Raw genomic sequence first — 125,617 nt, 5'->3', positions numbered from 1 at the left:
CTTTCTCTTTTATCCGAAAAGAGACCAGTATCAGCTAACCACGGTGCCTGTCGCGCATTCGAAATGTCTTGTGGGTACGTAAAACGAATCAAGCTTGCGGTCTAAGTAGTAAACAACCAAGATATTTGTTGTTGTTTTTTTTAAAAAGTATTGTTATCCTTTGTATAGAATGTTGGTATTAATTTATTAACTGGGCTGTTCTTTTTTTCGACATAATTTGCATGTTGCCGTGACATTTTCTATTTAAATACAAAGTTTAGTTTTTAACTAATCATTGCATGTCACTCAGCACTTTTTTAAATACAGCATGATTTTTGGTATTGATTGTTTAAATACTATTAATGTAAAATGAAAAAAAAAAAACATATGCCGCGTACCTGTATAACGTTATAACTTGTGTTCTTGAGGAAAAGTAAATTCGGGTACCAGTCTACTGTATTGACTCATTCACTCTGATCAGAGCGGTCGAATGATTCACACATGTACATGTTATCACTACTTCCGGATGCTGATGATGTGAATTTTATACGTGTTATATTGAAGAAATTTATCAATAAAGTCGCCATTGAATGATTACCACCATCAAACAGATTTATTGTCATCTTACCGTGGATAGCATGTTTAATTTGACACGTAGAATTACAAGCAATACAAGTTCGTTTGATAAAATCATGTGATTTCAATTTTGCAAAATGGAGATAAAGAAATATCAAATATGCGCATACTTATTTATAAAGTTTCATTTTAAATGAAGCCAAATGTATGAATATGTGCTTAGCATCTGGCTTATGAATATGATGAGTGTTTACCTATGTGCATAGAAATGTCTTGGAGCCATTCTCAGTGTAAGTACATTTTGTTCAATGACATTGTGTGATAAACCAACGCCATTTGCCTGCTCACTTTTGATTTCTACTCTTATTATGCACCAGTCAATTGTTACCACCCCCTCGGGGTATACTAGGGAAAAGGGCAGTGTTTTCACCCTTCAGCGGTGTCCTCGCAGTGCCTGATGATTGCGGTGGTTTTGTCTTCCCGCAAAATATAGCGGGGAATTACCCTTACCTAAGATCCTTGGGGTGCGAGGTTATTTGGCAGGGATTTTACCACCAGTTCGTTCCCGCAGGGTAGGGCAGGGATTTTATAGGGGATTGGTTGGACTGAAAGTCAAAGTATTCCCCAGACCTGGCGGGGGGGGGGGGGGCGGGCGTGGTTACATTTGACTGGTGCATAAAGTTATTTTTCTAAAGACGCTTTGAGCTCACTTTTTGTTTCCTCGCCAAGAATGAAAATCAGTAATCACCCAATGTTGTGGCATAGTGAAGTAATGAAGATTTAACCTCACAACAGTCTTTCTCAAATGCTGTCCAGGCTTTTTTATGCTTAAGAATAACTTACCTGGAGATGTCAGACCAGAAATCGTCTTGGCATGAGATTGGATTACTATGGATCAGCATGCACCAGTCAATTGTAACCAGGGCCCCCACATCCGGGGTATACCTGGGAAATGGGCCGTGTTTTTACCTTTCAGGTGGCCCCGCAGTATCGGGTCTTCGTGGAAAATACAGTGCGGATGTGGCTTAACCTAATGTTTCTTGGGTGCTGGGGAGATTTGGTGGGGACTTTGCCATCAGATCATCCCTGCAGGGCGGGGATTTTAGCTTGGGTTGGCTGGACCGAAAGTAAAAGTCCCCGCTATTCCCTGGACGGGGGGGGGGGGGGGGGTGCATGGTTACAATTAATTGACTGATGCATAAGCTTGCGTATACATACAGATTCAGTGTTTTGGTGCGCAGTTGACAAATTAACTAATTACTTATAAGAAGTTAAGAATGTATATTTATTTATATAAGTTATACTTTGCAATCTAAATCATAGATTTAAAAAAGGTAACCTGTATCAATAAATGCAATTATACATAAATAACTGTGCAAATCTTTATGAATCATCCAAATATGAGTACCTTGCAGGGTCTATGTTATTTTTAAAAAATTATACTAAGGGAGCTTTCAAGATTAGCTTTCCAATCGCATACACAATGCAGTTTGAAACCTTGATAATTCAAACAAATCTTGGTTGCAGACATTAATATAAAAAATTATTCAGATCATAATTTAGAGACTTTTCTTGCACTTAAATGTGAACAAGTATGATTGGGGTTGAACACTAAGATAAACAAATTTCAATGAAATTAAATGAAGCACAAAATATACAAAAATTGAAACTTTTTAGACTTTCAAAACTTTAACATTTATACTAAATACGGTTACATAAAATGATGAATACATTTGTAGGATTTGATATCCCACTAAATGTAACCGTCGGCTTCGTTCATTCTAAACTCTCTCTCAGTGAGAAGGAATAAATTTTATTCACTGCAGTTGTTTTCTAACTTTATGAAAATAAGAACAATGGAAACAATGCATTTACTACTGTTGATCAGTGCAGATTGTGGGAGGTCATGGTTGATTTCACTGAACCACCAATAAGCCCTGCCGAAATTGGATTCTAATTGGTCAGTCAGGTGTTTTTGGTAGGCATGATTAGTATGAATCTTAATTTTAACCATCATTTATGAATGTTTACCAAATCATTGAATATTGAAATAACAAGCGAAATGTTAGTTTGAATGATGAAAGCCATGAAATATGTGAAGTATTCAAAAAGAGACCATTTTCCAGCTTGTGTAAGTATCGATAAAATTATTAAGTAAACTTATTTATTGTTTATCTGGAAAATGTTGAAATCTCATGTTTAGGCTTGATTGCTATGTTATTGCAATATGTTTTATTCATTGCAATATTAATGCAAAATATTTTTATGTTGACTTAAGTTTGTACATAAAAACTAATGGTATTGGTGATATGAGAATGATCTCGTAAGTCTTTAAAATCCCTTTTGGTATTGTGAGGATTTTGCTCCAGTCTTGATCAGTTTAGCTTTTGAAGATTTCCAAAGTAACTGCAAAACAAGTCCAGCTGCCTAGAAAGACTATGTCAAACCCTGACCAGATAAAATTTCTAGTGTTTTCAAATTACCACCTTGGCAATGGTTTTATCATAACATAGGATATTAATGCTAGTGGTTTTAAAGAAAATGCTAGTGTTTTTGTATTCGGAATGATATATCATAAGTGGCACTAAATTGAACATAATTTATAGTTCTCATTGATAAAACACATAGCCCCAAGTACATATTGATCTAAGATTTAAGGCTTGGATGGAGTCAGGTCAAGAAAATTGCATGTAACATTGTCAATACATTGTACTTTCCAACGCAGAAACTGTTTGTTTATTCAAGTATATAATGCAATCCCCACACCAAGGAAATGCAGTATTGCTTAACCAGCTGAATTGACACCATGAGTTGGACATTAAATTGCTGCAATTAAAGGCCCATCTAGATATCAGAATTATTCAAACTCTGATTTAGCAACCTTATTATAGTTTAATATATGAACTACTTTTGCGAAATGAAAGCTTTTTAGATTTACAAGGACGGGTAAAAGTATTTGTAGTAAAGTAAATGTACTGCAACACCTGATACATGTTGCCTAGGAATCTTACAAATTCTAGGCACTCCAAATGTTACAGTTCTATTCAATTCGGAGTGCCTGAAATGAAAGCTTCTTGATTCTACATTCAACATCTTTCTGTATGGCCAATGACCAGGAGAATCATGAACCTGCAACCATTTGCAACTATTGAGATAGGGAGCTATCAGGACAGAGACAGAGGACAATACAAGAATGGCCTACTGTTGCATTTATTGATGTCTTTTACAAATATTATCCAAAGTATGGCCCTGTGGTTTAAAGCTCCCCTGAAAAAGAGGTGACAGATTTTCTATAAAGGATATAATTACATCATTGAAAATCTTCTCTGAAACTGCAAATAACAAACCTTTGATATAAAATGATTTAATCAAATTAATCAAGTATGAGTACTTTGGTTAACATACGCCAACCACGTAAATTAATTTGTTTAGGTCTGATTTAACGACATTGAGATTTTCAAAAGAACTATGACTTTATCTAATTAAACACTTTAGCCCCCCCCCCCTCCCTCTACCCATACTTTTAAAATTTCCTTTGCAGCTTGCAAGCAGTTTTAGTCTAAAGTTTAAGCTAGTCCATTAAACAGTGACCCCTTGTGATGTGAGCCGATTTGTTTAATGCTTAGAACATGGTTATCAACATTCCCCTAAATGAAGCCCTAGTCCATCAGTGCTTTCAGCACTTTGATTAACATTGTGAACAGGTACTCGGCCGTGATCTCATCCGGGCGCTTAGAAGAAAAGATGAGTGACATTTCGGTTGATCATTTCTTCTTTTATACTGGACGTGCGTTTCTTGCATACTGGACGGTTGTTTCCGGTCATGTGACCGGTGCTGGAAAAACTCATCTTACACCCCCCATGTAACATATGAGTCACGCACAACAACGCGCCACTTCTTCTTTCTTTTATTGTATGGTTTATAAAAAGTATATTATAGTATTTAAATAAAGCGGAATCAAAAATATAAGTATACAATCCTTTTAATTAAAATTGAAAATAAAAAATCGTAAAAGCGCGATTTTAAAAGAACTATTTGACGTCGATAGTGATTTAAAATTACTGCGCTTTATGACGTCAGTAAACAACGTCGCACGCGCTTTATGGTGAAATGTACAAGTGCGTTTTCAACGTCATTTTTTAAACAAATTCATTATAGGTATGCAAGAAAAAAATAAATCATGTGTTTCCGGTCCGGATCGAAAATCCGACCCTCATAATACACATAAAACACATAATATATACTTATAATCCTCCTACAGGATAAAGCCCCACCTCATACTGCTGCGACCACTCAACTTGAGATTAGCGTCCTAGGACTGGAGCTTCTTCCACATCCGCCGTATACACCTGACCTGGCCCAGTTCGACTTTGCTTTTTCCCCCGAGTTGAAGTCCCACCTCAAAGGTCGCCGACTTGAAAGTTTACGGGGGCTTCAGACGGCTGCTAACGCATTGGTCAAAGTACGACTAGCCCAATTGCGGGGTTGATGTCATTATCGGTGTATGAACGCAATTGGGCTGGTCAAAGTGTGCGGAGTCCGAAAAGCAGTTCGTTTAAGGAATGGAAGTTGAGGTGTAAATATTCCTTAAAAATTGTACAATAACGTTGTTTCATGATGGCGACGACATTTATGAACAAAAAACCTATCATATCTCAGACCAATAAATTCCAACATGAGTTTTTAATATGCTAATTTTTATTATGAAAACATGTCATCACAATTATTATGTCAAGAAAATTTGTCGACATTGATGACAGATAATAATACCAAAATAAATATTTCCATTACCAGTATAGTTAGTATAAAAATTAGAAAAACGATAAAGGCATGTTTTGTCACAGTTGTTTATCTAGGGTAATAGTTGAAAATCAGTCTCAAAAAGTCTCATAGTGTTAGTATGGTGTATAAAATACGGCTGCAGTGTTTTCAAATGCTTCTGATATCAAAACAATTTTGATTCATTTTAATACTACTTCTACAAACGTTATATATTGCATCTCTATTTGAAAAGGTATTGCAACAGAAAAAATGGCCACATCAACACCAAAGACCCATACAGGAGCCCTATTACAGAGGCATTTTAATTTAAGAATGGGCCTTTTCCTTACAGTCAAGAATTTCCTTACTTGTTATGTGGCACATGCTTATATGCTTAATGTATATTTTGGCAATAATTGATGGAAACTGACGCTTTAAAATTAAAAATAAAACTTTGAAAGTGTTAGGTTTTGAAAGAAATATAACAATTTAGAATTTCAAATTTTAGTTACATGTAGCTTAAAAACAACTTAAGAGGTTTCTGCAATACAGCCCATGTTCTACTAAAAAATACAGCAATTGACATTTTACACTGTAAATATGAAAACATAGGCAAATGGTGTTGTTTTCAATAGAAACAACACTTAATGCTTTGACAGTTTGCATATATGTAGTTCTTAGAATAATTATTTACTACACATGTAAACCAGAAAAAAAACATCGAAATGTTAGCAGATGTTTGCTTAAGCATACATGACAATTTCCTACCAAATTTTATTTTAAAACCAAGTATTTTAGATAACGATTGGACACAAGAGCTACCACAGTGAAAACCGCCCCCCCAAGTTGTTGAAATAATGAGTGAAATTTGAAAATAATGGCAGGTGTACCATCTCCAATGTTCAATAACAATCCGATGAGAGCAATAACAATATGTGTAATTCTTAACAAAGACATTGGCCACAACTCTTGTTAGACAGAGCGAAATGTGACAGAGGAGGCAACAGCCTGTGATGACAAAAATCCTAAAGAAGTCTTATCAGTGTAGATACAATACTGTTGGAGCTTAATTCTACACAAGATATGTACTTCATACACTGTTTTACTAATTAAAGGGCACTAACTTTTGTTAGACAGAGCGAAAAGTGATGACCAACATTCCTATGAAGTCTTTAATATGAGTGAAGGTACAATACTGTTGAAGCTTAATTCAACACAAGATATGTACTTCATACACTGTTTTACTAATTAAAGGGCACTAACTCCTAATAAACGAAGTGAAAATTCATAAAAATAACAGATGCATAACTTCCCATGCTAACCAACATTTCAATGATGTTTCATGAAAGTAGGTGTAATACAATGCTGGAGATGATTTTATTGTAACATTATGCACTTGAATATTCAATATTTTCATTTCTTAACATGACATGAATGTCAACATATTGTGGTTTTCTGGTGAAAACATTTGCCTATTGTTTATTATAAATTAAACAAAACTGAATCTGACATCAATATTGTTATTACTGCCTCAATGTATGCTTTTATGTACACATTTGATAATTGTGTATATATACGAATACGAATAAAACAAATAATGTATACTTTAACAAAACACATATATACATGTAAACACCACTTTTCTGATAAATGTGTAACAATGTTTCCAATCTACAGCATAATTATCAATTAATACTAATTTTAAATTGTCTTCATAAAAATAACTTACAATGGGTTTTTACTATGATAATCCATTTGCGCCATAAGCGCCACGTTTTGTTGAAATAAGAAAATACAGCTTTGAAGTAATTATCATTTTTTGGAAAAAGGTTTTGTACATGTATGTTTTTTTCAAATGCAATTATCAGTTCATTAATGTGGACATATACAATACTGACTTACCTATTAACATTAATAAATGCATGGCCATATCACCATTATAAAATTCACTTTCAAAAACATTCACATAAATATATCCATAAATGTATTTAAATGAATAAACATAGACCAACAAATATAAACTACAATAAAACAAAAGAGAAACAGGCTGAGCCATCAAAATCCACCAGCAGTTAAGACACCAAAAAATGGAAAGTGGACACAAATGGTCCACCATCTTTCATCAATAATGTTTGTACTTGGTTACAAACTACAAATTTTTGTATCACAGTATATGCACTTTGTCAAAATGCTAACATTTTTATTCATTCAGATATGTACATTTTGTTATAATTACAGCAATTCTACATCTAAAGTTATGAAGATCTTAATATCACTGTCTATCACAGCGTGTGCACTGTGTCACAAATGCTATAACTTTGTATCGCGTACAGCAGATCGAGGTCTGGTTGGAATGGTTGGTATGGTGACGTTTTCCACAACAGTACACTCTCCATCATTCTGAGCCTTGGCCACAGCTAGATGGATGCACTGTACCCAGGGCTCAATGTTTTGTTGGCCTTTTGCCTTAAACACATAGTTCTGGTCTGTTGTGAAGATTTCAAACGCCTTAGGGAATATCACGAATGCCTTTGCGAACAGCTTTCACACTCTGTATTTCTCGCACTGGTAACGTTTCTTTTCTCTATAGTGGAAAACATTTGTGTTATTATAAGATCTCCTACTGGAATAATTACAGCCAGGACAAGACAAAATGAAGGTATTTTCACCTTGAATAAGTCCTTGACATGGAATTTTGACCAATGACCTTAACGTGTGACATTGACCTTTGACGAAAAGTCTTTGGTCTTGCACTTAACAGCAAGCTTCACATGATGAACATTTGTGACAAATCACTTAAAAATTACCAAGGGCATTATCAAGTTGGACTTACTGATGGACATACAACCGGACGCACTAACATACACCTGGTTGACCGCCGTTGTGGTAACTATGTCTATCTCACTTCAAGCAGACACAACAAATACAGAGTGGAATAAAATCTCAAGGTGATATATGTTTCACCATGCCCTTACCTTCAGCTAACACAATCTAATTCCAGTTAGACTTTGGAGTCACATAGGAATAAGTTCTAATGTCAGTTAAATTTAGGTTATATAAAGTGTTACATATGGAATTACTTACCTGTAGGTCTAATGTGAGTTAAAATACAGTGAATATAAAGTGTAACATACCGAATCACTTTTGCTGTAGGTTATCTGGCTGCCGGAGAGAGTAAAGTATCGGGTCTTCCACCGCTTCAGAAACTTCCAGCGCCCTTTCTTCTCCTTCAACTGACCCTGTCCAGTAGAGAATAGTAAATATTATATCTTTTAAATTATAAACAGCTGAGCCGTGACTGGGCTGCCAGCGGGCAGTAAAATCGGGCAAGATTCAAGTGTTCACAAACGATCATGCCTGGATTGCTATCGTGCATCAATCACCAGTACAATTAAAGTATGACTTAAAAATTCAAATATTTAAAAATCTGTTAACATACAGCAATGACTGGACTTCCATCAGGCATTAGCTCAGACATTTTCTCCGGGTGGTTACACATGAAGCAGGCCCAGTACTTGCGAGGGGCGTTAAACTCGAACACATCAAAGTATCGGTCACCATGGAGCTCCTGAAGCAAGGCATCCTGGTCCTGGAAAATGTTTGGATAAGACTGCATTCAAATGGAGAGAACTTTTATGTATAATTTAGAATATGTTTTGGACACATATTTTTTTAGCAGTAACAGATATAAACACTTGATAAATTCAAATTGGATTTAAATAACATGCATATATATGCAAACCAAAGACATTCACATATACTTACTTTATTTACCGCCAATACATGATCATTAGGGATGTTACCTTTGCTGATGGGAAGGATGAGGTGACAAGTGTGATATAGCCACTGTTTCCTTTCTCCGGATAGAGCGCATCCCAGCAATGTTTAAGGCTGCTCACACTTAAATCCTGTTGGCTTAACGCCGAGGCTGACTGGGCCTATGAATAGATAGAATGTCATACAGTATTTCTATTTATAGCCACCATTTCCTTTCTGCCAAGCAATGTTAACAGCTGCTCATTCATAAATCCTTCCGACTCTTAGCTGAGGCTGACTGGGCCTATAAATAGATAGGAAGTCATGCAGTGTTGCTATCTATAGAGCTTAAATCCTGCTGGCCCAGGGTTGACGCTGACTCGGTCTATAAACAGATAGGATATCAAACAGTGTTGCTAACTATAGAGCTTAAATCCTGCTGGCCCAGGGTTGACGCTGACATGGTATATAAAATTATAAATAGATAAGATATCATACAGTGTTGCTTTACACAGAACTTAAATCCTGCTGGCTCAGGATTGACGCTGACTAGGTCTTTAAATAGATAGTGTCATTCAGTTTTGCCAGCTATAGAACTTAAATCCTGCTGGCCCAGTCCTGACGCTGACTAAGTCTATAAATAGATACGATATCATACAGTGTTGCTGCCTATATTATTTAAATCATAGCCAGGAACAAGTGTGAATTATTTCACTATAACTTCACTATATGACTTCATACCTGGACAGCCAGGAACATGAGATGGATCCAGGTCTTTGGAAGCTTGGTGTTTAGGATGAAAAACTGCTTCCCATATAAACAATTTGTCCCCTTTATTCCACACTGGAAATTGAGACGAACATAGCGCTTATGCCTGCCGTCTGAAATACATAATTTAAACACTTAAAATTTGCAATAAAATACAATTTGGATTCATTTTACAAAATATCGATTTCCAACTTCTGGGCGTTAGTTGTGTTGTTTATTTGATTCCTGTTGATGGAGATATATTTGGGGGCATGATTATTTGTGTACAACAAGCGACAGACAAAGTCACCTCCATCACTATTTGCATAGACTGTCAAATCCCCCCACCACCAATACTTGCATAGATGGTCAAATCCCCCCACCACCAATATTTGCATAGATGGTCAAATCCCCATCCACCAATATTTGCATTTACAGTCAAATACCCCCACCACCAATATTTGCATAGACGGTCAAATCCTCTACCACCAATATTTGCATAGACAGTCAAATCCCCTACCACCAATATTTGTATTCACAGTCAAATCCCCTACCATCAATATTTGCATAGACAGTCCAATCCCCTACCACCAATATTTGCATAGACAGTCAAATCCCCTACCACCAATATTTGCATAGACAGTCAAATCCCCTACCACCAATATGACAGTCAAATCCCCCAACACCAATATTTGCATAGACAGTCAAATCCCCCAACACCAATATTTGCATAGACAGTCAAATCCCCAAACACCAATATTAACATAGACAGATAAAATACCCTCACCACCAATATTGGCAAATAGGAAGACAAAATTCCCCCCACCACCAATATTGGCAAATAGGCAGACAAAACTCCCCCTACCACAAATATTTGCATAGACGGTCAAATCTCTCCACCACGAATATGTGCATAGGCAGATAAATACTCCACCACCAATATTTGCAAAGGTGGACAAATTCCCCCCACCATTATTTGCTAAGGCAGAAAAAGTTCTCCACCACCCCAATTTGTTAACATTTATTGCAGAACTTGTACTATATTTAGATGTTCACATTCCTACTCACAAACAACTTAATAGATTGATTGCCTACAACCTTGACTTTGTTGGTCATTGGAGAAATTGGTGGACTTGTTCTTTGTCCATGGAGGTGTATGGCCATACAACATATCCAATTTTACCCACAATGCCATATTTTGTACAAGGATGGGTCCTATCCGAGGCTATTCCATCTAATTACTTCCTATAAGACAATTTACCGTGTCTTACTTATACCTTATCACAATTTGTGATTTTGATTAAGTGTAACTACAATCCTTAATAAGTGCATATGGCGTACATGTTCAACATCTACGAACTTGTCCTGCCTTACCCACAATGCTGCATTTGGCTGGTAGGGGAATCCTAGCGGAAAGACTGCTGATAAACTTCCTGATTGTGTCCATGTGTTTCTCGCAGAAGTGCTGAACACCATCTCGAAGTGGCTCAGGCTGGAAAAGGAGTTTGCCTAGTGTTAGCTTTTACTGAACTGTAAACAAGAGACCAATGGGTGTCTTGTGTTGGTTGTTATTCGTTCATCCAAACAAAGGGCAATAAATGCCATTATCATTTAAGCAAGAGTTATCAATCTTGCTTCTCATTTGCATATTGTCTCTTGAAAAATGAGGACTAAGTTGTACCGATGTTTGAATGTATTGAACAGTTTAGAGTAATGGCAATGGTTCAAGTTGTTGCACTACAACAATGAGGACAATGTCAAGACCATCCAAAATACCCTTACTGTTATTATTCAAACAACAGGCAAGATTTGAATGGCAGGATCAATTCATGCAGGAAAGACATTTTAAAAAAATGACACTGTAATGACTTGTTCAGTATTTGACTAAAGGTCGTTTCATTTAAAAAAACTTTAAAATTCTTCAATTATATGGATATATTGATTATAGAATCCATGACACTCATAAAAGGTTTCTAGAAAATTAATATTTAGGGTTACTGGCCTCATTCCTTGAAGTATCCTTAATCCTTTACAACAGGATTAATATTTTACTTTGGGTTTAATTTGTGTAATATTTGAATTTGAAGAGTTTCGGACTTTGAAAGAAAAATATCTTTTTAGATAATCATGATAAATTAATTTTGTTAATTAAAATCAAAATTAAGTATTAAATTTGGTTTAATGAAATAATCTACTTCAGCTTGTTATGCATAAGAACTTTCTAGATAATTGTGGCCCGTACCGGAAGTCCTGAACTGCTGTTCAGTGTGAGTGCGCTGTTTAAAGATGCTCTATCCAGGGTTGATGTCGGGCTGACTGGTCGGTCACTCAGTGATCTCGAGTTGGCGATACTCGTTCTAAAGTAATTAAAAACATTTGTAGTATGCACATACAGGTTTATAATTGAATAATGCTTTTTAAATGCCAGAAATTTACTTGTATCTTGTTGTATAAAAGTGTTTTCTTTATATTTGTCTTAACTTCACTCTTTTTAGCGAACGCTATCCTTGTCAGCGATAATACATTATACTAAAATATAGTTTTTGTTAATAAGTTATTTTCAAAGGCATGTGTCCTCCTTTCGCATACGATAAGAAAGGTACCAACCTTGATGATGGTGTGAGACTCAGCTGACTGGATCTGTTGCTGTGTGGGACTTGTTGTTGTTGCTGCTGCTGCTGTTGTTGCTGTCTCACACCGACAACATTACTGGGGTAGGCTGGGTTGCCAACAGTGATAATGGTCACTGTCCCTTCCGTCTGGCTGGATACGGACCGCATCTCCTTTTGACCCGAGCTAGAGTAGAAATATGTGAGGCTGACAATTAAGGTGCACACTTTAGGTTGATAAAGGGGCAACCTATAAGTTAATAAAGGGGCGCCCTATAGGCTGATAAAGGGGCACCCTATAAGTTGATAAAGGGGCACTATATATTCACTATAGGTTGATAAAGAGGCACTATATATTCACTATAGGAAGAAAAGGGGACACACTATAGGTTGATAAAGGGGTACACTATAGTTTGATAAAGGGGTATACTATAGTTTGATAAAGGGACACAATATAGGTTGATAAAGGGGTACACTATAGGTTGATAAAGGGGTACACTATAGGTTGATAAAGGGGTATACTATAGTTTGATAAAGGGACACAATATAGCTTGATAAAGGGGTACACTATAGGTTGATAAAGGGGTACACTATAGGTTGATAAAGGGGTACACTATAGGTTGATAAAGGGGTATACTATAGTTTGATAAAGGGGCACAATATAAGTTGATAAAGGGGTACACTATAGGTTTATAAAGGGGTACACTATAGGTTGATAAAGGGGTACACTATAGTTTGATAAAGGGGCACAATATAAGTTGATTAAGGGGTACACTATAGTTTGATAAAGGGGTACACTATTGGTTGATAAAGGGACACACTATAGGTTGATAAAGGGACACACTATAGGTTGATAAAGGGGTACACCATAGGTTGATAAAGGGACACACTATAGGTTGATAAAGGGACACACTATAGGTTGATAAAGGGACACACTATAGGTTGATAAAGGGGTACACTATAGGTTGATAAAGGGGTACACTATAGGTTGATAAAGGGACACACTATAGGTTGATAAAGGGACACACTATAGGTTGATAAAGGGACACACAATAGGTTGATAAAGGGGTACACTATTGGTTGATAAAGGGACAAACTATAGGTTGATAAAGGGACACACTATAGGTTGATTAAGGGACACATTATAGGTTGATAAAGGGACACACTATAGGTTGATAAAGGGGAGGAGCACCCTTTAGGTTGATAAAGGGACACACTATTTGTTGATGTAGGGACACCCTATGGGTTGAAGGTCACAGTATATGTTAATAAAGTGGCAAACAATAAAATATAAAGGGGCACACTAAATAAATATATATATATATATATATATATATAAATATATATATAAATATATATATAAATAATATTGATTGAGGGCATACTATAGGTTGTTAAAAGGATACAATATAAGTTGACTTGCACTTCAGACTGCTCAGAATCATGGCCAGTAAAGCTTTGGACTAAAATATCAGGCTGACTTAATATATCCGGTACACATGTCTTGACTTACACTTTAGACTGTTTGTAATCATAGCCCCAGGTCTGGAAAGCTTTTGACTTAAGTTGCAAGATGAATTAATACCATTCGGTACACATACTACTTTTTACTGTCATCCTTCAGTTGATGGACAAGTATTCGCACACTGCTAGATCCGCTCTGGGACAGGCGACTGATCTCCTGCATGTGGTCAGCCAGTAGACTGTGGTGTATCAAGCCCAGGGCCTTTATCTCCTGAAAGTACATAATGCTTTGTCTGTAAACCATTGGAAATGTATACCTGAGGTTGTAACCACTCGACCAGTTTGTGTATCATCATCTCACATACACAAAAGAATGGTTGTAATTTAAAATGGTCTTATATCTAAATATGACGTATGCAGTAAATGATGTCATAATGAAGCCCCCATGCCTTCACATGTATTGAAGGTCATAAAGATAAATTAATATTCTTTTTTTTTCTCTAAAAAATACAAGATGATAAAAAAAGGTTCAGATAAGCCCTATATTTTCTTGTTGCAGTTCACATAGTGTTAAATAATATAATGAAACAAAGCCAAGCAGTATTTAGTTGTGTGTTACCTGCAAGATGACCACAAGAGAGGCCTGGTCAGACAAACCAGACAACAGGCTGACCAGATAACCCATCGTCCTCACGGCGTGTGGCTGAAATAAAAAAAATATATAATTAACTATATGACGCAGGATTACAATATTTATTGGTATGAAACCTGTAATGACCAACAGAATAGCTTTGTTTAAAGTTGAAGTGCACGTGAAAACAAGTTGTTTCCATTCCTTTTAACATTTCTAAATTTAAAATACTTTTTATGGTAATTAACAGTCTACCAATGTGACTGTCATAACTGATTACAACATGATCAACTATTGTATGTGTAACACTTAATGAATATCTTCATACATGAAATACAAATGTCGTCAGCTATTATTGAGACTATAAGTATCTATCATTTGGGCTTGCCGAGTTACCGGCCACGCAGCGTGCCTGAGGGTCGGATTTTTCGATCCGGACCGGAAAAACATGATTGATATTTTTTCTTCATATATTCAGTTACCATAGTAAACCCAGCATTGAGACAGTGCACCTGCACCCTAAGCACTGCTTCAATTTAACCTGTTTTCATGGTAACCAATACATACCATTACGACAGTGCCGATTCAGTAAGCATTGCTTGTATTTAAACTGTTGCCATGATAACTACTAAACCTTCCACTGAGACAGTGCTGACACTTTAAGCAATTGTATATAACTGGTTGCCATGGTAGCCATTAAACCCAACAATTGAGACAATGCCAACAACTGAAGCACTACTTTTTTTGCTATCTAACAAGTAGCCATTGGTACAATTAAACCTACCATTGAGACAGAGCTGACACATAAAGCACTGCTTGCATTTGATCTCTTACCATGTAAACTACTAAACCTTCCAATAAGACAGTGACCCGACTTCTTAAGCACTGCTTGTGTTTAACTGGTTGCCATGGTAACTACTAAACCTTCCAATGAGACAGTGAGCCGACTTCTTTAGCACTGCTTGTATTTAACTGGTTGCCATGGTAATTTCTAAACCTTCCAATGAGACAATGCACCGACTGTTTTAGCACTGCTTGTATTTAACTCGTTGCCATGGTAAATACTAAACCTTCCAATAAGACAGTGAGCCGACTTCTTTAGCACTGCTTGTGTTTAACTGGTTGCCATGGTTACTACTAAACCTTCCAATGAGACAGTGAGCCGACTGCTTTAGCACTGCTTGTATTAAACTTGTTGCCATGGTAACTACTAAACCTTCCAATGAGACTGTGCACCGACTGCTTAGCATTGCTTGTATTTCTCTGGTTGCCATGGTAACTACTAAACCTTCCAATGAGACAGTGCACCGACTGCTTTAGCACTGCTTGTATTTAACTCGTTGCCATGGTAACTACTAAATCTATCAATGATACAGGGACGATACGTTCTTAATCACGGGTGTATCATTCTGGTTGTCATGGTTGCCACTAATCCTTCCAATGAGTTAATATAGACATCTTCGAAACCACTGGTTTATTTTAATTGACTTGGTTACCATGGTAACACCTACCAATGAGACAGTGCCTACAGCCCCAACGATCTGCACAATTTGATGTATGAACACTGGCTGCTGTTCAGCGAGCAGTTTCAGCGCGGTCACATGGTCGATGAACACAGCGGGGTTTGCAGTTGCCATGTCAACAAACATGGCGAGAATGAGAGGCACGAGTGTGCTCACGGTCAGGTAGTTACAGAACGCTGCAACGTGGCCCTCCAGCACCTGAAAATGTATGAATGGGATGTATGCTGTAAATAATGGTCTCTTTGAACGATGGAGCAACTAAAGGTATCTCAATATCATCAGTTATGCTTCAAAATACAATTTAAATGAGATATGGTTTACTTGTATAAGTAAACATATATCACTAAGATTAAGAGAACGACGAAAACAACATTAACAAATATTTTTTTTAAAAAACTCAAAAAAACAAACACATTGAGTAGTGGATGACACTAGCGTGTATAAAAAATATCTCATTAGCATAATCTTCAGGCACTCTAGCCCATCCCCAGCCCAAGCATTAATCCTGTCTTCGACCGAAAATCTGTATAAACCAGCAACCCCTCCAATATCTCCATTGAACCTGGGGTTTCGATTTGGTTCCAAATGAAACCAACACTCCTCCGAAACCTGAATTTGCGACGACAAAATCCCATATAATGTAGAAAAAATCTAACGCACCGATAATTTGTCATCATGGCGACGACATTTGACCTTCTTACCCATAAATCAGTGCGGGTCATCTTGTATCAATGACCACTGAATATACGAAGTTTTAAGACTCTACACCGGGTTCTTCATCACGATTATTAATAGGGAAAAAGGTGTGACGCCGTCACGGACTACAACGATTCCGGACAAAGTAATTCCTATAATTTGCTCTGCTTTGCAGGCGATACCAAATTTGCACGTAGGCGCTTTTATCTCTTATAACATTTACCAAATCCCGTCTCGCCCAACCCTTACTCCCATCTCTCATTCCCTCTCACCTTAGGCTTAGATTTCCCGTCTCGCCCAACCCTCTCTCCCATCTTTCATTCCCTCCCACCTTAGGTTAAGATTTCCCGTCTCGCCCAACCCTAACGCCCATCTCCCATTCCCTCTCACCTTAGGTTAAGATTTCCCGTCTCGCCCAACCCTAACGCCCATCTCCCATTCCCTCTCACCTTAGGTTTAGATTTCCCGTCTCGCCCAACCCTAACGCCCATCTCTCATTCCCTCTCACCTTAGGTTTAGATTTTGCGATCATTCCGAACACCTGCAGAAGACTGACTCGTTCGGTTACGCCACATGGCTCCATGACCGCTACCAGTTCCGGCACGTGTCGTGTGACGGGCTCCGGGTTCTGTGTGACAATCTGGGGCAGCACCCGCGCCAGGGTGTACTTGCCTGAAAGAAAAAAAGGGTGGTTAATTGAGTAGATGCATGATGTGTTGTAACAATCATTAGGTTCCTGTCCTGGATGTGCAAATAAGAGTTTATACCGTACCCGAATAAGTTGTGTATCGCAAACACTATGCGGAGGATGCGCACCCCTACCCGCCATAAAACCGTATACGGAGAAGGAAAAAGAAAATACGCCCAAAATGCATTAACCACCATCATCACCATCATCATCATCATCATCCATCATCATCATCATCATCATCATCATCATCGATCGTTAAGTCCTAGCACACTTTCTTCCGGCGCCCCCCCCCCCCCCCCCCCAACTAGACCTATCCCAATGAACTTTTCTTATCAATATAGTAGCATCATTTAAGATTCAATAATATATATTTCATCTCTGAGAGCCAACAAAGGTCAGTTCTTCGGGAGAGGACACGCGTCCTCTTATATATAAAAGTTTCGTCCAGAAAATGGGTCCCCCAGGTCAAACCTCGGATCCGCCCATGAATCCAATGTATTCATTTGTGTTTCATCTAATAAAAAATTACTATGCTATGGCCCCTTGGACTGTAACAATTTAATCTCAGTGGTTTGAGCTCCTTAATTGGTAATAAAACAAATGCCGGGAAATATCATTTCCAGTTCCGCTTTGTTACCACAACGTTCATACGAAATATAAAAAAAGAGAGATTAATTCAGATTCCAGTGAAAACAAATCACGGACATTTAAAATGTGCTCGTTTCTTTAAATTTAATATGTAAAAACAACAACAAAAATAAGTAAACATTTTGCAAGATGCACGTGTATGTGAAAGGTGTTATTTGTAATTGATACTTGATTTAATGTATCAGACGGTGATGTGATAACTGTCTTCTGCAATTTTGAATTCAAAATGTTAAATATAGTTTTGCAGTAGAGAAAAATATTTTTTAGACAAAATAACAATGTATATAGGAAATTATACACATACATGTACATGTATAATAAATACCAGTAATAGTATATCCACCTATTGCGATTAAAAAAAAAGGTCAGCGTATTGTCAATTTGCAATATTGTCTTTCACAATTAATTCAAACTCGGGTAAAATGATCTGAAAGAAGCTCAAAAGTCATCTTTGGATTCAGGCAAATCATGATCAATCGATGCGTCCCAACTAGCTGTTACCTGCAAAACTACCCTGCTTTTAGCTGTACTGTAAACCCTTCTAAAACAGAGCCTAAAATTGTTAACGTAAATTAACGAAGGCGTTTCGGAGATTTTCGTGTCGAAGTTTTGGCTGATTACGGAAAAGTCCGAAAGGTTTACGGAAAAAACGAAGGGTTGATTTTTCGAATGTTTACAGTATTTTATGTCACGTGACCAGCAAGGGAAGCGACGTGCAGATAGAGTTTACATTTTCCGTGTCAAATTTGGAAAACTTTTCCAAATCTACAGTACAGAACTGACCGGTTGGTATTGAATTTATAAGTACTTTGTTAAACATCATTAATCATATCTTTTTGCAGTATAATTTTTGTTGAAAACCAGTTCTCAGGACTAAATTTCATTTCTTAATTGGCAAGGGGAAAAACCAAGATGGAGTCTTGTTGCGAAAACAATACAAAGTTGGTGGGTGGGGAATGCACTTTTCATTTGAAAGTTTTAAACAGCCTGTTGAAAACTGCAATGTGTTCATATAAAGGAGCATTTCGAAGATTTAGTGGAATTACTTCGCGTAAAACAATGTATTTTGAATTTGTCGTTGTTTTTCAAAGATTTTTCATTCAATATGTGGCATTCTTACTGTCTTAGCTCTCTTCTCGTTCATAAAATCATGTTAGTCGTTTAAAACATCATTTATTCAATGAGCTGGAGTTACAGGGAACAATTTGAGTTAATAAATTTAATTAGATCTTCTGTCCAGGTGCCCGTTATCTTACCATTCAATACACTTGACGCTGGTATCTGTCATTCTTGTCTAGGAAAACAAGAAGTGGGATATGGATGTGTAGAGTCGCCAAAACAAAAATTGTCAAAGACTCTGAAGCATCTGTTTACATGGACTAATTTAAAAGGTGCTACTGGTATTGTTTGTTGTTCAATGCTGACGAAACCAATTCAGTCCCTTGAAGGCTCTTTATTATGTTTATTTTTCTGTTCATTGTTTGATCTGTGGGACATTTTGGTCAAGTGAGAAATTATCTCAGATGGTCCGTTACGGTACCGTACATGTGCATGATTTACAGCAATTTACCTTTATAGCGGGAACTTTGACTTACGATCCAGCCAACCCCGGAAAAATCCCCGCCCTATGCAAAGAAACTCAGGCCAAATGCCCCCGCACCCCAGAGACTCTATATAAGGCCCAATCTCCGCTATATTTGGCGCTAAGACAAAACCACTACGGTCACCCAGCCCTGCTGGGCCACATTAAAACACGGCCCTTTTCCCCGGCTATCCCCGGTATACCACCGGACCGGGGGGGGGGGGGGCGTGGTTACAATTGACTGGTGCATAATATCTATAGAGAATGTTTCACTTAATAGCCTGATCTCAAACTAAGGTGTGTGGATGTATGTAGGTATGAGCAAATGATCATATTATTATCAGAGAAAAACAAGCTTATCTTGTTTGCCATGAATTTTATTATCATAGCACATAATTCTATTTCTTATAAATCATACTATATCTGGATACAATTTGGATGGGCACTTCCTCGTTATACCTTATAATTCCTCAGTGTGTTGTTCCAACCTTTTAAGTGTTCGTGAGAATGGAAATTAATCTTTATCAATACCGTTCATAACACATAAGTGCAGTCATCGAAATTAGACTTTTGGAACAACAAGCCCGAATTATTATACTATTGCTTGGCATCAAATTTTTGAACAAGCCCTGCTATATAAAATTCAGAATTTGAGCAAGCCCGAAAGACATTTTACCAGTGCAGGGCTTGCAGGCTTGTGCTAATTTCGACCACTGAAAGTGTGCCAAAATGTAAATTTGGTTGAACTGACCATATTCTCAGAGTACATTTAAATTCATAATACATCTGACAACAACTTTACATCACAATCGAAGATTTTGCACAAATTGATAAACACAGAAATGCAGTCTGGAGTAATAATACCACGCTATTGCAATGTAAGTCACGAAGTACTTCTGATAAAAAATTCATGTATAAAAATCCAAAGTAGGAACTTTTTTTATCTGATGCAGATTCTAACAATACTTTTCACTGTTCACTATTTTAATACATTGAAATATATTAAAAATAGTTAAACCTTACATTTGGTTACTAGACGGAATTGACTTCTTTTATCTCCCCCTAAAGTCCAGACGGAGCATAATTTATGAAGCACTGAGATACCACAATTTCTCTCCATGTTTTTAGAATACAACAACTTTGATCATTCATAATTTTTGTAAATCTGAATAAAACTGCTAAAAAATGATTGGAAAATGGTCCATACAATGCATTCATTTGTGCAATTGCCTAGGTGGCAGTGTTTTTTAACAAATCTGCCTAGAACTTAGTATTGGTCTGCCTTTTTTTTGAATTTAGTTCTTTTTATATCTTTAGACTTTAAATCTCTGGAATTAAAATTTCAGACCTGTATCTTTAATTTGAAGTTGAGTTAATTAAAAAACAAACTTTTTTAATCTTCAGGAAAGGGGGAAGATGGCAAACAGCAAAAGGAAGAGCTCAGACAAGGGGAGGACAACTCCAGCAAAGAAAAGCAAGACAGACACTCCAAAGTCTACAAAGGCCAAGACACCTGCTAAGAAGGCTGCTCCGAAAACACCCGCCAGAAAAGAAACTCCCAAGTCCGTGAAGAAACCAGCACCAAAGGTCACATCAACAAAGGTTAGTAAATGGCCATAAACAGATGTGTTGTTGTTTTTTTGGTGTCATTTATTAAAAAATGCATTTTTTTGTATAATATCTGGAAAAAAATATGTGCAGTATAAAAGCCTCTTTAAATAGTTAAGACTGTTTTTCACCCAGTTTATCTTAATGCTTTAAAAGGCCCAGAAATAATTGTTGTTCCATACAATTCTAAGGTAAAAAAGCCAGAGCCAAAGAAGACCACCAAGACGCCGACCAAAACCCCGGCAAAGGCAGCTTCAAAGACACCTGCCAAGTCAGCAGCAAAAACACCAGCTAAGAAAGCAGCTAAAACACCAGCCAAGTCAGCAGCTAAAACACCAGCCAAGCCAGCAGCTAAAACGCCAGCCAAGCCAGCAGCTAAAACGCCAGCCAAGCCAGCAGCGAAAACGCCAGCCAAAGTAGAAAAGAAGCCAGTTGCTAAGGTACTTGTTTGCTTGATTCTGCGGAGTTTCTGCTGTGAGTTTAAGCTGATTGTTAGAGTAATTGTCATTAAAGATATTACCATGGTCACTGGCATTCTGGTTTATTATTTTTTGAGCAATATATAGCCTTAACCATGAGTTTCTGCTTGCATTTTTTGTTCTAAATCCCAAAGGATATAAAAGATAATTTCTGAATAAAAAGGTCTGATTGTCATAGCTGTGGCATACAAAAACATGCATGTTGGAAGAAACTTGAAAGGACAATTACATGAGATAAAACTCATTATTAATTATTACTGAGTTATTTGAAGTGTGCCTGTATTTTTCTTTTCTTACATTTTGTCTTTTTCACAAAATATAAGAGATTAAACATAACTTATTAAAACATGATTACTTCTTCCAATTCAGGTTGTCCGGGCAAAGCCTGCTTCAGTGATCAAGAAGTTGGCCGCTGCCAGTGTAACAAGGGCCAGACTTGATAAAGCCAAGGCAATAAAGGCAAATGCAGCAAGGTCTAAGTTAAAAACCACAAAGGCACAGCTGAAAAAAACAACCGAGTCTGAGAAGAGAACAAAGGCACCAGCAAAGGCACCTCCTAAAGAAACACCAGCCCCTAAAGAGACACCTACTCCTAAAGAGAAAGCTACTCCTAAAGAAAAAGCTACTCCAAAAGAAAGGCCTGCACCAACAGCTGATGTAAGCAAGAAACGGAAAGCTGAAGAACAGCCAGAGAGTGAAACCCCTAGAAAACGTAGGGTCGTCACTCCCAGTAGAAAGTATGATGACTTTGAGGTTGAGATTCCTAGTTCATCAAAGAGAACCATCACACCAAATAAGAAATATGCAGATTATGAGACAGAAGGTCCAGCTTCAACTGGAAACAGAAAAGTATCTGAACTGAGGGCATATATTATTGATAAAAAAGCGAAACCTGAAGACAAGAAGACAGATGCTCAAGCAAGCCCTAAAGCCAGTGGATCAGCTAAGAAACCAGGGAAAGCAAAGGTGGATTCTCCAGCTAAAAAGGAAGAAGAAAGCAGTGAATCTGATTCTGAGGATACACCGAAAGTCTTCAAACAAAGCGAAATGAAGCCAGCAGAAAAACTCATGAAGAAACTCCAGAAGAAACTTGAGAAAGAGGCTAAGGCAGTTTCAGGTTCTACTCCTGAAAGTAGAGAGAAAGCTAAAATCAAGATCACAAAAGTAGTTGAATATAACAAGCCTGCGTCTTCCGATGATGCTGAAATGAAGAAACTTGCTAAGAAGGTAGCTTCATCTGCAACAACAAAAGCAACTCCCAAACCAAAACAAGCAGTTGCCAAAACATCTGCCCCAGAAACCAACCCAAAGATACCAAAAGCTAAAGCAACGCCTAAGCCAGGATCAAAAGCAGCTGCAAAAAATACAGTCGAAAAGGTTATTAAGGCTAAGAAGTTCAAGGAGATCAAAAGAGACGAAAGACCAATCCAAGCCCAGTTCCTATGTCAGAAAACCATCAAGCTGAATAGTGACAACAAAGATGGCAAATGCTGGATCACTGGCATCAGCGTGTACCCAAGTGGAGAAATCATTCTTGTTGACATGGCGAACAAGAAAATAAAACTGTTCAGCGCAGAATTCCAGTATCTTAGCCAATGTCAACTTGACACCATCCCCCAGGATATCTCTGTCAGCCCAGTTGATGCAAGTTGCGCATTCTTCACTAAGCCGTTTTCAAAAGAGGGTATTCAGAAGGTCATTATGTCCGATGGCAAATTGACCTTGAAGGAATACTTCACCACCAATGGAACCAACAGGGGAATTGCATGTATTAAGGCTGGCATTTTAACATCTGTACAGGATGGCCGATACCATGATGTTGACATCAACCACTTTAAGGTCTACTTGCTCGACTACTCTGGTAATATGCTGCAGTCCGTCTCGACAGATACAAATGGGTCACGTCTGTTTAAGCTTCCCCTGTACTTCACTGTCTCCAGCACTGGGAAACAGGTTATTGTCTCAGATTGCATCAAGCAGAACTCATACATTGTAAGTGTTGACATGACTGGGAAGATCTACTTCAAGTACGAGGGGTTTGGTGGTGATAACCTGATTACTCCTCGAGGTATCACAAGCGATGATGAAGACAATATCTATGTTACTGAATGGGAGAAAAATACAATCTACATTCTCAACTCAGCTGGTAAGCGAACACAAACATTGTTCAACCACAAGGAGCTGCTGCAAGACAAGTTAGATGGTCTAGTTAAGCCTTATCAGCTTTGCTTCTACAAAACTGATGCCAAGAAGAAGCTAATTGTTAGCCAGGAATCTTGTGACACTCTCAAAGTGTTCAGAATCTTAAAGAAAGAAGAAGTTGAGGCAGAAGCGAAAATTAAAGCAGAGGAAGCAGCCAAGAAGCCAGTTGAAAATGGAGAGGCAGAGAAAGCAAAAATTGAAGTGGCAGAAGGTGACAGTGTTGAACAGGAGCTTAAACCAGTACAAGTCTCAAAGCCTAGCGAATCCCCTGTGAAAGTATTAAAGGAGACTGGCTCTCCTGTTATGATTAAGAAACCAGAAATGGTTACAGTTACAACATCTACCAAAGAAGGATCCGTGAAGCCTAGAGTTGAGTTTGTTTCAATTGCTTCAGTCTCAAAAGAAAGCCCAGTGAAACCCAAAGTTATCCAAATAAAGAAACCAGTCCCCGCTCAACCTAGCCAGCAAAAAAAAGTTGAAGTAATTGTTGCTCCAAAGTCAGCGGTTGGGGTTAAACCAATGGTACAAGTCATTGACAAGAGAGAATCAACTTTAGCACCAGTGAGGAGTGCACAAATTGTCAAAACTGTAGTTTCTGCTGCACCTATTGTTAGATCTCCACAGACAGCACAGCAAATAACAGTTCTACAACCTCCTGAAGAAGCAAAGACCGGTGAAATCTTTGCTAACACAGTTGGTGACTTTGATGATGAAACTGAACAAGTTGACTCTGAAATGAATGGTAAGCTGCAGGATTTAGTGAATGCATTCGACAATGAGGCTGGAGCAGTGGAAAATGCTGGGATGCCTATCCAGCAAGTAGAAGAGATGGGACTGGGAATGCCTGTAGTTGGGCAACAAGTAACCGAAACACAGGAACAGCAAATAATTGAACAGGTCCAAGATATTCCTATTGCCCATGTTGAGGCTTCAGAAATGCCACAAGAAACAATAGATGCTCATCAACAGTTCACAGAAGTTCCAGATGAGATGACAGAAATTATTCAGGTAGTTTCAGATCCGCAGGTGTCAATTATACACCCTGGAGAGTCAGTAGAGCAGGTTACTTATGTTCAAACAGTGCAAGAAGATGTGGAGCCAATGGAAACAGAGGCAGACAGAATGGATACTGCAGGAATTGAACAAACTGTGGAGGAGGTGCGAGTACCGGTCAGCGATATGCATGATATGATTACAAGTGGTGAAAATATGTACCAGTCTGGTGATGTTATGGACACAGGTGTAATTGTTGACAACTCCGTAATGAACTATGATGTAGGAGAACATGAAATTGTTGAAACCACTGTTGTCACTGAGAGTGGTGTCCAACAGTACCAGGAAGTGGTCACCGACGTTCCGCATGAGTTGGACACTATTACCACAGAATTTGTCGTGTAGTGTTATAAATTCTACTTAAGAAATGATCATCGACTTCATTCCTCATAACCATACCATGTGCCTGTTAACTTTGAAATGATTATTGTATGATGGTGAACATTGATTTGAGTTAGCAATTGGGAAGTTTTAACCAGATGTCTTTTTTACGGAAGTAAGATTTTACTATTTGGAAAGTTGATTATATGAGTTGTAACTGGATGAATCTTTTATTTTTTTATTGTTTTTATTTTGAAGTCTGCTTGTTCTAGTTTTTGTTTTAATATTCACAAGTTTTATAAAGATTTACGCAATAATTAAATATGTTCTTGGAAGAAGTGTTAAAATTTCTATAAATATCTATGCATGCTGGATGTACTGTATTTTGATCATGATGATACCATTTTATTAAATGTAATGTAAATAATAATGTATTGTACTAATGCTATATGTCTTCAGAAAGTAGCATTTTTCCAGTTTGAAACATTAATAAATACTTAAAAAATATTTTTAAAAGTTACATTAAAATAAAAATATTTTTGTTAATAAACAAATGCATTAATGTTTTTTTTTTCTTCAAAAAATTCAGTGATTCAGTTTCAAAAATATCCCTCTTATATTTTGATGAGAAATAATCGTCAAATGTTAAAAATTAAAATCATTTACTTATGGAAGACAGGTAAACATCAACTCTTATTTTTTTGAACATTTCATTTCATAATAATATATATCTCAGAAAATGTATTTTTCTTATGTTTTGTTGTTTGTATAATGACTAAATATGTACATTTTTTTTCAATAAAACTGCTTAACAATTACAAGTATTGCGTCAATTTTTCTTTTTACAAGAGATTAATTTAATACCATTAGTTTTACGGAGCCAGTTTCAAGTGGACTAAATCATACTCAAAGAGCAGGAAATAATTAGTATGCAACTTGTCAAGTCCTTTGTTTGGTTAAAAAAGGCTGAAATATTAAAAGAAAATTCATATTTACCAATGAAATCATTTATATATATAACTAGCCTATAAAAGATAACTTCTCTAAGTTTTATATAATTGGCTGATGAGCATTATATCGATTAGGCTTGATCATAGTTAACAATAAAGTATGTATCCACAGCGGTATTCATAAAACATCTTTAAGTCGATTTCTTAAACGAGTTGATTTCTTAAATTTTTTATAGTCGATGTTAAAGGGGCTGTACTTCGTATGAAGAAATAGCGAAAAAATAAAAAATTGTCGAAAACTAACAAACTTGAAATCCATGTGTACAATGCATTGCAACTTACTAAATCAATAACCACATAATTTACAATTAATTTACTTTTCGCAGTTTTTTCGTATTTTCCCATTAAAAAATATTACTAGGCATGTCTACCAATAAAAATTTGTTCCTTATGCCTGATTGGCTAGTCGATGTTATCACATGATATTACCAAGTTAGGTAAATAGCTTAAATATTCCAACTGTTTAAGGTAAGCCGTCGTAGCACAGTGGATATAACACTGGACCGCAATTTAGGCGACACCGGTTCGAACTCGGTCTCCGACTCAATTTTTTACATTTTGGTATTTTTTTACAAGTATGATATCAAAAAGTAAAACATTTGATTAAATAATTGTCCTGAGATTCGTTACAGTAAAAACTTTTTTTGGTGCCAATCTAGTGTACAGTCCTTTTAAAGAAGACAATAAAAAGTATGTATATTCAAGTTAAGAAATGCCAAAGTATTTCAGATATTATTTAGTTATTATATCATATGATCATTTAGAAACTTAAGAAAATGACTCACAAAAGGAAATGACTAAATTATATTATATGAATACCTGCCTAAGGCAATTTCTCTGGTAGAATTCTTGGGGCAATATCTGGCTGGTAATCGAATTTGCTTCAAGATGAGACCACATGATCTGAGTTGCAATGACTGAATTTTTGTAACCAATAAAAAGTGGGTTGTGCCTGGCCAAACCAAACCTTTCCCAACAGTTGCAACATACAACTGTCTCTTATTTAGAGGCACCATATTTGGTCATAAATGGTCGTATGTTTAGCTTTATTTTGAGACCAAACAATGTTAATATTGTTTTTGCCAATCCAAGGGTCACTGAGGCGGCAGGGCTAGTTTACAAACCTGACTGACAAAGGGTTCTAAAGTTAGTGATCAGACAGAACTGAATATAGGTTATTTCTGTAATCAAAGGCTGATTACTTCAGTGTTACCTGCCCAAGCTTTTATTCCCATACACATTCTGACCAAATTTGGTGATGATCAGGGTCCAATTTCTCGAAACTTCTTAAGTCCTTGAGTATATAACAGGATTAAGCTAAACTCACTATTTTTGTTGTTCTATATTATGCATTTTATTTACTTCTTTAAGAGTTTTTATAAATTATAAAAGAACAATATGTATGCTAATTAGAAGAAACCATTTTTCATTTATCAAAATCCATTATAAGTATGATTTTGGCTGATTGAAATAAGCGACTTAAGCCTGTTAAGCTTAAGATTTTTTGTGAAATTGGGGCCAGACAAAAGCTCAATAAGTAATCAATTGGACAACATACTTGCGACACAGGTGAAACTATAATACATCTCTTTCTGTGAACGGTCGTATAAAAATTGCATTAATACTTCTGTGAACTACTAAAGGCTATTTGCTAATTTCATCATTCTTAGCAATGGGCCAGTTAATTAGTGCATCACTTCGGATAGACCAAGTTTGGTAAACACTGGATGAGAAATGTGCTCGTTGCAGAATGAATGACCATAATTTGATTCAATTTTGACGTTACAATGGGAATGGCCTCTAGTTTATCACAACCAAAATGGCTTGTAATCAAGCTTGTCGTGTCATAACAAATAATCCGAATCAACTACAATGTAGGTCATGTTAAATTGTAGGTGTTGGCGGGTCACAGAATTTCTGATTTGTCACGACAAATTGTTAATACAGCAATGTCACAAAAAGGACACGCTTATGTTTATATCAAAGTATGATTTACATTTCAAGCTCATCTGCATTTCAAAGAATAAGCTTATGTCATAGCATCGGCATTGTTGTCTGTGGCAGCATGTCAAGACTTAACATTCGCCATAACTGTTTCTTTTTTCAAAAACTTTAAATTCAAGATAATACTCATTCAACCAGATAATAAAACATCTAAAGCTATGACCATTATTTAATGTTTCTTAACTGCACTTAGTAATATCCCTAGGATGACTAAATTAAACAAAAACAGACAAAAGATGTTCACTTTATGCTCTCATTTGACATGCTACCTTTTCTATGCCAATATATACATGTGCTATGATTAAATGTGACCAAATTTCAGGTCCATTATGCCTTATTTTGACCTTAGACCCCATGACCTTATCCGAAAGACCTGTAACGCTTACATTTGACCTTGTCTGCCAGACCTTGAACCCATACATGTGACCATGACCATCACGGTTTTAACCCATTCATGTAGTCCTGACCACATCCTTCAGATCTGGAACCACTTCGGCCTTGTCCATCTGACCTGTTACCAATGTATGTGACCTTGACCTTTTCATTTGGACATGACACCAATACACTTTTCCCTATCTCACCCTTCAGACATGTAACATATGACCATGACCTTGCCCCTAGTCTGCTAGATTGTGACCCAGTCCATCAAATCTGCAACTTCTACATGTGACCATGACCATCACAGCAAAAAACAAAATTTATAGCCTTGACTATGGCTAACTGATATATGTGACATTCACCTTAGCTTTCAGACCTGTAACACACACATATATATATATATATATATATATGATCTAAACCATCACATTTATAACCAATACATATCACCTTGACCTTCGACATAAGATATGTAGCTCTTGTGACATTGACCTTGTCCATTGCACAATTAAAACAATGCACTGTACCTTCTTTATCAGACCTAATTAATACATGTATCTACAACATTGACCTGTGGCTCATATTTTAGATCTGTAACTAATGCTTATGACCTTGTCCATCAGACTTTTAAATATAACACTGAGCTTGTCTGTCAGATCTCAGAATCCATAAAATTGAACGTGACCTTGTCCGCTTGACCTGTAATAATTTGACCTTTACTATGACCTTTAGGCATGTTGACTGGGTCCTACTCAAATGGAATTATTATCACCAATTGTATTTGACAATTCAACACAATAAAACTTGACAGACCAACAATCTTTTATATATGAATCAATTGCTTCGCTCATATTAAGTGGACAGAACAGTATATTATCTTATTCTTTAAATATTGCGCTGAGCATTTAAAATGAAAGCCAATCATTTGTTCACAAAATTTTATTCGATGTCAATATTGTATACATTTCATATAAATTGAAGAAAATAGTATGACAGTTTTTTTATTCAAAAATAATTTCTAGAGCTGACTTATTCCTAGAAACCTATGGCCTAAGGTTTCTTAATAGTTTGGCTGACCCCTGGAAGCCCAATATCATGCACAAACCTCTGGGCCTTGACAGGTGGAGATTTTCACATGTAGATTCTAGTTTAATATTAAAGATTATTCATAACCATGAGGCTAGTGGCATTTTAATTTTACCTCTGAAGAAACTGGCTGCAATTTATCATGGGTCTTTACTGGAACTTTTTTTGAGCATATTGTTTGCAATCAATGTCAACATAAAATTTGTCATTATTAAGCCCTATGTAATTATATTTAAGGTACGAAGTCTAGGATATAGATAGATGCACAAAAGATACATATTCATTTTGATATGTAACACTATTATGTTTTAAACTCTGACTTTACAGATAAAAACCAAAAAAGCATGTGATTTGTGTACAGATGAAATAATAAGCCCTGTTTGGGTTTTTCTATTAATACCTACATGGCCAAAATATTTTCCAGTTAAAAAGCACCAAAATCTCACCAATTTTTATGGTCTGTACACAAATCATATGCATTTTGTTTGGTTTGATCATTTGATCAAGTCAAATGTGTTAAACATAATAATACATTTAAATCAGTATATTCATTATGTTCATCATTCTAGACTTCATACCTCTTTTATGCATCTATCTAGACTGTGTACCTCTGATGTGCATCTAACTGGACTCTGAACCTCTTTTATGCATCTAACTGGACTGTGTACCTCTAATGTGCTTTTATCTAAACTTTGTACCTGTTTAATGCATGCATCTAATCTAGACTTTGTTCCTCTTTTGTGTATCTATTGAGACTGTGTACCTCTTATGAGTTTCTATCTAGACTGTGTAACTCCTTTGTGCTTCTATCTAGACTGTGTTCCTATTATGAACTATCTAGACTTTTTACCTCTTTTGTGCATCTATCTAGACTTTGTACCTCTTTTATGCATCTATCTAGCCTATGTACCTCTTTTATGCATCTATCTAGACTGTGTACCTCTTATGCTTCTATCTAGACTGTGTACCTCTTTTGTGCATCTATCTAGACTGTGTACCTCTTTTGTGCATCTATCTAGGCTGTGTACCTTTTATGCATCTATCTAGACTGTGTACCTCTTTGGTGCATCTATCTAGACTGTGTACCTTTTATGTGCTTCTATCTAGACTGTGTAACTCTTTAAAGCTTCTATCTAGACTGTGTACCTCTTTAATGCATCTACCTAGATTGTGTACCTCTTACGAGCATCTATCTAGACTATGTACCTCTTTTGTGCTTCTATCTAGACTGTGTACCTCTTTTGTGCTTCTATCTAGACTGTGTACCTCTTTTATGCATCTATCTAGACTTTGTACATTGAATTTCACATTGCAGTTCTACTTCTCATGAAACTGGTTGCAATTGTCACAACTCAACAAGCATAATACCTTGTGTCACGGTGAGAACACCCATTGTTTTCAACGCTAGTGTCCTCATTGGTCACAAGGAAAATATACCTCAACAGGTCTAAAGTACATAAGTCCATGCCAAACTTATTCTAAGATTGGAGTTGTCAGGCAGGTTGGTATTCAGCTTTCAAGGTTTTTGTTTAATAAAATCTCATTCACGTAGTAATATTAACACCTCAACTTCCGTTCCTTAAATGAACTGCCTTTCGACAATTGCAGTTATTATCCGATGAAAGCAACATCTTTGGATATGGTTGGATCGCGATTCATCATATAACACTATACATGGAAACTGTTAATCTTGTTATTGTTTGTATTGTGTCAGCAGGTCCCGTAAATATTAAATCAACATTTTAGAAAGTGTAAATATATATCTATGTTAAATGTTTTATTTTCATAAGTGTTCCAATTTTTCGTTTAAAAGACTTAGTGACAAGGGGTTTATCTTTTCCCATGTTATTTGATAAACTGTTCCCGGTTACGGTCAGGTTGTTCTATTTACAGAATGGGTGAGAAAGGATAACTGTAGTGTTTTCTTAAATGAAAATAATTATATTTTTAACATTTTTTGAATGAAATAATGAGCAATTGGTGTAAATATAAGTAATGAATTGCAGGAATGATGTTATTATCATGGATATGAATGCAATTGGGCTGGTAAAAGTATGCGTGGAGTCTTCAGACACATTTTAACCACCCCAATATGGTTCATACCCCTATAATGACATCAATCCCACAAGTTAGTCCTTAAATATCTTGTGTAGCTTAACAATTAAAAAAATCTAATGATAATAACTATTATAATATTATTATAATAACTGACCCGAGGGCACACGCATAAGCCGGTAACAAAGCTTACCGAGTTACCGGCCACACAGCATGCCCGAGGGTCAGATTTTTCTATCCTTACCGGAAACACATTATTGATATTTTTTCTTGCATATCTGAAATTATCAATTTGTTTTTAAATTGATGTAGAAAATCACTTTTATACATTTCACAAAAAAGTGTGTGCAATGTTGTTTACTGACGTCATAATTTATAGCCCAGTCATTTTAAATCACTATTCGATGTCAAATAGTTCCTCTAAAAATTGCATTTTTACAATGATTTATTTTCAATTTTAATCAAAATTCTTGCATTCCAATATATTTGATTGCGCTTTATTGAAATGGCATTAATGACTTTTCATCAACCATAAAAAATAGAAATCAGAAGTTCAGAAGTGGCGCGTTGTTGCGTGTGACTCATCTTACATGGGGGGTGTAAGACGAGTTTTTCCTGCACTGGTCACATGACCAGAAACCTTGTATTTCCATGCTGATAAGGTAAGTTTTGAGATCATAAATGATACATAACATATTTGGTAATGGCCTATTTGATAAGCCATAGGGCAGTTTTACCTTTGATGGCCTAATGATAAGCCATAGGGCAGTTTTACCTTTGATGGCCTAATGATAAGCCATAGGGCAGTTTTACCTTTGATGGCCTAATGATAAGCCATAGGGCAGTTTTACCTTTGATGGCCTAATGATAAGCCATAGGGCAGTTTTACCTTTGATGGCCTAATGATAAGCCATAGGGCAGTTTTACCTTTAAGGATGCTGGAAATAATGAGGTTCATGTATTTGGCGAGCATGTCAGCATTGTCGATGGCGGCAAGAGAGAGGTAGCTGGACACATTGTGACTTAACTCCCGATGATCACAGCTCAGGAATTTCACAACCACGGGAATGGCGAGTGACATCACCTTCTCCTTACTGTAGTGCTGTAGATAGAGAAATAAACTGGGTCAAGTTTTTAACCCCTTCTCCTCGTGCATCCAATACTCCTCAATTTATTACATGAATAATGCGAAACAAAAAATATTTAACCATTTTCGAGTGCTATTGACCAAATAATGCATGAACTTGATATTTAACATTATTTAAGAGTCTACAAACCAAATAAGGTTAGATATAGAGTTTTGGCATACAGCGTACCACTCCCCTGAATCTCTACGTTAGATCCTTCTTTATAATATGTTAATAAATAAATGATTTGATAGGCCCTTTTATTTGTCAGAGGGCAGTCGTATTGTCATGAGGTCGAAGGTCGAGGGCCAATACAACTGTCCTGAGGACAAATAACAGGGCCAATGTCAAATCATTTATTTATTGGCAATTTCATTAAATAACTTCATGCACTTAGGATTCAAAGTTTAAAAACTAAATTTATTAACCAAAAAATAGCGTTTTAATACTGACTTTAAAATAAAATGGCTGCCGTTTCCGAATTTCCAGCTGCGAATCTATATCATTTTTCTGGCCCTGTTTAATTATCCAATCGAATTCATTAAAATGCAAGCTTTATATCTATATCATTTTCGGCACGGGGCTGCTTACTGATATAGATATTGGCACTGTTATAGTGGAGGCCTTTGTATTATTGGACGAGGCAAATGCTGTGTTTAGGGGCTTATAATTATTAGTTATTTAATGAAAAGAAGTTATGATGCAGATTACCTGTTATTGATCATAATGACAGCAAGACAAATTTTTAGGTCACTGCCCACTTCAGTATCAAAGTTCATTTCAAAATAAACCATAAAACTAAATACCAAGTTTTCTATTCATGTACAAATATGTTACAGTCCTCATTGATGTAATTGTGTACTAGCAGTGTTTTAAGTAATAACAGTTAAAGCATATTCATAACCACATAAAATCAAATCAGGCTTGAGTCTTTATTTTTAATTATTACTGAAACCAGTAGCACTTCCAGCATGAGCTTAATAATCGAGGTGATGCACCCTGCCCTTTTGGTGGAATCTTCCTGCCCTTTAATAGGATGACCAGTATAGGCACAATTCTGCCTGCATAAAGTTACATGCTCACAACTGTCAAATATCTATCTTGTTCTGATTGAAAACTTTATATTAATATGATTATATGTAGATACAAACATAACCTATTCAGCACATGGATCCTTATATGTAAACTTCCTCCTGTTTTTAAAGTCTAGCTTGAACAGTTACCATGAAGAGACAACAACATTTTATGTGAAGTCACTTCTCTATGAGTCATCCCAAGTTTCATTCTAGGCTTGGTGAGCAGGAGTTTGGATTATGGCTAACTAAAGCCATACAATTTGGTTTCCTCTGGGTTCTCTGGTTTCCACCACAATACAAGACCACACTCACAAGGCATTGAGCCAATCAGAGTGATTAGTTTAATGCTGTTATTTATAACTTGTTTCACAATCATTGCAATAAAAAAGGGTTTTGGTTCTTGTGCACTGCACCTGTCTCATTGTGCTTAACCATAGTATAAAGTTTAGTTAAATTCCATCCAAAAGTTTTCAAGTTGTCAGCCAGACAAGGAAAAGTAACAAAGGGGTATAACTCTGTAATTACCTATAATAGAGTTATGGGTTTCGTACACTGCACGTTTACTATTGTATTAAGTTTGAACAAATTCAACCCATTAGTTTTGATGTTATGCTCCAGACAAGGAATTTTGCAAGGGACTGACCAACCGTCAGACCAACCACAGGGTGACTCCATAATGCCCCCTTCAAAAAGTGTTTGTTGGGGGAACATGTACACTAAGTTTAAACCCTAGCTGTAATCGTTACCATAAAGAGACAGCTCATGATGTCAGAGGCAATCTTGGCATGAGGGGGGTCGCTTTCTTTTCCTGAGGGATCGAGGTTATGGGTGTGGCACACCTCCAGTAGTTGAACCAGGCCTGCTGCATTTTCCTCTATACTATGAGTCTCTCTGGAATGGATCATCGTTCTTCTTTTAAAAAATAATTATGTGGTATAACATGTAAAACATGTAATGACAAGACATTGTTAACTTATCAACTGTGTAGTGCTTTTAGAAAAAATAAAATGTTTTATAAATAAAGTATTCAATTAAAGGTGCACAATAAAGGTCGATGGAATTAATTTTAATAATGATGTACTATCGTGTTGAACACACTTGACTTTAGTTTAATGATGCAAAGAAAAAATCACATATGATTTGGGAACAGATCTGTTATATATTAAAACCTCGCTTTTTAAAGAAATCCCACCTGATAGCAGAGGTTACACGGGTGATACAAATCTCCACCACAGACTGATCATTATCACTTGTGGCATATTCTGAGCTCTTAGCGATCTCGCATATCCGCTCAAGAACCGACGAGAGGTCACTCTTTATGTCATTGTCGTCTATTGAGAAGAGTTCACCAGCTTTAGACAGGTCTTTCTTTTTCAGCACTTGAGCAAACAGTTCATGCATCTCTGAAGAAAAATATATGAAAGACTTTACATCAACTATCATCTCTGGTAGTGTATGTATAAAGAATAAACAAAGACAAAATAAATAGTTGATCTGGCATTACCTGAACTTTCTTAAATTCTGAATGAATTCACCAGTTATGTTTTATCTTTAATTTAAAATTCTAAAATATCATCCAAACAGTTTGACATAACCAGAACATTGACATAGGGAGTCTTAAGTGTACTTGTGTACATGGTAGAGATGAAGAGATCTAAACCAAACAAAATGCTATGTTGATCACCTAATCAGACAGACAGAGCATAGTTGTTCAAAAATAGGTGAGCGATTAAGGACCTTAATGGTACTCTTGGAACAAACAAAAAATTATATTGATCAATGGCTACGCATTTCTAGTTCTAATTAATGTGTCTTTGACTCTTTGTATAAATTACGACTAAGTTTTCCCAAGAATACAATTGAGTCCCTTAATCGCTCACCCATCCTCAAACCACTGTAAGACAGGGGTCAGGGGAGAAAAGATTATAATGAGTCAATACAGTGACATTTTATCAGTTTATGAATTTATTCAGAATAATATCCTTTTTTCAAAAAGAAAATTAGAACAATATTTTGGTTAAAATAAGTTTTAATTGTTTTTTAATAAAAACATGGTGATCAAAGATCATAACTAGCCTGCCTGAGGTTGAATATAATAAAATTTGAAAAAATATTGGAAAATACTTACCAAAAAGCTAAAATAATAACAAAAACATCTGCGGAATTTAGACAATTTGCATAGGTAAATAATTGGTGATTGACAAGAGAACTAACACCGTAAAAACAGCAAATTGTACAGGTATTTTTAGACTGGCTATCTGAACCATGAAGACTATTAAGATTATAATTATTCCATAGTCATTATTTGAGTTGCTATTGATTTGTAATTGATTGAAATAAATCTTAGATTATGATGTTGTATTTTATCAATTTCAAATATAGAATTTAGAAGTTTATTTTCTAAATCGATTTTTCTATACTGTAGCCGGTCTACTTCGTATTTACTAGTATTTTATTTGGATGACCTTTGATGTTTACGTATAAAATGGCCGGTTTTAGTGGAGCTCTACAACTCACAGATTTAAACGATTTTATCACGCCCTCGCAGGTAAAGCGCACGTGTTATCCAAACATGATATGGATTACATGTCCTACATAGATTTATATAAGTTTATGGTACCTTTTATTGTAATATTATAGTGCCACATTCGTCCCCATTTCTTTCGTAACGATCGGGATTCGCCCTTATTGTCTAGCTACAACAATGGGGATCTGGTCATTTTGTAACCTTTCCATTTCGTAACTGCTCATTCTGGGTTATTTAGTAACCATTGGATAGTCAATTCGTAACCGTTGACAAATCGATTGGTCATTTGGTAACCATCAGTTAACAATAAGTGAACTAGGTGTTAAATCATAAATGGCACACTTATCACCTCGTTAACAGTTAAGTTTATTGCTTGATACATAATGCATATTGCACAGCAACCAAGATCACAGTTACTTGGTATTTGGACTGCATTTTTGGCCAGTCGAGCTACCCAATTTAAGCAATTCCGTCCCTAGGGTCAGTGATCTCTTGGACTGAGAATCACAAAAAATGTGTTCTTAAGTACTCTTAGATACACATAATAAACAAATAATTTACTTTTGGTCGTATATTTTGACATGTTTAATATTTTAAAATTTCATTCAATCTTTATCATTTACAAGTTATGAAGGTAAGCAGACTTTGGATTGAGACATATGTATGGAAACAAGCTCAGATCTACAAGTTTTTTTTTTCCGATAAAACAACTGTATACATCAGATGCATGTTCAGAAGAAAGTTATCTTCAAGGTGCAAAAACGCAACAAGCACAAACTAGTATTTCTTTGATAACTCTGCTAAAAATACGGTTTATTTACAGACTCACAAATCTTTGCCAGTAATTTTGAGCATACACACCGGCCGGCATGTGCTTTTCAACTATACGCGTGAACGGGAACCGGGGATATGTTTACCTTGTGGCTGGTACCCGTCCTCGCGTAGAGCCAAAAAGCGCATGCTGGGCTCGGCGCTTGTGCATACTCAAAAGTACTGGTGAAGATTTGTGAGTTGGTATATATTATTATTAATTACATTAAAGTATATATTATTCCTCATTTAAATGTCGGATCTACTACTCAAAGCAAATAGCAAAAAATAGAAACTCACCTCCAAGACATTTAAATAATCATGTTTGCAACATATTGACTAACAATTACCTTATGACCATTATTCCAACAATGAGCGTTCAGGGATACTTTTTATCATTTAATATATTGACATTTTTTATGCATACATGTAATAAGTCTGCCATAGTCATATAATTGTCAAAAACCCACGGCCATTTAGGTGGACTCGTCTTATTGATAACTTAAACTAATCCCTTAGGTCAAAGATATGTAAATTTATTGGTAATCGGTAAAAGTAGCACTTTCTACAATTGTTTAAGCCACAATATTTTCCACAACAATATTGATTCATGACAAATTGATAATAGTAAGTTGACAGTATTTGTTAAAAGGTTTTAAGATTATGTGTCGAGTGTTATACTCAGGTCATGACTTATCCCTGATGGGCCTTTAACCCACTTCTTTGCCCCCCCCCCTTATTTTTATTCGTGCTGATTGTTCAGTTACATTGCTATCCTTTTTGTTTCTTAGCTATTGCAAACTGCTATTCTTACACCGTAGGAATGTATAAAGCCTGTGAAGATAGACCGTACTGCTGGCAAAGTCGGGAAGATCAGGATTGAAGATGACGGGTCGTATCTCAGTGTGTCAGCAGTAAGTATTTGCGAGATCTTCTGCTTTCATAGTACCGGTATATAATATATATATATATCTTTGATTTGTGTTGATATACATTATTATATTTTATCAGTAGGTGTATACCACGTGATTAATTGCATCATCAATGCTATGTCGGAAGGCAACATTTTGCTTCAATTGAAGACTTTAAACAAAGGTAACTTGACTATTTATTTACTGTTTTGAATGAAAGATAGCGCAGGCTATGCTGCTTATGGAGCCCCGCCTTTGGTATTTTACCAGAGTTTTATTGAGAGTTTATTTTCTTAGAACTCTTCGACAAACCTATTAACAAAACGGCCGTCTAATGGAGCACTGTCAACACATTATTTTGGAAACAGGTTTGTCGAAGTGTTTGATGAAACTAGTCACCTTATTTAAGTCCTGTTATAAAAGGTAGGTGGGGCTCTTTAAGCGGCATAGACTGCCCTTTGTTTCATTAAAAATGTTTAAAAAATAGTTATCTTTGTGTTTTAAGTATTCATTATAAGCAACATATTGCCTTCCGACGTAGCATGTATGACGTAATTTATCACATGGTATTCACACACTGTTATTAGCCATATCACAAACCCATTCGAGATATTCAAATGAAACATGGTACATAATAATGCTGCCAGAGACAGTAGATACAGAAACAGCAACATCCATGAAAGTCCTCTGTCTTGAATAGCTGTTGAATTATGCTCATTATTTGTTTGAAAAAAACCAAGATGAGTTGGGGTATTTTTGATTCGCAGCCTTCTTGTTATTATATATTAAACTTAAATTTGCAATCGGATACCTTCAATACCAGAAAAAGTCAGATTTATATTAAAAGAAATAAATTCCATTAATATACAAAATAACTTAACAGAAGTTTGAGAATAATCTCACATGAGTACATATCGTCCATAAAATGCTAGAAACTGTTGAATTTGTGCATATTAAAAGAGATCAATTGAGAAGGCACTTCTTGAGTGTCTGCATTCAACTAACCATTATTTTTCAGACTGGTACAGAGACAAAGCTACAGAAAGCTCAGATAACATTGAATGACTGTCTGGCATGTAGCGGGTGTATCACCTCGGCCGAGAGTGTGCTGATTACACAACAGAGCCAGGATGAATTGTTCAGAGTGCTGCAGGAAAACAGAGAAGTTGAGGTTAGTGGGATATTCCATTTGGGTGAAGTTTGGGTGAAAATTCACTGTCAAGCAGACAGTTGTGACAAAAAAGAGGTCTATCTACTTTTGAGGTTGATTTATCTGTATATATATATATTAGTGTTGGGAATCGGTTGCAATTTTACTATCGATGATTGGTTCCACTCAAGTAACCGATTATCGATAGTACAATCGGTTTTTAAAATACTAGATAGTACCTGAGTTGTAGTTTTATTCATGTACAGTATCAAACTCTTAATCATTATATGCATATACCTTATGTCTATGATTGAAGTGTTGTTATATAAAAAATAGTTCATTTTCTTGCTCATTGTGGCTTTCATCAGCCATTTTGTTAAAGATAACATCTGAACACTTACTAATATTTTTATTTTTTTCGATAATCGATTTTAATTAAATACTATCGATTGTCGCCGATTTCAGGCCCAACCAATCGATTTTCGATTATGATCGATCATCGGAACATCACTAATATATATATATATATATATATTTAAGGTGCATGTCTTAATATATTTATATGAAGATATGAAGTTTTATTGTATGCCTATCAATTTCTGTATCCATATCCAACAGTGAAAATACAGCATGCAGTATTGAAAAATGCGTATCACTATACTGTCATTTTCTGATTACATGTCATGCTAGGAGTATGTGAAGTCTTGGGACTTCTTTTGTGTCGCTAAAAGAAGCGTGACAAAAATAACTGGTAAAACCTGTCAAATTTTAAATACATAAAATGAACAAATTTTACTCATGCCACCAGAAGCATGTTAAAATTCAGGAACATGGCTCTTCAAAGAAACGTGAGGATTAGCTTCGTACTTAGCCTCTTTGAAGAACCATGAACCAAGCAGAGAACACTTTCAATCTATCAGGACAGCTGTATTTGTTTGCCAATTCGAAGTTCATAAATTGTAACATTATCCTAAACATGAGCAGCTCGCCAATACAAAGAAGAAGGCGAATTCGCTTAATCGATGGTAATAGAAATTGATTCACAAACTTTTATCAGTTCTGCATATAATGATCATCAAAAAATCCTCACCAACATTCACTTTGTTGAAATGGCCGTATGACATCTTCTGGAAATGATGATTAGTGTATACTTGTGAAATAAGTATAATTTATGCAAATATGCAGTTATATTTGTTAAACAATGGTGGTCATCTGAGTGAAATTCAAATAAGTGTACAAACACAGATACTTGCAGATGTATTTGTGAAATACAGATACTTGCAGATGTATTTGTGAAATACAGATAGTTGCAGATGTATCTATGAAATACAGATACTAGGTGCAGATGTTTCTTTGAAATACAGATGGTTGCAGATGTTTCTTTGAAATACAGATGGTTGCAGATGTATCTTTGAAATACAGATGGTTGCAGATGTATCTTTGAAATACAGATAGTTGCAGATGTATCTATGAAATACAGATACTAGGTACAGATGTTTCTTTGAAATACAGATGGTTGCAGATGTTTCTTTGAAATACAGATGGTTGCAGATGTATCTTTGAAATACAGATGGTTGCAGATGTATCTTTGAAATACAGATGGTTGCAGATGTATTTGTGAAATACAGATAGTTACAGATGTATCTATGAAAGACAGATACTAGGTGCAGATGTTTCTTTGAAATACAGATAGTTGCAGATGCATCTATGAAATACAGGCAGGTGCAGATGTATCTATGAAATACAGATAGGTGAACTGTGTTTGTGAAATGCAGATAGGTGCAGCTGTATTTGTGAAATACAGATAGGTGCAGCTGTATTTCACATATGTATTTGTGAAATACAGATAAGTGCAGTTGTATCGATGGAATACTTATTGGTGCTGTTGAATTTGCGAAATACTAAAAGATGTACAGTTGAACACCGTTAATCCGAATTTGTATAAGGACCCAACAAATTACTTCAGAATAGTGGTGTTTCGGATTAACAATTTTCTGCAAATGACGGCTTTCGCGAAATATAGATGATGTGAAATACTTAGTCGTGAAAATTGCAATGTTGGTTACACGTTACCAATACGATACTCTTGGTTTGAGTTATCTTTCGTATAAAAAATATTTTTTGATTTATTATAAAATAATTGACAAATAATTCTTTATTATACTTTTTATTAAAACAACATAAAACATTTAAAACAAAATGACAGCACATGTATGAATCTGATGGCAGTTTCAAATGATATTCAGATTGTGTTACCCATCAATTATATGCTACATCACCGAAATAAATAGCTCATTTTCTGACATCGATGTTTGTAACATATGCATGCTCAATGTCATTCTTTAACAAGCTCTAATTGTGCTCCATTGTCACCTCAAGCCGATGCCCGAGTGCATTCGCAGTAAGGTGTAAAAAACTATGACACGATCAGGTTCAAATTTAGAATTGATAAATAGATGTGAAATACCAAATTGGGACTGTTATTTTTACTTCGGAATAGCGATTGTTTCGGAAAAGCGATTTCGGATTAAAGACCAAAAATTTAGTTAAACAAAGAAGGAGTAAAATCGGGACTGAAAAATAAATTCAACATAGCGATAATTTCGGATAAATGGTGTTCAACTGTATCAGTATTAATGCAATACAGATAGGTACAGATGTATTTATTAATGAAATCAAGATAGGTGTAAATATATCTATGAAATACTAAAATGCTTGAAAGACAATTGAGGCATTGCCATAGCCTAGAGGTCTTCATCATCGTGCATGAACTTCAAAATTGTCTGTGAAATAAGACATTCAAGAACTGAATCTGCTACTTGGAACACCTTTAATATTGACAAATCACAAGTTGTACACATTAGTTACACATTTTCAATATCATTCTTGCTAAAATTATTGCTTAATTCTTTTTGTTGACATTGTTTATAAGAACTCATTAGATTTGATAACTCGTTAAATATAGGAACTCATTAGATTTAATAACTCATTTAATATAAGAACTCATTAGATTTAATAACTTATTAATATGAGAACTCAATAAATATGAGAACGCATTAAAATATAAGAAATCATTATTTATATAGTGCTCATTAAATATAAGAACTCATTAGATTTAATAACTCATTAAATATAAGAACTCATTAGATTTAATAACTCATTAAATATAAGAACTCATTAGATTTAATAACTCATTAAATATAAGAACTCATTAGATTTAATAACTCATTAAATATAGTACTCATTAAATATAAGAAATCATAAGATTTAATAACTCATTAAATATAAGAGCTCAATAGCCATGAGAACTCATTAAAATAAAAGAAATCATTAAATATATATACTCATTAAATATAAGAAATCATTAGATTTAATAACTCATTTAATATAAATCATTAAAATTTAGATCTCATTAAATATAAGAAATCATTAAATACATTTAAATATGTAGCAGGCCTTTTTCTGCCCATTTTGGGAAAAAGACACGAGGCATTTATGCAAAATATGCCAGTTTGAGGGGAAAAAATCGCTTTACATAAAAATTGGGAAATTTTACCGTTAAAGACCAAGATATTCTGACTCCTGCAAATGAGGAAATTATTGAAATATTAGTTCCTTTTCCCGTTGAAAAGACTGAAATGGTTGAAATATCAATCCTTGTGAGTATAAATATCTATTGCAATAAATCATGACGGGAAATATTGCTAACTGATCTCTTAATGCATGAAAAACAATGATTTCTGAATTCAATAATCCTCTAAACTTTACATCACACAATCTTTTAGGATGTTTGATGAACCAGTGCAGGTAAAAAGACATGCATATAATAATAGATAAATAATAATTTACTTTTGATTGTGATTTTTTTCACCAGATTGGTTAAAAATATCATATTTTTGCTAGGAGAATGGGTCTGATAATCAGACAAGTCAGTGGGAACTATAGAAAAAGGCCTGTATAGCATTTCTTACCTTGTATGTAAATGTTAAATGTCCGAATGCCTGTAATATAATCACTGTTCATGTCTCTCAAACAACTTTTGTCATGTAAAAAATACTTGTGTTTGTATTGTCAGTGTAAGAACATGTACTACTTTGAAAGATTTTGTTGGTCCTAGGGTTTGATTTAATGAAAATTAACATTTTACAATGTGACATGTGTGAAAAAGATGAAGAACAATTATTATACTTATTATACTTAAATTATACATGTATATTTGAGATCAACATAACCCTCCGACAAACATTTCAACAAAAAAGCAATGCATATTGTACATAAATAACAAAATGAGAAGATGTATAAACATCTTCAATTTAAAAAAAAATATGTTTAAACAACTTTCTTCTTGTTACCGGGTTTCAGGATGGTTCACTGAGGAAAATTGTGGTCCTCTCAATGTCACCACTGGCTGGAGCTTCCCTAGCTGCCAAGTATGGTCTGTCCATGGTTGCTCGCAATCTGTTGTTTGGCTGTTTCATGATGGTTCACTGAGGAAACTTGTGGTCGCCTCAAAGTCACCTCTGGCTGGAGCTTTCCTGGCTGCCAAGTATGGTCTGTCCATGGTTGCTCGCAATCTGTTGTTTGGCTGTTTCAGGATGGTTCACTGAGGAAACTTGTGGTCGCCTCAATGTCACCACTGGCTGGAGCTTTCCTGGCTGCCAAGTATGGTCTGTCCATGGTTGCTCGCAATCTGTTGTTTGGCTGTTTCAGGATGGTTCACTGAGGAAACTTGTGGTCGCCTCAAAGTCACCTCTGGCTGGAGCTTTCCTGGCTGCCAAGTATGGTCTGTCGATGGCTGCTCACAATGTCATTTGGCTGTTTCAGGATGGTTCACTGAGGAAACTTGTGGTCGCCTCAAAGTCACCTCTGGCTGGAGCTTTCCTGGCTGCCAAGTATGGTCTGTCGATGGCTGCTCACAATGTCATTTGGCTATTTCAGGATGGTTCACTGAGGAAACTTGTGGTCACCTCAAAGTCACCTCTGGCTGGAGCTTTCCTGGCTGCCAAGTATGGTCTGTCGATGGCTGCTCACAATGTCATTTGGCTATTTCAGGATGGTTCACTGAGGAAACTTGTGGTCACCTCAATGTCAACACCGGGTTGAGCTTCCCTAGCTGCCAAGTATGGTCTGTCCATGGCTGCTCACAATGTCATTTGGCTATTTCAGGATGATACCCATCGAAAAGTGGTTGTGGTCTCAATTTCACCCCAAGCGAGAGCTTCATTGGCTGCTAAGTATGGACTGTCCATGGAAGAGGCTGCTTACAAGTTAACTGCTTTCTTCAAAAATCTAGGTTTGTTTTCAATAGTCAGCGTTACTTACTCTAAAAACAAAAGCATTTTCATTTAGAAGGATAGCAGCTGTTTTATACGATCAGACTCAAAATTTTCTGACTTGCAGGAGGGGGGTTATCCCCCTCCCATACCCTCCCCCGATCTCATTTGAGCAGCAAAATATAATAATTTTTATAAATTTTATGAAGAATTAAATTGTTAAGAATTTTGATTTCAAAGCATATATCCAAAGTCCTGTTAGCGCCCATGATTTCAATTTGCATTTTCAATCATTAATGGTGTACTCTAGACAAAATCAAATCAAGACAAGTACTATCTCTGCTAACAGAGAGCTGTACAGTTTAAAATGTATCGAAAAATCAAATTATGTTTATATTTCTGTCCATAGGTGTGGATTACGTGTTTGACACAACGTTTTCCCGCAGTTTCAGCCTGATAGAGAGTTGTCGCGAGTTTGTTCGGCGGTACCAAGAGGCAGAGACAAACAAAATGGCATTCCCCATGTTAGCATCTGCCTGTCCAGGTAACTGATTTTCTTTAGGTTGATGCAAATATAGTGTGTGTATACCACATGATAAATTGCACCATAAATGCTTCGTCAGAGGGCAATATTTTGTTTCAATTGAATACTTTAAAGATAACTTCACTATTTCTTCACCAATTTAAATGAGACATAGCACAGTCTACACCGCTTACGGAGCCCCACCTTTGGTATTTTACCAGAGTTTGATTGAGAGTTTAGTTTCTTAAAACACTTTCACAATACGGCCGTCTGACGGAGCACTTACAAAAACATTATTTTGGAATATTGTCGAAGTGTTTGATGAAACTAATCTTCTTATCCAACGTCGGTAATGAAACGAAGGTGGGGCTCTTTAATCGGCATAGACTGCCCTTTGTTTTATTTAAAATGGTGTAGTAAAAGAAAAGTTATCTTTGTTCAAAGTCTTTATTTTAAGCAAAAGGTTGCCTTCCGACGTAGCATACATGACATAATTTATCACGTGGTATACACACACTTGAATAGAAATGTACCAGGGCCAGTGTTCAAAAACATCTAAAGTTATTTCTTAACTTACCGTAAGTCAATCTCTGAAAAAAAATCATCGTCAAATCAAAAGGATAGTATAAGTGTTTTTCAAAATAAAAAGTGTGTAATTTCAAATATAGCAATATCAATAAAATATTTAAGATATTTTTAAATTATTGTTTTATATGATAAGTGAGATACCTAACTCAGGACAATGACTGAAGATGGTGATTGACTTAAGATATTTTATGAATACCAGCCCTGGACAATCAAAAGAAGTTCTTACCTTTACCAGAAAAATTTGACGTAAATGGTATTTTTTTTTAACAAACTTTGCTATGTCAACAACAGGATGGTGCTACCCTTGTGCTGAGGCCTTCAGTAAGGCCAAAAATTCCTTCCAACTTTTTTTTACGATTCTCTTTATGTAGAACATAATCTACATAAATATGCTAAAAACTGACAACTTAAAAAATTATTGATACGTGTTAGCTCTTCATTTTTGGAAGATTTTTACTTATGTTGGTGGAATCAAGAAATTAAACCTTGGCAATAACTCTTTTATATTTCAAAAAGTTTGAATGAAACTTAGTACACATGTTGTCATAGATAATATGCACACCTGTGGCAAGTCGCATAATTTTGGCCAACATAATCATTGGAATATGCTATGTTTCAACTTGCCGTGCCTCTGCATTGTTTTCGTTAAGATGTTCCTATCCAAGTTGCCTTTATGTTACATTTTGCATCATAGGGTTTTAGCTAAAGAGGTATGGAAGGGTGCTGCACCCTGTCCATTTTAGTAGCGACCTTTTGACCTTATGGAGACAAGCATGGGTACCCTTCTGCCTAATGCTCAAGATTCTCAAATACATTTTTATTTGGATTAAATAATAATATTATAAATGTAAACAGATTTTACATATTTGGCAATTGAAACTTAATATTACTTCAATTAAGCACAACTCCTATAATTTCTTTTGTATTCATAATTTTCATGTACTTCGCAGTCGGCCATAAAGGGGGTGGGGGTGGGGGGTGATGGGGTAATGTTCCCCTTTACTCCCATAGTATCCTGTCCCATTTCTGCAGGACCCTGTCCTTTTTAAAACCTGGCTAAAACCCTAGCATGATAACCATGTAAAACATACTGACTTGTCGGAAAATGGCTCATTGAGCTAATGTTTCTTGTAAGTGTATACCCAACTTTAAATAAAGAGTCTTATATCTTGTACAACTATTCCAGGTTGGATTTGCTACGCGGAAAAGACTCATGGCTCGTATATCCTGCCGTACATCAGTACAGTGAAATCCCCTCAACAAATAATGGGCTCCCTTGTGAAAGTAGAAACTTGTTTATCTAATTCTGTGTCTACAACTTCTTTGACGACAATGAGGGAACTATCATGACAGTCAAAACTCGTTGGCTCGAACTCGCAGGGACTGGCAAAAATACTTGAGCCTCGAAAAATTCGAGCCAAGCGGGAAGGCTTACCTTCAGTTAAAAGAAATTGGTCCTTTACATTCAGTTCAAGCCAACGAGGAATGCGAGCCAGGCGAGTTCAAGCCAACAGGGTTTGACTGCATATATGATCATCCCAATTTCTGATAACAAGGTTTTAACTGGGTATTTAATAGCTGAATACAAAAATATTAAATGGTTGGTAAGTGCTAAAAGATTTACTGTAATCTACTATCGACTCTTAAGTTAGAAATACCATGTTTTGGGCACATTTCGTTTAAATTTAATTCGGTATTTTTCCTAAGAACCATTGCTTTCGACATTAATTCATCCTTTTTGATATATTAAAGCAATTGTATTTATTGTGGCAAATCTTTTTCAGAAGTAAGAGTGCATCTTTTAGATTACATCTGTTTCAAATAGTATGGGTAATAAAATTCAGCAAATATCAGCATCAAAACTCAACTAAAAGGAATGTTACGATTAAATGAAAATTTTGCCGTTTAAATCTGAACTAGGACTTAATACTGTTGGTTATAATGGCCCATGTTGAAATCGAAAATGTTCAATTGAAATAAAAAGTAAAGATATTTCACTATTTTTGTTCAAATCATCTTGCTACCTGCATCTTGAAAACAACATTTTTCTTTGGATTCAGCAAAATAAAATGTTTAAAATTTTTCATTTCTGTTCCTCATATTCTGCAGAACTACTTTGCTGAGAAAAAAGGTGTGTCACCGGACCGAATATATCATGTGACGGTGATGCCATGTTTCGACAAGAAGCTGGAGGCATCCAGGCCAGATTTCTACAGCGATATGTACTCCACAAGAGATGTGGACTGTGTTATTACATCAGGTAAAGTAAAGGCTGAACAGGGATGTTTTTCGAAAATTATGCTACATCACAACAACAAAAATTAGTGTCGATGCCCTTAGACTAATATCCTTTAAAAGGGCACATGTGATGATGCAAAAAATAATTGATTTTAAAGCATAATTATGTTATAAGTCTTTCGACTTCAAAACAAGGCATATGATTGTTGACAGTTGAATTTTTTCTTTTAATTAATTATTATGTGGCGACAGATTCCCCAGTTAAAAAGTGTCAAAATAAAGCAAACATTTTTTTTTCATCTGTACACAAATCATAAGTTTTGTTTTGTTTTGATCATTTAAGTCAATTTTATTTTGCATCTACCTTAATAGTTCCCGTTTTACTACTGTATAGAACCAATTAGCTATCCCAAGGTATCTAATTCTCTAAACTGCTTACTTTAACAAAAATTACAAAATTTGTTTCGAAACATTTCATTTTGGCAAATCATTTTATGGTCAGCTTGACATATTTCGGATCATTGTATTTAAATTCGATGTGCGTGTCTATCTGTCCATCCTAACTGTGACTTGTGTTCAATGATATAAGCTCCAAATCCTCATCTATTTCAGGGGAGGTAGAGCTGATGCTCGAGAAAGAGAAGATAACTCTGTCAGATGTGGAAGATGCACAGTTAGATCCCTTGTAAGAAACATCAATACATGCTTAACAGTTTAACACGTGCTCAGGTGGCATTTTTAGCTCGACAATTCGAAGAATAAGGAGCTATAAGCTATAAGGGCTATACTACTTGCCCCAGCGTCGGCGTCAAGTTAAAGTTTTAGGGCAAGTTGGGATTTTCACTTATAACTCCAATACCCTTCATTCAATTGACTTAATACTTTGCACAATTATTGACGACTATCTTACAATAAGGTTACGTAACTCCATTTTAACCCTAAATACAAATTATGGCTATTGATTGACTAATTGTTTTTATTTTTTTGTTTTTTAATTATTTTTTTGATATTTCTTTTGACAGGCACGGTTTTATATTTCTTAACCAGGTTTTCACAAAGAGAAAACTAGTTATTAGAATGACTTGCGTCATTGTACGGGCGGACTGATGGGAGGGCAGTGTCTAATAAATTTAGCTAGTTTCCAAACTTTGTATGTAGGAAGAGTTTATGAAGACCTTTCATAGGATTGCCTTTGAGACCCCTAGCATCAAGGTCAAGGTCAAAGTTACTATTAATAGAAAAAGTGGTTGGTATTGAATAACTTAAGTTAGGGTCAACAAATTTTGCCCAAACTTGGTATATATAAAGAGTTTTTAGAGACCTTTCATGAGATTGTGTATTGGGCCCCGAAAGTTATGGTCAAGGTCAAGGCCACTGTTGCTAAAAATAGAAAAAAATGGTTAGTACTGAATAACTTAAGTAAAGGTTGACACAGTTTGACCAAACTTGGTAAATAGGACAAGTTCATAGAGACCTTTCATTGGATTGCCTTTTGGCCCCCTAGGGTCAAGGTCACTGTTACTAAAATAGATTACTGACTGGTATTGAATAACTTTAGTTATGGTTGACATACTGTGACCAAACTTGATACATAGGAAGAGTTTTTAGAGATTTTCCATGGGATTGTGTTTTTTGGGCCCCTAGGATTAAGGTCACTGTTACAAAAAATAGAAGAAAGCAGTTGAAACTGAGTCTCTTATGCCAATCATTAAAAACCTGGTTTTGTCACATTTATTACTTTTTAATGTGATTTTAGATGTGATCCTAGTCACCTGAGCGTCGACGTCGGGGTAACCACTTATGTTTAAGTTTGCGTACCACCTCAAATATTTTTAAATTCCATCGACATCTGGCTTTGAAACTTTGCACGCTTGTTCACCATCATGTCTCCCAACCTGTACACAGGAGGAGGTAACTCTATCAAGCATTTTGACAGAATTATGCCCCTTTTTTACTTAGAATTTATGTTAAAGTTTGCGTACCACCTCAAATATTTTCAAAGTCCATTGACATCTGGCTTTGAAACTTCGCAGGCTTGTTCACCATCATGCACCCAACTTGTACACAGGTGGAGGTCACTGTATCAAGCATTTTAATAGAATTATGACCCTTTTTCGACTTAAAATTTACATTAAAGTTTGCGTACCACCTCAAATATTTTCCAATTCAATTGTCATTTGTCTTTGAAACTTTGCACACTTGTTCACCATCATGCCCCCAACCTCTATACAGGAGGAGGTAACTTTATCAAGCCTTTTGACAGTATTATGCCTCTTTTTTGACTAATAATTTACATTAAAGTTTGAGTAAGACGTCAGATAATTTCAAAGTCCATCGACATATGGCTTTGAAACTTTGCACACTTGTTTACCATCATGATCTCAGCCTGTGTACAGGAGGAGGTCACTGTATCAAGCTTTTTTTACAATATTATGCCCCTTTCTTTACTTAGAACTTACGTTAACGTTTGCGTACTACCTCAGATATTTTCACATAGGTTAATATCTCAGCAACAACTTGATGTATTGCATTGAGACTTTATACAATGGTATTCAACCACCCAACCTAATTGAATAACCAAGTTAGATAACTGTATTTTGCAAATAATGGCCCTTTATTATTAGACTTAAAAATTCTGGTTAAAATTTTGCATGTAACCACATTTATGTTAATATCTCAGCACATCATGTATTGCATTGAAATCTAATCTAACAGTGATCCATGCATGTTTCACCAAAACTTTTCAATCCTTACACTGAAAAGCGGCGGAATAGTCGAGCGCGCTGTCTCTGTGACAGCTCTTGTTTATTGGTTTTGACAGGCACATATTACATCATTATTGTTTTCATTTCTAAGACAAAGCGGCATAGTCGAGCGCGCTGCCTCACGACAGCTCTTGTTATATATGTTGCACTTGTTATAATTATGGTGTTCTGTCACCGAATGCTTTAAGTATTAATGATATGAGAGCTCAGGGTTGGTATTCAATATTGATCTTATCCTTATTCTTAGGCATGCCTCAGTGATTTCATTCAGCCTATTGGTCAGCTAAATATACCGGCCAATCAAATAATTTCAATCTAAGTTGCTTATTGAATACGTCCCTGTGGCTGAGCCTTAGCGGGTAAATTGCATTGCTGAATAAAACACAGGGTCTTGAAGCAAACTAATTTTTATGTGTTTTTTTGCCTAACTATACTATATGTCTATGTTATATTAAGGCTAGGAAAAACATTAAAAAATAGCTTGCTTCTGTCCCCTGTGGTATAGGCGACTGGCACATTGCAACATATTGCATAGACATACAATGTACATTATTATGTATTACATAGGCTGTTACTTAGTGGTCCTCTGTGGGATTTGATGTTAACATGCCTAGTTCATAAATTCAAGGTCAAGGTCAGAAATGAAGGTTACATCTTATGCAGATGGGGCGGATCTAGGATTTAAAATTTGAGGGAGTGTAACTTAGGAGCGTAACCTTTTGAATTGCGCCCCTCCCTCAGAACCCAAATTAGTTTGGTTTAAAGTGTTGGGGGGGGGGGGGGGGGGTCTGATGTAGTGTATTCAGGAAGGTAAAATGTTAATACTTCTATTTTTACCTAAGCGGAATAACATACTATAATCTGACCAAAAGTATTTTAGCAATTTCATTGCTTTTCCAGGTTTGGGGGTGGAGCACTTGTGAACCATATTGGTGGAGGGTCAGGTGGATATCTAGAACATATCGCACGCTATGCTGCACGGGAACTTCTGGGGACTGAGGTCGCCGCTTTTGAATACAAGACGCTCAGGTATGATGGGGGAAATTGTCATTAATTAGTTTCGAACAATTTTTATTGGTCTATATTTATATTGCTTTACTAAAAATGAACCATGCTACAAGTGGTGATCAGTATCTTATGTTGTTAGTAATTTGTGGCATATTAAACTTTTATTTAAGCCTGGAGTACTGACTATGATAGTTAAATCCTTATCTGTACATGCATGTTGCCATTTGTCAGCTAACTTAAGAGTAATCCCCCTTTGTTATTTCCTCTTGTTAGAATCGTATCTTTTAAATTACTGAATGGACTTTGATTAAACAACACACATTGGTTAGTGGAAATGCAATGTAAAATAAACCCACAGTAATGTCCTCTTTTCAAAGAAATAGTTTTTTGTTTTTTTTATTCAAATTTATATTACAGTAATATGTTGTGCACAAGAACATCAATATGTACATTTCTTAAAGAAAAAGATAATTGATTAGGTGGATATTAGAAAACTTATTAGCTATACATTTATCAAAAAAGGGCATTTGAGCATTTCACAATAAATTTTTCATAATCATTGGATAACTAAATAATATGAAAAAATATGAAATATGTAGAACATAGTTTATCATAGTTGATTCTGTGTTTTTTTTTATATAAGAAAAGAGAATTATGAACACAAAAAAAGGGGGATTTGGGGAGGTGATGATTAAGACTGATTAATATTAGAACAGATGTAAAACCATTTATTATCATGCTGTAAATAGTTTGCCATTCCTGTGTAGATGCGGAATTCAGGGATATTCATTACTCTTAAGACTGCTCTGGTTTTCATGCATACGTTATGGGAGAAGTATTTCCTGAACTGTGTAGAGTTCATTCAGCCTGTATCTGTGTCGGCAATGGCGCTGTGACAAACTTAAATTTTAGGTGGCTTTCCAGCATTAATACTTTTTCTTACTTTCTGAAAAAGCCTCCAATTTTTCAACTTCTTGCCAAAACATCCTTTTGTTTCTACATTTCAGTGGAAAATGTTGATTTATAGATCAGTTTTCTCCTCACTGTCTTACCGGAGTATTCTTTCATTAATGATTTGGTTTAGCCAAAATAGCAATTTTAAGTTAGGCCAAAAAAATAAAATTGTTTGTTTAGGGTAACCTTCCCAAAATTTCTAGGTAGGGTAGGTAGGGATTTTTTTTTCATTTTTTTTTTCAAAATCTGTCGTAAGTTCAGAGTGTTTTCTTGCACATGGCAGTCTTTCCTACATTACTGTCATTGCCTGACTTTGTTTTATCATTTAAACAATAATTCTGATTAAAATCTGCTTTTATCTGCCCTTCGTAACTCTCTTTTCGCTAATGAATATTTTTTTGCTCAGAAACGGAAAAAAATAGTTGGGGTTGGCGCATTTTTATAGGTAGGGTTGGGTAACCCCAAACAGACATATTTATTTTTTAGGCCTTAACTTGATGTAGACTTAGGGCTGTATGGTAGCAAACTCGTACCATAACTGTATTACAGAACTATTACAGTTTTAATTGTATAGGTCTAAGACATTTAAAAATGCATGCTAAGAAAAAAACTTAAAAGATGCACTCTCACAGTTTTATCAGTTTTTGTGTTTGAATTAGTTTTAGTCTCAGAAACAGGTAAATTTTGCATCAAAACCTTCAATCAAGTCATAAAAGTCTGAATGGAACAGATCTCAATTGTCTGGAAAATTTCCAAAAAATCAGCTTTCTTAAAGCTTTATCAACACTTTCAGCCATAAAACATAAACTTTCGAACATGAAAATGAAAAACTGCTATCTGATATTTTTTTCTCAGTCTTATATCTCATTTTTACGGACATCTGCACAAAAGTTGGCTCATTCCAAGACAAAACAATAAGAACTGGTGACAAAAACATTAGATCGCAGATTTTTTATTTCAGTTCAAAAATTTATATTTTATGCATTTTTGTTAAACCGCTAGTAACGGTTTGAGCCATAAAACATTAATTTTTGAACAGAATGATGAAAATCTGCGATTTGATCTTTTGTCAGCAATCTTTACAAAAAATACAAAAGTTGTAAAAATGGTATATCTGTGAGAGTGCAGCTTTAATAAAATGAACACAAATTTTATTGTACAAAAAATTTAAATATGAATGTAAATATTCTATGATAATTTTGGGTTTTATTCCTGTCTTTCAGAAATCAAGACTTTCAAGAGGTCACAATAGAAGTAGAAGGGAAGCAACCAATCAAAATGGCTCTTGCTTACGGCTTCAGAAATATACAAAATATTGTTCAGAAAATCAAGAGGAAGAAATGTCCGTATCATTTTGTTGAAATAATGGCTTGTCCCTCAGGCTGCACTAATGGGGGAGGTCAAATTAAAGTGGTAGGGGAGACCACTCCAAAAGACAGACTGGCACAGGTGACTGGTTTATACAACTCTGTACAGACTGTGAATCCCTGGACACAAAGTGATGTTACCAGTCTATATGAGGAGTGGTTAGGAGGATTTGAAACTGAGAAAAGTAGAACACTTCTGCATACACAGTATCATGAAGTTGAGAAGATGACTAATGCTTTAGCAATTAAATGGTGAAAATGTTGTGGATTTTATGAGTTTATACACAGTGCCAAAATTCTCCTTCATGCGTTTTAATTTATTGAAGAATATAACAGAGGGCCTGGTTTAATACTATTCATGATATATTGCTATTACAGAAGGATGGTTCTTTAATAGTGAGTGACCCTTAACCAAGATGTTGAAACTGTTTCAATATATTTAAGATCATGACAGCTAGAGGGCTGGGCTATTTTTCCTCATATATATCCCTATTACACAGGAATTACTACAGATGGAAAACCCCAATCCTTTAAAATAACTTTTGAGTGATTAGGGGCATGAGGGATTTAAGTTGAAATCAGGGTTAGGGTGCTCAGACCCTTGATGAAATTGATTTCAAAGCCATTTATAACCGTTTTAAGTTCATTCTTGCTAAATTAATGCAGATATAGGAACTTTACAAATTTGGGGCTATCTGAAATTTTAAGTAGTCCTGCACCCATTGTCGGATACACGCTACACTATGCTTCGTTGTGTACCGTGGGGAATTGGGCTAGGAAAATTCTGTAATCTTGAATAAATAGTGAGGCAGTTTCATTGGTTCTGCAAAGTACCAGATGCTTTATGGTTTAAAAATATTCTGGCGATTGCCGGAGTTGAACCGGGTCCGCAGTCTCAGTACAGTAATATCTGGCAGTAGTCAAGACCACACGGACACGGAGGCTACTGACACAGTAATGTTATTGAACACTATTTGAGTGTAACATGCAAATTCATTGGAAGAAGAGTTGTTTCTCCTGCCTCATGCATATTTATTAAAACGAGATTTTGTCTGTCAATTGCCCCACGGTATGTATGAAGTGTAACGGAAAAAGTACCATGGTTGCAGACGATGTTCTCCACCAAGTTCTTGCCCTCTGTCATGTAGAGCTTTGAAACTCAGGTTAGCGAACTATGGACATGTCTGCCTTCATATTCTCACAATTGAGTAATGTTCATAAGCTGAGTAAGCTGTTCGTACAGTACAAACTGTTATTCCAAAGGTGCAAGTATCTTATATACTAGTATATCAGTAAATGAGAGAATAATATAATTTCTGTCCTTGTGTTTTATGTACCTTTCATATATGAGCAAATAAATTGTATATATATAATTTGGTCAAATGCTTAATTTTGTCTTCTACCCTGGTATACTAGTAGTTTTAGCATGTGTTTCTCTAGTTGCTTTTACTTAGATAATTAGTGTTCAAAATTATACTTTGTCTATTGGACAGAAGTATTTTATGAATTTGCCATTCTCTTTGGTACATTGTAACATAAGAAGTAATCTGATATTGATTTTAATGAGGTACATCGATGAGAACTGGGACAAAAAATAAAAACAAAACAGAACTTCGAATACTAAGCTGGTTTATGCCGTTGATTATGTCTTTATCATAATAAAGCAGTCACACTGCTGTGCTTCTTCTGACCACATTTAAATTGATAAAATTGAAAACCTTTGACAAATATAGCCAGAAAGACATCCATGCCAAATATCTGCTTGGCCACTGGATCAGACCTCAAGTGTCTTTCAGTCCTTTCATAGTGTTGTTATGGTAATAAGGACATTCAATGAATATCCTTAAGCGTTATTAAAAATATAAAGGTGCAAGTCCATGATTTGACATTTTAGCGTAACTTTGAGGTGTAAGCTTTTGATTTGCACCCCTGCCTCAGAATCAAATTTTTTTTATTAAAAAAGTTGGCAGGGGCTCGAGTGTACTCCCAAAAATTTAACAATTTCTAATTTGCAATGGTATATTTTGGGCATATTTTGTTACTTTTTTACCTTGGACAATGGTGCACACCGGTTGATCCCCCCAGTTCTGCTACATATAATATAGTATATATATAATAAATATAGTCTATTATATATATAACAAATATCAAAGGACTGAAAAGCCATACTTAAGTGTCCAAGCAATGTGACTGACTGTCACCTGTGGATCAGACCATCAGTTAACTTAGCAATTATAAAATGGTCAATGTGATTTTTTTTGTTGGTTTATTTCACAAACATTAAATGCAACAGTCACAGCTAACATTTACAAATGCATACATGTATACAAATTGGATGCAACATACTGTATGGTAATAAACAATAGAAAACATATATAGCACTTTTCAAACTGGGATTACAAGCAAAATAATAATTTAAATATTACACATTAAAACTACAAACAGCAATTATACATGTTTGTGTAATATTGAATATGTACAAACACTCGTTTAAAGAGCATTTAATTATTCTTTTTAAAACATTATTGATGTAGTATGCAATGTTGCAAAGAATAATATACAAATGTACTACAATATATGTCAAGGTCAATAATGAAAGTTGAATGTGGCTTATGGATTTTTTAGTCTAAGGGTCAAGACCTCGAACATTTAACAATCACTAATGCAAACGTTTGGTCAACAGAAATATTGTAACAAAGGCCAGACTTCAATACAAATTTAAATATTACAACAAATGTTGTTTGTTCTTGTCTGCTTGAAAATATGACTGGAAAAAATACAGAAAGGGTATTGAAAATTATAAGATTTTACAAATTTCTATTTAAAATAATTATCTGTTAAGTAATACTGTTTGATATTCGAGATAAGGAAAAAATAAATCATTTTATATAAAATTAATTTAAAAAAAAAAAGTCTTAACAAATTCGGTGAAAACTCCCCCTTTGAAGTGGAAGGTACAGGAATGTTTGGCTGTTTATTACCAGCAATGCATCCCCTATGTCATGCCCTGGTGTCAGATCAGGATGACAGATTCTCTGTGTATTGTTTATTGGCATAATTGCCATTCAACAAAGTATTTAAAAAGGGGCTGCATCGCTTGTCACATATGAATGAATAAATATGAATATAGGACTAAGTGAACCACTTCCAAAGTGAACCCGGACTAAGTGAACCACTTCCAAAATGAACCCAATCTAAGAGAACCACTTCCAAAGTAAACTCGGACTAAGTGAACCACGTCCAAAGTGAACCCGGACTAAGTGAACCACTTCCAAAGTTAACCAGGACTAAGCGAACCACTTCCAAAGTTAACCAGGACTAAGTGAACCACTTCCAAAGTGAACCATGCCTAAGTGAACCACTTACAAAGTTAACCAGGACTAAGTGAACCACCTCCAAAGTGAACCAGGACTAAGTGAATCACTTCCAAAGTGAACCAGGACTAAGTGAACCACTTCCAAAGTTAACCAGGACTAAGTGAACCACTTGATATGACGTAGTGAACCAACTGTATTCATCCGATTTCTAATAATTGATAATATATAAAAGTACCAGTGGGCAAATCTAGATCAGAACCAACAAACAAGCATGTGTAATTCATCGAATTTGAGGTGGGGTGTGTCGCTTTAAGAAGGCTTAAATTGCCGGAAAATCGTTTGGTTGACCAACCCAAATTAGCGACCTTGACCCATCACATCTATTTTATAAGATGCATTAAAATGAGACATGCAAAGAAACAAATAAGTTCCAGGTTGAACTTGCAACACTTGCCTCTCCATGCATTTCCTGTACTTGACCATGAATTATACATATATAAAGTGCATTCAGTCACCCAGTTAGATAGCATTATTCGCATGCATTTAGTTTTTATCACTAAAACATTTACATACAGCCGCGTTCCGTTTTAGAATTTTCCTAATAAAAACACACAAAAATTAGTTCACCTCGTCGTTTTCTTTCTTGCAATTTCTCCCAAAAATACCTTACTTTAAATATTATGACAAGACGTCATATCTTCATAAATTGTAAAGAAAGTCGACGTATTTTTGTATGGCCCTCGGAAGTCCAATTTATCTTTGTTAATCGACCACTAAATTGTAGGTTTGTTCTAAGTAATATATTTGTAAAATTCGATTACTCGTACTACTAGTATATGAAGACTTACACACGGATTTCATAACTGAAACATCCATGACCTTGTGTAGTTATAAACACGTAACACAAGCTCGTGTTTGAACACATTGAATTACACAAGAGTGCTCTCCCCTACCACCGTTATATTGCAACACTTGGAGCTAGCTACTTATAAATGTGTTATCGTAGCCGGTTCAAACGAAGTCTGACTAACGTTTGTAGTCAATGTGTTTCGACTCGATGAGACAGATACAGACCTGTCATCTCGACCCTGTCGCTTTTTAAACAAGGCTTTGTACAACGCTAGAACACGCCTGTTGCACACGAACGCGAAGAAAATAAAGATGCCTTGAGAACAGTTAAACACAATAAAAAGAATACCCAATAAATGTAGAACAATGCATATAGCCTCCGATGCCGGCCCTGCAAATGCGCTCACAAACGATGAAGCCAAACCAAAGATCCAAGTAAATCCCATGACTGTGGACATACGTATATACAACATAACGTCTTGTTTACCGGACATCTGATGCAAAGAAGTTTTACGGATGCTCGTTTTTGTGGCCTTAGTGCATGCCCGAATGCTGAGAATAGTTCGCGAGAACATAAAGGTGTTCCCTATAAGGACAAGCAGCATAGGACCACCAAAAGCAGCCATGGAGGCAACTGGGCTTTGAATCCAACAACCAATATTGTAGCCATGCTTATCGGGATTGGTCAAGGTTGAATTTAGGTCGCCGCTATCACCATTAAATAGGTCAGAACTATCTGGTAGTTTAATTCCACTCCCGCCATAACCGATGTCAATGCCATCTACTATATCACCGAAGTCAAACAAACAACAGAGAGACACAATGGCCAACGGTGTTCCCCAGGCATAGAGAGAGTACCTTGGCACGTATTTCTTCTTGTTTCTTATTCTCCGCAGAATGGACTTGTGTGCAAATGTTTTGAAAACGTCGTACGACATGACATTCATCCAAAAGAATGAGGCCAAGAAGAAGAAGTGAAGAATAACCCCAAATACTGAGCAGAGCCATTCTTGGTGTGGCTTTATCCAGCCTGATACAATGAACAATAGTTCCCCAAGAAAGAGTGATAGTGTCAAGTTCATTGTATTAATTCCTGGTAGATTTCTCAACTTTTCAAAGATGCTGTATGTGACTAAGACCGACAACATGCAGACTAGGGAGATCACTCCTAATATGAAAGTAAGATAACTCTCTGCAATAACTAGTTTTATCAATCCATCACCGCAAGCCATTGTGACTGTATTTTCCTCATGAACTGCCTCTGTTCTAAGCCAATCAGGTGAACATATCGTAACAGTGCCTGATGTCTCATTGTCATACTCGTATTGGGTTGTGTCATACAAATGTTCAGCAAACTTGATCGACATATTTTTAAAGAGTTCGTACTCATTCCTGTTTAGAGCGATTCTTCCACATATATCATCAACAATTTTAGGCATGTCGCACACAAAAGCAAAACTGGTGACAATCGTCTCTTCTAAAACCCCAACACTCCCATCGATGTTAAGAGTCAAATCATACTCTCCTGGGTAATATGTCTTCCCTGTCGCGTTGACTTTTATAACAGTGACATTCTGGTCAACCCTCGGGTCATAAACTGTTTTAAGATAAAAATCTGTATCTGTAATAAATGGATGGGATCCTTTTTGGCAAAATAGGTCGATAGGAGCATTTTCAAAGTCCCCAACTTGATAATCCGTCCCGTTTATTGTAAGCATAAAGGAGTTGCTTTGCAAGAGATCATTCATATTTTGTACGACAGTAATCACTGATTTTTCCACTGCATCTTTGCTTGTGTGAGCTGGTTTAAGAATAAAACCAATCTTTAAAGAACGCCCAATGGGCGAGTTCCATTTAACCGTTGTCTCTGGAGCATTGTCGTCTTTATTTTCATCACTGTCATCATCATTATTGTGTTCATAATTTTCCTTTTTCGGTACTTCATTTTTTAAAACTTTAAATTTAATTTTTTTGCCTTCATTTGATTCACCAGAAGTGTCTTCAGAGGCATTTTCACTGGCGTACACAACAAACGGTTGACTCTGATTATATTTATTTGACGGAGGCCTGCCATGGTAAACGGTTTTTGTTATCGTTTTAATATTGTCAACCTTTTTACTGGGATAATGTTTCATTAACATTTTTACTGGCAGCGGTGTTGTAAAGCGACTGATTTCAATAATGCTGTTTCCAGTCCTATTACCCAAATCTGAGGAATTTAATAAACTAACAGTAAGGTTCTGTATTCGTTCAAGACTGATGTTGAATTGACTTGCTAGTGTTGCACAGAGTATGTCTTCAATGCCAGTCATATTTAGCATTATTAGATCACCAAACGTTATGTTTCTTATTGTAAGCGTTACTTGAACTGGTTCATCGATGTCTACCAGGCCTGATAAATCATCTGGATTCGTATCAACTTCATAATTCATCATTTTCTGACAAGTACCATCGACTAGTTTATATCCTTGACTACACACAATCGGTCTGCATTTGTCATGTAGCGGATCGTACTTTTCATTTTGGCCACACTGGTATGAATATGTCTGAGACTGTGAACTTGTTGTTGAGAACAGAATGTGAGTTTTTCCGTCAAAACCGAAGTTCATCAATATGGAAAATGACAATGGAAAAGGTGACACATCCGATTTTGCCCCATCACTTACTCGGGGCTGATGATACCACTGATTGAGAGAGGTAACAACGTCCAACTGTCCACATTCATGTATCATTTTCTTTATAGCTGGTGTTAAGCGTCTATGACATACTTCTGTAGAATCTTTAACATGCTCTAAAACCGTAACTTTATTTGTTCCATCCGATATTGACAACGAGTGTTGGTTTTCACAATCGACTTTAGTTATCCACGCCTGCATGTCATTTACACTGTTGCACTGCGCGCAATACAGGTTACGGTACACAAAACCTTCGACATCTTGTACTGGTGTCTTTGTGATGTCAATTGCATTGTTAGAGTCAATCTGGATGGGTAGAGGAGCAGCGCTTTCACACAGTTCGCGGACAACAGAATGAGGTGTTCCAAGGGGGCACTTAGAAATGACGTATATTGGATTATTGCTGTATCCCCTGATAAGCGTGCAGACACCGCCGTGCTTTTCGTATAACACTTTAAGATTGTAGTTTTGCGAAGTAAAGTCATCGGTTTTCACGTTGACCTTCACGTCCATGAGTGGCGCTTCTTTGGCTGCATCTAGAAAGTTAAAAGCATTTACATTTTAACAAAATAAATAATCTCATACATGAACAGATAGTCTTACGTTTCATCTGACATGGTTGTTTTTACATTGTTTATCAATACCGAAAACAGTGTTCAACAAATATATATAATTCTATGAAGTAGATAAGCCACAATTGAATGTTTTACTTGGTCCCATTTATTTTGATGTATATTATGACGTTCGGCGTTTTCTATACATACACTAATTTATTCGAGCTTTATGCAACAATTACTTCCCTTTGTCGTAATCACGCAAATCACGTGATGATGATTCAAATCGCGTGACGTTATTATCAAATATTATTATTTTTAAGTTTGAAAGCAACGTTATCTAATGGCGCTTTTATACAACATTGCATAAATACGTGTAAAAATGCTTTTCAACAAAACAAAAACAACAAAGTTGGCTGAATTTTCATAAGAGATCACCGGTATGCATCTAGAGAATTTCACTTGTTTACAGTATTAATCAGATGCGGATCAAGGATTCGACGTTAGAGAGAGCGTAACTTTGGGGCGCTCCCTTTTGGCTTTCGCCCCTCCCTCAGAAACGAAATTAATTTGGTTTAAAGTGTTGGCAGGGGGGGAGTTCCCTCAAAAGAATGCACAAGAATACACAAGAATATTTTATCAATTTCTAGTCCGAAATGGTGCATTTTCGGCGTATGTTATTACTTTTCTTCTCCTATATTTTGAAAAAAAGCAAACGAAAAGACGATTTTTTTTCTGGGGGGGGGGGGGGGGGGCGCTAGTGTTAAGTTAATTTATTACTTCTTGCTACCATCAGATGCTGTAATTGTCTATTTACTATAATTTGACCTAAGCTTCAAGAACATCTGGTCCTTAAGTGTGATAATTATCTGAATGATATAGCTGTTGGAAAGATAAGAACATGAATGAACTTTTGTCTTTGTTTGTGTTTAAGGAACCACACTTTAGGACGGCCTACTTTATGATGACAACATTATATGCATTATTTATGTAGATAAACTTAGAAAAGCTATAACAGCTTTCTTGCTATACGTGAAATTGAAATACATGTTTAAACAAATGAAACGAGAACATATATAATAAAACTACATGTAAGTTGAACGCTGACCAACGTTGACCTAATTACTACTTCGAACAAGTCTGGGCCAAATGTCTGGTTATAAAGACGTAATAAAATGTAAGAGTCATACAATTTTGCTGACATCTGAATTATAAACTCTTTAGCACTGGATTCGGGTCAGACAGACATCTATATACAGTATCTGTCATGTATATAGAACAGAACAGAACAGAATGTTTATTTAACTTAAGCATAAACAGCTCATCTTTATTAACACAGAATGAAAAAAATAGCATACATGTGATGCATGTGACCAATAAGTAATGCATATGGATAACTGGTAACTATACCAACAATACATATGGTATACACAAAACTAACACATTTAACAGCAATATAATGTGAGAATGTCTTATAAAATATATATAGTGGTATATATTGCGCATAGATCTATTGCTTTCTCGATGGAACGGCACTTAGATAGTGTACATCAGCAAACGCGGAATCGATTTATTTTTGCCGCGGGCCGAAATTCAACTTGTTGTGTTTTTTGTTTTGTTGTTGACAATATTGACATAAATGGGCTAATTGTTTTTTGAAAAATCTATAAAGAAAATCCTGCCTTTTGCCCATTTCTACCAAACACAAAGACTATTATTATTGACAAAAAAGATGTTCACAGACAGTTTTTAAAGTATGGGGAACATCCGCAAATTCATGTTTGTGGTAGCTTCAAACATCTTAAATATATATGAACACCAAAGAAAACATTTCATATCCTGGACTGTGTTTTCAGGTTTGCAATTGGCTTAAATTAAGTTTGTTATGGATTATGTCTGTGTTGATTCGAACTTTTTATGTCACTCATTTAGTGTTTGTTGGGGTTTGACCTTCCAACCTTTCACAGAGTCATCGCAAATTTGTTGGCTCCTGGGCTTTCCGCCGTTGTTTCTCCCATTTTATTATTACAGAGAAATTTAATAATGTCGAACCTATAACCAGTGTTTTTTTCTTCTGAAAAGGGAATGGCTGTGGTGCCATTTGAAATGGGGATATTAATGTCCCCAAAAGGGCCGAAATAAAACTCTGATTTTTCACTAAGATGTTTTCACTTTACGACTACTAAAGTATTAAATTTATTGAAACAGGCCACAGTCTTTGCAATGTCAATGGTATGTATACAGTACTTTGAAACAGACTGTAAAAAATCATTTGGAACTACTCGGCCGTTTCCTACGAAAACAATCTGATGTATATGGACGGTTTACAATGTTCGAAATCGGTACACTTGAACTACGCTGCAAGTAGATCGCGTAGTTCATTATAATTTTAATTTAGCAGTTAAACTTAATGACTTAACTCTTGGGAATCGTAATTATGTTTGCAATACACTTTACTGGCAATCAATTTAAACTGAGATCAATAAATACAAGCTAAAACACTTCCTTTGATAAACGATATAATTCAAAATTTTACGAATTACTTCTGCAAATGTACCGGCATACATCCGAGGTTGTTTTCATAGAAAATGCTCGATGAGTTCCGAATTGTAAAAATAGTACAGCTACAACTATGTATAGCTCAAAACGAAAGTGAATGTATCAAGGCATATGTACGAAGCAAATGAGTCCTATCAGGGGGGTACACGTATTCCGAATCTGCAAGGGTTTAAGTGAGGTTTTGGAGCTTGATATGCAAGATGGCGACGAAACCATGACGAAATAGGATTTTTGGAACCTGTTTTCGCCTGGTAAGTGGTATAAAGTATATATTTCAAAAATATCATGACGCGCATTCGGCTCTACAATTACCATGCCTCACTCGGCTTTTTATTTCATGCGTCTAGGTTGAGGAATAAAAAAGTTATTGAAGGAAAACCTTCTGCCAGTCTGTTGTTTACAAATGTGGGAAGCGAGAATTTGATACTATTTAGGACGTTTAACTTTCAAAAACACATATTTTTGCAACGGTTTCTGCTTTAACATTATTTGAATGCGGTATTTTAATTTCCTGACAGTTCCTTTGCTGTACAAGAGCCTTCATGGTAATTTTATTTTGGTTTAACCACCTACATAATTATATAACTATATGTATTGCGATGATGTACTCTTGTAAAAGTCGAATAAACTGTATGTTCTGTTCTGTTCTGTTCCTCCAAAATTGTTTGTTAACCATTTAGTTAACATTCGCCACAATTATCGAAGGGGAACATTTTTTTAACTTATTTATTGCAACAAAACATACATGAGCATAGAAATTTTTCTTGCACATAAGTGTCGGGGCTTTATCAGATTACGTTAGGCTTTTTTTTTCAATTGAAAATAAGCATGAGAATTAGAACGGCTGTTATGGTGATCGCTTCATATGCTACCTGACGGAAAAACCCCACAAGCTGGGTATTCATAAAACATCTTAAGTCATTTCATAACTTAAAGATGCACTCATACACCCAAATAAGATGTACCACAATTAAATCAAATTGTTTTAATTTACCGAAACAGAGGAATAAATATCGAACTCAAGGGTACTGCGTATAATTTGAAAGAAAGGTGCAGAAAACACGGTAGTTCTACCTTATGAGACGATAGTTGATCACTGTAAATCTTTCAGGACCCATCAGTCATTTAATAGTTACGGTTATAACACTGTTAATATTTTGCATAAATGCATTATTTAGTAAGTAGATAAGGGTTTATCACTCAAAATGTATGTATTACATCTGAACACTTTAAGCCACTTTCCTAATTTAAGTCATATGAAATAAAAACACAACTTAACAATTGCCAAAATACGTTATTTTCAATGACCTTACATTGGAATATATACTTCAATGTTAAAATACAAATTTTTGGCTTTGAAAATTTGAAGAAATCGACTTTATTTAGGAAATAACTAAGAATGCTTTATTGATACGTCTCCATATTACCAGACTATCCTGGGTGAAATTTCTTTTAACCTGACAGTCTTAAAATCAATACAAACAAATGTTTAACAAACATCAATTTTGAAAGATTAACCTTTAACTACTTATTAACTTATGTATTTATGAATACTATTAATTACTGTTTACACGATTGTAACCGGGTATTTAAAAAGCAGAAAACGCAAAAATATTAAATGATTGGTGAATGCTAAAAGATTTACTGTGGTCTAAGTACTATAGTTTCAAAAGGTAGAAATTCCGTGTTTTATGCGCATTTCTTTCAAATTAAACTCGGTAACCATTATTTTTAACATTTATTATTCCTTTTTGGAATATTGAAACAATCATATTAATTGTGGTTGGTCTGATTTGGGAGTAAGAGTGCATCTTTAATGAAGTGATCATGTGCAGAGTTTAAAAAGTATAACATCATTAGGAGTGTTCTCCATTTTCGCCAGACAGTTCTACATATCGATCAAGGTCCACAATACACCGGTTGCCCCCGACCCACCTTTACCCCAGGAATCACCTTCATGCGTTATTATCTCACCAGTGATAATACTTAAAGATCTTCACAAACATTTGGAGAGATATTAGAAACTCTGCAGCATATGGTCACTTTGAGCAAGTCCTTGAGATCGTTACAAAGTGACATTCTGAAAGATCACTACAGCACTGCGATCAGTAAAGGTGTTTAAGGCGAACGTTTGCGATTTGGTTTCCCGCTTGAAGTGTATGGGTTCATTCGGAACACCTCGGCCATTTTCCATCGAAAACAACCCCGGATGTATGCCCATTCGGAACTCCTCGGCCATTTTTTTATCGAAAACAATGCAGCTACATCAGTAGAAGTAGTTCGTAAAATTTTGAATTATATCATAAATTAAATGTATTAGTTAAGCTTATATTTGTTGATCTAAGTTTGAATTGATTGCCAGTAAAGTGTATTATTGCAAACATAATTAAGATAACCAAGAGTTAAGTCATAACCTTTAACTGCAAAATTAAATTACTACGCGATCTACTTGCAGCGGACTTAAACATACCAATTTCTGAGTATGTAAACCATCCAAATACATTCGAGGTTGTTTTCGATAAAAATGGCCGAGGAATTCCGAATGGTTGTATGCCGGTACAACATTAAAAGAAGATTTTTTTAATAATTGTATAATTTAATTGTAGGATTTTAACGTTTATTTTGTATAATACAGTTTAAATTGATTGAAAGAGAATTGAATCATTGCATAGATAATTAAAATTCCCAAAAGTAAAGTCGTTCATTTTAACTGCTTAATTGAAATTACTACGCGATCTACTTGCAGCGTAGTTTAATATAAAGATTTCTGAAATTGTAAACCGTCTATATACATCCGAGGGTTTTGATGGAAAATGGCCGAGATGTTGGAAAATGGCCTTCCAAATGGCCGAGATGTTGGAAAATGGCCGAGATGTTCCGAATTTGTATGGGTTACAAGATAAAACAGTGTGCCAACGTTTACAGCTCATGTACTCGACTGTTAGCCTCTACTGCACACAGGACTGAGAGTGTCCAGGCCCTTTTTCCCATTGTTTTATGAAGGCTTGCATCTGAGTTACGTACAAAAATATTTTACCAGTTGTTAACGAACTGGTAAAACATTTCGAAAGAAGTTTTAACGTGTTTTTTTTTTCTTTTCTCAAATCAATTCCCTCTGACTACAAAACAAGATTGGTATACAACAGAATTGCATTGAAGGTATGCATTGTTGCCTTTGAAATTTTAAAGGCGTTTTTTTTTAGATTTTAGTATTCAAAACGTTTATGGCATATGCGACGAATCGGTCTTAATTTTGCTATTAGAGATTATATGTTTTTGAAGAGAAACAGTATGATTTTCGTTTGAAAGAAACAACATTAATGAAATGGAAAGGAATCAAGATGCAAGATGTTGCATACAACGCAATCCTTTTTGTATGTTGACGAATGTACAAACAAATTCAATGCTAATGACCTAAGAATATGTAAGCTTATACAAACGGAATAGCCAATCATTTTCGAACAATCTTTTTATATGTTGATGAATTTACAAACATTTTAATTCTAATGACCAAAGAACATGTAAACATAATCAAACGGACTAGCCAATCATTTTTGGGCAAACCTTTTGTATGTTGACGAATTTACAAACAAATTCAATGCTAATGACCAAAGAATATGTTAGCTTATTCTAACGGACTAGCCAATCATTTTTGGGCAAACATTTTGCATGTTGACGATTTTACAAACAATTGCAATGTTAGGGTGTGTGAGAGCTTATTTACCCTCGCCATCGGGTTATACCCATTCGGCGAGCCCAATTGCAATGTAAGCTTATGGCCAAAGCATATGTAAGCATAAACAAACGGAATAGCCAATCATGTTCGATGATGAACTTGCATTACCATGTTCTATCCGCCGATTCCTGCTATCATCTTCGGAAGGGATCGGGCGATTGTCCCCTTTTATGATATCATAATGCGCGGATATAGCGTCAGATACGTGCTGGTTTGTCCAGCCTTTAACATCCCAAGAAGGTTTGGTTGGTTTCGGACTTTCAATGGCCTCGTTTTCCAGTTTTGTAATTAACTCTTGCAGAATGTTTCCAATATTGTCGTCTATAAAGTCATACAATGCGTCCAAAACATCTGCTTTGGAATCTGTTGTTATTTCACCTAATATATCGAGCAGTTCGTCATTGATAGCTTGTACTTCTGCACTGTCAAATGCCTCGTTTTGTTCTTTTTCTTTTATTACCTGGTAGTTTTCAAAAATATCCAACAATTCACCATATATGGTATAACCACCATTCTTCTGTCTTTCATGGTTTGAATCTTCAACAGTCTCATAATTCCCGGTGGTCTCTTTTAGCAGCTCAATAATTCTCTCCAAATTATCTTCTGTGCTTAATTCACTTTCACTGTTCTCAGCTTGTTCAACATTATACGACACAAAGTCACTGTTCTTTGCATGCAACACGATGTCCACGGGGTCTTTTACGACGGGCGCACACCCTACTGCCGTTAAAATCACCAATAGCCAGTACATTGTTTTAACGTGTATCACAGATATGCTCCTTTTAATTTTCAGCATATTATAGCCTATGTGTAGTCACGCAATGACCATGACCATGAAAAACCTTGATGTAATTCCAAAACCACCAAAATCGAAAGTTTGGAAGAATGTTTCTTTTTTCCCGCTGTTTAAAACCCATATTTTATTTAAAATGTATGAATAAGATCTCACAAAAAGTAATTGCGTAGTATTGTTATGATTGTCAGATAACAGAAGTAATTCTGCTGCCTCAAATCGTCCAACAACTAATGGACTCCGGTTCTTGACCAAATCAGGTCGAGTTATCTCGTCAATGATAAGGCAAGTTGAGGGCATCTCTTCACAACTGTTCAGTTCCACTTGAGGCTAATCGTAAGAGGCTAGGCCACTCTTGCAACAGTTGGCACAAACTTGAATACTGTCATTTTAATAAAAACACACAAATGTCGGTGAATAATGTCGCGTGCCGTTTGAGTGATAACGCGCGCGGTAGATACTTTCCAAAAACGGATACCGATGGGTTATTTAAAATTCTCTTGTGGGCGCGTTTTTTTTCTCCTTTTGATTTTCTGCATTTAAAGTTTATAAAATGCGTTGCATCAAAACATCTTTGAACTTGAATTATGAAAGATATTTGTATAGCTTTTTTTGAATTGGCATTCTTGGACAGCGAGGCTAACTGACAGAAAGGATCAATAATTTGTCCTGTGCAAACTCGGCAACTGAGTTTTTTACATACTCAATATGAAAATGCGCAAACTTACCCACAAAAAATCAGTTAATAATTTGTTTTTTGTTCTTTGTCAAAAATGTTGTTAATAATAATATCAGAAACCGTCCGCTGATTTATTTCGGGTGGAAACATTTGCGCAAACACTATGAAAGTTGGAACTTATTTTTCTAATGTTATGTAAAACACATGATGATATTTAAAACAACTTCTTAAAATAAAAGCAATTGTACAACCAGTAAACGTTCTGAACTTTTCTTTGTCAGCGTGATAAAAAAACTCGATTTTTTCACATGCATATTGTGACACTTTTATATTTTTTTATATTACATCAGAAACAATGTTCAAGTCGATGCCAATTTTTTAATTTATGATACCAAATAATCTCTCCAAATATGAATTGTTACCATATAAACAGTGGGTCTTATTTTAAGTATTTTATTACTTAATCGGCATTATCATTTTATTGATTCAGAAACGCGCTGTGGAAAATGCATTCTGATTTTAAATATGGTAAACCGTTAAATGTGTGTATATATAAAATGACAAATCCTATTGTTTGTGGTTAAAATGAAGAAAAAAAACAGGGACGGATCCATATATTGCATCTATTTGGTGCAATGTGTTGCTGGTGTGGGGGGGGTACTTCCTCAAGAAAATTTTAAAAATTTTAGTCCAAAATATCGCATTTCAGGCGTTATTTATAACCTTTTTCTCCTATACAGAGTGCCCCCCCCCCCCCCTTCCCATGGATCCGCTAATGAGAACATGAAAATGTTTATCACGTTTTCGCATTTGTGTATTATCATAAAAGAAAGAAACGTGATGTAAAACACCTATCATTATTCTTCATTAAAATGTTTATTTAGGAGATGAAACAATGCAGTTGGTAAATAAGAAAGATGTATATGCCAAAAAAATCTGATTAAAATGACCACCTGATTTGGCAAGCACTTTATTGTGACAATGTTTTTAATTGTACCTTAAAGCTGCACTCCCACAGCCTGAGAATGAGCCAATTTGTGTGAAAATGTCTGAAAACAAGTGATATAAGATTGCTGAAAAAAGATCAGACCGCAGTTTTCTCTTAACTGAAGGCATTTAGGCTGGCAGCTGATACTGAGAGTGAAAATAAAAACATGTCAAAATTGTCAATCTGTGATAGTGCAACTTTAACAGAAATAAATGCTACGTCGATTTTTAAACCTATGAAGGTTCTTATGTTTCTGTTAATAAGGTAATCCACACCCAGACCTAGTTTAAGGAATGTTTGGCTTGCCAATCCACAGCTATGCATCCCTTGTTTATTGCCGAAGTGTCTCAGCAGCTGGTGCCAAATTTCCCGCGTTTTGTTTATTAACTTATTGCCAATTAGGGCTGTTTTAAAAAAAGGGATTTACCGGCTATGCTTCCACAGACCAATTATCTGCGATTTGTTAAATTTTTCAGACACAGAGGGCCATTAAAACTATGATCAGTAAAAGTGATTCTTTTTTAATTAATTAATCAATTTATTTATTTATTTATTTATTTATTTATTTATTTATTTATTTATTTATTTATTTATTTATTTATTTATTTATTTATTTATTCATTCATTCATTCATTCATTCATTCATTCATTCATTCATTCATTCATTCATTCATTCATTCATTCATTCATTCATTCATACATTCAATTTTTCATTCATTTATTATAATTATTATTATTAGTATTATTATTATTATTATTATTATTATTTTTTTTTTGGGGGGGGGGTGGGGGGGGGGGGTGGCTAAATAAAGACTAAAATTAGCCTCCAAATGATCCACAAAGTTATTTTGTAAGTCAATCCTTGCTATATCAAATGAGCCGTCGCCATTTCGGACAGAGTGTCAGATGTTTTGATTGCACCATCTATCAAGAGGGATGTGGTAAGGATGCGGTTTTTCTTATCATTGACGAAGGTTGTTATTATGGTCAAAGGTTTTCTGAAATCCACGAAACAAACATCTTTATCTTCATACACTTGCACATAGATTGAAAACACTATGATCTGTATACTTCTTAAACGCAGATCACATTTTGCCGCCACTAAGCCGTTCTATTTAGTTTTTCGGGTAAATGTGTGCCAATGGCGTAGATCCTCATCGTTAAGACAAGACAAGTCAAACAGCGTTTATTCCCTCATGCCGAGGTGTATGGCAAAGGAGGAATATACAATATACATTCACGGCAGACCCTCTTCGTTAAGACAAGACAAGTCATGTCAAACAGCGTTTATTCTCTCATGCCGAGGTGTATGGCAAAGGAGGAATATACAATATACATTCGCGGCATGGCATCGCCACAGCTGCCCCACTACCACTGTCAGGGTGGCTCTTTCAAGCCGTCACATAGTGCATGTATAACTTATGTATTTCTCGACATATACTTATAGTTGTGTGTTTCCAGGCTGCTTTAAGACTACACATAGTGCATGTATAACTTATGTATTTCTCGACATATTCTTATAGTTGTGTTTTTCCAAGGCTGCTTTAAGACTACACATAGTGCATGTATAACTAATGTATTTCTCGACATATACTTATAGTTGTGTGTTTCCAGGCTGCTTTAAGACTACACATAGTGCATGTATAACTTATGTATTTCTCGACATATTCTTATAGTTGTGTGTTTCCAGGCTGCTTTAAGACTACACATAGTGCATGTATAACTTATGTATTTCTCGACATATTCTTATAGTTGTGTGTTTCCAGGCTGCTTTAAGACTACACATAGTGCATGTATAACTAATGTATTTCTCGACATATACTTATAGTTGTGTGTTTCCAGGCTACTTTAAGACTACACATAGTGCATGTATAACTTATGTATTTCTCGACATATACTTATAGTTGTGTGTTTCCAGGCTGCTTTAAGACTACACATAGTGCATGTATAACTTATGTATTTCTCGACATATACTTATAGTTGTGTGTTTCCAGGCTGCTTTAAGACTACACATAGTGCATGTATAACTAATGTATTTCTCGACATATACTTATAGTTGTGTGTTTCCAGGCTGCTTTAAGACTACACATAGTGCATGTATAACTAATGTATTTCTCGACATATTCTTATACTTGTGTTTTTTCAAGGCTACTTTAAGACTACACATAGTGCATGTATAACTAATGTATTTCTCGACATATTCTTATACTTGTGTTTTTTCAAGGCTACTTTAAGCCTACATTAAGTGCATGTATAACTAATGTATTTCTCGACATATACTTATAGTTGTGTGTTTCCAGGCTGCTTTAAGACTACACATAGTGCATGTATAACTTATGTATTTCTCGACATATTCTTATAGTTGTGTGTTTCCAGGCTGCTTTAAGACTACACATAGTGCATGTATAACTTATATATTTCTCGACATATACTTATAGTTGTGTGTTTCCAGGCTGCTTTAAGACTACACATAGTGCATGTATAACTAATGTATTTCTCGACATATTCTTATACTTGTGTTTTTTCAAGGCTACTTTAAGACTACACATAGTGCATGTATAACTAATGTATTTCTCGACATATTCTTATACTTGTGTGTTTTCCAAGGCTGCTTTAAGACTACACATAGTGCATGTATAACTAATGTATTTCTCGACATATTCTTATACTTGTGTTTTTTCAAGGCTACTTTAAGACTACACATAGTGCATGTATAACTAATGTATTTCTCGACATATTCTTATACTTGTGTTTTTTCAAGGCTACTTTAAGACTACACATAGTGCATGTATAACTTATATATTTCTCGACATATACTTATAGTTGTGTGTTTCCAGGCTGCTTTAAGACTACACATAGTGCATGTATAACTAATGTATTTCTCGACATATTCTTATACTTGTGTTTTTTCAAGGCTACTTTAAGACTACACATAGTGCATGTATAACTAATGTATTTCTCGACATATTCTTATACTTGTGTTTTTTCAAGGCTACTTTAAGACTACACATAGTGCATGTATAACTAATGTATTTCTCGACATATTCTTATACTTGTGTTTTTTCAAGGCTACTTTAAGACTACACATAGTGCATGTATAACTAATGTATTTCTCGACATATTCTTATAGTTGTGTGTTTCCAGGCTGCTTTAAGACTACACATAGTGCATGTATAACTTATGTATTTCTCGACATATTCTTATACTTGTGTTTTTTCAAGGCTACTTTAAGACTACACATAGTGCATGTATAACTAATGTATTTCTCGACATATACTTATAGTTGTGTGTTTCCAGGCTGCTTTAAGACTACACATAGTGCATGTATAACTGATGTATTTCTCGACATATTCTTATACTTGTGTTTTTTCAAGGCTACTTTAAGACTACACATAGTGCATGTATAACTAATGTATTTCTCGACATATTCTTATACTTGTGTTTTTTCAAGGCTACTTTAAGACTACACATAGTGCATGTATAACTAATGTATTTCTCGACATATTCTTATACTTGTGTTTTTTCAAGGCTACTTTAAGACTACACATAGTGCATGTATAACTAATGTATTTCTCGACATATTCTTATACTTGTGTTTTTTCAAGGCTACTTTAAGACTACACATAGTGCATGTATAACTTATGTATTTCTCGACATATACATATAGTTGTGTGTTTCCAGGCTGCTTTAAGACTACACATAGTGCATGTATAACTTATGTATTTCTCGACATATTCTTATAGATGTGTGTTTCCAGGCTACTTTAAGACTACACATAGTGCATGTATAACTTTTGTATTTCTCGACATATTCTTATAGTTGTGTGTTTCCAGGCTGCTTTAAGACTACACATAGTGCATGTATAACTAATGTATTTCTCGACATATTCTTATAGTTGTGTGTTTTCCAAGGCTGCTTTAAGACTACACATAGTGCATGTATAACTTATGTATTTCTCGACATATTCTTATACTTGTGTTTTTTCAAGGCTACTTTAAGCATACATTAAGTGCATGTACATGTATAACTTATTTATTTCTCGACATATACTTATAATTGCGTGTTTTCAAGGCTGCTTTAAGCATACATTAAGTGCATGTACATGTATAACTTATTTATTTCTCGACATATACTTATAATTGCGTGTTTTCAAGGCTGCTTTAAGCATACATTAAGTGCATGTACATGTATAACTTATTTATTTCTCGACATACACTTATAGTTGTGTGTTTCCAAGGCTGCTTCAAGCCCATATTTTGTGCATGTATAACTTATTTATTTCCTTACCTAAACCCATAGGTATGATTTTTGGAGGCTGCTTTAAACCTACACATTGTGCATTAACTACTTTTGCATTTCCTATATATTTGCTGGTATATTGTTTGGAAGCTTGTTCAAGCCGTCATGGAATACATGTATATTTATTTCCAAACATATTGTCGTAGTCTTCGTATTTGTACAATTTGTATATCACTTAATTTCGTTTATCCAATAAGGCTTATTACAGTTTATTTTCAGTTTATTTTATACTTATTTAAATTTCGTTTTGCTAAGGCGTTCCATTCCATAGCAACTTTGCAGTTTGTATTATTTGTATATCATTGGATTTCGTTTTACCCATGTCTTAACAATTTTTATTCCGAATATAGTTCTGTTTTTTTTTCAGATGACAATTACAGTCGAAACCCATTGGCTCGATATCGCTTGGCTCGACTTCCTGGTTGGCTCGAACTGGATGTAGAGGACCGATTTTGTTTTTCTCTATGTAAGCTTTCCCGCTCGGCTCGATATTCGCGAGGCTCGGAGTATTTTTGCCGGTCCCTGGGTCAAAAACCGCGTATGACCGAGATTTCAGCTGAGGCCGACTCATTCGTTTTGACATACTTAACTTTAACCTTGAGAGTGTTTTTTATCGTTCATAAAATATTCTTAAACCAATGTGAACATCGACAGTTGTGGAATATTCAAATCCTAAAACTCTTTGTTTGGCCCGTTTGTACTTCAAAGCGGCCTGGTTGCTTGATAATTTACTATCAGTAGCCCTGTTGACATCGCTGTGACTGTTCCAGTTTTATAAATACAATTTTAAGTGTCAAAAAGTTAGCATATCACAATTGATAAACTTAAAGCGGTCGTTATCATTGTTTTCATTTTAATATTTCATGTTGGTTTGGCAAGTGAACTGTAAATAATTAACTTTGAGGACAAACCTAATAGTACAGTGCAGTACAGTACAGTGCAATGTAGTGTAGTGTAGTGCAGTGCAGTGCAGTGCAGTGCAGTGCAGTGTAGTGTAGTGTAGTGTAGTGTAGTGTAGTGTAGTGTAGTGTAGTGTAGTGTAGTGTAGTGTAGTGTAGTGTAGTGTAGTGTAGTGTAGTGCAGTGTACAGTGCTGTGCAGTGCAGTTCAAAAGTACTAAAGTAAAGTAAAGGAAAGTAAATTAAATTAAAGTAAAGTTAAGTTAAGTAAACTCAAGTAAACTCAAGTAAAAATAAGTTATGTTTAGTTAAATTCAGTGAAATCAAGTGAAGTCAAGTGAAGTGAAGTTCATTTAGGATAAGTTAAGTTTAGTAAGTTAAGTACAACTAAAGATGCTACACTAAACAGAACTTCACTACACTACATTACATTACACTACACCACATTTCACTACAGTAAAATACACTACACTGCACTACACTATACTACACTTCACCACATTACACTACACTACACCACATTACAAGACACTAAAATACACTGCACTACACTACACTGCACTTCAACAGATTACACTACACTACACCATAGTACACTACACTACACTACTCTACACTACACTACATTACACTACACTACACAACATTACACGACACTAAAATACACTACACTACACTTCCCACATTACACTACACTACACCAAAATACACTACACTACACTACACTACACTACATTACACTACACTATACAACATTACACGGCACTAAAATACACTACACTACACTTCCCACATTACACTACACTACAGCAAACTACACTACACTTCACTACTCTACTCTACTCTACACTACACTACACTGTACTACACTTCACTACACTTCACTACACTTCACTACTCTACACTATACTACACTGCACTACACTACACTACACTGTACTACACTACTCTGCACTTGACTACACTACACTTCGCTACTCTACACTACACTACAATACAATACACTACACTTCACTACACTTCACTACTCTACACTACTCTACACTACACTACACTACACTACACTACACTTCGCTACTATACACTACTCTACACTACTCTACACTACACTACACTACACTACACTACACTACACTACACTATGCTACACTACACTACACTACACTACACTACTCTACACTTGACTACACTACACTTCACTACACTACACTTCGCTACTCTACACTTCACTACACTACACTACACTACTCTACTCTACTCTACTCTACTCTACACTACACTACACTACACTACACTACACTACACTTCGCTACTCTACACTACACTACTCTACACTGCACTACACAACACTTCACTACACTTCACTACTCTACGCTACACTACACTACACTTCGTTACTCTACACTACACTACACTACTCTACACTACTCTACACTGCACTACACAACACTTCACTACACTTCACTACTCTACGCTACACTACACTACACTACACTTCGCTACTCTACAATACACTACTCTACACTACTCTACACTGCACTACACAACACTTCACTACTCTACGCTACGCTACACTACACTACACTTCGTTACTCTACACTACACTACACTACACTACACTACTCTACACTACTCTACACTGCACTACACAACACTTCACTACACTTCACTACTCTACGCTACACTACACTACACTACACTACACTACACTACACTACACTACACTACACTACATTCAATACAATTCAACACAATATAACACAATGCAGTGCAATTTAAATAATCTGTAAATAAACCGACAATGCAACAAAAGCAAACAACATTAAATACTTACACGTCCCCAGTTCATGCTTTTACAATATAATGATTCGTTGAGTTAATAGTTCTACATTTAATGTCATTCGAGAAGGCTCTTCCCATTACTGCACTATAATAAAACTATAACATGTAGCAATTAAGTTTTGCAGGAAGAAAAGAAAATTGTCAAAATATTACATAAACTTGACATCACTATGTACACCGCAATGAATCTTATTGATTTATTACATCGCATATGACACATGCATCTTTCGCAGTTTTTGCGCATATTTCTAAATCAAAATTTACTGGTTTGGCTATTACTTAAATCTCAGTACCTTTAAAAGTGCGTCGATATACTTTTCTCCCACCTCAGATAAGTAGATCCAATAATTTAACCATGCTAGATATTCTTATCTTGCCCACGGGCGAAGATAAAATGCCCGTATGGAACTCCTTTTACCACATTATAATTACCTCCCTTGTTGAAGACTGTCGTCAGTAGCATCATGGAAATCTTGTCTTATGGTAATATTTAGAACGCTAATTAATTATTTCTCGCTTCAAATGTCACCATAAAACAGTTTTCAGGCACCATTCAAGAAATAATGCTTCATTCTCCTTAGGACTATTTAAAAAGACCGATTTGACTATTAACATTAACTGGATCACTGCGCGTATATCCATGACAACCACGTGCTATCGCATATCCATACGCAATTATTTTCACTAAGCAAGAAAGAGTTCCAGCAAAAAATACATTTTTACTTAATTTTGTTTAACTGAGGTGGGAGAAAAAGCATCTACAATAGCCGCTCGTATAAGATAGGTTCATCCCGACCCTCGCGCAGGGTGTTTTGCAGAAACTCGGTAAACCTCGTTTCCGCAAAACACCCTACGCTCGGGTCGGAATGAACCTATCTTACACTCTCGGCCATGGAAGATACTTATAATCTGTTCTCATAAACAGATATGATTTAAACTGGGAAACCATTATTCACTATTTTTAAACGGGGAATCTCAGATGAGACAGCAACATGGTTGTTACGTTTATACTTTTAATCGTGTAAAATGATATATTATCGGCCTCTTACCAGCTCGCATTGATAACTCATTGCTTGTTTTGATGAAATTGTGTATTTGCCGATTTTATGACCATCTGGGGTCTTGTCCCTTTAAAGCGCATTTTTACTAAAAGTGTACACTGTAAAAATAGTGGCTTTTTTATTTTTTGTCTTGGAAAGAGAAAGAATTTGCGTAAATATCTGCAAACAAAAGATTAAAGATAGCTGACAAAATATCAAATCGTTGATTTGCATTATTTCCGTTCGAAAATTAATGTTTTATGGCTTACACCGTTACTAACGGTTTAAAAAATGCATAAAACATTAATTTTTTAACTTAAATATAAAAAAATGCGTTTTAATTTTTTGTCAGCAGTCTTGTATCACTGGATTCCATTTGCGCAAAAAAAATGGCTCGTTCCAAGACAAAAAAAATAAAAAAGTTGTCAAAACATTCAATCTGTGAGAGTGCAGCTTTAACTAACGGAACTATTTATCTATTTATTAACATATCATTGTTTAATTGAATCGTGTGGCAATTGTTGTTTTTTTGTTATTAATTGATATTGTCTTTAGTTTGTTTATCTTTTCTGACGTTAATCACCTGTTGCAACCATTAAAAAAAACATCATATTATTTAAAGGGACTATACACCAAAAAAAGTTTTTTTTCTGTAGCGAATCTCAGGACAATTATTTAATAACATGTTTTACTCTTTGATATCAAAATAGCAAAAAAATACCAAAATGTAAAACAAACATCGAGTCGGACACCGGGTTCGAACCGGTGTCGCAAAAATTGCAATCAAGGTGTTGTATCCATTGTGCTACGAGAGATAACCTTAAACCGATGGAATATTTAAGCTGTATACTTAACTTGGTAATATCGTGTGATAACATCGACTAGCCAATCACGCATAAGAATGAATTTTACTTGGTACCCAAACCTAGTTATCTTTTTTAATTGGAAAAATATGAAACCTGCGACAAATAATTTAATTGTAAACTATGTGGTACTTCACTAGTTAGTTTCAATGCATTGTACACATCGATACCAATTTATGTCAGTTTCGACTATTTTCTTTTATTTTCGCTATTTCATCATACGGTGTATAGTCCCTTTAAAGCGATACCCACGGCTGCGGTTAGTACATTTGATTATATATTTACGAAAACACAAAAGAAGATAAATTACATGTACCTTGCATCAGGCCACTTTAAAGGGAAAACATTACATAAAATAGATATAGTTGTGTACAACGCATTGAATTTTACTATCTGATGTATCCTATCGCTTACGACACATGTATCTTTCGTAGGTTTTGATTATTTTTCTAATCCGAAATTTACTGGGTTGTCTACCACGTGAATACTAGTATTTTTAAAAATAGCGTCGGTATATGTGTTTGAACACATATAACTTTCATAACCCAATATACACACTATAAACCGGGAAACCATTATGAGCTATTTTTAAACGGGTAAACTCGGCTAAAACAACGAAAAAATGTACTTTTAATCATATAAAATGACCATAGATGCATTATCGGTTTTATACTAACTCGTTATGACACTTCTAGGATTGTTTTGAGTTTAACTGTAATTACTGGTTTTGGGACCACCTGGTGTCTAGTCCCTTTAACTTAATTTATTGTTAAAACTATACATTTCCTCAGTGGTAAATACCTCATCTAGAAATCAAAAGTTTACGAGATGGAAATACCTTTCCGTTTTAAAGCTTTTGTGTACGTGTGTGTTTTTGTGTGTGTTTTATTTAGATATTTTGGATTTTTTAATTGATAACTTGATAATTTTGATATAATTTATATTTTTTTTTTACTTTATTTTATAATTGATTAATTCAATACCGCCGCTAATGGGACTTTAAATAATACATTACGTTATACCGCATGCCCGACCAACTGGCAAACAAATTACAGTACCTCGGCAAAAGGTGTAATTCTTTATGACTTGTGAACATAACTTTCTCAGGCAATGATGAAGTTGTTTATCTGATTAAAGGCCAAAGTTTTTATAAACCTTCACAATTATTACATCGGTCAGTGTTGTCATTGTGATCGAAAACATTAATGCACCAGTCAATTGTAACCACGCCCCCACCCCCACCCCAGGTCCGGGGAATAGCGGGGACTTTGACTTTCGGCCCGGCAAAGCCCGGGCAAAATCCCCGATCTGCGGGGACGAACTGCTGGTAAAACCTCCGCCAAATGCCCCCGCACCCCAGGGACCCTAAGTTAGGCCAATTCCCTACTATATTTGGTGCGAAGACAAAACCACCGTATTCAACCTGCACTGAGGGGCCACCTGGAAGGTAAATACACGTCCCATTTCCCCGGCTATCCCCGGTATACCCCCGGACCTGCTGGGGCCATGGTTACAATTTACGGGTGCATAAGGAAACCTGAAAAAATACCAAATACTTATCGTCAACTACCTTCAGCATATACGTCAATTTATACCCTACACTATTATATTTCAAACTGTTACATCTTTTAAGTATACCTTAAAGATGCACTCTTACTCCCAAATAAGATTTATCACCATTAATACAAATGTTTTCATACCATAAAAGTTGGATAAATGTCGAAAACATTGGTTCTTATGTAGGATACCGAATTTAATTAGAAAGAAATGTGTAAAAAAACAGTATTTCTACCTTATGAGACGATAGTAGATCACAGTAATTTTTTTAGCACTCACCAATCATTTAATATTTTTTTGCGTTTTCAGCTTTTAAATACACGGTTACAATCTTGTTGTCAGTAATTGATATTTTCCAGAATGCATTATATAGTAAGCAATTAAAGGTTTATCAGTCAAAATGTATGTTTGTTATACATGTATTGATTTTGAATAAGAGTGCCACTTTAAATGTTCAATTTCAATGTATCATAAAGGTTTTAAGTTTAAAGTTTACTCATATCGATCTGCGATTTTCAGTAAGGCCATACTTAATTGTTTTTCACGTTAAGCGTCAACACTTGGTACCACATTTTTTAAAGAAATTATCTCATTGTGTATTTTATGACATCGTGCATTCGTCCATTCAAATATCATACATATTTTACTGATTTTTTCAAAACAAATTAATTAGTTTCGGTCGAGTATCCGTTTCGCCTTATCATTACAAAACAGTCTTAATCACAGCGCTATAATTGCCGATTCGTTTCATCTTTTGAGGTTAGCTTAATTTATACTAGTGTTTTAATATTTATGTAGCTTAGTACTGTACGATCATGTGTTATTTTAATATTACGCTTAACGTACTGCGTATCATATATTTAGTTAATGTTATAATTTATAAAAGTTTTATATGAAATCATCTATAACCCTACAATAAATGTAAATATCTATTTTATTAAGTCATTTAACAAACCGCCATATAGTAAAGATAGCAAACACGTCAGACTTAATCAAGTACTTTGTTTTTTTGCTTATTGCTTTATGTTTGTTGCTATTGATGTGCTAACAGTTAGTATTGGAAATATTGTTCCCCCCCCACCACCCCAAATCGTCAAAGGTTATTTTTCATTTCAATATAGGAGAACAAGTATTGAACTATGCACAAAAAGCACCATCTCGGACTAGAAACGTTAAATATTTCTTGGGCGAGTACCCCCATACCAACACTTCATTAACATTTTTCGGGGAGGGGCGCAAGTCAAAATGTTACGCGCCCTCTAACGCCGTGTCCTGAATCCGCCCCTGCCAGTATATAATGAAATATCTCGAAATTTGAAGAATACAACATAATGTGCTAACTGTACACACACCTGCTATGAAAAGTTTTCTTTAATGTAAATGTACATATACAAGCATACATATATATCAATAAAATAACTGGTACACAATTTATATATATAGTTTTTTGCTAATTTATTTTAGCGAGATCGTGACGAAAACTGAAAGCTTATGGAAATACTCCCCATTCCGCTTCCTGCATGGATGGAAACAACACTGGTGTGCCTTTTAAAATGCCTTGAGAAAGTATCCATATAGGAGATCGAATCCACTACCTCTTGGGTGAGAGGCGGACACCTTAACCACTCGACCACTCTCACCCTAATGGGGATCGAATCCACTACCTCTTGGGTGAGAGGCGGACACCTTAACCACTCGACCACTCTCACCCTAATGGGGATCGAATCCACTACCTCTTGGTTGAGAGGCGGACACCTTAACCACTCGACCACTCTTATCCTAATGACGATCGAATCCACTACCTCTTGGTTGAGAGGCGGTTACCTTAACCACTCGACCACTCTTACCCTAATGACGATCGAATCCACTACCTCTTGGTTGAGAGGCGGACACCTTAACCACTCGAATACTCTTACCCTAATGACGATCGAATCCACTACCTCTTGGTTGAGAGGCGGACACCTTAACCACTCGACTACTCTTACCCTAATGACGATCGAATCCACTACCTCTTGAGTGAGAGGCGGACACCTTAACCACTCGACTACTCTTACCCTAATGACGATCGAATCCACTACCTCTTGAGTGAGAGGCGGACACCTTAACCACTCGACCACTCTTACCCTAATGACGATCGAATCCACTACCTCTTGGTTGAGAGGCGGACACCTTAACCACTCGACTACTCTTACCCTAATGACGATCGAATCCACTACCTCTTGAGTGAGAGGCGGACACCTTAACCACTCGACTACTCTTACCCTAATGACGATCGAATCCACTACCTCTTGAGTGAGAGGCGGACACCTTAACCACTCGACCACTCTTACCCTAATGACGATCGAATCCACTACCTCTTGGTTGAGAGGCGGACACCTTAACCACTCGACTACTCTTACCCTAATGACGATCGAATCCACTACCTCTTGGTTGAGAGGCGGACACCTTAACCACTCGACCACTCTTACCCTAATGGGGATCGAATCCACTACCTCTTGGGTGAGAGGCGGTCACCTTAACCACTCGACTACTCTCACCCTAATGGGGATTGAATCCACTACCTCTTGGTTTAGAGGCGGACACCTTAACAACTCGACCAATCTCAGCCTACTGGGGATTGAATCCACTACCTCTTGGGTGAGAGGCGGACACCTTAACCACTCGACCACTCTCAGCCTAATGGGGATCGAATACACTACCTCTTGGGTGAGAGGCGGACACCTTAACCACTCGACCACTCTTACCCTAATGGGGATCGAATCCACAACCTCTTGATTGAGAGGCGGACACCTTTACCACTCGACCACTCTTATCCCAATGACGATTGAATCCACTACCTCTTGGTTGAGAGGCGGACACCTTAACCACTCGACCACTCTCATCCCAATGGGGATTGAATCCACTACCTCTTGGTTGAGAGGCGGACACCTTAACCACTCGACCACTCTCATCCTAATGGGGATTGAATCCACTACCTCTTGGTTGAGAGGCGGACACCTTAACCACTCGACCACTCTCATCCTAATGGGGATAGAAAACACTACCTCTTGGTTGAGAGGCGGACACCTTAACCACTCGACTACTCTCACCCTAATGGGGATTGGATCCACTACCTCTTGATTGAGAGGCGGACACCTTAACCTCTCGACTACTCTCACCCTAATGGGGATCGAATCCACAACCTCTTGATTGAGAGGCGGACACCTTAACCACTCGACTACTCTCACCCTAATGGGGATTGAATCCACTACCTCTTGGGTGAGAGGCGGACACCTTAACCACTCGACCACTCTTATCCCAATGGGGATTGAATCTGCTACCTCTTGGTTGAGAGGTGGACACCTTAACCACTCGACCACTCTTATCATAATGGGGATCGAATCCACTACCTCTTGGTTGAGAGGCGGACACCTTAACCACTCGACTACTCTCATCCTAATGGGGATTGAATCCACAACCTCTTGATTGAGAGGCGGACACCTTAACCACTCGACCACTCTTATCCCAATGGGGATTAAATCCACTACCTCTTGGTTGAGAGGCGGACACCTTAACCAGTCGACTACACTCACCCTAATGGGGATTGAATCCACTACCTCTTGAGTGAGAGGCGGACACCTTAACAACTCGACTACTCTCACCCTAATGGGGATTGAATCCACTACCTCTTTGGTGAGAGGCGGTACCTTAACCACTCGACTACTCTCATCCTAATGGCGATTGAATCCACTACCTTTTGATTGAGAGGCGGACACCTTAACGACTCGGCCACTCTCATCCTAATGACGATTGAATCCACTACCTCTTGAGTGAGAGGCGGACACCTTAACCACTCGACTACTCTCACTCTAATGGCGATTGAATCCACTATCTCTTGGGTGAGAGGCGGACACCTTAACCACTCGACTACTCTCACCCTAATGGGGATTGAATCCACTACCTCTTGAGTGAGAGGCGGACACCTTAACCACTTGACTACTCTCACCCTAATGACGATTGAATCCACTACCTCTTGGTTGAGAGGCGGACACCTAAACCACTCGACTACTCTCACCCTAATGACGATTGAATCCACAACCTCACTTAACCACTCGACTACTCTCACCCTAATGACGATTGAATCCACTACCTCTTGGGTGAGAGGCGGACACCTTAATCACTCGACTACTCTCACCTAATGGGGATCGAACCCACTACCTCTTGGGTGAGAGGCGGACACCTTAACCACTCGACCACTTACTTCTTAAAACTTACTTGTACATAAACAATCACCAGTTTTGTTATCAGCTCTGCACATATACATATTAATTATATCTAGCTTTAAAGTGATAAACGTCATGTACTTATTCCGTGATAGATAAACATTATACATTCACATAGAGATTCGGTTTCACGTCATACACGGAAAGATATAAAAATGACCTTGCCGTTAAACAGGATATACCGTTTATGTAAACTATGAAAATGAGGAAAAACCGCACGTAAACGTTATGCGTAATTTTTGTATAGCGGGGATGTTTTTGTAAGGTCTGATGGATTGTAATTACACGGTTTTACTTTTGTAAAATACTCCAATCACAGGCGATCAGTTGTTTTTATTCGCAACTGCACTAAAGCTGAACAGAATTATTGCGTTTTAAACTTATTTGTGAAATAAAGGTAAATGTGGAAACAGTAATTTCAATATATACGTGTTATAATTGAATATGATTTAAAATATGGAGTTTTAAAAATATTTCTGGTAAATGATTTTCCTACATCAAACGTTTTAAAAATCGGATATCACTGAAAGCGGGAATACAGCAAAATGGAGACCGGCAAAATATCCGGTATATTTATTCTTTTTGGATTATCGTTTCTAAGTGGAACCTTGTCCATTCTGACAGTGAAATGTCTGATCAGCAAGTTCGGCTCCAGCTCCAAGTTAAAGAGAGCCATCTCTCTTTTGAACTGTTTCTCCGGGGGAGTGTTCTTTGCTACATCCATTCTTGATCTTTTACCGGAAGCCCGGGAGAGTATGGAGGAAGCCATTAAACATTATGACTTTCACACACACTATCCATTGTCCGAACTCCTCTTGTGCATTGGCTTTTTCCTTATCCTGACGGTTGAACACTTTGCTCACATGTTCTGTGCACCCAGAAACAAAGTTGAACATCTGAAGGAGAAGAAAGGTGAAGATGTTAACGATTTAAAGTCAGTCTCGAAAGAAAACCCCACTTCAAATAGGAAGAAAGATGGGTTCATGTTGCCTGCTAAAGAAAGTGACATTTTGGTGTACAGTGAGTTTGAAGATTCATCCTACGTGGACGATGTGACTTACCAAACTTATGGTACGGTGGATGGATCAGTGGATGGAAACTCCAAAGTCCCATACACAGGCATAGGTTTATCTCGAAATGCTTCACCCACAGAAACACAGATAGTGTTTGATAACAGTGATCGGATAGTAATACGCAATGGACAACCAAATATAGCAACTATCCATTCACCGTCTACAAAAGAAGCAATCCACAGTGCACTAGAAACGTCCGTAGACGATCCGGCAAGATCAAAACTAAGAGGAATTGTTCTTCTTATCGCTTTGTCCCTTCACATGATCTTTGACGGCCTTGCTTTAGGATTACTGGACAAGGAATCGAAAGTTTGGCAGCTTCTTGCAGCTCTTGCCTTACACAAATGTCTGGTATTCTTCACAATAGGGCTTCAGTCCTTGGAGATACTTGCCTCAGTGAAGAAAGCCATACTCGTCGTAGCTGCATTAGCTCTAGTTAGTCCTGTTGGTGTTCTGATAGGGGAGTTTATCAACAACGCTGGAGAAGAAGTAAGCCGAGACACGGCTTCTGCTATCCTTCAAGGCATTGCTACAGGAACATTTCTGTTTGTGACATTCTTCGAAATCCTACAGAGGGAACTGGGGTCACATGATCCAGACTTGATGAAAATTGTGATGACAGTGTTGGGTTTTATTCTTATAGCGCTTATAAGATTGCTGGAACATGAAGACCACGATTAGCTTGTTATTCCTTTTTTGTGGTTCGATCAATTGAAATGACAAAAACGTACTATAGAATATATAAGTTTATACGTTTTCCGGTAAAGCACCAATTGGAAGACTGTTGATAGTCATATTACTGGAATTAACAATGGACATGGTTATATATACAATCGAACCTCATTGGCTCGAACTCCCATGGACCGGCTAAAATACCTCGAGCCACGAATTGTTCGAGCCAAGCGGGAATGATTACTTTCAGTTGAATGAAATCTGTTCTTTACATCCAGTTCGAGCCAACGAAGAATTCGAGCCAAGCGAGTTCGAGCCAACGGGGTTCGACCGTTATAAGGCATGCGAAGACTAATTGAAAGACCTTGGATATGAAGAACTTTGTGAAACTTAACAATATTAATATCATCATCGTTGTCAACTTTCAAATCGGTACTGCACTATTACTATAATGACACACTTGTGATATACAAAAAATATTTGAAACAACTGTTTAGATTGAATGAGGTGATGTTTGAATACTTGATCACATCATCAACTATATCACGTTTAGAAGTTAACAACGATGAAGTTTATCACGTTGCTAACAACACAATCGGTCCAATTTATTATTTTTACTCTCATCTTCTTGATATATACGCATATCAGAACATTATAATGCACGTAGTTATGTAACAACTGTAACTGCCGTCGTGTTACGCTGTGTTTTGTTGAATGTCTCGTTGGGCCTTTGAACAAGTTCATTATTAAACATTTTGCTGCTCTTGTTGTAGCTACTTCTCAACAGTTGATAAACATGACAGTAAGTATAAGATGGGTACATATGTGCGATGATTTGTTGTGGAAAACATGCACACATGCGGTGTACCAGCTGACAGGAGGATGTTATGCATCAGTCAATTGTTACCACGCCCCCCCTCACGTCCGGGGGTTTACCGGGATAACCGGGGAAATGGGTCGTGTTTATAGGAGGTCCCCGCAGTGCCGGGTGAATGCGGTGGTTTTGTCTTCGCGCCTAAGATAGCGGGCAATGGGCCCAGCCAAAGGTCCCTGGGGGGGGGGGGGCAGGGGCATTCGGCAGGGATTTTACCAGCAGTTCGTCCCCGCTTAGGAATTTAACCCGGGCTTGGCTTGACCGAAATTCAAAGTCCCCGCTATTCCCCTGACCGGGGGCCGTGGCTACAATTGACTGGTGCATTAATGAAGCTTACAAACTTAAATGAACGTTATTTAATGTTTAAACCATTGGCTAGCAGTAATCGGTATAACATGGTCACGCTTCCTCAAACGCATTCCTTTGTGACCCCATACTATACTGTTACATTTAAGCGTCACCATTTTATTGACATCTGACGTTACGAACACGTATTTTATGCGTCAATTGTTGTTAAGTGTCTATCCACGCTGAATGACGTTTGATTTCCTTAGCGGATGGTATGTGTGACGATTAGCAGTTCCGTGACATTTTGAAACATTTGAAAGGTTGTATTTATCATACCTGCGAGCCGAATAGTTATTGTTGACCAACCCAAATCTTGCGTCTAGAGTTATGTTCCAGTACTTTGCAAGTCTAGTTTAAGAACACCCGAGTATCGCTCTCCGAGTCTTTAGTTGTCCTTAAAAACATACTGAATTTCGCCTACAAAAAGGGAAAAGGAGGCTTAGGTCTCATTTGAGGTGTGTATATCACTCTCTGTGTGTGTGTGTGCGCGCGCGCGCGCGCGTGCGAGCGTGCGTGCGTGTATGTATGTGCGTGCGTGCGTGTGTTTCTCACTTTTAAGGGAAAAATACTAACATTGTTTTCAAACCTTAAATTCAACAAACCCATCAACATATTCATGAATGGCACATAATTGATACACTTTTTAAGTGTTAGGGGTCAGTTCTCCTAAAAAAGCATTTTTTTTCAGTTGTTGTTTTTTTACCTGAATAGGGAGGGGTGATTTTTCAGGAGGGAATGGGGCCTACATTTCCAAAAAGGGGCCGAAAAAAACTCACAGGTATTTGAATGCATCTCGATCTTGTCACCGACGTCTTTCATTGTGATAGTATGAATAATGTTCGCGGAGTGTTTTCCACAGGAGTATTTCGGCTATGAGGGATGTCCCTCACATCAGCTAAATACTAGTAACATGTTTGGATTATTATACATTGACTAGCAACCAAACTAAAAAACATGATATTCAATTATCTTGCTCATCGTTTATTTTTCATATCTGTTCGTTTCGTTTGTTTTTAGATATATATATATATATATATATATATATATATATATATATATATATATATATATATATATATCTAAAAACATATATATATATTGTTAGACACGCGTGTATGTTTTAAGAGTTTGTGCATTTCTAATTATATATTTTTTCTAAACTTTAAGAATTGAAAATATGCTGTTGTTATTGGTTAAAATAAAGAAAATGTATGATGACAAATTATTACTGTCCGCAATTTGACAAAGCGACATTTTACGTGAAGTGAAACACTCGCGGGCGATTTGTAATCAATCACACGATAATAATGACTGTTTGACGCAAACCGATACTGCACAATATCTAACAGTAACACCATTTCATACAACTAGTTTAAAAGTCAAAATTAATAGTTAACCATAATAAGAGTTATATTAACTGGATTGAACCGAACACAATCGATTAGTTGTTATTACATGAAGGATGTATACTCTTCACTTTAAAGTCACTATCTCATGGTTTGTAAAATGCACTTCATTTTCTTTAATTTCGAAATAAAGTGTGGCAAATCATAAGGAGTGTTAAAACAACACTACCAAAAGCTTGAACCCTTCAGCAAATGCTGATATTGCTAAAATATGATCGTTGAAGCCCACAATTTTAAATCGCGATAGAAACGCGATTGAAAATTAATTGTGGCTGTGGTGTTGCGTGATTGGTTGATTGATATTATCACGTGATGTTATGAATTGATCATTAACAGGTCATCTGCTGAGTTCGTCCCGGTGGCCGTGTGGACTGGCCGTCAGTTTTTTACCTTTTTCTTGACTTTACCGGCGTGGGTTCGAATCCCACTAAAACCAAAATTCTTTTTATGGTATAACTGTATTCTTTTTTGCAATTTCGATTTCATAGTCTAAGAGTTAAATAACGATCAAATAAGTGTGCTCAGATGCATTACCGGGAAAATTAATTTTTGGTAAAAAAGGCTATCACGTGCAACGTGACGCTAAAATAAATACAGTGTAATTTTCGCGAACCAATATTAAAAAAAATAAAAATAGATTGTCTTTTTGCAATTTCTTCTTTGATTTGTTTTCTAACATGCTGCAGGACGACCGTTATTTATTTTTTAGATAAAGTGTTAAAGTTCCGTTGTAGAGCTAATAATAATCTAAAGTGACATTCTTATTCAAAATCAATACATTCACATATATAACAAACATATATTTTGATTGATTAACCTTTAACTACTTACTAAATAATGCATTTGTGGAACATATTAATTACTGATAACAAGATTGTAATCGTGCAAAAATGCAAACATAATAAGTGATTGGTGAATGCTAAAAGGATTACTGTGGTCTACTATAGTCTGCACTCTCGCATATTTACCGTTTTTACAACTTTTTTTTATTTTTTGTCTTGGAAAGAGCAAAATTTTGCGTAGATATCTGCAAACCAATGATATATGATTGCTGACAAAATATCAGATCGCAAGTTTGCATATTTCCGTTCGAAAATTAATGTTTTATGACTTAGTTACTAACGGTTTAAGAAAAATGCATAAAACATTAATTTTTTTAACTCAAATATAAAAATCTACGATCTATTTTTTTGGTCAGCAGTCTTATGTCACTGGTTTCCATGTTGTTGTTTTTTGTAAAAATTGGCTCGTTCCAAGACAAAAAATAAAAAAGAGTTGTCAAAACGTTCAATCTGTGAGAGTGTAGCTTTAAGTAAACAACTCTACTTGGACGAATTTCAAAGAATAAACTAATTAAATATCTTAACGAGTCCCCCTTTAACATTAAAGTTTTCTTTTTCGTACGGCTAATTATAATGTACCGATAACCTTGTAAAGATAACAAAATTGTACTGTTGAAATTATCCAATCAAAGGGGCGCTACTGAGCATCGCTTCACTCCAATAGTTACTTAGTATTTGTTTCCCTTTGTTCAAACACTTATTCGCTTGACGTGTCAATTCAATGAGAGTGAAGTGTCAATTCAATGAGAGATTCATCTTATACATTTATATGCTTTACAATAGGTATTTACTTGATTAAATACAATAAAATATTGATAATGATGATGATGATGTTGTTGTTGTTGTTACTGTTGTTGTTGTTGTTGTTGTGTGCCATACACACATGCAAATTGAACTTAGTTTTAACTACAGAAACAAGCGCTGACTGTGATTTGTCATCTAACCAATTACTCTTATAAGAGTATCTGTATGTTGTTGTTTTTTAAATTCAAATGTATTAATGCAATGACTGAATTTAAAGACGTTTTTCACAATATAACCCTGACATTAAACAAATTCAACAGCACATGTTAAATAATGCATTTGAAACTATCGATACAAATCCAATGGCTCAAAACTTCGATCCTGTATTATAATATTTGAAAATCACAGGGAAACTTCCAACACCTTAAAAAATACACAATGATCTTAGAAAGCCCACTGTGAACTAGTGTAATGACACAAGAAATTTAGAAAGCCCACGGTGAACTAGTGTAATGGCACAAGGAATTTAGAAAGCCCACGGTGAACTAGTGTAATGGCACAAGGAATTTAAAAAGCCTACTGTGAACTCGTGAAATGGCACAAGGAACTTAAAAAGCCCACGGTGAACTGGTGTAATGGCACAAGGAATTTAGGAAGCCCATGATGAACTAGTGTAATGGCTCAATGAATTTAGAAAGCCAACGGTGAACTAGTGTAATGGCACAAGGAATTTAAATAGCGCACGGTGAACTAGTGTAATGGCACAAATAATTTAGAAAGCCCACGGTGAACTGTTGTAATGGCACAAGGAATTTAGATAGCGCACGGTGAACAAATGTAATGGCACAAGGAATTTAGAAAGCCCACGGTGAACTAGTGTAATGGCACAAGGAATTTAGAAAGCCCACGGTGAACTAGTGTAATGGCTCAAGGAATTAAAAAGCCCACGGTGAACTTGTGTAATGGCACAAGGAACTTAGAAAGTCCACGGTGAACTTGGGTAATGGCACAAGGAATTTAGAAATCCCACGGTGAATTAGTGTAATGGCTCAAGGAATTTAGAAAGCCCACGGTGAACTAGTGTAATGGCACAAGGAATTTAAAAAGCCTACGCTGAACTAGTGAAATGGCACAAGGAATTTAAAAAGCCTACGCTGAACTAGTGAAATGGCCCAAGGAACTTAAAAAGCCTACGGTGAACTAGTGTAATGGCACAAGGAATTTAGAAAGCCCACGGTGAACTAGTGTAATGGCACAAGGGATTTAGAAAGCCTACGCTGAACTAGTGAAATGGCCCAAGGAACTTAAAAAGCCTACGGTGAACTAGTGTAATGGCACAAGGAATTTAGAAAGCCCACGGTGAACTAGTGTAATGGCACAATGGATTTAGAAAGCCCACGGTGAACTAGTGTAATGGCACAAGTAACATAGAAAGCCCACGTTGAACTTGTGTAATGACACAAGTAACATAGAAAGCCCACGTTGAACTTGTGTAATGACACAAGGAACATAGAAAGCCCACGTTGAACTAGTGTAATGGCACAAGGGATTTAGAAAGCCCACGTTGAACTTGTGTAATGACACAAGTAACATAGAAAGCCCACGTTGAACTTGTGTAATGACACAAGGAACATAGAAAGCCCACGTTGAACTAGTGTAATGGCACAAGGGATTTAGAAAGCCCAGTTGAACTAGTGTAATGGCACAAGGGATTTAGAAAGCCCACGGTGAACTAGTGTAATGGCACAAGGGATTTAGAAAGCCCACGGTGAACTAGTGTAATGACACAAGTAACATAGAAAGCCCACGTTGAACTTGTGTAATGACACAAGGAACATAGAAAGCCCACGTTGAACTTGTGAAATGGCACAAGGAACTTAGAAAGCCCACGTTTATTTCGTGTTATGACTCAAGGAACTAAGAAAGCCCATGGTGAACTTGTGTAATGGCACAAAGAACTTAGAAAGCCCACGTTTATTTCGTGTTATGACTCAATGAACTAAGAAAGCCCACGGTGAACTCGTGTTTTGGCACAAGGAACTTTGAGAGTCCACGGTGAACTAATGTAATGGCACAAAGAACTTAGAAAGCCCACGTTTATTTCGTGTTATGACTCAAGGAACTAAGAAAGCCCACGGTGAACTAGTGTTATGGCACAAGGAAATTAGAAAAACCACGACGAAGTTATGTTATTGCACAAGGAAGTTAGAAAGCCTAGGATGGATAAGTGTTATGGCAAAATGAATTTAGAAAGCCCACGGTGAACTATAGTAATGGCACTAGAAACATAGAAAGCCCACAGCGAATTAGTGTTATGGCACAAGGAACTTAGAAAGCCCATGCGAACTAGTGTTATGGCACACTGAACTTAGAAAGCCCACTGTGAATTAAAGTAATGGCACTAGGAACATAGAAAGTCCAATTCGAACTAGAGTAATGGCACAAGGAACTAAGAAAGCGCACGGTTAACTAGTGTAATGACACAAGGAACTTAGAAAGCCCACGGCGAAGTAGTGTTATGACACAAGGAACTTAGAAAGACACGCGTCATTCACAATGCTTACATAACTATGAAATAATGGAAAGATCATCGAAAACTGGACATTGAAAGCACACAGCTTAAATAACTATGAAATAATTGAACGTTCAGTGTAATCTGAACACTGTAAGAACACCAACGACGAACAAAACCACAACATTACTACAATACCGGCGTATGCCGATCACACGCGGCTGTATTACAAAACAGGTCAATCACATTGAAGACAAAATGTCGGCACCGATTTGATATAAAGTTGTCGTTATATCGTTGCCGGTTGCCGCAATTGGTTAAGCATGTGGTAACACCGGCGTCGAGACCAATGACCAAAACCCAATCAGAACTCCTCGGCCATTTTCCATCGAAAATAACCTCGGATGTTACAGGTGCATCAGTAGAAGCAGACGAAAACAATAGTTCTTATTAAGGATACCGAATTTAATTTGAAAGAAATGTGCATAAAACACGGTATATCTTCGTTATGAGACTATAGTAGATCACAGTAAATCTTTTAGCATTCACCAATCATTTAATATTTTTGCGTTTTCAGCTATTAAATACACGGTAACAATCTTGTTATCAGTTATTAATGTTTTCCATAAATGCATTATTTAGTAAGAAGTTTAATGTGTTTCACTCAAAATGTATGTTTGTTATACTTGTCTATGTATTGATTTTGAATAAGAGTGTCACTTTAATTTCAGCCTTCTTTTTCCATACTCTTCTTCCGAATTTCATAATTATGGCTATACATTTGTGGTTAGTATAAAATGGACTTTGGCGAGTATATTTTTCTGGGTAACGGCAAACCCACAACTACAGTCGAACCCCGTTGGCTCGAAGTCGTAGGGACCGGCGAAATAAACTCCAGCCTCGGAAATTTCGAGCAAAGCGGTAATATTTACCTTTAGTATATAGAAAACAGCCCTTTGCATTCAGTTCGAGCCAAAGACGAATTCGAGCCAAGCGAGTTCGAGTCAACAGGGGTTGACTGTAACAGCATTTGTTTAGATACTCCTCTTTGTACGAGAATAACCGACAACGCTGTTTATTTGTAGAAAATAATGAAATAAAATCAAAATGGCCGACCATACAAAACATTGGTATTTTAGGTTTTATTTCGTATTTATTGTCATTTCATTGTAATGATTTGACACAAGTTGAATAGAGATGAAAAACTACTATGACTCACGTGGGACTATCGTTTTGCGAGACTCACGAAGATATGATTTTTTGGACACACACCATTAACATGGAATGCGATTTCTATTGAAACAGGTATTAAAACTGCAATGAAAATCTAAATGACTTTGTATTTCTGTAAATAAAATATGATAAAATATAGTAAAATCGCCTTTGATATTTCGAAATTATGATATATGCTTCACGCTCAAAATTATTGATAATTAAGGTCGATAAACATGATACGACGGAGCACAGTCATGGAAATGAATTATTGATCAGTTGGAATATTTAATTCGAGCATCCAGAAATCAGGGGGTGGTTTCATATCGATAATAAATCATAGTTTGTATTTTCATCTAATTCGAATGAAATTTATACCCATTTATACACTCATCAGGTATTTGATATGTTTGGGTAATTGGCATTGCTGGAAAAAATGTCCAGCGTAATGGAGCTTGGCCATACTTTAACCATGACTTCAACTATAATAGTAACACCACCTGGTAATATCATTTATCAAATAAATGCAATAATTATAGAAAGTACGATAATCTGTACACTTAATCATTGTAGTTTTTTTTGTTTGCTTTAAAAAAATGAGTTTTACAATTATTTTGTGATTTTTAGATATTTATTTAAAACACATGAATATAAAGAAGCAGGCTGATCACTTTCATAAATTTCGTCCTGTACCATGCTTGAGTGTGTTTTCTTTCTTTCTTTTTTACATAAACTCCCATATCAGAATAGTAATTAGTGGGCGGAGCTTAACCGTTCACTAACTAACGTGAGGATAAGTTACAACGGTAATCAGTTACATGTATACCGCAGGCTAGTTATTGCACGTTGTACTTGAAAACATTAAACAATAGAGTTCAATAACAAAACTTTCTGGTGGTGGGTTGTGCAGCTGATGTCACTTGTAATGATCATAACTGACCGAAAACCTCCAGCTTAACCACACATCGTCCGTTGTGATTTATTTTGTGGTCCTTCATGTAAATAATAATAACACAATTTTAATTCATAATAAGATATCGTTTTTGAGGGTGCAATTGGGGGAAGGAGGGGTGTGTGTGTGTGTGTGGGGGGGGGGGGGGTCGCTGGCAGTTAAATACTTACCACTGCTGCCAATGAACACGGTCCTTGAAATTAGATTTTTAGTGGAACAACGCTGGCAGTTAAATACTTACCATTGTTACCAATGAACACGGTCCTTGAAATTAGATTTTTAGTGGAACAACGCTGGCAGTTAAATACTTACCATTGTTACCAATGAACACGGTCCTTGAAATTAGACTTTTACTGGAACAACGCTGGCAGTTAAATACTTACCATGGTTGCCAATCAACACGGTCCTTGAAATTAGACTTTTACTGGAACAACGCTGGCAGTTAAATACTTACCATGGCTGCCAATGAACACGGTCCTTGAAATGAGATTTGTAATGGAACAATGCTGGCAGTTAAATACTTACCATTGTTGCCAATGAACACGGTCCTTGAAATTAAACTTTTAGTGGAACAACGCTGGCAGTTAAATACTTACCATTGTTGCCAATACGTATACGCTATTCGGTACTTTCTCATTGAAACGCAGTTTACGCCTAAACGTGGTTATGCCTGAAAATTAACGATAGTAAGCTTAACCGGGGTCATGTGTATAATCTAGAATATGAGCAAGCCCGGAAAGCATTTTACCAGTGCTGAGCTTGCAGGTTTCTGCTATTTCGACAATTGTGCACAATTTCAACCAAATGTAAGTTTGGTGTGTTACACGTAAACTGAGTCTGCATCAGTTTAAGTTAGGTTTTTGAGTCTGAGTGTTTACGCCATCTTTCATGAATACGGTTTTATCTTCAATAATGATTAATACTGAAACAAGTGTAAGGATGGGTGCAAAAACACTCTTTGATTAATCGATGCATGTTTAGGTTAAAACATACTCAAAATACATCCTTGTAATGCAAACTACATTAAATCAAGTGCTATCACTCAGCAGTACTTGAAACTATATCACAGAACTGTTCACAACATGCTTAATTCTAAAATAGAGCTAATACATGCAAATGCTACAAATTGTTCAATGCATTTTTGTAATAAGAAATTTGAAAGTATAGCTGATAACTCGACTTAAGGAAGTTTAATTCAGTTCGGGGTGTACGACATTAAGCGAGTCTGCATCGGTTTAAGTGAGGTTTTTGAGTCTGATTTCAAAGTTGGCGGAAACACCATGTATATCACCTGGCTAGAAGTATAAACAATATGTACTGTCCATAAATGATGACGCCTTTTCGGCTCTACTGTCTTTAGTCTTCTCTCGGCTTTGGAACTCCGATGTACAATATTGTGTAAAGCGATAATTAGGTATTTTAGAACAGTTTTAGCTCAAAATGCTTCACTATTTTGCAATATTTTCCCATCTGTGTTTCCCTCTGATAATGTTAACGTCTGAAGCGTCTGAAATGTTAAACTCATATTAGTTAAACCAGAGGAACAATAATATAACGACCAATTTTAAGACAACATAAAGTCATCAAGATTAGTCAAAGCAATTAGTCTTCAGTAGTCAGGCATTCCTAAGAGGAGACAGAAATCATGGTATTTTGTATAATGATTTGCAATTTTCTGTTTTCTCGACATTTAAGGTTCTTAAGAGGTGTTGTGAATTTGTCGATAGCTATAAAACACAGTTTAAGATGCTGAAGGCTGATCGTATCATAACTTAATTGCAGAAAATAACACCCTACGTGAGCGATGTCAAAGAAAATGTAAGACCAATTGATTGCAATAATTATGAGTATCTTGAACCAATCATTACTAAAAGACGGCTGGAAAGCGGCAATGACAATTGCTCGCCAGTTATTGTCTTTGTTTTTTGACTGTTGTAAAATTATTTGAATTAAATGAATAATAAAAATGGTCATGGCATATCTAATTTGACAGGCGAATAGTAACCCGACAGTTATTTGATCAATTTAAAGTGCATGAGTAATGAAATCAAAGGACTATTTTAAAAGAAATATTACCTGAAATAATTATAAATGGTACTTGTAGCCGATAAAATATAATTTTCCTGACGATGTCTAGTTGGTCGAACAGAGAGTTGTGTTTAAGCAAGGGGAGAGTCTGACACTGCAATACGATTTTTAATGGCGCGACAACTTAATACAGGGCTATTTTCACAAAATATCTAATCCCATTGCCACCAGAAATACATCTTTAACGTAACCCGTAAATGAGCGTCTGCTATGCTTGCTACAAAGCGGAATAAACAGTATGTTTAAAATAGATATATCTAATCACTAGTGGCACACTACAGACGTCCGGAATCTACGCGATTATTGGACCGGAAGTGCTTCTATCTAAAAGACACTTAAATAATTGCAGCAATATCTCGCAGAGTCTCGGGAGACGAGAGAAAGATGAGACTTGGCGGTGTTTGGCGACATTTTCATCTTATCATATTAGCCAATCATATGCTTGAATGGTATAAATGTAATCAAGCATAAAGTATGTATCAGAAACCAATGAAAGAGTGACAAATGTAAATAAAGAGTTCGGGGAAAGTGTCAGGTCCTCCCAGGGGTCATATAAATATTATTCCTCCCTGGAAAACCCATTGTGTAAAAATTGAGCACAATGTTCGCATGAATTCCAACTACAGAATGTTAAGATTGTGCCAGTATTCAGAGAGATGCGCGTACTCAATATAATGTTGATAACATTCTGCAATCATGTACAAATAAATTAACGTTACTAAAAGGCCTAGTTAAATCCTTCTATAAGTGACCCCCCCCCCCCCCCAAAAAAAAAAAAAAAAAAAAAAAAAAAAAAAAAAATCAAAAAAAACGAAACAAAAAAACAACAACAAAAAACAACAACAAAAAAAAAAACACCCTAAAACAACAAACAAAAAACAAAACAATCAAACAAAAAACAAAAACACAAAAAAACACCAACCGTGTATTAAACTTAATGTAACTGCCTAATTGTCTTATCAGATCTCTGATATGAGTATCCTGTTGTGCAGTTTTTGAGGTTTTATTATACAAATGGAGCCTTAATTGTCCTGAGCTATCAAACAAATACACAGGATATGTGACAGAAGTGCAATTAGCAGGAGATGCACATACCAAAAATTCTTTAAACTAGGCCTTTAAGGAATCCAACCAATAGATAGCTAAATTTAAGGCGCATGTTGACTCGATGCTATTTTGGAATCATTTGAAGGATTACGTAAGAATAAAAAGAAACTCTAAATAGTTTACCTAAAATTATACATAAAACTAGTTTTGGTCTTAAAAGATAGAAAAGTGGTCAAAATACGTCGTATTTAATTAAAATAATAAGCAAATATACACTGTAAGAACATTGTAACGATATGAGGCACTGCAAATCATTTTACATATAAGTACATATCAGCCTTTGTCGTACACCAGAGCGATGCTGCTATACGTTATATTTATAGTTATCAAACCTCTGATAAATGAGAAATGGTTTTCAGCAAGCAATTATACACCGTTCAAATGATACCACATTATGTGCGGTAACCAGGCATCAACATTTTAAGCTATGGGTCAGAAAACTAGCTTTAATGGTAGGGATACCTTGATGCTTTTTTACATAAGTGTCTTGAATCATCCGGTTAGCGCAGTGGTTAGTGCACTCGCTCCTCTCTTAGGCGACCATGGTTCAATTCCCGGCCTGTGATAACGTGTTTCACAATTGTTTGAAATACATAAGTTTAAACTAAATCTTGAATCATATTCGTTGCCCGATTCCAGCAATGCCTTTACTATTTCACATTCACACATTAAGTTTATTGCCAAGCTGCAGATTTCAAATGAAACGAGCGGCAATTTTGGTAAACATAAGACACTTAATAAGGAAATGGACATTTAAATAGTTGTGCTGTTGTCAAATGAAAATGAACATTACACTCACGGCGCTACTTCGTTGGCAAAAAGATAGAATTCCAATGAGAAATATGCAGCAGATTTGAATTTCTATTGACCTTAATCCCTAACACTCGCCCGGAAAACACCAGTCATTGCTGTTTTATGTAGGTCTTCAAATGGACGTATGCGGCACCGCAGAAACTGAATGATTTCCAATAAACTTTCAGATAAGATAGTTTAATCTCACTCGTAAATTGGATTAATCAGCTTCCTTTATTTCTAACTTTTCAATGGACAGGAAATTTCTTTCTCCATCTTCCGCGGCTTCATCGTCCTTTTTAATTTTGTCACACGTCTAATTTCTTCCGCGCCATTTAGTCCATGCAGTCAGGTACCCACAAAAGGTGCTAGGACCGTCCCCGACTACGAAACATGGCAATTAATTAGCAGAATCAATACATACAACAGAAGATGCCCGGGGAACAATGCCAGTATGATGGAGGAGTGATGTTCCGACCACTGGTCTGAAAACAACATTTTACAGAAGGTGAAACAATTTCTTATGCTTACGGGTGACTTTAATTCAATATGTTATTTATCAATTAAGGTGTTTGACAGGGCGACTCTCCATAACCATTGTTGTTTCTTCTTTAGATGTTCCAGGTAATAAAATGAGATTGGATATTATTGTCTTGTAACGAAGGTGGTCATATTGAGACACCATTCACATCCTACGGTTTTATGATTGATGAGGTCGTCGCTTCGATAACATAGAATCTGACCGATGGCAGAAGAATATTACTCAGTCAAGCAACACTCTCTGAGTCTCGGAGACATATCGCACTGAAGGTTTCGGCATTTACTACCTCAAAACTATGGTATCGAAATAACTATATTTGGGTCTGATTTTATCCAAACTAACAATCATTCAAACAAAATAAAAGCAGTATGTATATTCCATTAAGATCCTCAAACAGAACGAAGAAAACTCAACCTTGAATGCCTTTACTTATTGAAAATGTCATTAAAGTAAATGCTTTTAGTCTCACGTACCGTTTGAGATATTTTCAGTGACAAAGAATAAAGAATACCAAACCAAATTAAATGCTACTGCAAATTATTCAATTTTTATTAAAATAAAAAAATACTGTTTTTCTAAACATAATAGCACATACTAATACCAAAAAAGAACAAACGGGTTGTGCCACAAGTTATAACAAGATTATTCGACTGTTTGGAATAGAAACACAGAAACAAATGTGGAAAACTATTTCACCAGTCAGGTCTACCGATGTTCGAAGCATGATGTAGTTATAATTCATCCAAAAAGTAATTTAGCAATGATTAGATATCGATATTATTTAAAACGTTTTATGAAACACAAGATCGCATGATTTCAATCATAAATGAAATGACATGAAATCGTTCAGTGTCAATTAAATGTTTAAATGTACTTTAAATAAATCATGTGTATAGATGCTATCATGTTAATAAGTGATCAATGTTACAATCGTAAACATTTGAAGCATTTGATATTAAAGCGAACATTCAATTCATCTAACGACTCTGTAACCGCATCAAGCTCTCAATTTGTAATAATAATCGTAATTTGAATTAAGTATGATTTCAAATTGTTCAATGTTTACCTTTTTCGAGTAATACATTATCATCATTATATTATTAATGTATTTGGATTTTACTTCGCAGGTAATGCATGCTGAAATTATCAAACTATACAAATGACGAACGTTTTTCAAACCATTTGATTTTGTATCGAATTGACGAAATAGTTGAGGAAATTCTAGACTTGTACTACCAAATAAAATTATTCGAAAATCAGTTAAAATGCACATTTGAATGAAGTGAAGCGCCATCTATCATTAGGATACAAAGATGTGTTGGTGCATTTTGAATACTATCTTCGAGTTTATTTCAATTTTTAGTTTATAATGATTATAAAGCCCTTATTTTACTTTTGCCTGAATTTTTTAAATAACATCATAATGACGCTTCTATTATTTTATGATAAAATAATATAAGATTAAATAAAGTATTAAGAAATACTATGGTAACATAGCAATTTTATAAACTAGTTTCTTAAATAATGTTATGTCTAGATAAAAAAAAACACTTTTAAAGCTATAAAAATAGTCGAAACGTTACATTTTGTAACTTTAAAACGAAGCTTTAACAGGATTCATTTTGGAATTAATGACAGACAGATAACCTTTAAAGAAAAAAAAAACGACAAAGAGCATGTGGGTTAAAAATGAAGCACTGACAATCCGTGCGTTGGTGCTTGTGTCGACTTCATGTTTTCTGATAATTGTTGAGAATGCCTTTTTAATTTAATATCCAATTGACAAGATGATATATTGATTGATAAAAAGACAAAAACAGATAGAGAAAACTAAACTCAGTCCTTGAAGGAGATAGAGAGATGCATTTCAATTGTGCAGAACAGCTTGTTTGTATTGAATGTTTTCATGTTTGTCGTACAAATAACTCCTGGTGCATTAGCTATATTACGTAAGTGTTGTGATTAATATCTGTTTCATGATTTACAAAGTAGATAAATTCATTTTACCTAAAAGCTAATGACATCATCACAATTATGTTTGCTTCAACAATCTCTAGTGTGTGGTATTTGTCTGTTGTCTATACCTTCCAGAAATGCATTTTACTTATATAAATTATGAATTATATAACATGTTTAGACACATGGCAATAATAAACTATTACATATATGTATTAAAACTATGTTATTTATGATAAAACTTTAAAATGTCTGTTCTGTTCCCAGTTTTAAATTAGAGTTGTGAGTTGTGCACTGTCCATGGCCTTGTCACATAACATAAAGTTAAAGTGACACTCGTATTTTAAATCAATACATACACATGTATAACAAACATTATTTTTCATTGATAAACCTTTAACTACTTACTTAAATAATGCATTTAAGGAAAATATTAGTAACTGAAAACAAGATTGTATTAACCGTGTATATAAAAGCTGAAAACGCACAAATATTAAATGATTGCCGAGTGCTTCAAGATTAACAGTGACCAACTATCAACACTAAGGTAGAAATACCGTGTTTTCTGCACGTTTCTTTCAAATTAACTCGGTGTCCTTCAATGTTCTTATAGTTTATTCATGTCTCATATGTACACAACATGAGCAAGCATAAAATACAAATTGTTAAGAGTTCAGTGCACATCCATTCATAAAATTAAATTAAAGGAGACTAAAATAATACAACAACATATCTTGACATTGTTCATACGAACACTCGTTTTAAACATGTACTAAACAATTGTATTAATAGTGGAAAAGTTTATATGGGAGTAGGAGTGCATATCTATTATTGAATTAACGTTTTATTTTCCCCTATTGTGTCAATTATCGTAAAATAAAAGTATTTAATTTATTTCATCAAAACGTCTAGTATTTATGCACATATTATACGAGTACATAGTTATAAGTGTATGTACAGCGAAGAAACGTGTATAAATTATTTATTAAATAATTTACCGCTTGCGATTTTGTGATCCAAAACTATTTTATTTAATGAAATACCGGTAAACCGGTGTCTGCCAAACAGGTGCAGACCCATGACCCGGAAGTGGTCATCTCATCACGTGACTTGTCCACGCGGTAAAGGTCGGAAAACAGGTCGTGTCATGGCTGACATAGGTCAATTGAACTATCAACAAAAATTAGACAAAATGTTTTACGACACGACTTCACAATGTTGAGGTCTCAAAAATGTCCAGCTTGCTCGTGAGAAAAATGGAGAAACATGTTTGGCAATTGAGAAGACAATAATTTATGAAATTGAGGATGAAACATTGATAGTTTTGATACTTGAAAGGCGGAACAAGAGGAATAAATGACAATGGTGTTCATGTCAGTTTGAAGTAAAGTATGTATACATTGGGTCACCATGACTGGCATCTTCATCTGTTGTCAGTTTTGGCTTTTAATGTTTCCTCAATTTAATGCATACGTTGATAAGATTTACATTTTACTTTTTTTTTACTTTATTCGGGATGGTTGGGATAAGAGTGAGGTTGTGCACACAAATTGGTTTAACACCCCCCCCCCCCCCCCAGTAAATTGACATTTTACTGACCGTTCCAAGGCGGTATTTAACACTTCTTGATAAGCATACCTAGTTTTTTTACATAGTATATAGTTTATGCACTGTGCTGTTTGTGGAGTTTTGTTTCTTGTTTGTGATTTAAGTCTTTGTCGTTTACCCTGCGCCATTAAACTTTTGGCTACTGAGCTTGTTTCTGTAGTTATTTTTTTGTAGTTAAGTTTTGAGTAGAATCGTCAGACAAATATGAAGACGCGGCAATAGTTTTGGTTATGTTATTATTGTTAAATTGATGTTTAATGAAGTAGAATTATTATATAAGACAATCATTTCATATATTAATCTAAATGGTAGAGCAAGGACGGGTAGAAAACTTGGACCCGAGTACCCGATCTTCATTTAACCGCGGGTACCCGGGTATGAACATTTCATGTTGCAGAATAAACTCGATATATAACAGAAAACATGTCGTCTGAAACAATACCAGTTTCTTGATCGTCATAAGCAAATATCAAATGCCGTCCCTGTTCATGTTAGCTTAGTCACAAAGTTGGTTAGACATCAGCTATTAACAAAACACAAGAAGAAGAAACACCTTATGTATTCTCATGAACAAGCAGCAAGCAACAAGGCCGACGCAATACAACAAAAACAATAGAGGGTACCGTGTATTGGTAGGTACTATGCACTACAAATGCACACGGCTACCCACAAAACATACCCGACCCATGTGTACCCACCCAGGCCCTAATAAATAGTAAAACATAACTACAACCCGTTGTGTTTATAGATAATATAATACAATGTAGAACGTTCTTGTTGGAAACCTTCAAAATTGTTACTTATGATGTATACATGTCTGTAACTGTGTTTTATACGTGTGTGATTAAAGATGCACTCTTACTCCCAAAGAAGATTTACTACAATTTATAATATTGTTTTAATACAGGGCTTTTTCTATAGTACCCACGGGTCCGACTATCGGACCCATTCCCAAAGCAAAATATAAGATATTTTTCCCAATCTTCAGAAAAAAATCCCAATCCAAAAAAAAAAAAAAAAAAAAAATTTTTTTTTTTTTTTTTTTTTTTAGAAATTCTTTTTACCTGTACTGGTTCATTTACAACATCCTTATATATTATGTGATGTGAAGTATTTTTGGTAATTGAACTAAGAAATCATTGATTTTCATCACATTCAGAGAAAATATTATCTGTCATGATTTATTGCAATAGATATTAACACCCCAAGGATTCATATTTCAGCCATTGTGGGTCTTTTAAAGGGAAAATAAACTAATATTAAATAATTTCCTCATTCACAGGAGACTAGACAGCTTTTTCTTTTCACTGTAAAATTTCCCAATTTCCGCATTTTCACGACGCAAAATTTCCCAAAATGTCTAGGGTCTTTTTCCCAAAATGGGCAGAAAAAGCCCTGTAATATTCCAAAAAGTATGAATAAATGTCGAAAACAATGGTCCTTTTGAAGGATCCCGAGTTTAAATTGAAAGAAATGAGCATAAAACCAGGTATTGCTACCTTATGAGACTATAGTAGACCACTGTAAATCTTTTAGCATTCACCAATCATTTTATAGTTTTGCGCTTTCTTCTATTCAATACACGAATACAATCTTTTAATCAGATATTAATGTTTTCATAAATGCATTATTGAGTAAGAACTTTAAGGTTTGTTACTCAAAATTGATGATTGTTATACATGTGTATGTCTTGATTTTAATATGAGTGTCATTTTAAACATTTGCAAAGCATTTTGTGACTTTCATAATAATGAAACAGGTGTTCATATTTTATGTTATATGTTAATGATATATCTGAAGCCATGATTTAGAAAACAGCGAAGAATGTTAATGATATATCTGAAGTAATGAATTAGAAAAAGTCTTCGTGTTAAATCGGCATTCAATCAGTGGCGGGTCATGAGCAACTGAACGATTTGTTGGTGTTTGTCTTTTGTATATCAAATGAAAATGGGCTATGATCAATGGACCTTCAAAACTAATTCTGTAATCTTCTTTCATCATACAACAAAGCATTCTAACATCTTTCTCATTTCTGAAAATTTCATAGTTGGTTAATTCTCCTCTGTGCACGTCTATTAAAATGAGATAAAACGCCAACAATTGTAACAAAGGTATTGAAGAAATGAATGAAACTTTCTGCTAATAATCATTTTGAATACAATCATAATAATCCTCCATGAGCAATATTTTCATTGTAAAAAAACATTCCTAACCATATGGAGAACATTTCCATATTGGGGTGAGCCAGGGCAATGAATTAGGCCCGCTTATATTTAACTTACTATCCTAATTTACATGAAGCATCTTATTGTATTAAAGAGTGGATTTGCGTGCAAACTTGTAGTTTGAATTACAAATAGACACATAAAATTGTGTATCAGTTTCACTTGAATCTATCGGACCATTGTGAAGGAAAAGTGATACTTGAACATAAATATCTACACACCGCCTATCTGAAGATTAATCAACGATGCCAATGTTTCGTACCCAGGTCAGAAGTCGTGGGTAGCAACAATGGCACGATTTGTGAGTCACTTCTTTTGGACGTATTAAACCCTCCTCTACAATGTCTTACCTTTGTGAATCTAAATGAGTTTGGAAATGTAATTAATAAAATAAATAGGGACAAGACATTGCCATTTGTCGTGGAGTCAGACAGGAATGCTGATTTATATGTTTAGATTATGCTAACATATTTTGTAAGTAATTGTGAAGACCGATGCTCGTATAGGACATAGTATAATCCCTTTCAGTTGAATGTACATGTCCAGTAGCATATCATCACATATATGGAATAGTTTTTGACGGTTCGAATACGTTGTTATCATAGGCCAATACAAACAATTTGCTTGATTTTCATCTAGTCATATCTATTCATTTTAAAATGGGGGCGGTTGTGACATTCTGTTTTTTTATTTTTTTTTATTTTACTTTGATGACTGTTTCACCGTTTTATATTTTATCTGGATTTTTTATTGCATAAGGGACTATGTACATTCTAGATTTGACCCCTCCCCCCACAAAACATGTGTTTTACTGCACCTTTTAAATGTTTTTCCCCCAATTATATCCATATTAACTGAGCACTTGTTTTAATAAAGATATTTTTAAATTATATATTATATACTTCTTGTTTCTTCTTATGTTACCCCTTTTAGGCATCAACGGCTCTTTTTCAAAGGGTGCTTATTTCACTAGTGGGGTGACTACCACCGGAAAAGGCAAATACAGAGCCCAGTTGTATATTTTTCTAATCAATAACATTAAAGGGACGGCGGGAAAAAGAGGAGACGGGCGGGGATATAAATCTAGCAATTACTTTATAGTCGCCTAAATGCAAGCAGCATACAACTTTTTTCCATCAAGTTATCAATGGTCAAGAAATTGATAATACCGCTGCTATTTTCTGCTCCCCAATCAGAATACGCGCTAGGAGTTAAATGTCCAACAATCCCAGTTGATCCTGTTTCCATAGAACCTAGAACAGGTACGAAACTCCGTTATTGCAACCACAGTGACCTTAAGTCTGGTCAGAAAAGCAATCTGGCTTCTGACATATTCTGTGCTAATGTTTTGTTTGATTAAAAAAAATAATATAAGTATGTAACAAATAAGTGATGATTTAAAACAAATATGGTTGTTCATTGGTTTTATTAAATACACAGAAATACAAAACTGAATGTATTGGGAAACGGGACCATATCTAGACCGAACTTTTAGCCACTGTGATTGCAGCAACTTACCGAATGTTTATGTGCATATTGCATGAATCCGGTAAAGATATATTCATTACGGCGTCGTTTCAGGATGTTACTTTTTGGCGTTCATCCCCAGGTCGTAGCAATGCATTGTTCGCATGCGCATCTACGACCGGAAAATATGTATCCATAGCAAGTATATCTTGAATGTGTATTGTATGAAGATCAACCGACAAAGATGTTTAAGATATACATGCAATTTATGAACAGACAAGCCACGGTTATTTTTCCCGCTTTAATTATGAAATTCACTCCAATTTGGGGTAGTATTCTACATACCCAATTTGCCCAATATATCTTCACCGGATGCAACCAAACACATTGTTTTAGTGTGACATGTCAGATCATAATCAACAAGGCATTGTGACATCTCTATAACATACAATACATGCTAACTAACTATCTGATCTGTTATACAAAAGACGGAAACAAACATAACGCCTAAGACGAGTTACTATACCTTGACATTTTTGAGGGACGGTGAAACATTTCTGTAGCACACACACGTCGCAGTTATATAGTATAGTACTTTACATCAGTTAAGGTTATGAAGAAAATTTAGTTTAGACGTTTAGTTTACTATTTTGACTGCTATACCGTTTAATAGTGATAAAACGATTATCGAGTACAATCGATAAATCGTCGCTGACAATGCTTTGTCGGCGACAATCGATAGTGGTTGTCCAAAATCGATGTCGCTAATATTACTTCCGGTAATTATGTATGTTTTGTTTTGTCGTCAAAGTCGAGTAAATGTGATTTTTTCTTTCCGGTCAATTCTCTTTGGGTTCATTTTAACAAAGGACTGGTCACTCTCTTACACAAATGCGGTGAATGTAAACACTTTTGCTTAGAAACTCTCCCAAAATTACAAATTGTTTTAAATTGCTTATATATGTCATAAAACCTTCTTCAATAACCTGTATCTTTGGTGTAGTGAGATCGGTCTTACCTGCAAATACCGGTGATCCCGGCTCGATGCATTCTGTTTTTGAAACCTTTTTCGGTATCGTTTGTAATTGACTTATTTACTTTTTTGTGAAAGTTTTATGAAATAAGGATATTCTTATGAACTGTTCAATATAACAGTTTATTAAATGTTAATCTGGTTCACAAATATTTAATATGCTTTAACATGAATAAAATGCTAAGATGACTTACTTGATGCGGTGTGCATCATTTTGCAAGTGTTGTGCAATTATTAAGGATGTGTTGTGTTGTTATGTTTTTCGTTAAGTTATCAGAGACAGAAAAAGGTTATGGAAATTTACTTACTGTTGCAAAAAGCATGACTATAGCATCACACGTACTGATTCAAGGTTTAACCATTTAAATGATAATGATGATATTATGTATAAGAATGTATTCCTTATTTATATTATGAACTATCGATTATTGTCCGATAGTAAATCGAAATGCTTGGTCCAATTCGATTCGATTTTCGATAGCAAAGGGAGTGCGATTTTCAAACACTACCGTTTATTGATTTATAGTAGTGAAGGCTCATATGACTACTATAAACGTAGCCCCTGACGGGCACCCGTTCAAAAATTAGAATTAACATAAAAGTATTGAAAAATACCACATAACCACATGTTCAGGCATGTTGCGTTTGAGATTGTTCACCAGAATCAAGGAAACACAAACAATATCAAACGAAAAAATATTTACTCTTCATACATATATAAAACATTATAGATCTGGGGTCCTTTTCAAAAATGCTTGGAGCAATTTTGATCTGTACCTAGGAGAGATTTTATTCTGTACTTTGGAGAGATTTTGTTCTGTACCTAGGAGAGATTTTGTACTGTACCTAGGAGAGATTTTGTTCTGTACTTTGGAGATATTTTGTACTGTACCTAGGAGATATTTTGTTCTGTTCCTAGAAGAGATTTTGTTCTGTACCTTTTCTACATTGCAATACTACTAAGTACATAATGTAGGACGGGCCCTTGATTGAACGACCACTGGCACCCTTTCTATACGGCCACGTACTTATTCGCGTATTCTGACTCTTAAGATTACTCTATGGAATATAGGTTTAAGTGCATCATTGGGTGTAAGTGGTCTAGTGGCGTATGTGTCCGCTTTTCACAAATGGTTTTGCTTTCCATCAGGTATATGATCTTTAAACCCCTCAAAGTGGACACCAGAACTGGTTCCTATCGAGGAACTGACTCTAGAGTGTTTCATATTAGCTTGAATCTACCTTCGCAATCTTTCACAGCTAAAATATAAAGTATAAATTAAGTGCAACGAAATGTTGAAACAACCCACGGATTTGATTTATGTAGTATCTAGTATTATATTCGAGTGTCAAAATTTGAGCCGTCTTGTTTTTGTTGGGTTAACCTAAACGCTCGCAAATGTGACTTTGGATTACAAAAGGTCATGGGAGATATCTGAAGCTACGTGGGTGATATAGCAAGTTTTTGGTGACTGTCTTCTGAATGAATGAAACGACAGTGCACTATTTCAACGCACTGGATGAAAAAATCTGAATTAGTCATGCTTTTCATACATTTAAAATAAGAAAATGGGCTCAAAGAAGAGATAGGGAAGTTTATTTTGACTTAAAATACATAGTCTATCACCACAAAACGATTACATAAACAAAACACTTAAAGGTTTAAATGGATAACATTAATAAACAAACATAGAAAAAGGCTTGTTTCAAAATATACTAAAGCAAAAAGATGATGAGGGTCATAATATATAGTTAAACTTAATTTATCATATACATCGGCATTATGTTGTCATAACATTGATTTTCAAAACAAAAATAGTAAAGCGCTTTTCACTGACTGTGAGTCATATTAATAATATCTGTCATGTGCTCCCGTTCAGGATAGAAAAAATCTGACCCGAGGGCACCTGCGTTGCCTGGTAACGAGGCTTGCCGATTTTTCTATCCTGAACGGATACACATTTCCGGTGACGTCAGCCGTGCTGGAAAATCCCATCTGGCATCCCCCCATGCCAGATGGGATTTTCCAGCACGGCTGACGTCACCGGAAATGCCTATCCGGTGTGCTAAAATACTCTTTATATTCATTGCGCAGTTGGTATATCAACCAGCCTCGTTCTAACCACAGTATACATCTACTTGCTCTTCCATGTTTTTGTTCTATCCTCCAGAGTAGAGATATTGGTGGATAGGGTGCAACCAAAATTGTCATTAAACACGCATACCATGAACTGCTTGAAAGAAGAAAAAAAAGCTGATTTCGTCTTAAAGATGCACTCTTACTCCCAAATAAGATTTACCACAATTAAAACAATTGATTTAATATACCAAAAAGGATGAATACATGTTGAAAAGAATGCTTCTTATGACGGATACCGAGTTTAATTTGAAATAAATGTGCAGAAAGGTATTGCTACATTATGACACGATAGTAGATCTCAGTAAATCTTTTAACATTCAAGAATTACAATATTGTTAGCAGTAGTTAATATTTTCTACAAATGCATACTTTAGTAAGTAGTAAAAGGGTTATTACTGAAAATCTATGTCCGTTATACAAGTGTATGTATTGATTTTGAATAAGAGTGTCACTTTAATAAATCATAGGAAATTACTGGGACAAGCATACTATTCTATAATACAAGTACAAAGTTCAAGGCCATATAAACCTTGAATAATACTCCCAGCGCTTATGGCAAATATTTCATATTTGACATGTCTTATATATTCTTTGTTACGAATCTACCTAATTTTGACATGCATTTTTGTTTCTACCACAACCGTTTAATGTGAAGAAAAATCATATTTGGTTCACTCGTCTCAATAATTCTGTTATGTTTTTCACTTTTTGCACCTATTTGAATACATTTTTGTAACGTAACTTATCTATTTCAATACTTTTGTTTGATGTTCTATTATTTGATATATTTACTGGTTAAACAGTGGCTTTTAAGAATTTAATCGAAATAAAGGCATTTGAATAAGCCTTGTTTGAGTTGTATTTAAACTATGTTTTCGAAAGTAAATACGGGTGACATAAGTTCATTTTGATAGCAAATATCCTTACAGTAAAATTTCAGTTATTTGTATATAACATGTTAAAGTATTAATTTTGTTTTGGCATTCGTTAGCTTCCAATGTAGCAAAACGATGGACACGCAATGCGCAACTCTTAAACACAAACACATTGCGGCTCTGGGGGAAGAAATAAAATCACTTCACGAACCATTTAATGTAACGAAAGTACGACATACTTGTTTATTCTTCTCTTTAACTACAACCCGTAATTAGGAACAAGAGAGGTGGGTACTAACATGTGGACAACAGGTTGAGCACGCGACCATTCAAATCCACAACGATGACTTCATACAGCACTTACTCTGGTCGAGCAGCAAACAAGTGGTCCTCCCGTACCGAACTAAGATGGTTTGCGGGTACAAGAAGTCAACCAACCTATGTCTCTATTTATCATCATAGTTCGTGTATGTCAGATTTTGATATATCGTTTTTGTCAAAACAGATAGTTATGACAGACCGCATAAACAAACATAGGGTTAGGTTAACCACATTTGGCAAACTGTTCTTAAAGTTTCCATATGGCGGATATAAAGCTTACTCGATTGGAAACGTCAGCAAGTGCAGACTAGGGTCGTAGTAAATAGTTAAAGCAGAAGCTCAAATTCTATACCTGTTATCATGGTATGCTGAGATTTGTATGCGTTCAGTGAATTGGTAGCACTTTTTATATCCCATATGATGGAAATGTCTTGCCTTAACAGAATTGTTTGACATAAGTAATTGTGTACATGACTCCGTTAAAGGTTTTGAAACACTTACACAACTTGCAATGCTTTTGATTATTACTCTTCCATAAGTATCGACTTGCTCGTATGTAGAAGAAATATTGGCAACATAAAAGATGCACTCTTGCTCTCAAATACGATGTTCCACATTTAATACAGTTGTTTTAATTTACCGAAAGGGTTGAATACATGTCGGAAAAATGTTTTTTTATGAAGGATATCGTGTATATTTGAAACGAAGGTGCAGGGACACGGTATTTCTACCGTATGAGACGATAGATGATAAGTCATTTTTTTAAGATCCACACGTCATTTAATATTTGTGCGTTTTCAGCTATTAAAAAACACGGTTACAATCTTGTTATCAGTTATTAATATTTTCCATCAATGTATTATTTAGTGAGTAGTGTTTTTTATTCAAAATGTATGTTTGTTATTCGCGTGTAGGTATTCATTTTAAATACGATTATTACATAAACAGATGAGTCATATTGAAAAACCACCTTAAATAGTTTATGAATAGCAATAACCGTTGTTTTCTTGTTCACAGTTTCTTCTTGCTGCTCTTTGTCTTGTGCAGTATGTAATGAAATATTATTTACATTTATTTTAATTAATTGTATGAATTTTTAGTGGCAATTTTAGAAATTAAAACAAATGTAACGTACTGTTTCGAATATATGTCTGAAAACTTTACTCGTTTTAAAGGGGGTCGAAAATGGTTTTGCAAAATTAAACCAACACGTTTTTGGCAAGTCAAGTCAAGTTTAGTCAAATTTTATTTACAAAGAAAGGCCTCTGGCCTATAATACAACGTTTACAATACAAAACATAAAATCTCTCTGAATGACAGTCATTTTCCTATTTTTTTTTTCATTATTACATTTACAAAGAATGCTTTTTTTATTCGGTCATCGTTTAGACTTTGCATAATCATTATGAAGTTTTGGAAATCTTGCCTACTTGTATACCATTGATAGATATAAAAATGACTTTTTTCCCTGAATTTGTTACATTGAAATAATACACTAGTAAGTTTCGTCCTGCATTGGTAAAATATACGATACAGACTACTTTTATTAGTTTTATTTTCATATGTCTACGGTTATCAAAGCAATAATATTTAATGACTTTCTATTTTAAAATGACGAGGCTTTCGTGCGAAAAATTATGTTACATTCGCTATTCTATATATCAATGAGATAAACAAAATTGACTATTTCAATTTCATCTCTAAAGATGCCTGTCAGACGAACCACCTAAAAGCCACATCTAAGGAAAAATACATAATGTCCATATTAGTTCTAAATCATTTTAATGAAATGAACTGAAAAAGATCTGAAGCACCAATCCTAAAAGATATGATTTGATAGATTTGTCGAACAAAACACAAATTAAACATTATTAGAGTAAAATAACCGCACACGCATCCATAACTGAACGTGATATTTGAATATTCTATTAGGTTTCATAGCTTTATTGGTATTAGTTAAAATCAGTATCCATCCCAATAAATCCCATATTAGGCTGAACCCGATGTATCCATGATCGGTACAGCGGATGAATACATTACAGATTACCAAATATGGATATATCATGCACTGTTGAACCAAGGGTACTAGACATTTGGGTCCTTACCTTATATATCGTAACACGTTTTAAAGTTTCGAAGTTTCAAAAACTATTATTGAGTTTTTTACTTCTTTGCTTGTATTGTGGTATTGGGTGTCAACAGTTTGCTACAATTTTTACATGAATTATTATAAAACGGAACTAAAATGATTTTATATTTGCATTTTGCATTGTTTAAATAAAAAAAAACCATATGTTTTCGGAGTTTACAATAGGGGCCAATTTTTTGGGAAAAAAACAAGATGTTTATGGTGTATTCTTTTATCGAAAATTGGTTTTATACATATTCTGGCATATTCTCCCGAGTTCAGAGGAGCAATGAGGTACAATAGAGAACGCTTTCAAATTTTAAACCTACTTCTGATTTGGTAAAAACACACACAGAGAAACAGAAAAAAAATATCCTCTAAAATCTTCATTTTAAATTCAACCCTTCGTTCTTCCCAATACAGCTAATATATTATCTCCATGATGAGACTCCGCATTTTAAACAGCGGTTTAGTTGTGTCCTCTCCTCGCCAAAGAGATAAATTATTATCGTGATGATACTTCTTTGTATCTTCCACAAAGGCCGCCGCACGATGGCGCGGCGAAATGGCAATCACAGATCCTAATCAAAGGATGGCCTATTCATGATCTAATTGAAGTCGATTTGCGAGTATTTACCGATCAGCAGGGAAAATTCAGATTTGGTGACATTAATTTGATTTCATTTGATGTCGACTGATTGTAAACCGTTATGTGTATTCTTTAAATGAAGAAAAGGATGAAATGTATATTACTAGTTCTTTTATAAATGTTTGACAGCCAAATTTGACATGATAATTTGGTAAGATATGTATGAAATGTCTGATATGTGTCTCTGTTTGTGTGGTCTTTTAAACCTAATGCAATAAAAACAAAATCTGGTTATGTTATAAAGCACGATGGTGCTGATTGTGGGGGGAGGATGCTGCTGCTGCTGCATGATGATGATGATAATGATGATGATGATAATGACAACGACGAACATGACGACGACGACGAAGACATGATGATGATGATAACGATGGTGATGGTGATGATGCTACTTCTGCTGCTGCTGCTGCTGCTACTGCTGCTGCTACTGCTGCTGATGATGATGATGATGACGACGACGACGACGATGACGATGATGATGATGATGGTTTTTATTATTATTATTATTATTATTATTATTATTATTATTATTACGATGATTATGATAATGATAAAATTGATTAATACTATTCATGTTATTTTGATCAATACTACCTATCTGCTACTTTTGTAATGCTTTCTTTTAAATGACTCGTGAAGAGTTTAAATAAAACATTGAAGAAATGACTTCATTTTTATTCTCACCAAAAGAAAATATTTTCTTTGGTCCTTGGTCCTTTTGAAGATTTCAGACATCTCAAAACTGTTCGCCACATTAATTGAATAAATACTTGCAATTAATGATGATCAAAGAAATGCTTGCCTTTTTTAATATCAAGGAAATATTTCTAATAATCATATCTTTGGCTATCACTTTCCACTGCACATATTATTTGCGCTTTGCAGAGGTCAAGACGCCTTGCCATGAGACATTGTCCAGTCACTGCGGCCAAAAATGTAAATGAGCCGAATCCCATCTGTATCCTTTTGTGTCAAATCTCAAAAATCCCTTTTTTTGATCACACTACATCTGTGTTACAAAGACGAAAAGGAAATTACCAAAAAACTAGGTCGTATTATTTATTCCTTTTTAATTCATTTTCATACAAATGATAAAGGACATCAGATATGGAGGCGTCGACGACACAGTTGACGCTGAAGGGACTGACCATTCAATTGGTCATTCTGGTGGTCATTCAGTCTGGTTATCAATATCACTAGAAACGCCATGTCCCGGGTCACTGTGATTTTTTACAAGCTGACCCATGAAATGGACACCAGTGAATGATTCTTGCTAATATCCATAAAACACCCTTGCTGGCATGTCAGTGTGTAAACAGACTGTAGTTTCTGAGTGGACTTTGATCTCCGAACGATACATCAATGCAAGAAGAAAAGGCGGTGAAAATGAATGTCTGTGCTCTCCTTAAAAGTTTGACTATCCAATTGTAACTAATTTGTTCAAGCACAAAAAGTTTAACTTAATTTTAAAATATGTGATGACAGAAATGAAGAAAATATGTCAGTGCTATTTTGTCGTATTTCAAAACTGTGTGTCACTGTTTATGTGATATTTAGGAGTACAATTATGGTCATTTCGAGTATTAATTAAAATGCGCAACTTGTTTTTAGATTTTACAAGCAACAACAAAACAAATATTCAGGTAAGAAAAATCAAAGCCAAATATTTTCAAAATATAATAAAATATAAAAATGTATCTTGTATTATCTCTGTCAAAATAAAGTCAAAGAGTATATAAACGTGTAGTTTTGTTTGATACGTCGCAATTCAACTCTTTCCAAAAATAAGCTTAAAGCGTTTTGTTACCTCATATGTCCTTATTTTTGTACACAATTTGATATAGAATTACAGATTAAATTGAACAAAAATATATTCGCACATTCCATAAACGTGATAGATTTCGAATATTTCGAGTTTTGTGCTGTTCTTCCAAGTTTCTTGTTTGTGTTTTTTTTTTGTTTTTATGTTCTATGCATTTGGCGTTTGCCAAGTGTCATTAAACCGGGTTTAAGTTTAAACTTTTTGCTTCTGAGCTTTTTTCTGTAGCTTTTCGCATAAATAATGTTATCCCTTTTAAGCACAAAACACGCTCTAAATATAAAAAGTGATATTTGAATTTTCGTTTACCGTATCGGCTAACGTAATACCCTCAACGTCTACCAGCGGCAGTTGCAGGTGTGGTATTCTATTGCAACGAATCACATACGTATACGTATGCGTAAAATATTCAATATTACAATTATAAAAAAATAATAAAATCCCATAAACGCATGCCAAAGTCGTTCTAGTTATTTTTAAAAATTGATATTAAACACACCAAATTAATGTTTTGTACTACGGATTTTGGCGGACGGAAATTGTAGCGAGCGAAATAGAAATAAAAATTCAATGTTCCATTTCGTTTAAAAACTGGAGTTGGTGGAGGCGAAATCAGTTTTTCTACATAATTCATTTGAATGCCAATCCCATATTACTTAAACTTCATTCACCCATTCTAAGTGTAATTTTAAGTAAATATCACACGGTTATTTTTATTTAACTGTTTCAGTCCTCCAGGAGTTTTCAGATACATATTATAAAGTTTGTTTGCGTGTTCTTATACAACATGGCTTATAAAAGAGTTTTTTGTCACTTTTTATATAATATTTGGTCGCCTTGATTGTTCTTCTTTGAGATTTTCTCAAAAGATAGATGCCACCGAACGAAACTTCAATTGTGTGTGGCCTATAATTATATTATACTGCAAAATTAATTTTCATGAAGGCAATGTTGGAATTGACACCGATATCAACGATATCATCAAATGTTGGTATTCGCGTGATGATGAACACTGAACACCCTTTTTAACTCTAAATGAGTTACCCGTGTAGTCGTTGACCGTTCCAGTGCGGGAAACCTTCTATTTGAATAACAATTCGGTTTCAGAATAATTTTTTTCTTTTTAAAAAATATTGTTGAATGTTGATGCTGATTTTAGCTGCAATTGAATTACCAGTGTTGTCGTTGACCGTACCCTTAGAGTTGTGTAAAAAATCGGTTTCAGAATTGTGTATACATTGACCAAAACATTAACATCGGCACATTGATTACATCGATCAAATTGCTTGTTGTGGGGATATCGCTAACGTTAGACTCGCATACTTGCATGTGTATGGATCTTACATGTTACAGTCAAAGATTATGTTGTGAATGTCACGCCCAGTATTGCCTTTATTCCGTTTTCTTTAACGACACTATCAAAATAGTATATTTGCTTTAATGCTAGTTTTGGTACTGAATACCATATGCTCTTACATTACATATATCATCGAACTAGGGAGTGAGTAGATTGCTTAGAGACGCCTTCTTGCATATGTATTTTGTATGGCACTTGCATGTGACAGTCAACAGTTGTGTTTTTGAATGTAACATCCTGTCTATTTTTTGTTCGTTTGGTCCACTTATTAATACCATACAAGCATATATTATATGTGTACTAACTGTTGACCTATGTGGATATTGTATTACTCTCTGAAGTTTTGTTCAATGTAACTGCATAATACAAATGAACATAATGATCAAAACATATTTTTAAAATTTATTACATTAAAATAAATTTGCAATGCAGAAATACAATGTAAAAGGTAAAGGGAACACAAAGAACGGTAAAATGTCAATTTCATAAATAATAGGAATCAATGGTATGTTTAAATATAGCACATCTAATGGAAAATAAATTAAGGCACTTCTACTGGCGTATAAATATTACATGAACTATGTACAATGAAAAGGCAAAAAAGTGTGAAAACTAGCAGACAGCGAAACAATGCATCAACTTAACTAGAGACAAACTACCCTCCCGATATTCTCCCGACAGCTATTTCTGTTAAATTAGAGGTAGCATAAAATGTACAAAGTCATGAATTTTGCAAACAAATAACTAAGATTTACATTAAAAAATAAATCATCATACATATTCGTTAAAATGAGTGTAACAGTAGTGTCTAACAATAAGCTTAGGTCTAAGGAAACGAAGTTCTGTTTATATTGAATTTGAAGAAAAAAACAACACAAAACAAAACATAACATTTTCTTTACATTAACATTACTATGAACAAAGCAATTGTGACGACGAGCAATGTAAAGCAGTGACAAGACCTGATTGACAATTTGGTTGCATCACACTAGCATCAAGGCATTCGTCAATGTTATCTGTGCTCTCATTAATCAAAGATTGTTTGTATAAAGGTTCTTCACCAACATTTTCTCGGGGCTTTATATCATGTTCAAAATCGTCGTTTTCTGAAACATCAATTTCTTCATCTTCTTCATCGTTCAACTCGCTATCACCATTGATAATGTCATTATTTGCACCATCTTCAAAAACATCATCAATATCGTCATCACTTTCGCTTTCGTGAGGAGAATCAATAACATTAGGCCCGTCGATTTCATGCTTCCTCAGATGTCGATCAAGGTTTGTTTGCTGTCCAAAACAACGGTCACACAAATGACATCTAAACGGCTTCTCTTTGTTGTGAATATTGCGAACATGACGTTGAAGATTGGATGATATTGAAAAAGAGCGCTCGCAGTATTTACATTTGTAAGGCTGTTCCCCTGTATGCGTACGGAGATGACGTGTCAAATTGGCGCTGCGTGGGAAGACCTTTCCGCAGAACTTGCAGCTATACCGATCACGTGGTTTGTGCATCATTTGAGACATGCGCATATTCGCGTAATCGCCCAGTCCTGGGTACACCGGAAACTGAGACATAGATGGAGGCAGTGACGGCAGATGTGTGCTCTGAGATAAATGCATGGCGTACGGATTCATGAACGGTATTGAATAACTGTTTCCCAGGAATGGAAACCTTGGAAATGAGGACAGTTTATTGCTCTCACTGATAAACCTTTCCAGTTGAGCCACTTCTGTTGCGCCCAGACCTGGTTGTGGTCTTGTTGGTATAGGTGATACAATGTTGGTTGGTTTCGTTGCCTTTGGGGATATTGGTATGGTTTTATTGTTTGGAGAAAGTTTCTGATTGTGATACAATCTCTTAACAATGTCCTCTTCTTCGTCATCTTCGGATTTAGATCTGCTCAAATCTAAAGGTTGCTCAATAGGTTTACTTCTTCCCTCAACCTTTGCAGAACCATTCGAAGACGTTTGCACCGGAGTAAATGCAGTGGATTGTTTCATCGGAGGTGAGAACGCATGTCCCTCGGTCTTGTCACTATCAATACTGTTTAATCGTTTCTTTTCGTCCCAATCGGCAGTGCTCTCGCCGTCAGAACTGTTGTTCAATTCTGACTCACCATCGCTACCACTTTTGTCATTCACAGTTCTAAGTTTTTTGTTCATTGGATGTTCCTCTTCCCGTTTTCTTACACCGCTTGTGTAACTGAAACTGGGTTTAAGAAGATGAGGTAGATCAAATGATCCGTTCATGTACGGTGAGGGCATGTATTTGAAATTGTCCATCTGGTTGCCAAAAGGTATAGACAAACCTGCACCAAGTTGAGGATATGGCATTGTAGAACGACCACTTAGCAGTCGCATATACAAGCTAGGATCAAACGATGTCGCTCGACTTCCTGGGAACCCAAATGTTGAATGCATGGGTTGTTTGATATCAGAAGCAGCAACATTCAGAGAAAGACCATTTCTCAGAGCCCCCTCGCAAAATCGTTTGTGCTTGCTTAGAGACGTTATCGTTGAAAATGCTTGACCACAGTCGGAACATTTAATTTGTTGTCTACAGTCGGCGTGCATTCTTTTATGGCGACATAAATTGGAGAATTGTGTGTACGCTTTTAGACATACTTCACATTGGAACGGCTTCACGCTTGAATGAATGTGTTGATGTTGTTTCAGGCCGGAACTTGTCGCAAATGTTTTCCCGCATTCAGGACAAGCATGACTTCTAGCACCCATGTGTTGGGACCGAATGTGCCTTTGAAGATTGGATGGGTCAGTGAACACCTTTTCGCAATTCTCGCAAGCAAACCGCCTATTATTCTCAGACTGAAAATATAAAAAGATATTTATCAAGTGAAAGTATTTATCATTCTTCAAACTCCAATTGTGAAAACTTCATTCGGTAATAATGATTCATTTAATTCTTTTTTTAAACTCCCTGTCTTCGGGTTATATTAAGGGTAATCTTTCCAATGCATCAAAATAGTAACTTTTTTGAAATCGATCATTTCTCTTTAAATCGAGTCAAAGTTAAGATTTAGTGTGGACAAAACAGAATTTGTTAAATGATAATAACAAGAAATGTCACTCATTAGCGGTTAACTTTGTTAACAGATACTTTAAATAAGAGCGTGGCGCTCCTAAGAAAGAAACTTTGTCATTCATCAAAGAGAAATGGGGATGAAAATTGAAATCAATTTAAGTCGGTGACAAATTTATTTAGATCAAAGGAACGTCGTAAATTATGTAAAAGTAGCTCCTTATGATTATTATTCTTAACATCATAATCACAATCATCATCATTTTCAGCAACAGCAGTATCAATTGTCAATATAGAAGTAAAATGTACCTTTCGAAAATTTTCGTCCGTTTTCCAGTTGTTGACTACAGAACTTGTCGTCGGAAGACCATCATCACTGCAAATATAGGAAGCAGTGAAATGTAAGGGTCAAATTCCTTATTGATCATTTATTCTTGCCTACGACTACTATCAAATGGTGGCTTACTTATATGATCCTTGAATGGTCTTGTTCACAAATAATTGAATGGCGACATTTTTTCAAAAATTGTAAAAATAAATTTATTTACCTACTTTTATCAACAAACATCAAAAGCAACTTGAATATATTCCTTTTAACAGGATTTTAAGTCTAATTCTGTCATTTTACAAAAGCGCTATAAATTCTTTTCGGCAAAATACAGATTTTTTCCAGGTTGTTCAATATATGTAAACCATAAAGCTCTTATTTGAACGAGTGATGAAGTTTTATCATTGTTACATACATGTTTTTCGCCTTTAACTTCTTAGAAACTTTTTTTCACACATACTAAATCATTTTATTTTCTTTAATTCGTTACCTTGAAACTGACGATGACATTGTCGTCTGCTCCGCAGTATCAAAAATTCTTCCCTGACCTGAAAATGTAAAAACAAAATGAATGTTGTTTATATTCTGTGAACTTTTACCTCATGCATGAAGTACATCCGTATTAATTTAACCTGACCATATGATATATATTTGAGTATTATTTATCATCACAGTATCGTGTAATACGTTAATAAAAATATATTTTTAGATTTTTTTAATTTAACAAATTTACCATGTACCCAATACATCAATTAATTTATCCTCGTTTGTTTTCTATTAGCAAAATAAAGAAATGTTAAGGGTCCTGGTATTGTATGGGCGGCTGTTTTTTATTTTCTTTAACAGATTACTACAAATTAGTATCAAGCCCCATCGCGCACCTTTCAATTTCGATAATATGGCAGTTTAATGTATTTTCACGCTTAAAGTGACAGCCTTTTTTCCTCGAATATAAGACATCTGCTTGAGATATTTTCCTTTTCTTTAATAACTCAGAGGTCTTTTATAAAACAGCAATGCATGAATTCATGTTAAAGTCATTGACGGAGACTTTGTTGTCTTAAAGTCAATATGGGTTATACTTTGAAAAGAATATTGTGGAACAGTTAGATCTTCTTTGCATTTATAACAGGAGTTCCATGCGGCAACCAATTGTTCTCTGACTACTCTCACGTGACACGGTACTGGCAGCAAAGAGAAGGTCAAATGCTGCTATGGTGTAACGACTACCAAAGAATTACATTTGAATTAATTTGACTCCATTAAATGATAACTTTCACCGGTTACGTGAGAGCAGGCTCACATGTTCTACCAAGATGTCACTGATCTTAAAACGATGATTGCAAGGATGGTAAAAGCGATTAGTTTGCATCAGAGGTTAATGTCATAATAATATCTCATTAAAAGCTGGTTTTGCCCTGCTAAAAGGTTCAAAGGAAGCTTCATAAAAAACCCAGAGCGTGTATTGAAGTACCGGTAACAAATAAGGCATGGGATATCTCTTTGTGTGAGATACAAACGCACACAGGCAATGCTTTTTTAAAAAGAAAAGTGAAAACAATAGCTTTTGATAAACATTTAATTCATCTGCATTGATACAATGTAAATAGAGTCGCTTCAAACTTTGATACAGAAGCAGATGTTCATGAAAAAAGTGCCAGGAAGGAGTTGGTATCTTTCGCGGTGACAAAGGATAACTTAAAAGAACTCATGCAGATTGTAGCCACTAAGACACGGTTTAAGCATTGGCTGTGAAAGGGTTACATACTGGTAACATAGTAATAAATGAGGCGCTATGTTAAAAGAAAATGAGCCTACTACTTCCATGAAATTTCTAAGGAAGGCTGAACCTTTCATTGGCATACTATGTTTTCTTTTATATAAGTGTACGTTATGGAAAAAAATATTCAGACCTCACAGATAAAGACCACCCAATGTTTCGAAAATGTGATGATAATAATTCGCGCTATCCAAAGATTATATTTCATGCTTTAAAATCGCGCACGGATTATCATGCCTCTACTAGTAAAGCAGTTTGTCCTTTGCGCTTCCCCTGTGCTACCTAAGAAACATCACTGAACATATTTGTTCATCATCAGAAACTAATTTGGTGAGATAATTACATTACTACAAAACCGCAGTTATTATCTGAATATTCGACAGTTTTGCTTAATCATTTATCGTGTCTCCATTGATGTGTTCAATGTTTAATGCTACTTTGGTACACCTCTCATCGTTTTCCAAGTTTCAATCATCTAAACTATGTAAATTATTCAAAGCCTTTTGGACTTTTCAGAGGCATTCGAACAGAGTAGGTGTAACTGTTCTCGCTTAATTTTCGTGAGGTGTTGATACTTCCTTTTGAGTTTAGAGCGTACAAATGCCTTGAATACACTTTGCTTTTATCTGGTCCTTTTAAACATCTCTATGAGAAAGGTTAAATCAGGTTTCGGGTTGATTAAGGACAAGGCATTGTGATGTTGTGAGAGTTATTTTGTAGTGTACTCGGTACCCCCATAGCTGCGACCCTTGAAGGTAATTGAGATTTAATTGTGTCAAGCTAAAAGGATATTTTTACTTTGAATGAATGAATAACCAGAATTAAGACACTCAAATTTTATATTTAAGCACGCAAAAGTGAATTAACTGCGCACGGATTTTCTTTGTCATACAACCTTTTCCGATTCAGCTGGTTTCATATGAAATATCAAATCAACGTTGTTGATAATAAAAATTTGACAGCTGAGTAAAATATGAATTAATTTCAATTTCTAAAGGTGAACTTGTATTAATGTATATCTTGTCTTAATCTATTTGTGTCCTTACAATTAATAGAACCTTTTTCATAATTATTGGAGTACAGGGCTTTATAGAGGGAATGGGACAATCGTGGCACTAATATGTAATGAGTGTATATTCAATTGCCCATAGAAATGAAACTCCAAATATTTCAGATTATCTGTTTTAATTGTCCTTCAGTGAATGTAGTTCTGTCAGAAAGATAGTTGACACTTGAATAACATATTAAGATGTATCTCAGTGAACAACTGATGGCCATCAATTACATTGTCCACTAGAATACTACGTTTTGTGGACTAGTGTCGATTTTTTGTACAAATAAAACTACGTTGATTCTGATTATGTATAATATTATAAAGACACATGCTGTCACCTGGCTTTTGTTGCGCATAAGGACTTGAAACCGCTCTCCAAAAGAGCCAACTGTACTGAATGTTCGGGTTGCGGATGATTTCAATAGTAAAGTATTATGGTCCAAAAAAAAATCATAGTTTTCGTGCAATTTCTGTGTCCAGAAACCATTCATAAGTTTTGTAGTTTGGTTTGATTATTAAAGTTATTACTAAAAATAGTTTTTATCACTTTATAATGATCACTATTATTGTACATTATGACATTACATCTAAGAAGGATTTGTTAATATAACTTTATAAGTATCATCATTTTAATAATAATAATAATAATAATAATAATAGTAATAATAATAATAATAATAATAATAAAATAATAATAATAATAATAATAATAATAATGATTATAATATTAATAATAGTTCATGATAATTTAAATGATTAAAATGTTTATAATATTATAAATAATGTTGTAAATAACAATAATGATAATGATGATAATGATAATAATAACAATAAAAATAAATAAATTAATAAATAAATAAATAAATAAATAAATGAATAAATAAATAAATAAATAAATAAATAAATAAATAAAACAAAATAATAAATAAATAAATAAATAAATAAATAAATAAATAAATAAATAAATAAATAAATAAATAAATAAATAAATAAATAAATAAATAAATAAATATTTAAATAACCTTCAGTAAAAATAATTATAAATGTAAATAGAATATATTCAACAATTTTGATCGGTTACTCAAGTATGGCTCAATAAAAATAAATGGAATTATCTTGCTTTGGAAAAATGTTTTTCGAATTACAATAAACCAAAATGAAACGAACTGGCAAACCTATATCTTAATGTTATCTTTTAAAATGTATCCTTTTTTTACTTACGTTGTGTGGAGTTCGGTTCTTCAGTTTTCGCAGTTTCTTCGGAACTATAAAGCAGCATAGTGTTGCTAGACAGCCTCTTGGATTTCCTTGGCAACGAGCTTCCTCTGTAAAAATATCCAAATTACAGTTCTTGCTTTTATAACTTATTTCTTAAGTTGAAACAGTTTGGAATTGTAAAGAATGATACGGTAAACAATGTGTATTAATTTCTATCATTTGTCTCTTCTAGGTTTTATTTATATGTTTTGTCCCTCTAGAAGCCGTTTGCAGAAAATTGTATCTAATGTTTTATCTTTCCTCGTGTAATTTATACATACAAGTCTGATCAGTATTAAAACTAGAATATCATCACTTGT

General features: G+C 35.5%; 5 protein-coding genes and 1 pseudogene across 5 annotated transcripts in view; 3 read left to right on the top strand and 3 right to left on the bottom strand.

Annotated features, from left to right (window-relative positions):
* Positions 1-5,212: 5,212 nt before the first annotated feature.
* On the bottom strand, positions 5,213-36,288 carry LOC128203143 (ventricular zone-expressed PH domain-containing protein 1-like; annotated as a pseudogene).
* On the top strand, positions 18,779-26,142 carry LOC128203142 (uncharacterized). The gene is made up of 4 exons (XM_052904427.1): positions 18,779-18,867; positions 21,069-21,266; positions 21,464-21,712; positions 22,121-26,142. Exons 2-4 carry the CDS (start codon positions 21,081-21,083, stop codon positions 25,349-25,351), a joined length of 3,666 nt encoding a protein of 1,221 aa, XP_052760387.1. The 5' UTR covers positions 18,779-18,867; positions 21,069-21,080; the 3' UTR covers positions 25,352-26,142.
* A 225-nt stretch (positions 36,289-36,513) lies between the features above and the next one.
* LOC128203759 (cytosolic Fe-S cluster assembly factor narfl-like) lies at positions 36,514-55,576 on the top strand. The gene is made up of 10 exons (XM_052905301.1): positions 36,514-36,611; positions 38,222-38,314; positions 39,330-39,482; positions 44,628-44,754; positions 45,144-45,278; positions 47,032-47,129; positions 47,955-48,105; positions 48,696-48,768; positions 51,749-51,877; positions 54,034-55,576. The coding sequence occupies exons 1-10, from the start codon at positions 36,534-36,536 to the stop codon at positions 54,431-54,433; spliced, it is 1,437 nt and encodes a 478-aa protein (XP_052761261.1). The 5' UTR covers positions 36,514-36,533; the 3' UTR covers positions 54,434-55,576.
* Positions 55,577-58,173: 2,597 nt separating this feature from the next.
* Positions 58,174-68,828, bottom strand: LOC128246461 (uncharacterized). Its single transcript, XM_052964673.1, has 2 exons — positions 67,976-68,828; positions 58,174-61,554 (listed from the first exon to the last, which is right to left on the bottom strand). Exons 1-2 carry the CDS (start codon positions 68,661-68,663, stop codon positions 58,481-58,483), a joined length of 3,762 nt encoding a protein of 1,253 aa, XP_052820633.1. The 5' UTR covers positions 68,664-68,828; the 3' UTR covers positions 58,174-58,480.
* A 16,450-nt stretch (positions 68,829-85,278) lies between these two features.
* Positions 85,279-87,596, top strand: LOC128246609 (zinc transporter ZIP3-like). The gene has a single exon (XM_052964900.1). The coding sequence runs from the start codon at positions 85,634-85,636 to the stop codon at positions 86,840-86,842; it is 1,209 nt and encodes a 402-aa protein (XP_052820860.1). The 5' UTR covers positions 85,279-85,633; the 3' UTR covers positions 86,843-87,596.
* Positions 87,597-118,299: 30,703 nt separating this feature from the next.
* The window catches only part of LOC128246607 (histone-lysine N-methyltransferase PRDM16-like), a 10,078-nt gene continuing 2,760 nt past the window's right edge, over positions 118,300-125,617 (bottom strand). Inside the window, exons 2-5 of the mRNA XM_052964897.1 lie at positions 125,262-125,365; positions 121,697-121,754; positions 121,188-121,254; positions 118,300-120,664 (exon numbers count right to left, since the gene is read on the bottom strand). Of these exons, the coding sequence (XP_052820857.1) occupies positions 118,745-120,664; positions 121,188-121,254; positions 121,697-121,754; positions 125,262-125,319 (2,103 nt within the window). The 5' untranslated portion in view covers positions 125,320-125,365 and the 3' untranslated portion in view covers positions 118,300-118,744. The remainder of the gene's footprint in view (positions 120,665-121,187; positions 121,255-121,696; positions 121,755-125,261; positions 125,366-125,617) is intronic.

This window comes from Mya arenaria, chromosome 9 (genome assembly GCF_026914265.1).
Source record: "Mya arenaria isolate MELC-2E11 chromosome 9, ASM2691426v1".
Taxonomy (NCBI): domain Eukaryota; kingdom Metazoa; phylum Mollusca; class Bivalvia; order Myida; family Myidae; genus Mya; species Mya arenaria.
The sequence above is the reverse complement of the archived record's forward strand: the minus strand, read 5'-3'. Positions and strand labels throughout refer to the sequence as shown.

Bases quoted from the DNA above. Each gene is read 5' to 3' on its own strand.
- LOC128246461 (XM_052964673.1), bottom strand. From the start codon at position 68,663: ATGCTGAAAATTAAAAGGAGCATATCTGTGATACACGTTAAAACAATG. The intron at 61,555-67,975 runs GTAATGCAAGTT...TTAACTTTCTAG, and splicing joins GAATCGGCGGATAGAACATG to ATGCAGCCAAAGAAGCGCCA.
- LOC128203142 (XM_052904427.1), top strand. From the start codon at position 21,081: ATGGCAAACAGCAAAAGGAAGAGCTCAGACAAGGGGAGGACAACTCCA. The intron at 21,267-21,463 runs GTTAGTAAATGG...TACAATTCTAAG, and splicing joins CAAAGGTCACATCAACAAAG to GTAAAAAAGCCAGAGCCAAA. The intron at 21,713-22,120 runs GTACTTGTTTGC...CTTCCAATTCAG, and splicing joins AAAAGAAGCCAGTTGCTAAG to GTTGTCCGGGCAAAGCCTGC.
- LOC128203759 (XM_052905301.1), top strand. From the start codon at position 36,534: ATGTTTACGTATAAAATGGCCGGTTTTAGTGGAGCTCTACAACTCACA. The intron at 45,279-47,031 runs GTAACTGATTTT...CAACTATTCCAG, and splicing joins GTTAGCATCTGCCTGTCCAG to GTTGGATTTGCTACGCGGAA. The intron at 48,769-51,748 runs GTAAGAAACATC...TTGCTTTTCCAG, and splicing joins GATGCACAGTTAGATCCCTT to GTTTGGGGGTGGAGCACTTG.
- LOC128246609 (XM_052964900.1), top strand. From the start codon at position 85,634: ATGGAGACCGGCAAAATATCCGGTATATTTATTCTTTTTGGATTATCG.